General features: G+C 42.1%; 9 protein-coding genes and 3 pseudogenes across 21 annotated transcripts; 10 read left to right on the plus strand and 2 right to left on the minus strand.

Annotated features, from left to right (window-relative positions):
- The first annotated feature begins 2,154 nt into the window (after positions 1-2,154).
- On the plus strand, positions 2,155-8,506 carry LOC115778626 (leukocyte elastase inhibitor-like). The gene is made up of 7 exons (XM_030726783.1): positions 2,155-2,317; positions 3,043-3,228; positions 6,978-7,115; positions 7,206-7,323; positions 7,418-7,560; positions 7,688-7,855; positions 8,016-8,506. Exons 1-7 carry the CDS (start codon positions 2,177-2,179, stop codon positions 8,421-8,423), a joined length of 1,302 nt encoding a protein of 433 aa, XP_030582643.1. The 5' UTR covers positions 2,155-2,176; the 3' UTR covers positions 8,424-8,506.
- A 3,757-nt stretch (positions 8,507-12,263) lies between these two features.
- Positions 12,264-15,784, plus strand: LOC115778627 (leukocyte elastase inhibitor-like). The gene is made up of 7 exons (XM_030726785.1): positions 12,264-12,529; positions 13,731-13,914; positions 14,385-14,522; positions 14,613-14,730; positions 14,825-14,967; positions 15,051-15,218; positions 15,307-15,784. Exons 2-7 carry the CDS (start codon positions 13,747-13,749, stop codon positions 15,715-15,717), a joined length of 1,146 nt encoding a protein of 381 aa, XP_030582645.1. The 5' UTR covers positions 12,264-12,529; positions 13,731-13,746; the 3' UTR covers positions 15,718-15,784.
- A 7,960-nt stretch (positions 15,785-23,744) lies between these two features.
- On the plus strand, positions 23,745-34,880 carry LOC115778792 (leukocyte elastase inhibitor-like). 2 transcript variants are annotated; one of them, XM_030727113.1, is made up of 12 exons: positions 23,770-23,962; positions 26,997-27,180; positions 28,070-28,207; positions 28,298-28,415; positions 28,510-28,573; positions 31,656-31,754; positions 32,827-33,010; positions 33,481-33,618; positions 33,709-33,826; positions 33,921-34,063; positions 34,147-34,314; positions 34,403-34,880. In XM_030727113.1, exons 1-12 carry the CDS (start codon positions 23,955-23,957, stop codon positions 34,811-34,813), a joined length of 1,773 nt encoding a protein of 590 aa, XP_030582973.1. In that variant the 5' UTR covers positions 23,770-23,954; the 3' UTR covers positions 34,814-34,880. The 2 variants fall into 2 exon arrangements, with proteins under 2 accessions (XP_030582974.1, XP_030582973.1); XM_030727114.1 differs by lacking the exons at positions 31,656-31,754; positions 32,827-33,010; positions 33,481-33,618; ... (1 more) ...; positions 33,921-34,063; positions 34,147-34,314 and adding exons at positions 28,736-28,891; positions 28,967-29,246 and having other exon boundaries at positions 23,745-23,962; positions 28,510-28,652; positions 34,683-34,880.
- Positions 34,881-42,786: 7,906 nt separating this feature from the next.
- LOC115778795 (leukocyte elastase inhibitor-like) lies at positions 42,787-48,654 on the plus strand (annotated as a pseudogene).
- Positions 48,655-50,585: 1,931 nt separating this feature from the next.
- On the plus strand, positions 50,586-55,668 carry LOC115778820 (leukocyte elastase inhibitor-like; annotated as a pseudogene).
- A 6,419-nt stretch (positions 55,669-62,087) lies between these two features.
- LOC115778793 (leukocyte elastase inhibitor-like) lies at positions 62,088-67,992 on the plus strand (annotated as a pseudogene).
- Positions 67,993-69,611: 1,619 nt separating this feature from the next.
- On the plus strand, positions 69,612-76,685 carry LOC115778794 (leukocyte elastase inhibitor-like). The gene is made up of 7 exons (XM_030727115.1): positions 69,612-69,942; positions 71,016-71,199; positions 74,932-75,069; positions 75,160-75,277; positions 75,372-75,514; positions 75,598-75,753; positions 75,841-76,685. Exons 2-7 carry the CDS (start codon positions 71,032-71,034, stop codon positions 76,249-76,251), a joined length of 1,134 nt encoding a protein of 377 aa, XP_030582975.1. The 5' UTR covers positions 69,612-69,942; positions 71,016-71,031; the 3' UTR covers positions 76,252-76,685.
- A 3,142-nt stretch (positions 76,686-79,827) lies between these two features.
- LOC115778576 (leukocyte elastase inhibitor-like) lies at positions 79,828-86,506 on the minus strand. Of its 2 annotated transcripts, XM_030726674.1 has the most exons (8): positions 86,432-86,506; positions 84,980-85,006; positions 82,432-82,615; positions 81,422-81,559; positions 81,214-81,331; positions 80,977-81,119; positions 80,660-80,827; positions 79,828-80,493 (listed from the first exon to the last, which is right to left on the minus strand). In XM_030726674.1, the coding sequence occupies exons 3-8, from the start codon at positions 82,597-82,599 to the stop codon at positions 80,089-80,091; spliced, it is 1,140 nt and encodes a 379-aa protein (XP_030582534.1). In that variant the 5' UTR covers positions 82,600-82,615; positions 84,980-85,006; positions 86,432-86,506; the 3' UTR covers positions 79,828-80,088. The 2 variants fall into 2 exon arrangements, with proteins under 2 accessions (XP_030582534.1, XP_030582533.1); XM_030726673.1 differs by lacking the exons at positions 84,980-85,006; positions 86,432-86,506 and adding an exon at positions 83,036-83,246.
- LOC115778577 (GDP-L-fucose synthase) lies at positions 85,569-90,650 on the plus strand. 2 transcript variants are annotated; one of them, XM_030726675.1, is made up of 10 exons: positions 85,569-85,707; positions 86,439-86,596; positions 86,671-86,785; positions 86,920-87,048; positions 87,120-87,193; positions 87,656-87,789; positions 87,932-88,063; positions 88,138-88,217; positions 88,913-89,012; positions 89,129-90,650. In XM_030726675.1, the coding sequence occupies exons 2-10, from the start codon at positions 86,439-86,441 to the stop codon at positions 89,182-89,184; spliced, it is 978 nt and encodes a 325-aa protein (XP_030582535.1). In that variant the 5' UTR covers positions 85,569-85,707; the 3' UTR covers positions 89,185-90,650. The 2 variants fall into 2 exon arrangements, with proteins under 2 accessions (XP_030582535.1, XP_030582536.1); XM_030726676.1 differs by lacking the exon at positions 85,569-85,707 and adding an exon at positions 85,958-86,034.
- A 761-nt stretch (positions 90,651-91,411) lies between these two features.
- On the minus strand, positions 91,412-97,086 carry bmb (brambleberry). Its single transcript, XM_030726668.1, has 13 exons — positions 96,899-97,086; positions 95,537-95,818; positions 95,289-95,417; positions 95,021-95,206; positions 94,728-94,950; positions 93,828-93,944; positions 93,554-93,733; positions 93,131-93,337; positions 92,871-93,021; positions 92,395-92,456; positions 92,159-92,286; positions 91,935-92,059; positions 91,412-91,648 (listed from the first exon to the last, which is right to left on the minus strand). The coding sequence occupies exons 2-13, from the start codon at positions 95,786-95,788 to the stop codon at positions 91,519-91,521; spliced, it is 1,890 nt and encodes a 629-aa protein (XP_030582528.1). The 5' UTR covers positions 95,789-95,818; positions 96,899-97,086; the 3' UTR covers positions 91,412-91,518.
- pycr3 (pyrroline-5-carboxylate reductase 3) lies at positions 97,054-106,872 on the plus strand. 4 transcript variants are annotated; one of them, XM_030726672.1, is made up of 7 exons: positions 97,054-97,187; positions 101,455-101,548; positions 101,633-101,697; positions 102,949-103,128; positions 105,085-105,297; positions 105,964-106,056; positions 106,161-106,872. In XM_030726672.1, exons 2-7 carry the CDS (start codon positions 101,461-101,463, stop codon positions 106,362-106,364), a joined length of 843 nt encoding a protein of 280 aa, XP_030582532.1. In that variant the 5' UTR covers positions 97,054-97,187; positions 101,455-101,460; the 3' UTR covers positions 106,365-106,872. The 4 variants fall into 4 exon arrangements, with proteins under 4 accessions (XP_030582532.1, XP_030582530.1, XP_030582529.1 ...); XM_030726670.1 differs by having other exon boundaries at positions 97,149-97,304; XM_030726669.1 differs by lacking the exon at positions 97,054-97,187 and adding an exon at positions 97,426-98,131.
- Positions 106,873-108,016: 1,144 nt separating this feature from the next.
- eef1db (eukaryotic translation elongation factor 1 delta b (guanine nucleotide exchange protein)) lies at positions 108,017-119,503 on the plus strand. 7 transcript variants are annotated; one of them, XM_030727832.1, is made up of 12 exons: positions 108,075-108,154; positions 110,222-110,231; positions 110,824-110,880; positions 113,354-114,627; positions 115,085-115,202; positions 115,639-115,710; positions 116,398-116,460; positions 116,802-116,901; positions 118,022-118,134; positions 118,219-118,431; positions 118,532-118,726; positions 119,374-119,503. In XM_030727832.1, exons 4-12 carry the CDS (start codon positions 113,354-113,356, stop codon positions 119,410-119,412), a joined length of 2,187 nt encoding a protein of 728 aa, XP_030583692.1. In that variant the 5' UTR covers positions 108,075-108,154; positions 110,222-110,231; positions 110,824-110,880; the 3' UTR covers positions 119,413-119,503. The 7 variants fall into 7 exon arrangements, with proteins under 7 accessions (XP_030583694.1, XP_030583695.1, XP_030583692.1 ...); XM_030727833.1 differs by lacking the exon at positions 110,222-110,231 and having other exon boundaries at positions 108,077-108,154; XM_030727837.1 differs by lacking the exon at positions 113,354-114,627 and having other exon boundaries at positions 108,103-108,154.
- Positions 119,504-120,673: the final 1,170 nt, after the last annotated feature.

The raw sequence follows: 120,673 nt of genomic DNA on the forward strand, positions 1-120,673 counted from the left end.
CACACAGTCAGCTCTAAAAAATGCATAAAAAACAATAAGGTTAAAATACTCAATTAAATTACCACTTCAGCAGCTGTAACATTAACTTGTAGTGTTTAAAATACCTTAAACAGATACTTGCTGTTACCTAGATGACAGCAATCCCACAAACGTGGTAATTAAAACAATAAAATGCAATAAAAAGAGACACAAAACAATCAAATCCACAGTATGACAGAGGCATGCTCTGATAACCGCCTGCTGATTAATCAGTTATCTCGAAAATATCGTCAGCGTTCCTTGAAAATCCCTTTGACAGCAGGGCGTGTACAGCATGACGGCTTAAAGTGCTTAGAGGTTGTCTAAACTCTGATGAGCATCATTGGGAAAAGGTGTAACCTCATTCCATGTTGCATATTTATATTTTACACACCCAGTGTTTGGCCACCTTCCTTTCTGGCTTCACTGATATAGAAATTTTTCAGTTAAAGCACCTGAAGTACACACAGTGCCTCCAGTGTCTTTAATTACCAGGCTGCCATAGTATTTGGGTCAATACTATGGTATTTGCCATAGTATACCAGAATTGGCAGGTCCATCACTGGCACCCTGTGCTTTTCACAGATGAGAGCAGGTTCACCCTGAGCACATGTGACGGACGTGAGTGGGTGTGGAGAAGTCATGGAGAGTGTTACTCTGACTGTAACATTGTTCAGCATGATGGTTTGGTGGTGGGTCAGTGATGGTCTGGGGAGGCATATCCATGGAGGGACACACGGATGTCTACAGGCCTGAATGCATTTAGGTATCAGGTTGAAATCCTTGGACCCACCGTCAGGACCTACACCGGTGCAGTGGGTCCTGGGTTCCTCCTGGTGCACAACAGTGCTCAGCAGTATGTGGAGAGAGTATGCAGGCAGTTCCTGGAGGATGAAAGAATTGATACCATTGACTGGCCCCAAACTCACCTGACCTAAATCCAGTAGAGCACCTCTGGGACATTAAGTTTCGGTCCATCTGAAGCCACCAGGTTGCACCTCAGACCGTCCAGAAGCTCAGTGATGCCCCAGTTCAGACCATTTTGAGTTGCTGCAATGAAATTTCAGCAAAATGGACTCGCCTGCTGCATCATCTTTTCACTTTGATTTTCGGGGTGTCTTTGAATTCAGCCCTCTGTAGGTTGATCCTTTTTATTTCCATCAAACAGTGTGTCATCCTTTCATTCCTAACATATTACCCACTCCATGTCAGTGTAGATATCCAGCATGATTTTTTTCCCCCCAGTGGGATCTGATGTGTTTTCAAAGTGTTTGCTCATTATTTGTGAAATGCCCCCTTTTGCTGACAGTAGACCTCCATATTTGTGATTAGTAACCCCTTCCCTTTCATATGAATGTGCTCATCACTGGACTGGGAAACCCTGGCTTTATAACCACCTTTTTGTGATTACTCGACCTGATTAATGACAATGATTAAAATACAGTAGAAATAACCATGACAATTTTTTGAAACGCCTAGCATACACTTTGAAAAAAAGCATATTGTACACAATGCAAGCTCTTATAGACGTGAAAAGTAAATATTAAACTGGCTTAATAGTACAAGAAACAGGGCCACAAGTGTGTCACAAAGTCTGATCCGCATGGAAAGAGTTCACAAAGTGCAGGCTCCTACACACCTGCTGGCTGTTGATTGGCTACTGTGCCCCGCCTGGTTCCCAGTGTTTACCTGCTCCAGACAAAGATTTACAAGGATAATTCTGATAAAACACAGTTTGCATTCTCCACCAACCTGAAAACCTGCCTGCCAGTGTATGGAAGACCAATTAGAATATAATATGAAGAGACACAGATTTACATAAAAAATGTAACTGTTGTGTCAGCAAAGGTTATGCTAGTGGCTGCGTAGGTAAGTGGGTGGGGTCTGTCCCGATCTGTCTCCATCAGCATGCAGCCTTTGAATAGCAATAAATAAGTAAATAAGCACACTTGCAAACGTTGGAGCGAGGTTTTGTGTGGCACAGAGAGCACAGTGTAGTGTTCACGTCCGCAGCTCTGTCCAGCTGCATTTTTGTTTTGTTTTTTCCTCAGGATAATACAGTGTTTTGTCACCACCGCTGATTTATCGCCCATTCACGCGTTCCACCCACCCCGACTGCGCCCTTATCCTGTCACACCACACTGTGCGCCCTGTATAAATGAGCGGTGCTCGGCCTGCGGATTTCCTCGCCGTTTATTGGACATTTTGGGGGAATTTTGCCCGTCTTTTCGTTTTGCTTTTACTTTCCCGGCCGCTGATTTTGTGCGAGCAAAGCGAGCTTCAGCCTCAGCAACCTCCGGTAATGTAAAATAAGTAAAAACAACATCTCGTGCCTTTCTGATAGAAACACACCGATCACGAGCTGCTTTGTATTTGAAATGCGCACCTGCCACTGCTGTTTAAAGGTGACGTATGCCGGTGTTTGTGATTTCCGGTATTTGCCAGAAAATGATCGCCTGCTTTTAACCTTCTGTAAATGGCTTGTTGATCTATAATCTGCGAAACGCGTCAAAAAAAATAACTCTTATGAATCATATCAAGCTTTTTGAGGCAGAAACATTTCTGTCACGCGGTAGTTACTTTTACATATTCTTCATTTTTCAGGGTAATAATAATTGGCATTAAAGATAAATCTGGCCAAGAGGGCAGCAGAAATCACAGCAAATATAACATTACAGTTCTATAAAGATATTTTAAGTGGCCAGAAAGGACAGGATTGATTATAATATAGGTACAACAACACAGTGTCATAAAAATACTTGCAAAACAGGTAATTTATTCATTTTATATAGAAGTCATTCATAAATCCTGTTGACTGCACTCTTTTTACAATATAAGCAAAGCCATAACAAATAAAAACACATAGAAACATCAGAAATCACAGGCAGACAATCACTTTCGGTGATTTGATCTATGTTTCTATGATGAGTAAAAAGTAAAGGCTCACTTTCTAGTATGTTTTGCCCACTGTGCTACGGGGGGCATACAGGGCAGTGATTATTTCTACTTTTTTGCTCTTTACAGGAAAAACACACACCAGCCATGTCCGCCATCAGCAGCTCAAACACAGTTTTTGCCTTGGAGCTGTTCCGCACTCTGAGCCAAGCAAACCCTGCTGGGAACATCTTTGTCTCTCCTCTGAGCATCAGCTCAGCCCTGGCCATGGTCTACCTGGGAGCCAAAGGAGACACCGCTGCTCAGATGGCAAAGGTCAGCACGCTGTTGCTTTACTGCACGCACCACACTCTGTGCAACTTCTGACAATCCTGAATCAACTTCTGATTTATTATGAAATTCATTAATCTGGCGTGTTTCTATAAAATATCTCAGTTATGAGTATAGGTACAAATGCTTATCTAACCATAAACTGAAAGGTGTGTCCTGGGAGAGGCACTGGCTACATGTAATATCTGGACTTTGACCTCAATAACCGCCTCTCAACAAGATATCTATTGTTTGCCTAAAAAGCAGAACACTGTAAAAAGTGGCAGGTGAACAGTGCATTTCAGTTCATGAAACTTCTTTGGTTTGGGCTGGTTTAATCCGGAGCTATAAATCCAGAAATTCTTGCTTCTTGTTTGTCTTTTTTTTGATTAATGACTTTTATGTTGGAAGAGTTCCATCTGTTATATTTTAATCTCCAGTTTGACAGCAGGCTAATGAATACATCATATTAGTATGAAGTTCTCGCTTTGTGTTGGAAACCTCAATCTAAATTATCAGAGGTTCTAGAAGATGCTTAACTTTAAAATGACACTAATAGGTGCAATAACAGCCTGCACAAACACACGGGGCTATTTCCTGGGACTCTCTTTGCATCCAAGTGCTCCACAAATGGTCAGATTTGGGAAGGTTATGCAGGCAGGTTTGTTGTGTTTATGTGGTTTACAGTCAGAATATAAGAATAACAGGGATTTGACAAAAAACTATACACACACACACACACACACACACACACACACACACACACACACACACACACACACACACACACACACACAGTGGGTACGGAAAATATTCAGACCCCTTTAAATTTTCCACTCTTTGTTTCATTGCAGCCATTTGCTGAATTCAAAAAAGTTCATTTTATTTCTCATTAATGTACACTCCATGCCCCATCTTGACAGAAAAAAACAGAAATGTAGAAATTTTTGCAAATTTATTAAAAAAGAAAAACTGAAATGTCACATGGTCATAAAGTATTCAGACCCTTTGCTGTGACACTCATATTTAACTCACATCATTTCACATCATTTCTTCTGATCCTCCTTGAGATGGTTCTACTCCTTCATTGGAGTCCAGCTGTGTTTAATTAAACTGATTGGACTTGATTTACAAAGGCACACACCTGTCTATATAAGACCTCAAAGCTCACCGTACATGTCAGAGCAAATGAGAATCATGAGGTCGAAGGAACTGCCCAAGGAGCTCAGAGACAGAATTGTAGCAAGGCACAGATCTGGCCAAGGTTACAAAAGAATTTCTGCAGCACTCAAGGTTCCTAAGAGCACAGTGGCCTCCATAATCCTTAAATGGAAGAAGCTTGGGACAACCAGAACCCTTCTTAGACCTCGCCGTCCAGCCAAACTGAGCAATCATGGGAGAAGAGCCTTGGTGAGAGAGGTAAAGAAGAACCCAAAGATCACTGTGCCTAAGCTCCATAGATGCAGTAGTTCCACAAAGTCAACTATCACTGTAGCCCTCCACTAGTCAGGGCTTTAGGACAGAGTGGTCCGACGGAAGCCTCTCCTCAGTGCAGACATATGAAAGCCCGCATAGAGTTTGCCAAAAGACACATGAAGGACTCCCAGACTACGAGAAATAATTCTCTGGTCTGATGAGACGACGACTGAACTTTCTGGCGTTAATTCTAAGCGGTATATGTGGAGAAAACCAGGCACTGCTCATCACCTGCCCAATATAATCTCAACAGTGAAACATGGTGGTGGCAGCATCATGCTATGGGGGTGTTTTTCAGCTGCAGGGACAGGACGACTGGTTGCATTTGAAGGAAAGATGAATGCGGCCAAGTACAGAGATATCCTGGAAGAAAACCTCTTCGAGAGTGCTCAGGACCTCAGACTGGGCCGAAGGTTCACTTTCCAACAAGATAATGACCCTAAGCGCACAACTAAAATAACAAAGGAGTGGCTTCGGAACAACTCTGTGACCATTCTTGACTGGCCCAGCCAGAGCCCTGACCTAAACTCAATTGAATATCTCTGGAGAGATCTGAAAATAGCCGTCCACCAATGTTCACATCCAACCTGACCGAGAGGATGGAGAGGATCTGCAAGGAAGAATGGCAGAGGATCCCCAAATGCAGGTGTGAAAAACTTGTTGCATTATTACCAGGAAGACTCATGGCTGTACCAGCTCAAAAGGGTGCTTCTACTCAATACTGAGCAAATGGTCTGAATACTTATGACCATGTGATATTTCAGTTATTCTTTTTTAATAAATTTGCTGACTGTACATTAATGAGAAATAAAATGAACTTTTTTGATTTTATCAAATGGCTGCAATGAAACAAAGAGTGAAAAATTTAAAGGGGTCTGAATACTTTCTGTACTCACTGTATACACACACACAGAGATTATCATACTTATTCAGAGTTGATTGAAATAACTCAGATCAGTTGTTCTGGAATGGGAAACTCAGAGAGCTGATCAACTCAGAGGATACGTTTAATCTCAGTTTGGTGAACATGCTTCCTGGAATAGGACCAAGGACTAAGACACATGAACTTGACAGAATGACTGAAAATAAACAATACAAGTGACAGACTAAACGCAGGGCACCGAGACTGAACACATAGACAAGACTAGAACTGAGCATGGGAAACAAAGGGAACTCAGAACGCTGGGCAATCTGACCCAGGACCATGACACTTAAGGGGGACGTCCCTCTGCCTTCTGCTGGGTTGGGCACGGGGTTGTCATTGGGATGTCCGGCCCTGGGTCTTCAATGCTCTTGGGGTGCTGCAGGTGGTCTGGGTCTCCTGGGTCTTACTCTATCTGCCTGTGGCTTCTGGGGGCCATTGTTGCGACTTTCCACCCTGATTATTAAGTACATTTTGTGACAGAGACAGGCATTCACATTCTCTTACTCACACAAACAAACACACACCACAACACAACAAGACTGTTGGTTTGTGTAGCCATGTTTTGTCACATGTATATTTTTTCCAGGTACTGTTTGCTTTTTTTCTTGGTTTGGTTTGGTTTTTACAGGTGCAGCAGTTGGTGAATCATTGTGGTTTTCTACTTGTTCTCTGTCCTCTTATCTTTAATACATATGCATTTATGTGAAAACTAACACAAAGAAATAGAATAAGGAGAAAAACACCAACAACAGGAGCCTGTAGGGAATCTATAGAGCTCATCTTGGAAGAGCAACTATGTTTGGCACAACAGTGCATTCAGATCATAATTCTGATGGCAAAACCTGTCAGACAAGACAGGCTTAAAAAAACAAAAGCGTTGTTACGTTCATGTAACAATCCCAGGCAGAAACTTATTATGCCAAATACTCCGATGATATGAATGCAGGATACTCTGCAGGAGAGGCAGTGTGTTTAATAAACTGGGAAAACTGTTCTCAGCTCAGCAGGACAAGACACTGATGCTCCCAATACACATTTCCTCCAATACTGGTGTGAAATTACATATTAAAACAGGCTGTGGAATCATTAAGGCTCAAAGGCACTATGCATGTGCAAATAAGTTGAATCAAGCAAAAAAAAAAAAAATTCCCAAGACTGAATCAGACAAAGTGTAGAAGCTTGGACATAATACAACATCCTATAACAGATTCACAGTAAGCTGAAGGTTATTATTAAAAATTGCCAAGAATAAACTTGTTCAGTTTCTGCCTTTGGACCATAAATTGTTGGATTGTTGGACAATTTAGGCTCAGTGTCACATCCTTACAGTCTTGTTTTTCCTGATCCCACACAGGTCCTCTCATTCAGCTCAGGTGAAGGCGTCCATGCAGACTTCCAGATGCTGAACGCCGACATCAGCTCACCATCTGCATCATACATCCTGAAACTAGCCAACCGTCTTTATGGAGAAAACACTGCCCACTTCCTCCCAGTGAGTCTTCACATTGCTCATCAATTATTCTATTCATAAAGTTCCTCCTTACAAAGACGGGATTAGTAAGTGGATATCTGCTCTCTGCAGACTTTCCTTGAAGCCACACAGAAGTACTACCAGGCAGACCTGAAGGCTGTGGACTTCATCGGAGCTCCAGAGGCGTGCAGAGCAGAGATCAACAGCTGGGTGGAGCAGCAGACAGAAAGTGAGAATATGAATCTCCCACAGCAGGAAATCATTTGAAAACATCCTCATTGGATTCCACTTAAATGTTGGTTTCTTTCTGTGTTTCCTGACAGATAAGATAAAAGAGCTTCTGAAGCCAGGAACAGTCAGATCAAATACAAAATTGGCTCTGGTCAATGCCATCTACTTCAAGGGGAACTGGAAGAATCGCTTTGATGAGGCAAACACCAAAGAGATGCCCTTCAAAGTCAAACAGGTCAAAATGAAACTGAATTTTACAAATATGGGGAGATAAAGTTCAATGGAGGAAACAGTTTAGCCCAGGAAAGCATCTTCAGAAACATACTTTATAACATGATCACAATGGATTTCCTGTGCTTCAGAATGTGACCGTACCAGTCCAGATGATGTACCAGATGAAGAAGCTGCCCTACAATTACATTCCTGACCATGGTCTGCAGATCCTGGAGCTGCCGTATGTGGATGAGGAGCTCAGCATGTTTGTTCTTCTACCTGCGGAGTCATCAGATGGCTCAGACCCTCTGCTGAAGGTACACAATTTAGAAATAAGTGCCTACAAAGGAAAGCCAGCATTCTGCTTTATTATGAAAGTTTGATGACTATAGAATTTACAAACTATCTCTGAAGTGATATGTACAATGTTGAAATCAAACAACAGAAATACCAAAAAGTAAATTAATTGTGTTGCAGCTGGAGAATGAGCTAACGCAGGAGAGGCTGGACGAATGGACCAACAGGAACAACATGGACGTTGAGTCAGAAGTTCTCATTCACCTGCCAAAGTTCAAGCTGGAGGAAGACTACGAGCTGAACGAGCCTCTCACTCAACTGGGCATGAAGGACGTGTTCTGTGGAGGAAGAGCTGACCTGTCTGGCATGAATGGTGAAGGGGGACTCTTCTTGTCTACAGTGGCCCACAAGGCCTTTGTGGAGGTGAACGAGGAGGGCACAGAAGCAGCTGCAGCCACGGCTGGCATGATAGCGTTCTGCATGTTGAGGGAGGAACGCTTCACAGCAGATCACCCCTTCCTCTTCTTCATCAGACACAATCAGACCAAGTCCATCCTGTTCCTTGGCAGATTCTCATCTCCTCAGTAGACAGAACCAGCAGAAGAAGATGGTGGACCAGTTCAAATAAATGAAGCCTTTATGAATAATTGTGATGTTTTGTTAATTAAAGAATTGTAATTTTTCTGGCTATGTGCTGCAATCGTTAATAAAGTCAGATTATTTTATATGTAATTTGTAATTAAGTTTTTTTTCTGACGTTTATTTACAGTGCCACAGCAGTACAGCTAATGATGCCTGCTTGCTGCTAATGTCTGAGACAAAAATGACTCATGAGAGAAGCTTCAGTTCCTGTCTATATAAACACAAGATCCTTCCACTACAGGAAATCACAATTCAGCACTTAATGAACTTTCTGCAGTTTAACATCCAAAAGACAAGTGTAATAAGTTAAAAGTGGAAAAACATCTCTGAACATGAAAAAGAAAAAACTTAAAATTCAATTTTATTTATATAGCGCCAAATCACAACAGTCGCTTCAAGCTACTTTATATTGTAAGGTGAAGACCCTACAATAATTACAGAGAAACCCAGCAGTCAAAACGACCCCATTTTGAGCAAAACCTCAGGCAGAACCAGGCTCAGGGAGGGGCAGTCATCTGCTGCGACCAGTTGGGGCTGAGGGGAGAGAGACAGGACAAAAGACATGCTGTGGAACAGAGCCAGAGATTAATAATAACTAATGATTAAATGCAGAGTGGACATCTTGTACTTCATCCAGGGATCTCCAGGCGTAGTGCTGCAGTGGCATAAAGGGTTTATTGATTTCTGTGAGGCTTGTAGCTCACAGAGTAACTGCAGGCATCACTTCTGATGAGCCAGAGGAGTTCGAGGAAATGGATGTTGCCATTTCTAGCCTGGCCACAGTCTTTATCTTCAACTCAGTGAATACATCTGTCATCCAGATGTGCAGGGGTCTGTATCATCTACTTCATTAACACTGTTCTGTGTTGTCCCAGGTTCAAGTCCATGCTTCTTTGTGGAGTCCCCACTGCATTAGAGCCCCTCAGTCTTTGGCCTTAATAGTAGCTTCAGATGCTGTTATAGCACTGACCTACGAATAGGCAGCTTCTTGGTCAATGTGGATATTGTTTTCTGCTAATGCTTAGCTCCATGTAACCTTTGTCTTGAAGCCTCCTGTTATAGTAACATCAGAGTCCTTCCACAAGCCAGTCTTGCCACTCGCCCGCCATCTTCTACAGCAGCAACTACTTAGGCAATTTTTTTTTTTTTAAGGATTATATGAATTAACTTAGAAGAACAACTTTATTTGTCACATTCATGTAGGGAAATTCAGTCTCTGCATTTAACCCATCACACAGAGTAAACACAGCACAATGTGGAGCAGGGGGCAGCTAGAAAGCACCCAGGGAGCAACCTGGGGGGTAAGGGTCTCGCTCAGAGGCCCACAGTGATGCCAGTCCAAGGATTTAAACCAGCACCACCTGTGCCATGACCAGCTGCAGCACTTACAGCAGAGATTCATTCAGGGATTCATTCAGGGATGTGTTCACGCACATGATCAATAGAGGGTCATAACCACCTCCAGGGGACTACGCCCACAGGGGTTTAAATACCTGGGTCTCTCCACCATTTGGTTGAGAACTGAAGAAGCCTTTCGGATGAGAGGTGAAACGTCTTCAAGAAACAAAAAGAAGTCCAGTCGCCTTTTTCAAGCTCCAGAGACTACTATGACCTGGATGACTGAGACTCTACACAGACATACAGGGATTCAAACCTTAATCTAAGCACAATCAGTGCTAAAAAATGACTCATATTCAGCAACACAAAATCACAGTCACAGGAGTTTTTATGCATTCAGTTGGTGAAGCAGAAAATGAAACCACACATCAAACAGGATTCTGCCTCTCTGCCCTGCAGACTTCATCTTCCTGCTATAGATGAACAGGCAGCATCAGTCTTGTTCTGCATCACTGCAGAAGCAGCCCCGATCCGCCTGTCGATCTCCCGTTCCCTTCTCCCATCACTCGTGAACAAGACCCCGAGATACTTGAACTCCTCCACTTGAGGCAAGAACTCGTTCCTGAGCCGGAGATGGCACTCCACCCTTTTCCGGCTGAGGACCATGGCCTCAGACTTAGAGGTGCTGATTCTCATGCCAGCCGCTTCACACTCGGCTGCGAACCGTTCCACTGCAAGCTGGAGGCCCCCTCTGATGAAGCCAACAGAACCGCATCATCTGCAAAAAGCAGAGGTGAGACTCTGAGGCCACCAAGGAAGAAGCCTTCCACCACCTGGCTACGCCTAGAAATTCTGTCCATAAAAATTATGAACAGAATGCACAGCATCTTTTTTCTTGAAAAATGAGCTCAATCTCTGAGTCCAGGTCAGATGAAGCCTTGTGAAGCCATAAACCAGTGGTGTCAAACTCCTGGCCTGCGGGCCACTTCTGGCCCATGTCCTCCCTGCTTCCAGCTCGCGAGTTGATGTCAAAAATATAATACAATTTGGTCCTTCATGTTATTTATTTTTTTATTTCGTTTTTTCCACCAATTCAGACAACCATTTCCTATGTAATTTAAATGAAATGATAAAAAAAAAATTATTGTAATAAAAACATTTATTTTTTAAATGCAAAATAATTGCAAAGTAAGTGCAGGTTTTGACTAGATCAGGGCAGATAACACAAAGAAGCAAGTTAAAGAAAAAGAAAAAGGCATATTAGCAGCAGCAGAAGAAGAAATAAAAGTAGATGACGAACACAGACAATTTCAACATTTTTTTAGTTCTGTTCTGAAGGAGTTTAATGTCAAGCGTCATAATGCGACTAAACATGGAAAGCGTCATAAGAGGAACGAGGGAGATGACAGGAAAAAATAGCTGAGCAGCTACAAAGAGGACTGCTTCTCCACAAAGCCAGTAAGGACAGAGATGCAGCTGAAACAGGTTACATGGTCAGTGAATCACCACTTAATCGCCAAAGCAGGAAAGCCGTTTGTTGAAGGATTGCATGTTGAAAGTTGCTGATATCCTACGTCCCAAAAAGATGAGTTTATTCGACAACGTAGCTCTTTCGGCAAACACTGCGACAAGCTGATACACAATGCATTGATCCGCTTGGTCAGTGTTTGCCAACAGAGCAACATTGTCGAATAAACTCTTCTTATATATCTATATGTGTGTGTGTGTGTGTGTGCATACACACAATTCAAACAATAAAGTGGCCCTCCAATTAAATGATGACAGTGCCAGCAGTGGTCCCCAGGTCATTTACGTTTGAGACCCCTGCTTTAAAGATTTCCATCCAATTTCTGGAGGCTTCAGGTGCACACAGCCCCCCTGCTGGTCAAAACCTTTATTGTCATTTCAACTATTTGTGATGGCCTCTACGATGTCACACAGCAATGTCAGCATGGGAATAATCACTGCCAGAAATAAATACAACAGGACATGAGATGTTCATGTTCAAACTGTTGCAGTGTTTTCAAAAGATGGGATTGTGACTGTGCTTATGAATACTGTGGTGATGGTGACTTTATTCATCTTTATTATTGATTTTTTTTTTCCACTGTGCTTGGACTCAGTCTGTTTCTCTCATTGGAAATAACCTCTCGGGCTTTGACGAAAACCTGCTGAGGAGGCAGGGCTGTACAGGAAACCCGTATCTGCTTGGACACATATGTACATCTGCCTATGATACCCACAGATGGGGTGTTGTTGTTGTTGGACCTCAGTTGCTTGGTGCACAACAAATACTTTTTTGCAAATGTGTGACGCTTCACTGGGAGAGAGAAGGTCAAAGTGTTGAAATACAGGGGAAACTCTTCTCCTTTTAGCAGCTCCATGAAAACAAGCCCCTCTGTGCCACCGCCAAACTGACCAAACTCCAACACTTGCGTGTATGTTCATAAATCACGCCTGCACTCGAACCTGAACCACCCGAACCAGCGAGGCTTCAGACGTCATCGGTGACGTCGCTCGCCAGTCGAAACGAGCTTCGTTAACGACACTCACGGTCCGAAACCTCGGCGCAGCGCGTCCCGTCAGCATCGGATTCGCGTGGCATTTCTCGTGTCTGCCTTCCTGCCCTCGTCATTAGCTCCGTGCAGCCTGACGCCGCTAACGGAAGCATTCACCCGGGCCTGTCCTACGCAGCAGGGTTTTGGCTTATCCAGGTAACTTCAGGGTTAACCCTGGGTTTTCTGTTCTACGAAGCTGCTTCATTTCTTACCGGGGTATACCGCATGGTAACTATGCTGTGATTAGATTAGATTAGAATAGATTAGATTAGAGATCAGCAGGTATGAAATCACCAAAAACAGCGTCACCGTTCCTGGAAGATCAGCCATAGCTCTGCGGAGAGAGCAGGAGGGTTTAAAGCTTTTCAGTACCTAAAATCTTTCGTTTCTCTGATGGGGATCAATAACAAATATTTTGTTTTTATTTTTGCTGTTGGCAGCAAACAATTTTACTGTTCTAACAAGTTTGAATTGTGTTTTTATTTTTAATATTTACTCCCAAACCCTTAAACAGCAGCGAGTCTGCAGCTGAGAGAATAAAAACTAAAACTGTCAGGCACAGGTTATTTTCCGAGTTTCAGTTTCAATTCAGCTGGAAGCGCCACCTTTACACTGAGTCTTTTATTTACAGCGTGTTTTAATCGCTACAGATTCTCTGCTGGGAGAACACGTTTATATTTGCAGCTTGTGCGTCACATTGTCACGCGTGTATTTGTTTTGTTGATTTGGAAAATGCTCTTGATTCTGCTGCTGAGTCACTTTCACATTGCTGGATCTGCAGCATCAAATTAATTTCACTTTGGAAACTGTAAGTAATTCCCACGTCTCATGGGGATAATTTTCTGTGGAACAAAAGTCACACGATCCCTGAAACGCCCTTTCAGATTGGTCAGAAGCTGCCAACACCACCCTTTCCTGTAAACGACCGAACAGTTTGATGCTGGAGAAATTATGAACGCACATCGTTCTTCAGCGGGAATATCACCACTTTGATAATCAAAGAGTTTTTTTATTTGTCAGAAACTTGACCAAATCTTCACTGCGTTTATTTCCTAGTTTGCCGGTAGCAGCTCCTGATCAACAGGAAAAGTTAACCAGAAAAACGATACAGTTTTCTAGTCTGAACAAAGTGTGCTTGGTTGAGTCAGTTTCCAGACCCTAAGTGTTATTTCAGTCCACTGCTGGCAGTGATGTTTCAGTGCATTTTTAACAGTGAAAAAAAAGTTCCAGTGCTGCAGGAATGAAAAGTGTTTGTCACAGCCTTTTTCCAACTGAACTAAGGAAACAAACATTTCATAAACTTTTGTTTTCAGTATGGAATTAAATCCCAGTTTAAAAGCTTGTTTGCATGTTGCAGGAAAACACCATCAGCCATGTCCTCCGTCAGCAGCTCAAACACAGTTTTTGCCTTGGAGCTGTTCCGCACTCTGAGCCAAGCAAACCCTGCTGGGAACATCTTTGTCTCTCCTCTGAGCATCAGCTCAGCCCTGGCCATGGTCTACCTGGGAGCCAAAGGCGACACCGCTGCTCAGATGGCAAAGGTCAGCATGTTGTTGCTTTAGTACATGCACCCCACCATCAGCTGATCACATTTCTACATCAGTGTCTTGAGATTTGCTGCTGTGTTTGGGATCATTGTGCTGCTGCACGACCCAGTTTCAGCTGTTGCACAGATGAGTTCACATTTGAGTCTAGAATACTTTAGCATGCAGAGGAGTTCATGGTCAGACGACCGATTACAAGGTGCCCAGGTCCTGTGGTTGTTAAACAAATCAGAATCATCGGCCCAGATGTAACTTTGCAAAGCTAAGCTGTGCTGCCATGTTGTTTCATGCTTCTTCTGCCACGTTCCTCTGAGAAGAGGCTTTCTCTTGGCAACCCATGATGCTGGTGTTCAGTTTCCAAGAATAAACTTGTTCAGTTTCTGCCTTTGGACCATAAATTGTTACATTAGGACAATTTAGGCTCAGTGTCACATCCTTACAGTCTTGTTTTTCCTGATCCCACACAGGTCCTCTCATTCAGCTCAGGTGAAGGCGTCCATGCAGACCTGCAGAAACTGAACGCTGACATCAGCTCACCATCTGCATCATACATCCTGAAACTAGCCAACCGTCTTTATGGAGAAAACACTGCCCACTTCCTCCCAGTAAGTCTTCACATTGCTCATCAATTATTCTATTCATAAAGTTCCTCCTTACAAAGATGGGATTAATAAGTGGATATCTGCTCTCTGCAGACTTTCCTTGAAGCCACACAGAAGTACTACCAGGCAGACCTGAAGGCTGTGGACTTCATCGGAGCTCCAGAGGCGTGCAGAGCAGAGATCAACAGCTGGGTGGAGCAGCAGACAGAAAGTGAGAATATGGATCTCCCACAGCAGGAAATCATTTGATAACATCCTCAGTGGATTCCACTTAAATGTTGGTTTCTTTCTGTATTTTCTGTCAGATAAGATAAAAGAGCTTCTGAAGCCAGGAACAGTCAGCTCAGAGACCAAACTGGCTCTGGTCAATGCCATCTACTTCAAGGGAAACTGGAAGAGTCCCTTTGATAAGGCAGACACCAAAGAGATGCCCTTCAAAGTCAAACAGGTAAAAACTGAACTGTTGGTCTCCATCTTTTACAAATATGGAGCTATAAATTTTCATATGATCACCTGGATTTCCTGGTTCAGAATATGACCGTACCAGTCCAGATGATGTACCAGATGGAGACGCTGCCCTACAACCACATTCGTGACCATGGTCTGCAGATCCTGGAGCTGCCGTATGTGGATGAGGAGCTCAGCATGTTCATTCTGCTGCCTGACGAGTCCTCAGACGGCTCAGATGCTCTGCTGAAGGTACACAAGCTAGAACCAATTTTCTTTAAAGAACAGTCAAAGAAGAGCAAAAGAAATATGACAAAGAAATATTTTGATTGTGTTGCAGCTGGAGAATGAGCTAACACAAGAGAGGCTGGACGAATGGACCAACAGGAACAACATGGACGTTGAGTCAGAAGTTTTCCTTCACCTGCCAAAGTTCAAGCTGGAGGAAGACTACGAGCTGAACGAGCCTCTCACTCAACTGGGCATGAAGGACGTGTTCTGTGGAGGAAGAGCTGACCTGTCTGGCATGAACGGTGAAGGGGGACTCTTCCTGTCTACGGTGGCCCACAAGGCCTTTGTGGAGGTGAACGAGGAGGGCACAGAAGCTGCTGCAGCCACAGGTGGCATTGTGATGCTTTGTTCCATGCCGAGATTGGTGCAATTCACAGCAGATCACCCCTTCCTCTTCTTCATCAGGCACAATCAGACCAAGTCCATCCTGTTCCTTGGCAGATTCTCATCTCCTCAGTAAACAGAAGCACCAGAAGAAGATCGTGGACCAGTTCAAATAAAATGTCTTTGAAACAATATAAATGAAACCCTTTGCTGTGATGTTTTTCTTTTATTATTTAAATATTTAATTTGAAAAATGAACAAACACAAGCAACAACAAAAAAATTCTAACAAAGAAAAAAACCAAGATAAAATACAGATACCAGCACAGACTAAACCAAGCAGCACATACCCACCATACTTTAACAGAGTATAAATAATTGTAAACTCCCCAAACATTATGCTTCTTTTATAAAAAGCAAAAAATTATTCCAGACAAGCGTATAGGATTCCTGTAGGTCATGTAATTTGGCCATCAACAATTCAAAAGATGCAATCTCATAGTTTTTATCCATTCCCTATACTCAGGTCTATCTTGGCTTTTCCATTTATGAAGGATAACTCTGGCCGCTGCCATAAAACAAGCTAGTAACAAAGCAAATGCATGTTTAGAAATTTTGGTAAACATGACCTGTCTCCTAAAAGACACAACTGAACCGATACAGGCAAAGGTATGCCAAGCCATTTTCCATTGTTTTGATTAACTTTTGCCAAAAAGGCTGTATTAAAAGACAGGACCACATTGCATGAATAAAAGTACCTTCATGACTTTTACATTTCCAGCACAAACTGTTCTCTATTACACCCATTTTAAAAAGACGACTAGGTGTGAAAAAATAATGGTAAAGTATCTTATAATGTGTTAACTTTTCTCGTGCCTCTTTTGTAAACCAGCCCATTCCGGAGAAAATTTTTTTTTGCCATTATTCCCTATCAATATTAGCCTGCAAGATCCATAGATGACGCCATATCCTTCCTCCTCCACAAGACCCTTTCACACATAGACACTGGTAAGGGGAACTATGTGAGAGTGCTGTTTGTAGATTACAGCTCAGCATTCAACACCATAGTTCCCTCCAGGCTGGTCTCTAAGCTGCTGGACCTGGGCCTGGGCCCATCCCTGTGCAGGTGGGTTCACAGCTTCCTGACCAGCAGACCACAGGTGGTACGAGTGGGTCACCTCACCTCATCCTCCCTCACCCTCAACACTGGATCCCCCCAAGGCTGTGTGCTCAGCCCTCTGCTGTACTCACTGTACACCCATGACTGCGAGGCCACGTCAGAGTCCAACGTCATCATCAAGTTTACTGACGACACTGCTGTTGTGGGACTAATCTCTCACAATGAGGAGACAGCCTACAGGAGAGAGGTCTCCCGCCTGGAGAACTGGTGCCAGGATAACCACCTCCTGCTCAACGTCAGCAAAACAAAGGAACTGATTGTGGACTTCAGCAGGAAGCAGCAGAGGGACTACCATCCACTTGTCATCAGTGGTGCTGAGGTGGAAAGAGTGGACACTTTCAAATACCTGGGAGTGACCATCTCACAGGACCTGTCCTGGACTCATCACATAAACATCACTGTGAAGAAGGCCAGACAGCGTCTCTACCTCCTCAGGCGGCTGAGAGACTTCAAGCTCCCACTCAAGGTTTCTCAGGAACTTTTACACCTGCACCATTGAGAGCATCATGCGTGGGAGCATCACCACCTGGATGGGAAACTGCACCAAGCAGGACTTCATGGCCCTAAAAAGGGTGGTTCGTTCAGCTGAACGGACCATCAGAACCACCCTCCCCAACCTGCAGGACATTTACACCAAGCAGTGCAGGCTGAGGGCCATGAAGATCCTAAAACAGCCCAGCCACCCCGGACACTCTCTCTTCTCCCTGCTCCCATCAGGCCGGCGTTACCGCTGCCTGAGGGCTAAGACTGAAAGGTTGAAGAAGAGTTTTTACCCACAAGCCATCCGTCTGCTCAACTCTGAGCCCTAACTGGACCATTATTGCACTATGTAAATATTATAATTTATAAAAGTGTGTATAGTGTATAGTATATAGAGTATAGTGTATAGTGTGAATTACTTTTTTTTTTTTTTTTTTTTATTCTTCTTATTTATATGTGTGTGTATATATGGTTGCAGGTACAAAATACATTTCACTGTGCATTGTACTGTGTATAACTGTGCATGTGACAAATAAACACTATCTTATCTTATCAAGTAAGTAAGTAAGTAAAACTTTATTTATATAGCACCTCTCAAAAAACACCTCCAAAAACAATTAAACAAATGCCAAGCTAAAAAGATGAGTTTTTAAAAGACCTTTAAAGCACATCGAGTCTGCCACTCTAAGATAGACGGGGAGCAACTGAGGCAAAAGCTGTGTCTCCTTTCATTTTCAGTCTTGTAGAATATACAGCCAGTAGTCCCTGATCACATGATCACAGTGATCTAGAAGGGGTATACAAGTGAAGGAGTTCACTAATATAAAATGGGGCTTGCTCGTGAAGAGTTCTAAAAGTAAGGACTAAAATCTTGAACTGTATTCTAAATTTCACAGGGAGCCACTGTAACTGGATCAGTAGCGGGGTGATGTGAGAATATTTGGAAGATTTAGTCAGAAGCCTAGCAGCAGCATTCTGAAGAGCCTGTAGACGCTCCAGGGAATGTTTGCTAAGACAGGTAAACAATGCATTACAATAGTCCAGACGTGAGGATATAAATGCATGAATAACCATCTCAAGTTCTGAATTAGATACGATGGAGGTAAGCTTAGCAATATTCCTAAGGTGGAAGAAACAAGAGTGCGTCAAAGATTTAACATGGGTGTCAAGGATAAAAGCAGAATCAAAGGTTACCCCAGGGTTCCTAATAGAAGGCTTAACAAATGTACCAAGAGGATCAAGGGCTACCATTATATTAGAAATAGATCTATCTGGAGCACAGATCAGGATTTCAGTTTTGTCCTCATTGAGTTGAAGAAAATTGTCAGCTAGCCAGCTTTTAATGGATTTTAGACACATTATTAGTACCTGCCACTTTGAGACATGCTCATGCCTGAAAGAAATATACAGCTGGATGTCATCTGCATAACAGTGGTATGATATTCCCTCAAAAGTGTTTAGAACATGCCTCAAAGGGAGCAAATCAAACAGAAACAACAGAGGGCCCAAAACAGAACCTTGGGGTACGCCATACGTAAGATAAGCAGAGTCGGACCTAAAATCAGAAACTGCCACGTGAAAACGTTGATTTGACAAGTATGAAGTGAACCATTTCAGGGCAGATCCAGATATACCCACCCAGCGATGTAGTCTATCAAGTAAAATTTCATGGTCTACAGTGTCAAAAGCAGAAGAAAGATCTGACATTAATATAACAGAGCATTCGCCTGCATCCCTGCTCAGCAAAATGTCACTGGAAACTCTAAGGAGAGCTGTTTCAGTAAGGTGAGCTCTGCGAAAGCCAGATTGAAATGTATCTAGGATATTATGTTGTTCCAGAAAGGCTGTAAGCTGCTTAGCAACAGCCTTTTCCAGTATCTTGGATAGGAATGGTAGTTTGGATATTGGTCTGTAAGTCTCTTTGCCAGATCAGTCTGAGACTCTCACTGTTGTCATACAGAGTCTTAGCCATCATTTTATCAAACATAGAGGCTGACTGAACACTTTGAGATGATTGAAAATAAAGCTGTACTACACTGTCTTCCCCTGACAGGTACTTCATCACCTCACTCAAACTACTACGTATTTGCATATATTTCCAAAAATCTAATTTGTTTTCTAAACCAAATTGAGTTTTTAAGTCTTGTAAGATTTAACTGTTTTATGAGTAGCCAAATCAACAATGCTTCCTATGCTTCCTAGACAGGCAGTATTATTAGAAGACATAGCATACATTTTCATTACTATAAAAATGATAGTCAGCTATTTCTCCCTATGAAATCAGAAGACACACATGAATTAGTTAAAATGCAGGAATGTCTTAAAGACATAAAGGCCTGGATGAGTTCTAATTTTCTGCTTCTAAATTCAGATAAAAGAGAAGTTATTGTAATCGGCCCCACAAATCTTAGAAACATGGTGTCTAACCAGATACTCTGCATAGCATTACCTTGGAGTCCAGTAACACTGTGGAATCTTGTACTTGTTTTTGACCAGGATATGCCGTTCAATGAACATATTAAACAAATATGCAGGGCTGCTTTCTTGTATATCTTTAAAATGAGAAACATCCCATCTCAGAGTGATGCTGAAAAACTAGTTCATGCATTTATTACTTCTAGGCTGGACTATTGTAATTCATTATTATCAGGCTGTCCTAAAAGCTCCCTGAAAAGCCTTCAGCTGATCTAAAATGCTGAAGCAAGATCACTGACAGGAACTAGAAAGTGAGAGCATATATTGGCTTCTCTTCACTGACTCACTGTTAAATCCAGAAATGAACTTAAAATCCTTCCCCTCACATACAGGGTCGTGAATAATCAGGCTCCAGCTTATCTTAAAGACCTGGTAGTAGCACATTATCCTAATAGAACACTTTGCTCTCAGACTGCTGGCTTAATTGTGGTTCTGAGCTTTCAGGCCCCTCTACTATGGAACCAGATTTCAGTTTGGATTTGGGAGACACCCGCTCTACTTTTAAGAATAGGTTTTCCTTTTTGATAAAGCTTATAGTTATGGCTGGATCAGGTAAGTATTCCTCAGTCATGCTACTACAATAGGTTTAGGCTGTTGTAGAGTTTCCCATGACACACTGAGTGTTTCTTCTTCACTCACCTATTTTCACTTCTTGGTTTATACACCACTACTGTATTTAGCTATCATTAGCTATCATTATTAAACTCCTGCACTTCTTCCCATAGTGTGTCTTTGGTCCTGCCTCTCTCTGCTCTCTTCTCTCTCCACTCATCCCCAACCGGTCATGGCAGAATCAAAATCAGAAATGCTTTATTGATCCCAGAGGGGATTTTCTGTTGTTACAGGAGCCGCCGTTTATTGAAAGATTAAGATGGCTGCCCTGAGCCTGTTTCGGTTGGAGGTTTCTTCCTGTTTAAAGGGAGTTTTTCCTTTCAGTGTTGCCAAATGCTTTCTCATAGGGGGTCGTGCGATTGTTGGGTTTTCTTTTTAATATTGTAGTCTTTATCTTACAATAAAAAGCACCATGAGGTGACTGTTGTTGTGAATTGCCCTATATAAATAAATCTGAAACTGAATCCAAAAGAACACTCCAAGCAACTATGAGAAAATATTACAGAAAGAAAATCACTGAACATCCCCTGGAGTTAAATCATATCCATCATTAATAAATGGAAGACATATGGGTGATGTGTAAGCCTGCCTAGAGCAGGCCATCCTCACAAAGTGGGTGAATTTGACAAGGAAACTTGTGTACAATGTACTGCGTTGTCAAGTCCCAGAGTGACAGACACTACACATACCCTAGCTTTGTAGCTGCACGATGCTGTATGTGTAAATGCACTCAATTTGCAAAAGTTTTAATAAATTGCTCTGCCTATTTCTAATTATTGTGGCAAAATATAATAAAATGAAGGGTGGTTCAAGATTTGTTGCACACTTACACATTTCTATCAATTTAGACAATATTAAATGGACTTTTCCGCAAACACAACCATTAGAAAAAAGGGCAGGCTTTACTTAAAAGGCTTTTTCAGTGTGCTCACATGTACACGTGTGATATTTTCTGATGCTTTAATATATTAAATGTCTTAACTAAACGAACGTGCACATAACAGATTAGATTAGATTAGATCAGATTAGAGATCAGCATGTATGAAATCACAGAAAACAGCGTCAGGAGGGTCTAACGTTTTTCAGTACCTAAAATTTTTCATTTCCCTGATGGGGATCAGTAATAAATTTTATTTTATTTTTGCTCTTGGCTGCAAACAATTTTACTATTCTACAAGTTTGAATTGTGTTTTTGTAGTTAATATTTACTCTCAAACCCTTAAACAGCAGCGAGTCTGCACCTGTCAGACACAGGTTATTTTCCGAGTTTCAGTTTCTATTCAGTCTTTTATTTACAGCATGTTTTAATCGCAATAGATTCTCTGCTGGGAGAACACGTTTATATTTGCAGCTTAGTTAAGCCGTTCCTTATTAAAACCACTGAAGCGCAAACTGTGCGTCACATTGTCACACGCATGGGCATAATTTGCGGGGGGGATAGGGGGGTTATGACCCCCTCAATAATCTGATCCAATCACTATAACCCCCCCCCCCCCCCCCCCCCCCCCCCCCCCCCAAATAAAGTCACATCATTTCGATTTACAAAAAACATTTTACATGAATAACATGTTATTTTTCTTTATTCATTATCAATTTTGGGTAAACTACTAGCATGTTTAATCATTTGGTAATGTAACCCCCCCTCTCCCCACAAAAACTTGGTATCACCCAACAACCCGCTTTCTCTACCAAGCAGCAGTTTTTGCTTGTGGAAGCAGCTGGTGGGCAGCGGGTTTGAAAAAATGAAGAGCACAACACCCCTTGTAAAATATTTTATTTATTATATTTGGCAGGCCAAATTAAAACAGTTTCTTTAAAAGTGGAATGAGGGGCTGCAAAATTGGTAGTAAAACAAAACAGGTTCATGAAAGATATTTGTTACTGTTGGAAGAAATGTGAAAAATGTAAGCCTTTTCTTAATTGTTGAAGGTGCAGAGTAAATACAAATAAAGTTAAATAAATACATAGTAAAAGCATTACAATGTATTTCTAATACATTTCTAATTAACCCAAAATCTCCTGAATCCTTTTAGAAAAGTAAATGGTTTAATAGAGAGCTTAACCCCCCCAATGTTGGACCCAAAGTTACGCCGTTGGTCACGCGTGTATTTATTTTGGTGTTTGGAAAATGTTCTTGACTCTGCTGCTGAGTCACTTTCACATTGCTGGAACTGCAGCTACTAGAGCATCAAATTAATTTCCCTTTGGAAACTGTAAGCAATTTCCACGTCTCATAGGCAAGGGCGTAGGATTGAGTTTACTGTTGGGGGGCCACATATCAGAAACCTGACAGATCCGTAAATACTCTGAGCAAAGCACAAAAAAATGCTTTCTGAGCCTTTGTTTTCTTCTTTTTAAAATATTTCTTGGCAAAATAGTGTCGTGTTATTATTGCATGTATAATTGACATATGTATATGTTTTATAATCGTAAGACGTGGGCAAACCACCAAACAAAATGGCTTGAGTCTTCTATCAAGCATAATGTCCTTCCAGGGCTGTATGCTCACTTTATCAGGTGACCACACTTGTAACTAGCAAGCTAAATATTCCAGTAGCACAAAAATGTATTAGCACACACAAGTGCAACATTTGATGTTTTATTGGTCGAAAACATTTAATACTGGTCAAAAATGCATTTATGTAGGTTGACTGGCAACAGAACTGGTTCTTTAATTAAACAACGTTCTGACATGAAAGAACCCTCACAAATAATGTAATAAACAAATTATTCACTTTTAATATAAACCTTAAGTAAAAAAAAAGAAAGAAAACCAGCTATTAAAATATACCTATATCCAGTTTGAAACTCTAATAAATCTAATAAATAAAATAAACAATAAGAATGTAACAGGTGGTATCATAAGGGGTCGTGCTTTCCCTGGGTCTAAGCCTCAATAAAAGGGAAGCTGGCAGCTTTATTGGGAGGTGCCAGTTTCCGGTGGGTGGCCAGGTGGTTGTTTGGCTTTACATCCTCTGTGCATAGCTTGTGGTAAGTTTGGAGAATTGTTTTTAGATTGTTTTAAACAGTTTTGTGTGTGCTGATGTGTGGTGTATATTTTTTTATAACAGGGCCACACAATTTTAGAATAACAAAGATTGAAGTGGGATTGCCCGGGCGTGGGGTTCGACGCCACAGGGCCACACTCGATGCTTTGCAGGATTTGCCGTGTCAGGGTGTGGGTTTATTAGACACTACGGGTATGCAGTGATTTTGAGCTGTTTTTGGGGAGGTTTATGGTTGCATGCATTCAAGAATCTCACATTCTGTCTCGGTATTTTTGCATAATAAGTAAATGTTCAAAAAAATATATATTAAAAAAAAAAAAAAAAAAAAGAATCTCATTACAGCGTCGATTCTTTAACCGTAAACAACTTGAAGGGGAGTCATTAATTGTTAAAAAGGGTTTCCTGATTTACTAGTTTCCGGACTCATTAAACGCATCACCATCCCATAATAGTTGTCTCTCATAATCCATCCCATAATAGTTTCCGCCTCGCTAGTTCGCTGTCCCTCAGTTGGAACATTACCAGCAAATAGTTGCCAGAATAGTTGTTCTTTTCACCTCAGTGGAGCACTATCTTATCGGGACAGTCATGTTTGTGTATCATCGATATTTATGCGTCCATGAAACTGTAAGTTCGCCTCTTTAATATTTTTGGCTAGTTATGAAAAAGAGTCCAGTGCGCTGTTGAAATAATCTTTAGTTGTTTTAACTGTTTAATTCTGAGTGTTGTCGACATAATATTCCTTATTATTACGATAACTATCATTGTGAAATTCTTATTATTCTTAATTGCACCTGAGTTAGTTTTTTATTTATTTTTTTTTAATTGCCTTTTCCGAAAATACCAGTTTTGCATTTAAAGACCATCGGAATTCTAAAAATTCCCGTAACTATTCTTTAGTTAATGGGGCGTTCAGGGACACTTGGAATTTTCTGTATTTGACGAGAATTCACCAGAGATCAATATTTCTTTCTAGTATGCTATTTTAGTTCATGCAATAACTCTTTACACCATCCTGGTTTTATTTCATATTGGATACTTGAACATTTATCTGTGCTGTTAGATTATATATGGTATATAATTTATTTGATCACTTATTGTCATTTAGTTCTCTTTTTGTAGAAACCATAGACTTCATTATAAACATAACCCTCATCCCAAACGTAATAAAGAGTGGCATGAGTGTAACTGACGTCTTTTCTCATCTGTTCTGGCCGGACAACCTGGGGAGATTGAGGATTTAAATCAGTTCCCTTATACAGTCCTTCAGAGGTCACAAGTTTGGATTATTTTCCATCACCTCTTTTACATTGATTATTCTCATGCTCTTACGGACTTGATGGATCAAATAGTCAAAAATGATGTACAAGCAGCTTCAAAATCCTCTAAAGGCTTGCGTGAGCAGTTCTGTGATGGTGTGAAAGCAGACACTCAGAATAAGACTAAGGGATTTGATTAATGCCAACCCAGAGTGGTCCATCCGTGATGTTGGAGGGGAGGCCATTATGTGGATGGTGCAATATGAACATCAGCCATCTAAACAAAACCAAGGAGGACAGCATGATGAACTGTAAAAAAACAACAAATAAGAATTACTAAATGCAACGAACACTTTATTCTAATCAATCCCTAAAAACAACTAAAAATCACTGCATACCCGTAGTGTCTAATAAGGCCACACCCTGTCACGGCAAATCCTGCAAAGCATCAAGTGTGGCCCTGTGGCATCGAACCCCACGCCCAGGAAATCCCACTTCAATCTTTCTTCTTCTAAAATTGTGTGGCCCTGTTATAAAAAAATATACACCACACATCAGCACACACAAAACTGTTTAAAACAATTTAAAAACAAGACTCCAAACCTACCACAAGTATATGCACAGAGGATGTGAAACCAAGCAACCACCTGGCCACCCACCGGAAACTGGCACCTCCCAACTAGCGGCGGGCGGATCGATCCAAATATCGACATTGGTATTGATATTGATCAATACCGGTGTATTGAGATCGATACTTTAGCTTCGGTTTCTCTCCTGTATGCAGTGCCGCGGTTTCATCAAAGATGCGAGCTGACTGTCTAAGTGCAGCTCCGGCCACAGCACAGAGCAGGCACACCTTGCTCCTCCCCTCTCCACGCTGTTTTGACATTATACTGTCACGTGACACGTAACATATTTTACTTGGGGTGGGGGGGGGGCGGAATTTGTCAGCGGTCTCAAACTCCCGGACCATGGGCCACTTCCGGCCCCATCCCCTACTTCCGGCCCACGATTTGATGTCAAAAATATAAGACAATTTGGCCCATTAAGTTACATTTTTGACATTTCGCTTTCCCCTCCAATTAAGAGGAGTTAGCAAAATGTCAAAAAAGTAACTCAAAGGGCCAAAGTGTCTTATATTTTTGACATCAAATCACGGGCCTAAATCTTGCAGTGTGACCCCTTGTGATACCACCTGTTACAAAAATAATAACCAACAGAAATAAATAAGTGATACCTCTGGCATTTAATAGGCAAGTTATGTGCCTCACTAACAACAGAATGTGCTGCTGCACTTTGAAGCCCTGCATTTAATAATTGGCAGAACAGGTTCCGGAGCACTCAAAAGGTTAAAAAACCTTGGCCTAGGCAAAAGAGGCAAAATGTATTTTCTGCCTCTCATTTGCAGCCACAAACTGTTTGCAAACTGACTTCTTGTCCAGTAAATATTGGACAACTGACCATCCCAGGATTTAGATGACTGAAAAAGATTTGGTTTCTATTTATGAAAGTAAACTGACAGCAAGATGTTATAAAAAACCATATTCATGGCAACATTCCGGACAGATTTTAAAATCAAGTATTTTTCTCCTCCGCGGTGTAATTTTTTGCGTGGGACAAATGCGTCTGTCTCCAATATTGGGGGGGGGGGGCACCCCCCCCAGTTCCTACGCCTATGCTCATAGGGATCATTTTCTGTGGAACAAAAGTCATATAATCCCTGAAACGCCCCTTTCAGATTGGTCAGAAGCTGCCAACACCACCCTTTCCTGTGAACGACCGAACAGTTAGAGGTTGGAGAAATTGTGGATGCACATCGTTCTTCAGCGGGAATATCACCACTTTAATAATAAAGGTAAGAGTTTTTTGATTTGTCAGAAACGTGACCAAATCTTCACTGCGTTTGCCGGTAGCAGCTCCTGGTCAACAGGAAGGTTAACCTGGAAAACAATAGTTTTCTAGTTTGAACAAAGTGTGCTTGGGTTGAGCCGGCTCCCTTGGTTCACTTCAAAGACCCAGATCGTTCGCGACCAACCCATCACTACTGATGTGGGTGAAACGCTCCATTTACACGGAGATAACTGAGTACTGCAGAGTTTAAACGAAGCAGCAAATTTCTGTCGAGGTTTTTTTTTTTTTTATAATCAAATTATTTGACTTACTCGATGAATTGTTGCAGCCCTAGTTGAGTCAGTTTCCAGACCCTAAGTGTTATTTCAGTCCACTGCTGGCAGTGATGTTTCAGTGCATTTTTAACAGTGAAAAAAAGTTCCAGTGCTGCAGGAATGAAAAGTGTTTGTCACAGCCTTTTTCCAACTGAACTAAGGAAACAAACATTTCATAAACTTGTGTTTTCAGTATGGAATTAAATCCCAGTTTAAAAGCTTGTTTGCATGTTGCAGGAAAACACCATCAGCCATGTCCTCCGTCAGCAGCTCAAACACAGTTTTTGCCTTGGAGCTGTTCCGCACTCTGAGCCAAGCAAACCCTGCTGGGAACATCTTTGTCTCTCCTCTGAGCATCAGCTCAGCCCTGGCCATGGTCTACCTGGGAGCCAAAGGCGACACCGCTGCTCAGATGGCAAAGGTCAGCATGTTGTTGCTTTAGTACATGCACCCCACCATCAGCTGATCACATTTCTACATCAGTGTCTTGAGATTTGCTGCTGTGTTTGGGATCATTGTGCTGCTGCACGACCCAGTTTCAGCTGTTGCACAGATGAGTTCACATTTGACTCTAGAATACTTTAGCATGCAGAGGAGTTCATGGCCAGACGACCGATTACAAGGTGCCCAGGTCCTGTGGCTGTTAAACAAATCAGAATCATCGGCCCAGATGTAACTTTGCAAAGCTAAGCTGTGCTGCCATGTTGTTTCATGCTTCTTCTGCCACGTTCCTCTGAGAAGAGGCTTTCTCTTGGCAACCCTTCCAACTGAGCCATACTTGGTCAGTCTGTTTCTAATTGTGTTGTCATGAACTTGAACATGTCACATGCTAACTGAGGCCTGTAGAGTCTGAGCTGTAGCTCTGGGGTTTGTTGCAGTTTCTCTGATCATTGCATGATCTGACCTTTGTGGTAGATTAGTGCAATACTGAGACAATTGTAGCATTGAGCTAATGCACACCTGAAAGCTCCAGACCAGCAAACTGCCAGAACTCCTTCTTTTACAGAGGAGCTCACACTTGCTGATGATCGGTTAATCAAGTGCATTTGATTATCAGCACCTGGCTGCAGCTTAATTCCTGTAGAAGCAATAAGGACATACTTGGTTTTTCACAGGATTGTAGGTGGCAAACACAGCCTCCACAAACATCAGGGGTTGTTTTCTGGGGAGCATGAAGCTTAGTAAGATTATGTTCAGTTTCCAAGAATAAACTTGTTCAGTTTCTGCCTTTGGACCATAAATTGTTACATTAGGACAATTTAGGCTCAGTGTCACATCCTTACAGTCTTGTTTTTCCTGATCCCACACAGGTCCTCTCATTCAGCTCAGGTGAAGGCGTCCATGCAGACCTGCAGAAACTGAACGCTGACATCAACTCACCATCTGCATCATACATCCTGAAACTAGCCAACCGTCTTTATGGAGAAAACACTGCCCACTTCCTCCCAGTGAGATTTCACATTGTTCATCAATTATTCTATTCATAAAGTTCCTCCTTACAAAGATGGGATTAATAAGTGGATATCTGCTCTCTGCAGACTTTCCTTGAAGCCACACAGAAGTACTACCAGGCAGACCTGAAGGCTGTGGACTTCATCGGAGCTCCAGAGGCGTGCAGAGCAGAGATCAACAGCTGGGTGGAGCAGCAGACAGAAAGTGAGAATATGGATCTCCCACAGCAGGAAATCATTTGATAACATCCTCAGTGGATTCCACTTAAATGTTGGTTTCTTTCTGTATTTTCTGTCAGATAAGATAAAAGAGCTTCTGAAGCCAGGAACAGTCAGCTCAGAGACCAAACTGGCTCTGGTCAATGCCATCTACTTCAAGGGAAACTGGAAGAGTCCCTTTGATAAGGCAGACACCAAAGAGATGCCCTTCAAAGTCAAACAGGTAAAAACTGAACTGTTGGTCTCCATCTTTTACAAATATGGAGCTATAAATTTTCATATGATCACCTGGATTTCCTGTTTCAGAATGTGACCGTACCAGTCCAGATGATGTACCAGATGAAGAAGCTGCCCTACAACCACATTCGTGACCATGGTCTGCAGATCCTGGAGCTGCCGTATGTGGATGAGGAGCTCAGCATGTTCATTCTGCTGCCTAATAACTCAAACTCTCTGCTGAAGGTACACAAGCTAGAAACAATTTTCTTTAAAAAACAGTCAAACAAAAGCAAAAGAAATATTTTGATTGTGTTGCAGCTGGAGAATGAGCTAACACAGGAGAGGCTGGACGAATGGACCAACAGGAACAACATGGATGTCCATTCAGAAGTTCTCATTCACCTGCCAAAGTTCAAGCTGGAGGAAGACTACGAGCTGAAGGAGCCTCTCACTCAACTGGGCATGAAGGACGTGTTCTGTGGAGGAAGAGCTGACCTGTCTGGCATGAACGGTGAAGGGGGACTCTTCCTGTCTACGGTGGCCCACAAGGCCTTTGTGGAGGTGAACGAGGAGGGCACAGAAGCTGCTGCAGCCACAGGTGGCATTGCAATTAACTCATTATTGGTACACTTCAGAGCAGATCATCCCTTCCTCTTCTTCATCAGGCACAATCAGACCAAGTCCATCCTGTTCTTTGGCAGATTCTCATCTCCTCAGTAAACAGAAGCAGCAGAAGAAGATGGTGGAGCAGTTCAAATAAAATATTTTTAATATATCTAAAACAATATAAATTAATCCCTTTGCAGTGATGTTTTTCTAAAAAATTTATTTTGACTGCTGTTATGCTAAAATAATAGCTCATGTTACTTAAGTAACTAAGATGGCAGCTGGGTGCCATATAGTTAATATAGTTAAGGATTTTATATAATTCTCTTTTATTAACATAAGTACAGTTTACAGTATTACCAGTTGGAGTAGTTGCTCAGGAGAAAAGGTCTAACATTAGCAACATTAGCTGTTTCATAACATAGTCTACTCTTGTTATCTTTGTTTCTGTGGTTGAGGAGATCAACACATAACATACCGTTTTACCATTCTAATATAGCTTTGTAGGCCTCAGAGCATCATTACATGGAGCAGTTAAAATGTGTAAAATAAATCAACAAAGCAGTATCAAGTCTTCTGTTGTTCATGGTGAGTGTTGTCAACTTTTGAATAAAAATGGACACATAAACCCTGATGAGCTCCGTCACCATCTGATGACACTCCAGAAACTCCATCAGCTCTGAGAAGGTTCTGCTGCTGTACTTCATCGTTACTTTGACCACCCCATGAGGACAATCCCACACACTGATTACCTGGACTAGACGTAACAAGTCTATTATAACTATTATAGTCACTGTGGTGCTTCATTCATTACAAAAGCAATACAGTCACTTTATTCTCAGAGGACCACAGGTTTTGTTTCAGCTGCTGAAGATTCATCTGGCTCTCATTGATTTGCCCTTAAAGTCATCTCTTTGTTTCACCCAAATGCTTCTGAAACCATAACATGGTGTGCGTTAGAATCCTGTGTCAACAAAAGTGCCACATAAATATTTAAGAATCAGTCATGAGTTACTCGTCATTTGCCCATCGGTCCCCTCAGGACACACTGAGGACACAGCAAAAGTAGCGTGCTCAAATCCTCAGCCCTTCCCAGGACCTCTTTTAATGGGGGAGCAGAGGGGCCCTCACTCAGTGTACCCGCCCAGTGTGGGTCTGGGACCTGCTGACAGTCCCAGTAGTCTGTCAGGCAGATCATGCAGCAGCTGCAGCCACACAACATGGTGACAGATCCCTGAGCAGCTCTACACAAATGGAGCACCTGAAGTGGGCTTGGTCCACAGAGCCTGAGCCATCGTAGCTGCAGGAAGCTGTGCAGCAAGTCCAGCTGTGATATGTCCTCACTACTAAATCTTCCACAGTCTACTGGTATTATTGCATTAACGGACTACTGTACTTGCACTACCAACCCCCCCAGACTGATATATATATATATATATATATATATATATATATATATATATATATATATATATATATATATATATGAGATAATGACAAAGCCAGCAGTGGTCCCCAGGTCATTTACGGTTGAGACCCCTGCTTTAAAGATTTCCATCCAATTTCTGGAGGCTTCAGGTGCACACAGCCCCCCCTGCTGGTCAAAACCTTTATTGTCATTTCAACTATTTGTGATGGCCTCTACGATGTCACACAGCAATGTCAGCATGGGAATAATCACTGCCAGAAATAAATACAACAGGACATGAGATGTTCATGTTCAAACTGTTGCAGTGTTTTCAAAAGATGGGATTGTGACTGCGCTTATGAATACTGTGGTGATGGTGACTTTATTCATCTTTATTAAGATTTTTTTTTTTTCCACTGTGCTTGGACTCAGTCTGTTTCTCTCATTGGAAATAACCTCTCGGGCTGTGACGAAAACTTTTTCGTATGGTGCTGAGAATGCAGGGCTGTACAGGAAGCCTGTATGTGCTTGGACACATATGTACATCTGCCTACATGATATCACAAATGGGGTGTTGTTGTTGGACCTCAGATGCCTGGTGCACAACAAATACTTTACCTTAGAATGAAAACGAACTTGTGAATATTATAGTAGTCACACATTACATAATTGGCAGGCATGTCATCTGTGATGCTTCACTGGGAGAGAGAAGGTCAAAGTGTTGAAATACAGGGGAAACTCTTCTCCTTTTAGCAGCTCCATGAAAACAAGCCCCTCTGTGCCACCGCCAAACTGACCAAACTCCAACACTTGCGTGTATGTTCATAAATCACGCCTGCACTCGAACCTGAACCACCCGAACCAGCGAGGCTTCAGACGTCATCGGTGACGTCGCTCGCCAGTAGAAACGAGCTTCGTTAACGACACTCACGGTCCGAAACCTCGGCGCAGCGCGTCCCGTCAGCATCGGATTCTCGTGGCGTTTCTCGTGTCTGCCTTCCTGCCCTCGTCATTAGCTCCGTGCAGCCTGACGCCGCTAACGGAAGCATTCACCCGGGCCTGTCCTACGCAGCAGGGTTTTGGCTTATCCAGGTAACTTCAGGGTTAACCCTGGGTTTTCTGTTCTACGAAGCTGCTTCATTTCTTACCGGGGTATACCGCATGGTAACTATGCTGTGATTAGATTAGATTAGAATAGATTAGATTAGATCAGTAATAAATATTTTATTTTTATTTTTGCTGTTGGCAGCAAACAATTTTACTGTTCTAACAAGTTTGAATTGTGTTTTTATTTTTAATATTTACTCCCAAACCCTTAAACAGCAGCGAGTCTGCAGCTGAGAGAATAAAAACTAAAACTGTCAGGCACAGGTTATTTTCCGAGTTTCAGTTTCAATTCAGCTGAAAGCGCCACCTTTACACTGAGTCTTTTATTTACAGCGTGTTTTAATCGCTACAGATTCTCTGCTGGGAGAACACGTTTATATTTGCAGCTTGTGCGTCACATTGTCACGCGTGTATTTATTTGTTGATTTGGAAAATGCTCTTGATTCTGCTGCTGAGTCACTTTCACATTGCTGGATCTGCAGCATCAAATTAATTTCACTTGGGAAACTGTAAGTAATTCCCACGTCTCATGGGGATCATTTTCTGTGGAACAAAAGTCACACGATCCCTGAAACGCCCTCTCAGATTGGTCAGAAGCTGCCAACACCACCCTTTCCTGTAAACGACCGAAAAGTTTGATGCTGGAGAAATTGTGAACGCACATCGTTCTTCAGCGGGAATATCACCACTTTGATAATCAAAGAGTTTTTTTATTTGTCAGAAACTTGACCAAATCTTCACCGCGTTTATTTCCTAGTTTGCCGGTAGCAGCTCCTGATCAACAGGAAAAGTTAACCAGAAAAACGATACAGTTTTCTAGTCTGAACAAAGTGTGCTTGGTTGAGTCAGTTTCCAGACCCTAAGTGTTATTTCAGTCCACTGCTGGCAGTGATGTTTGAGTGCATTTTTAACAGTGAAAAAAAGTTCCAGTGCTGCAGGAATGAAAAGTGTTTGTCACAGCCTTTTTCCAACTGAACTAAGGAAACAAACATTTCATAAACTTGTGTTTTCAGTATGGAATTAAATCCCAGTTTAAAAGCTTGTTTGCATGTTGCAGGAAAACACCATCAGCCATGTCCTCCGTCAGCAGCTCAAACACAGTTTTTGCCTTGGAGCTGTTCCGCACTCTGAGCCAAGCAAACCCTGCTGGGAACATCTTTGTCTCTCCTCTGAGCATCAGCTCAGCCCTGGCCATGGTCTACCTGGGAGCCAAAGGCGACACCGCTGCTCAGATGGCAAAGGTCAGCATGTTGTTGCTTTAGTACATGCACCCCACCATCAGCTGATCACATTTCTACATCAGTGTCTTGAGATTTGCTGCTGTGTTTGGGATCATTGTGCTGCTGCACGACCCAGTTTCAGCTGTTGCACAGATGAGTTCACATTTGACTCTAGAATACTTTAGCATGCAGAGGAGTTCATGGTCAGACGACCGATTACAAGGTGCCCAGGTCCTGTGGCTGTTAAACAAATCAGAATCATCGGCCCAGATGTAACTTTGCAAAGCTAAGCTGTGCTGCCATGTTGTTTCATGCTTCTTCTGCCACGTTCCTCTGAGAAGAGGCTTTCTCTTGGCAACCCATGATGCTGGTGTTCAGTTTCCAAGAATAAACTTGTTCAGTTTCTGCCTTTGGACCATAAATTGTTACATTAGGACAATTTAGGCTCAGTGTCACATCCTTACAGTCTTGTTTTTCCTGATCCCACACAGGTCCTCTCATTCAGCTCAGGTGAAGGCGTCCATGCAGACCTGCAGAAACTGAACGCTGACATCAACTCACCATCTGCATCATACATCCTGAAACTAGCCAACCGTCTTTATGGAGAAAACACTGCCCACTTCCTCCCAGTAAGTCTTCACATTGCTCATCAATTATTCTATTCATAAAGTTCCTCCTTACAAAGATGGGATTAATAAGTGGATATCTGCTCTCTGCAGACTTTCCTTGAAGCCGCACAGAAGTACTACCAGGCAGACCTGAAGGCTGTGGACTTCATCGGAGCTCCAGAGGCGTGCAGAGCAGAGATCAACAGCTGGGTGGAGCAGCAGACAGAAAGTGAGAATATGGATCTCCCACAGCAGGAAATCATTTGATAACATCCTCAGTGGATTCCACTTAAATGTTGGTTTCTTTCTGTATTTTCTGTCAGATAAGATAAAAGAGCTTCTGAAGCCAGGAACAGTCAGCTCAGAGACCAAACTGGCTCTGGTCAATGCCATCTACTTCAAGGGAAACTGGAAGAGTCCCTTTGATAAGGCAGACACCAAAGAGATGCCCTTCAAAGTCAAACAGGTAAAAACTGAACTGTTGGTCTCCATCTTTTACAAATATGGAGCTATAAATTTTCATATGATCACCTGGATTTCCTGGTTCAGAATATGACCGTACCAGTCCAGATGATGTACCAGATGGAGACGCTGCCCTACAACCACATTCGTGACCATGGTCTGCAGATCCTGGAGCTGCCGTATGTGGATGAGGAGCTCAGCATGTTCATTCTGCTGCCTGACGAGTCCTCAGACGGCTCAGATGCTCTGCTGAAGGTACACAAGCTAGAACCAATTTTCTTTAAAGAACAGTCAAAGAAGAGCAAAAGAAATATGACAAAGAAATATTTTGATTGTGTTGCAGCTGGAGAATGAGCTAACACAAGAGAGGCTGGACGAATGGACCAACAGGAACAACATGGACGTTGAGTCAGAAGTTTTCCTTCACCTGCCAAAGTTCAAGCTGGAGGAAGACTACGAGCTGAACGAGCCTCTCACTCAACTGGGCATGAAGGACGTGTTCTGTGGAGGAAGAGCTGACCTGTCTGGCATGAACGGTGAAGGGGGACTCTTCCTGTCTACGGTGGCCCACAAGGCCTTTGTGGAGGTGAACGAGGAGGGCACAGAAGCTGCTGCAGCCACAGGTGGCATTGTGATGCTTTGTTCCATGCCGAGATTGGTGCAATTCACAGCAGATCACCCCTTCCTCTTCTTCATCAGGCACAATCAGACCAAGTCCATCCTGTTCCTTGGCAGATTCTCATCTCCTCAGTAAACAGAAGCACCAGAAGAAGATCGTGGACCAGTTCAAATAAAATGTCTTTGAAACAATATAAATGAAACCCTTTGCTGTGATGTTTTTCTTTTATTATTTAAATATTTAATTTGAAAAATGAACAAACAAAAGCAACAACAAAAAAATTCTAACAAAGAAAAAACCAAGATAAAATACAGATACCAGCACAGACTAAACCAAGCAGCACATACCCACCATACTTTAACAGAGTATAAATAATTGTAAACTCCCCAAACATTATGCTTCTTTTATAAAAAGCAAAAAATTATTCCAGACAAGCGTATAGGATTCCTGTAGGTCATGTAATTTGGCCATCAACAATTCAAAAGATGCAATCTCATAGTTTTTATCCATTCCCTATACTCAGGTCTATCTTGGCTTTTCCATTTATGAAGGATAACTCTGGCCGCTGCCATAAAACAAGTTAGTAACAAAGCAAATGCATGTTTAGAAATTTTGGTAAACATGACCTGTCCCCTAAAAGACACAACTGAACCGATACAGGCAAAGGTATGCCAAGCCATTTTCCATTGTTTTGATTAACTTTTGCCAAAAAGGCTGTATTAAAAGACAGGACCACATTGCATGAATAAAAGTACCTTCATGACTTTTACATTTCCAGCACAAACTGTTCTCTATTACACCCATTTTAAAAAGACGACTAGGTGTGAAAAAATAATGGTAAAGTATCTTATAATGTGTTAACTTTTCTCGTGCCTCTTTTGTAAACCAGCCCATTCCGGAGATTATTTTTTGCCATTATTCTCTATCAATATTAGCCTGCAAGATCCACAGATGACGCCATATGCTTCCTCCTCCACAAGACCCTTTCACACATAGACACTGGTAAGGGGAACTATGTGAGAGTGCTGTTTGTAGATTACAGCTCAGCATTCAACACCATAGTTCCCTCCAGGCTGGTCTCTAAGCTGCTGGACCTGGGCCTGGGCCCATCCCTGTGCAGGTGGGTTCACAGCTTCCTGACCAGCAGACCACAGGTGGTACGAGTGGGTCACCTCACCTCATCCTCCCTCACCCTCAACACTGGATCACCCCAAGGCTGTGTGCTCAGCCCTCTGCTGTACTCACTGTACACCCATGACTGCGAGGCCACGTCAGAGTCCAACGTCATCATCAAGTTTGCTGACGACACTGCTGTTGTGGGACTAATCTCTCACAATGAGGAGACAGCCTACAGGAGAGAGGTCTCCCGCCTGGAGAACTGGTGCCAGGAGAACCACCTCCTGCTCAACGTCAGCAAAACAAAGGAACTGATCGTGAACTTCAGCAGGAAGCAGCAGAGGGACTACCATCCACTTGTCATCAGTGGTGCTGAGGTGGAAAGAGTGGACACTTTCAAATACCTGGGAGTGACCATCTCACAGGACCTGTCCTGGACTCATCACATAAACATCACTGTGAAGAAGGCCAGACAGCGTCTCTACCTCCTCAGGCGGCTGAGAGACTTCAAGCTCCCACTCAAGGTGCTCAGGAACTTTTACACCTGCACCATCGAGAGCATCATGCGTGGGAGCATCACCACCTGGATGGGAAACTGCACCAAGCAGGACTTCATGGCCCTAAAAAGGGTGGTTCGTTCAGCTGAACGGACCATCAGAACCACCCTCCCCAACCTGCAGGACATTTACACCAAGCAGTGCAGGCTGAGGGCCATGAAGATCCTAAAACAGCCCAGCCACCCCGGACACTCTCTCTTCTCCCTGCTCCCATCAGGCCGGCGTTACCGCTGCCTGAGGGCTAAGACTGAAAGGTTGAAGAAGAGTTTTTACCCACAAGCCATCCGTCTGCTCAACTCTGAGCCCTAACTGGACCATTATTGCACAATGTAAATATTATAATTTATAAAAGTGTGTATAGTGTATAGTATATAGAGTATAGTGTATAGTGTGAATTACTTTTTTTTTTTTTTTTTTTTTAATTCTTCTTATTTATATGTGTGTGTATATATGGTTGCAGGTACAAAATACATTTCACTGTGCATTGTACTGTGTATAACTGTGCATGTGACAAATAAACACTATCTTATCTTATCAAGTAAGTAAGTAAGTAAAACTTTATTTATATAGCACCTCTCAAAAAACACCTCCAAAAACAATTAAACAAATGCCAAGCTAAAAAGATGAGTTTTTAAAAGACCTTTAAAGCACATCGAGTCTGCCACTCTAAGATAGACGGGGAGCAACTGAGGCAAAAGCTGTGTCTCCTTTCATTTTCAGTCTTGTAGAATATACAGCCAGTAGTCCCTGATCACATGATCACAGTGATCTAGAAGGGGTATACAAGTGAAGGAGTTCACTAATATAAAATGGGGCTTGCTCGTGAAGAGTTCTAAAAGTAAGGACTAAAATCTTGAACTGTATTCTAAATTTCACAGGGAGCCACTGTAACTGGATCAGTAGCGGGGTGATGTGAGAATATTTGGAAGATTTAGTCAGAAGCCTAGCAGCAGCATTCTGAAGAGCCTGTAGACGCTCCAGGGAATGTTTGCTAAGACAGGTAAACAATGCATTACAATAGTCCAGACGTGAGGATATAAATGCATGAATAACCATCTCAAGTTCTGAATTAGATACGATGGAGGTAAGCTTAGCAATATTCCTAAGGTGGAAGAAACAAGAGTGCGTCAAAGATTTAACATGGGTGTCAAGGATAAAAGCAGAATCAAAGGTTACCCCAGGGTTCCTAATAGAAGGCTTAACAAATGTACCAAGAGGATCAAGGGCTACCATTATATTAGAAATAGATCTATCTGGAGCACAGATCAGGATTTCAGTTTTGTCCTCATTGAGTTGAAGAAAATTGTCAGCTAGCCAGCTTTTAATGGATTTTAGACACATTATTAGTACCTGCCACTTTGAGACATGCTCATGCCTGAAAGAAATATACAGCTGGATGTCATCTGCATAACAGTGGTATGATATTCCCTCAAAAGTGTTTAGAACATGCCTCAAAGGGAGCAAATCAAACAGAAACAACAGAGGGCCCAAAACAGAACCTTGGGGTACGCCATACGTAAGATAAGCAGAGTCGGACCTAAAATCAGAAACTGCCACGTGAAAACGTTGATTTGACAAGTATGAAGTGAACCATTTCAGGGCAGATCCAGATATACCCACCCAGCGATGTAGTCTATCAAGTAAAATTTCATGGTCTACAGTGTCAAAAGCAGAAGAAAGATCTGACATTAATATAACAGAGCATTCGCCTGCATCCCTGCTCAGCAAAATGTCACTGGGAACTCTAAGGAGAGCTGTTTCAGTAAGGTGAGCTCTGCGAAAGCCAGATTGAAATGTATCTAGGATATTATGTTGTTCCAGAAAGGCTGTAAGCTGCTTAGCAACAGCCTTTTCCAGTATCTTGGATAGGAATGGTAGTTTGGATATTGGTCTGTAAGTCTCTTTGCCAGATCAGTCTGAGACTCTCACTGTTGTCATACAGAGTCTTAGCCATCATTTTATCAAACATAGAGGCTGACTGAACACTTTGAGATGATTGAAAATAAAGCTGTACTACACTGTCTTCCCCTGACAGGTACTTCATCACCTCACTCAAACTACTACGTATTTGCATATATTTCCAAAAATCTAATTTGTTTTCTAAACCAAATTGAGTTTTTAAGTCTTGTAAGATTTAACTGTTTTATGAGTAGCCAAATCAACAATGCTTCCTATGCTTCCTAGACAGGCAGTATTATTAGAAGACATAGCATACATTTTCATTACTATAAAAATGATAGTCAGCTATTTCTCCCTATGAAATCAGAAGACACACATGAATTAGTTAAAATGCAGGAATGTCTTAAAGACATAAAGGCCTGGATGAGTTCTAATTTTCTGCTTCTAAATTCAGATAAAAGAGAAGTTATTGTAATCGGCCCCACAAATCTTAGAAACATGGTGTCTAACCAGATACTCTGCATAGCATTACCTTGGAGTCCAGTAACACTGTGGAATCTTGTACTTGTTTTTGACCAGGATATGCCGTTCAATGAACATATTAAACAAATATGCAGGGCTGCTTTCTTGTATATCTTTAAAATGAGAAACATCCCATCTCAGAGTGATGCTGAAAAACTAGTTCATGCATTTATTACTTCTAGGCTGGACTATTGTAATTCATTATTATCAGGCTGTCCTAAAAGCTCCCTGAAAAGCCTTCAGCTGATCTAAAATGCTGAAGCAAGATCACTGACAGGAACTAGAAAGTGAGAGCATATATTGGCTTCTCTTCACTGACTCACTGTTAAATCCAGAAATGAACTTAAAATCCTTTCCCTCACATACAGGGTCGTGAATAATCAGGCTCCAGCTTATCTTAAAGACCTGGTAGTAGCACATTATCCTAATAGAACACTTTGCTCTCAGACTGCTGGCTTAATTGTGGTTCTGAGCTTTCAGGCCCCTCTACTATGGAACCAGATTTCAGTTTGGATTTGGGAGACACCCGCTCTACTTTTAAGAATAGGTTTTCCTTTTTGATAAAGCTTATAGTTATGGCTGGATCAGGTAAGTATTCCTCAGTCATGCTACTACAATAGGTTTAGGCTGTTGTAGAGTTTCCCATGACACACTGAGTGTTTCTTCTTCACTCACCTATTTTCACTTCTTGGTTTATACACCACTACTGTATTTAGCTATCATTAGCTATCATTATTAAACTCCTGCACTTCTTCCCATAGTGTGTCTTTGGTCCTGCCTCTCTCTGCTCTCTTCTCTCTCCACTCATCCCCAACCGGTCATGGCAGAATCAAAATCAGAAATGCTTTATTGATCCCAGAGGGGATTTTCTGTTGTTACAGGAGCCGCCGTTTATTGAAAGATTAAGATGGCTGCCCCTCCCTGAGCCTGTTTCGGTTGGAGGTTTCTTCCTGTTTAAAGGGAGTTTTTCCTTTCAGTGTTGCAAAATGCTTTCTCATAGGGGGTCGTGCGATTGTTGGGTTTTCTTTTTAATATTGTAGTCTTTATCTTACAATAAAAAGCACCATGAGGTGACTGTTGTTGTGAATTGCCCTATATAAATAAATCTGAAACTGAATCCAAAAGAACACTCCAAGCAACTATGAGAAAATATTACAGAAAGAAAATCACTGAACATCCCCTGGAGTTAAATCATATCCATCATTAATAAATGGAAGACATATGGGTGATGTGTAAGCCTGCCTAGAGCAGGCCATCCTCACAAACTGGGTGAATTTGACAAGGAAACTTGTGTACAATGTACTGCGTTGTCAAGTCCCAGAGTGACAGACACTACACATACCCTAGCTTTGTAGCTGCACGATGCTGTATGTGTAAATGCACTCAATTTGCAAAAGTTTTAATAAATTGCTCTGCCTATTTCTAATTATTGTGGCAAAATATAATAAAATGAAGGGTGGTTCAAGATTTGTTGCACACTTACACATTTCTATCAATTTAGACAATATTAAATGGACTTTTCCGCAAACACAACCATTAGAAAAAAGGGCAGGCTTTACTTAAAAGGCTTTTTCAGTGTGCTCACATGTACACGTGTGATATTTTCTGATGCTTTAATATATTAAATGTCTTAACTAAACGAACGTGCACATAACAGATTAGATTAGATTAGATCAGATTAGAGATCAGCATGTATGAAATCACAGAAAACAGCGTCAGGAGGGTCTAACGTTTTTCAGTACCTAAAATTTTTCATTTCCCTGATGGGGATCAGTAATAAATTTTATTTTTATTTTTGCTCTTGGCTGCAAACAATTTTACTATTCTACAAGTTTGAATTGTGTTTTTGTAGTTAATATTTACTCTCAAACCCTTAAACAGCAGCGAGTCTGCACCTGTCAGACACAGGTTATTTTCCGAGTTTCAATTTCTATTCAGTCTTTTATTTACAGCATGTTTTAATTGCAATAGATTCTCTGCTGGGAGAACACGTTTATATTTGCAGCTTAGTTAAGCCGTTCCTTATTAAAACCACTGAAGCGCAAACTGTGCGTCACATTGTCACACGCATGGGCGTAATTTGCGGGGGGGGATAGGGGGGTTATGACCCCCTCAATAATCTGATCCAATCACTATAACACCCCCCCCCCCCCAAATAAAGTCACATCATTTCGATTTACAAAAAACATCTTACATAAATAACATGTTATTTTTCTTTATTCATTATCAATTTTGGGTAAACTACTAGCATGTTTAATCATTTGGTAATGTACCCCCCCCCCTCTCCCCACAAAAACTTGGTATCACCCAACAACCCGCTTTCTCTACCAAGCAGCAGTTTTTGCTTGTGGAAGCAGCTGGTGGGCAGCGGGTTTGAAAAAATGAAGAGCACAACACCCCTTGTAAAATATTTTATTTATTATATTTGGCAGGCCAAATTAAAACAGTTTCTTTAAAAGTGGAATGAGGGGCTGCAAAATTGGTAGTAAAACAAAACAGGTTCATGAAAGATATTTGTTACTGTTGGAAGAAATGTGAAAAATGTAAGCCTTTTCTTAATTGTTGAAGGTGCAGAGTAAATACAAATAAAGTTAAATAAATACATAGTAAAAGCATTACAATGTATTTCTAATACATTTCTAATTAACCCAAAATCTCCTGAATCCTTTTAGAAAAGTAAATGGTTTAATAGAGAGCTTAACCCCCCCAATGTTGGACCCAAAGTTACGCCGTTGGTCAAGCGTGTATTTATTTTGGTGTTTGGAAAATGTTCTTGACTCTGCTGCTGAGTCACTTTCACATTGCTGGAACTGCAGCTACTAGAGCATCAAATTAATTTCCCTTTGGAAACTGTAAACAATTTCCACGTCTCATAGGCAAGGGCGTAGGATTGAGTTTACTGTTGGGGGGCCACATATCAGAAACCTGACAGATCCGTAAATACTCTGAGCAAAGCACAAAAAAATGCTTTCTGAGCCTTTGTTTTCTTCTTTTTAAAATATTTCTTGGCAAAATAGTGTCGTGTTATTATTGCATGTATAATTGACATATGTATATGTTTTATAATCGTAAGACGTGGGCAAACCACCAAACAAAATGGCTTGAGTCTTCTATCAAGCATAATGTCCTTCCAGGGCTGTATGCTCACTTTATCAGGTGACCACACTGGTAACTAGCAAGCTAAATATTCCAGTAACACAAAAATGTATTAGCACACACAAGTGCAACATTTGATGTTTTATTGGTCGAAAACATTTAATACTGGTCAAAAATGCATTTATGTAGGTTGACTGGCAACAGAACTGGTTCTTTAATTAAACAACGTTCTGACATGAAAGAACCCTCACAAATAATGTAATAAACAAATTATTCACTTTTAATATAAACCTTAAGTAAAAAAAAAGAAAGAAAACCAGCTATTAAAATATACCTATATCCAGTTTGAAACTCTAATAAATCTAATAAATAAAATAAACAATAAGAATGTAACAGGTGGTATCATAAGGGGTCGTGCTTTCCCTGGGTCTAAGCCTCAATAAAAGGGAAGCTGGCAGCTTTATTGGGAGGTGCCAGTTTCCGGTGGGTGGCCAGGTGGTTGTTTGGCTTTACATCCTCTGTGCATAGCTTGTGGTAAGTTTGGAGAATTGTTTTTAGATTGTTTTAAACAGTTTTGTGTGTGCTGATGTGTGGTGTATATTTTTTTTATAACAGGGCCACACAATTTTAGAATAACAAAGATTGAAGTGGGATTGCCCGGGCGTGGGGTTCGACGCCACAGGGCCACACTCGATGCTTTGCAGGATTTGCCGTGTCAGGGTGTGGGTTTATTAGACACTACGGGTATGCAGTGATTTTGAGCTGTTTTTGGGGAGGTTTATGGTTGCATGCATTCAAGAATCTCACATTCTGTCTCGGTATTTTTGCATAATAAGTAAATGTTCAAAAAAATATATATTAAAAAAAAAAAAAAAAAAAAGAATCTCATTACAGCGTCGATTCTTTAACCGTAAACAACTTGAAGGGGAGTCATTAATTGTTAAAAAGGGTTTCCTGATTTACTAGTTTCCGGACTCATTAAACGCATCACCATCCCATAATAGTTGTCTCTCATAATCCATCCCATAATAGTTTCCGCCTCGCTAGTTCGCTGTCCCTCAGTTGGAACATTACCAGCAAATAGTTGCCAGAATAGTTGTTCTTTTCACCTCAGTGGAGCACTATCTTATCGGGACAGTCATGTTTGTGTATCATCGATATTTATGCGTCCATGAAACTGTAAGTTCGCCTCTTTAATATTTTGGCTAGTTATGAAAAAGAGTCCAGTGCGCTGTTGAAATAATCTTTAGTTGTTTTAACTGTTTAATTCTGAGTGTTGTCGACATAATATTCCTTATTATTACGATAACTATCATTGTGAAATTCTTATTATTCTTAATTGCACCTGAGTTAGTTTTTTATTTATTTTTTTTTAATTGCCTTTCCGAAAATACCAGTTTTGCATTTAAAGACCATCGGAATTCTAAAAATTCCCGTAACTATTCTTTAGTTAATGGGGCGTTCAGGGACACTTGGAATTTTCTGTATTTGACGAGAATTCACCAGAGATCAATATTTCTTTCTAGTATGCTATTTTAGTTCATGCAATAACTCTTTACACCATCCTGGTTTTATTTCATATTGGATACTTGAACATTTATCTGTGCTGTTAGATTATATATGGTATATAATTTATTTGATCACTTATTGTCATTTAGTTCTCTTTTTGTAGAAACCATAGACTTCATTATAAACATAACCCTCATCCCAAACGTAATAAAGAGTGGCATGAGTGTAACTGACGTCTTTTCTCATCTGTTCTGGCCGGACAACCTGGGGAGATTGAGGATTTAAATCAGTTCCCTTATACAGTCCTTCAGAGGTCACAAGTTTGGATTATTTTCCATCACCTCTTTTACATTGATTATTCTCATGCTCTTACGGACTTGATGGATCAAATAGTCAAAAATGATGTACAAGCAGCTTCAAAATCCTCTAAAGGCTTGCGTGAGCAGTTCTGTGATGGTGTGAAAGCAGACACTCAGAATAAGACTAAGGGATTTGATTAATGCCAACCCAGAGTGGTCCATCCGTGATGTTGGAGGGGAGGCCATTATGTGGATGGTGCAATATGAACATCAGCCATCTAAACAAAACCAAGGAGGACAGCATGATGAACTGTAAAAAAACAACAAATAAGAATTACTAAATGCAACGAACACTTTATTCTAATCAATCCCTAAAAACAACTAAAAATCACTGCATACCCGTAGTGTCTAATAAGGCCACACCCTGTCACGGCAAATCCTGCAAAGCATCAAGTGTGGCCCTGTGGCATCGAACCCCACGCCCAGGAAATCCCACTTCAATCTTTCTTCTTCTAAAATTGTGTGGCCCTGTTATAAAAAATATACACCACACATCAGCACACACAAAACTGTTTAAAACAATTTAAAAACAAGACTCCAAACCTACCACAAGTATATGCACAGAGGATGTGAAACCAAGCAACCACCTGGCCACCCACCGGAAACTGGCACCTCCCAACTAGCGGCGGGCGGATCGATCCAATATCGACATTGGTATTGATATTGATCAATACCGGTGTATTGAGATCGATACTTTAGCTTCGGTTTCTCTCCTGTATGCAGTGCCGCGGTTTCATCAAAGATGCGAGCTGACTGTCTAAGTGCAGCTCCGGCCACAGCACAGAGCAGGCACACCTTGCTCCTCCCCTCTCCACGCTGTTTTGACATTATACTGTCACGTGACACGTAACATATTTTACTTGGGGGGGGGGGGGGGGGGCGGAATTTGTCAGCGGTCTCAAACTCCCGGACCATGGGCCACTTCCGGCCCCATCCCCTACTTCCGGCCCACGATTTGATGTCAAAAATATAAGACAATTTGGCCCTTTAAGTTACATTTTTGACATTTCGCTTTCCCCTCCAATTAAGAGGAGTTAGCAAAATGTCAAAAAAGTAACTCAAAGGGCCAAAGTGTCTTATATTTTTGACATCAAATCACGGGCCTAAATCTTGCAGTGTGACCCCTTGTGATACCACCTGTTACAAAAATAATAACCAACAGAAATAAATAAGTGATACCTCTGGCATTTAATAGGCAAGTTATGTGCCTCACTAACAACAGAATGTGCTGCTGCACTTTGAAGCCCTGCATTTAATAATTGGCAGAACAGGTTCCGGAGCACTCAAAAGGTTAAAAAACCTTGGCCTAGGCAAAAGAGGCAAAATGTATTTTCTGCCTCTCATTTGCAGCCACAAACTGTTTGCAAACTGACTTCTTGTCCAGTAAATATTGGACAACTGACCATCCCAGGATTTAGATGACTGAAAAAGATTTGGTTTCTATTTATGAAAGTAAACTGACAGCAAGATGTTATAAAAAACCATATTCATGGCAACATTCCGGACAGATTTTAAAATCAAGTATTTTTCTCCTCCGCGGTGTAATTTTTTGCGTGGGACAAATGCGGCTGTCTCCAATATTGGGGGGGGGGCACCCCCCCCAGTTCCTACGCCTATGCTCATAGGGATCATTTTCTGTGGAACAAAAGTCATATAATCCCTGAAACGCCCCTTTCAGATTGGTCAGAAGCTGCCAACACCACCCTTTCCTGTGAACGACCGAACAGTTAGAGGTTGGAGAAATTGTGGATGCACATCGTTCTTCAGCGGGAATATCACCACTTTAATAATAAAAGGTAAGAGTTTTTTGATTTGTCAGAAACGTGACCAAATCTTCACTGCGTTTGCCGGTAGCAGCTCCTGGTCAACAGGAAGGTTAACCTGGAAAACAATACAGTTTTCTAGTTTGAACAAAGTGTGCTTGGGTTGAGCCGGCTCCCGTCGTTCACTTCAAAGACCCAGATCGTTCGCGACCAACCCATCACTACTGATGTGGGTGAAACGCTCCATTTACACGGAGATAACTGAGTACTGCAGAGTTTAAACGAAGCAGCAAATTTCTGTCGAGGTTTTTTTTTTTTTTTTATAATCAAATTATTTGACTTACTCGATGAATTGTTGCAGCCCTAGTTGAGTCAGTTTCCAGACCCTAAGTGTTATTTCAGTCCACTGCTGGCAGTGATGGTTCAGTGCATTTTTAACAGTGAAAAAAAGTTCCAGTGCTGCAGGAATGAAAAGTGTTTGTCACAGCCTTTTTCCAACTGAACTAAGGAAACAAACATTTCATAAACTTTTGTTTTCAGTATGGAATTAAATCCCAGTTTAAAAGCTTGTTTGCATGTTGCAGGAAAACACCATCAGCCATGTCCTCCGTCAGCAGCTCAAACACAGTTTTTGCCTTGGAGCTGTTCCGCACTCTGAGCCAAGCAAACCCTGCTGGGAACATCTTTGTCTCTCCTCTGAGCATCAGCTCAGCCCTGGCCATGGTCTACCTGGGAGCCAAAGGAGACACCGCTGCTCAGATGGCAAAGGTCAGCATGTTGTGCTTTAGTACATGCACCCCACCATCAGCTGATCACATTTCTACATCAGAGTCTTGAGATTTGCTGCTGTGTTTGGGATCATTGTGCTGCTGCACGACCCAGTTTCAGCTGTTGCACAGATGAGTTCACATTTGACTCTAGAATACTTTAGCATGCAGAGGAGTTCATGGTCAGACGACCGATTACAAGGTGCCCAGGTCCTGGGCTGTTAAACAAATCGAATCATCGGCCCAGATGTAACTTTGCAAAGCTAAGCTGTGCTGCATGTTGTTTCATGCTTCTTCTGCCACGTTCCTCTGAGAAGAGGCTTTCTCTTGGCAACCCTTCAACTGAGCCATACTTGGTCAGTCTGTTTCTAATTGTGTTGTCATGAACTTGAACATGTCACATGCTAACTGAGGCCTGTAGAGTCTGAGCTGTAGCTCTGGGGTTTGTTGCAGTTTATCTGATCATTGCATGATCTGACCTTTGTGGTAGATTAGTGCAATACTGAGACAATTGTAGCATTGAGCTAATGCACACCTGAAAGCTCCAGACCAGCAAACTGCCAGAACTCCTTCTTTTACAGAGGAGCTCACACTTGCTGATGATCGGTTAATCAAGTGCATTTGATTATCAGCACCTGGCTGCAGCTTAATTCCTGTAGAAGCAATAAGGACATACTTGGTTTTTCACAGGATTGTAGGTGGCAAACACAGCCTCCACAAACATCAGGGGTTGTTTTCTGGGAGCATGAAGCTTAGTAAGATTATGTTCAGTTTCCAAGAATAAACTTGTTCAGTTTCTGCCTTTGGACCATAAATTGTTACATTAGGACAATTTAGGCTCAGTGTCACATCCTTACAGTCTTGTTTTTCCTGATCCCACACAGGTCCTCTCATTCAGCTCAGGTGAAGGCGTCCATGCAGACCTGCAGAAACTGAACGCTGACATCAACTCACCATCTGCATCATACATCCTGAAACTAGCCAACCGTCTTTATGGAGAAAACACTGCCCACTTCCTCCCAGTGAGATTTCACATTGTTCATCAATTATTCTATTCATAAAGTTCCTCCTTACAAAGATGGGATTAATAAGTGGATATCTGCTCTCTGCAGCCTTTCCTTGAAGCCACACAGAAGTACTACCAGGCAGACCTGAAGGCTGTGGACTTCATCGGAGCTCCAGAGGCGTGCAGAGCAGAGATCAACAGCTGGGTGGAGCAGCAGACAGAAGTGAGAATATGAATCTCCCACAGCAGGAAATCATTTGATAACATCCTCAGTGGATTCCACTTAAATGTTGGTTTCTTTCTGTATTTTCTGTCAGATAAGATAAAAGAGCTTCTGAAGCCAGGAACAGTCAGATCAGAGACCAAACTGGCTCTGGTCAATGCCATCTACTTCAAGGGAAACTGGAATAATCGCTTTGATAAGGCAGACACCAAAGAGATGCCCTTCAAAGTCAAACAGGTAAAAACTGAACTGTTGGTCTCCATCTTTTACAAATATGGAGCTATAAATTTTTCATATGATCACCTGGATTTCCTGTTTCAGAATGTGACCGTACCAGTCCAGATGATGTACCAGATGAAGAAGCTGCCCTACAACCACATTCGTGACCATGGTCTGCAGATCCTGGAGCTGCCGTATGTGGATGAGGAGCTCAGCATGTTCATTCTGCTGCCTAATAACTCAAACTCTCTGCTGAAGGTACACAAGCTAGAAGCAATTTTCTTTAAAAAACAGTCAAGAAAAGCAAAAGAAATATGACAAAGAAATATTTTAATTGTGTTGCAGGTGGAGAATGAGCTAACACAGGAGAGGCTGGACGAATGGACCAACAGGAACAACATGGATGTTCATTCAGAAGTTCTCATTCACCTGCCAAAGTTCAAGCTGGAGGAAGGACTATGAGCTGAAGGAGCCTCTGACTAAACTGGGCATGAAGGACGTGTTCTGTGGAGGAAGAGCTGACCTGTCTGGCATGAGCGGTTGAAGAGAGACTCTTCCTGTCTACGGTGGCCCACAAGGCCTTTGTGGAGGTGAACGAGGAGGGCACAGAAGCTGCTGCAGCCACAGGTGGCATTGCGATTAACTCATTATTGGTACACTTCAGAGCAGATCATCCCTTCCTCTTCTTCATCAGGCACAATCAGACCAAGTCCATCCTGTTCTTTGGCAGATTCTCATCTCCTCAGTAAACAGAAGCAGCAGAAGAAGATGGTGGACCAGTTCAAATAAAATATCTTTAATATATCTAAAACAATATAAATTAATCCCTTTGCAGTGATGTTTTTCTAAAAAATTTATTTTGACTGCTGTTATGCTGAAATAATAGCTCATGTTACTTAAGTAACTAAGATGGCAGCTGGGTGCCATATAGTTAATATAGTTAAGGATTTATATAATTCTCTTTTATTAACATAAGTACAGTTTACAGTATTACCAGTTGGAGTAGTTGCTCAGGAGAAAGGTCTAACATTAGCAACATTAGCTGTTTCATAACATAGTCTACTCTTGTTATCTTTGTTTCTGTGGTTGAGGAGATCAACACATAACATACCGTTTTACCATTCTAATATAGCTTTGTAGGCCTCAGAGCATCATTACATGGAGCAGTTAAAATGTGTAAAATAAATCAATGAAGCAGTATCAAGTCTTCTGTGTTCATGGTGAGTGTTGTCAACTTTTGAATAAAAATGGACACATAAACCCCTGATGAGCTCCGTCACCATCTGATGACACTCCAGAAAACTCCATCAGCTCTGAGAAGGTTCTGCTGCTGTACTTCATCATTACTTTGACCACCCCGTGAGGACAATCCCACACACTGATTACCTGGACTAGACGTAACAAGTCTATTATAACTATTATAGTCACTGTGGTGCTTCATTCATTACAAAAGCAATACAGTCACTTTATTCTCAGAGGACCACAGGTTTTGTTTCAGCTGCTGAAGATTCATCTGGCTCTCATTGATTTGCCCTTCAAGTCATCTCTTTGTTTCACCCAAATGCTTCTGAAACCATAACATGGTGTGCGTTAGAATCCTGTGTCAACAAAAGTGCCACATAAATATTTAAGAATCAGTCATGAGTTACTCGTCATTGCCCATCGGTCCCCTCAGGACACACTGAGGACACAGCAAAAGTAGCGTGCTCAAATCCTCAGCCCTTCCCAGGACCTCTTTTAATGGGGGGAGCAGAGGGGCCCTCACTCAGTGTACCCGCCCAGTGTGGTCTGGGACCTGCTGACAGTCCCAGTAGTCTGTCAGGCAGATCATGCAGCAGCTGCAGCCACACAACATGGTGACAGATCCCTGAGCAGCTCTACACAAATGGAGCACCTGAAGTGGGCTTGGTCCACAGAGCCTGAGCCATCGTAGCTGCAGGAAGCTGTGCAGCAAGTCCAGCTGTGATATGTCCTCACTACTAAATCTTCCACAGTCTACTGGTATTATTGCATTAACGGACTACTGTACTTGCCACTACCAACCCCCCCAGACTGATATATATATATATATATATATATATATATATATATATATATATATATATTATATATATATATATATATATATATATATGAGATAATGACAAAGCCAGCAGTGGTCCCCAGGTCATTTACGTTTGAGACCCCCTGCTTTAAAGATTTCCATCCAATTTCTGGAGGGCTTCAGGTGCACACCAGCCCCCCTGCTGGTCAAAACCTTTATTGTCATTTTCAACTATTGTGATGGCCTCTACGATGTCACACAGCAATGTCAGCATGGGAATAATCACTGACAGAAATAAATACAACAGGACATGAGATGTTCATGTTCAAACTGTTGCAGTGTTTTCAAAAGATGGGATTGTGACTGCGCTATGAATACTGTGGTGATGGTGACTTTATTCATCTTTATTAAGATTTTTTTTTTTCCACTGTGCTTGGACTCAGTCTGTTTCTCTCATTGGAAATAACCTCTCGGGCTGTGACGAAAACCTTTTCGTATGGTGCTGAGAATGCAGGGCTGTACAGGAAGCCTGTATGTGCTTGGACACATATGTACATCTGCCTACATGATATCACAAATGGGGTGTTGTTGTTGGACCTCAGATGCCTGGTGCACAACAAATACTTTACCTTAGAATGAAACGAACTTGTGAATATTATAGTAGTCACACATTACATAATTGGCAGGCATGTTATCTGTGATGCTTCACTGGGAGAGAGAAGGTCAAAGTGTTGAAATACAGGGAAACTCTTCTCCTTTAGCAGCTCCATGAAAACAAGCCCCTCTGTGCCACCGCCAAAACTGACCAAACTCCCACACTTGCGTGTATGTTTCATAAATCACGCCTGCACCTCGAACCTGAACCACCCGAACACAGCGAGGCTTCAGCACGTCACTCGCCGTGGACGTCGCTCGCCAGTAGAAACGAGCTTCGTAACGACACTCACGGTCCGAAAACCTCGGCGCAGCGCGTCCCGTCAGCATCGGATTCTCGTGGCGTTCTCGTGTCTGCCTTCCTGCCCCTGTCATTAGCTCCGTTCAGCCTGACGCCGCTAACGGAAGCATTCACCCGGGCCTGTCCTACGCAGCAGGGTTTTGCTTATCCAGGTAACTTCAGGGTTAACCCTGGTTTTCTGTTCTACGACGCTGCTTCATTCTACCGGGGTATATACCGCATGGTAACTATGCTGTGATTAATTAGATTAGAATAGATTAGATTAGATCAGTAATAAATATTTTATTTTTATTTTTGCTGTTGGCAGCAAACAATTTTACTGTTCTAACAAGTTTGAATTGTGTTTTTATTTTAATTTTACTCCCAAACCCTTAAACAGCAGCGAGTCTGCAGCTGAGAGAATAAAAACTAAAACTGTCAGGCACAGGTTATTTTCCGAGTTTCAGTTTCAATTCAGCTGGAAGCGCCACCTTTACACTGAGTCTTTTATTTACAGCGTGTTTTAATCGCTACAGATTCTCTGCTGGGAGAACACGTTTATATTTGCAGCTTGTGCGTCACATTGTCACGCGTGTATTTATTTGTTGATTTGGAAAATGCTCTTGATTCTGCTGCTGAGTCACTTTCACATTGCTGGATCTGCAGCATCAAATTAATTTCACTTGGGAAACTGTAAGTAATTCCCACGTCTCATGGGGATCATTTTCTGTGGAACAAAAGTCACACGATCCCTGAAACGCCCTCTCAGATTGGTCAGAAGCTGCCAACACCACCCTTTCCTGTAAACGACCGAACAGTTTGATGCTGGAGAAATTGTGAACGCACATCGTTCTTCAGCGGGAATATCACCACTTTGATAATCAAAGAGTTTTTTTATTTGTCAGAAACTTGACCAAATCTTCACCGCGTTTATTTCCTAGTTTGCCGGTAGCAGCTCCTGATCAACAGGAAAAGTTAACCAGAAAACGATACAGTTTTCTAGTCTGAACAAGTGTGCTTGGTTGAGTCAGTTTCCAGACCCTAAGTGTTATTTCAGTCCACTGCTGGCAGTGATGTTTGAGTGCATTTTTAACAGTGAAAAAAAGTTCCAGTGCTGCAGGAATGAAAAGTGTTTGTCACAGCCTTTTCCAACTGAACAGAGAAACAAACATTTCATAAACTTGTGTTTTCAGTATGGAATTAAAATCCCAGTTTAAAAAGCTTGTTGCATGTTGCAGGAAACACCATCAGCCATGTCCTCCGTCAGCAGCTCAACACAGTTTTTGCCTTGGAGCTGTTCCGCACTCTGAGCCAAGCAAACCCTGCTGGGAACATCTTTGTCTCTCCTCTGAGCATCAGCTCAGCCCTGGCCATGGTCTACCTGGAGCCAAAGGCGACACCGCTGCTCAGATGGCAAAGGTCAGCATGTTGTTGCTTTAGTACATGCACCCCACCCTCAGCTGATCACATTTCTACATCAGTGTCTTGAGATTTGCTGCTGTGTTTGGGATCATTTGCTGCTGCACGACCCAGTTTCAGCTGTTGCACAGATGAGTTCACATTTGACTCTAGACTACTTTAGCATGCAGATGAGTTCATGGTCAGACGACCGATTACAAGGTGCCCAGGTCTGTGGCTGTGTAAACAAATCAGAATCAGCGCCCAGATGTAACTTTGCAAAGCTAAGCTGTGCTGCCATGTTGTTTCATGCTTCTTCTGCCACGTTCCTCTGAGAAGAGGCTTTCTCTTGGCAACCCATGATGCTGGTGTTCAGTTTCCAAGAATAACTTGTCAGTTTCTGCCTTTGGCCCATAAATTGTTACATTAGGACAATTTAGGCTCAGTGTCACTCCTTAACAGTCTTGTTTTCCTGATCCCACACAGGTCCTCTCATTCAGCTCAGGTGAAGGCGTCCATGCAGACCTGCAGAACTGAACGCTGACATCACTCACCATCTGCATCATCCATCCTGAAACTAGCCAACCGTCTCTTATGGAGAAAACACTGCCCACTTCCTCCAGTAAGTCTTCACATTGCTCATCAATTATTCTATTCATAAAGTTCCTCCTTACAAAGATGGGATTAATAAGTGGATATCTGCTCTCTGCAGACTTTCCTTGAAGCCGCACAGAAGTACTACAGGCAGACCTGAAGGCTGTGGACTTCATCGAGCTCCAGAGGCGTGCAGAGCAGAGATCAACAGCTGGGTGGAGCAGCAGACAGAAAGTGAGAATATGGATCTCCCACAGCAGGAAATCATTTGATAACATCCTCAGTGGATTCCACTTAAATGTTGGTTTCTTTCTGTATTTTCTGTCAGATAAGATAAAAGAGCTTCTGAAGCCAGGAACAGTCAGCTCAGAGACCAAACTGCTCTGGTCATGCCATCTACTTCAAGGGAAACTGGAAGAGTCCCTTTGATAAGGCAGACACCAAAGAGATGCCCTTCAAGTCAAACAGGTAAAAAACTGAACTGTTGGTCTCCATCTTTACAAATATGGAGCTATAAATTTTCATATGATCACCTGGATTTCCTGGTTCAGAATATGACCGTACCAGTCCAGATGATGTACAGATGGAGACGCTGCCCTACAACCACATTCGTGACCATGGTCTGCAGATCCTGGAGCTGCCGAATGTGGATGAGGAGCTCAGCATGTTCATTCTGCTGCCTGACGAGTCCTCAGACGGCTCAGATGCTCTGCTGAAGGTACACAAGCTAGAACCAATTTTCTTTAAAGAACAGTCAAAGAAGAGCAAAAAGAAATATGACAAAGAAATATTTTGATTGTGTTGCAGCTGGAGAATGAGCTAACACAAGAGAGGCTGACGAATGGACCAACAGGAACAACAGGGACGTTGAGTCAGAAGTTTCCTTCACCTGCCAAAGTTCAGCTGGAGGAAGACTACGAGCTGAACGAGCCTCTCACTCAACTGGGCATGAAGGACGTGTTCTGTGGAGGAAGAGCTGACCTGTCTGCAGTGAACGGGAGTGGACTCTTCCTTCTACGTGGCCACAAGGCCTTTGTGGAGGTGAACGAGGGCACAGAAAGCTGCTGCAGCCACAGGTGGCATTGTGATGCTTTGTTCCATGCCGAGATTGGTGCAATTCACAGCAGATCACACCTTCCTCCTCTTCTTCATCAGCACAAGCAGACCAAGTCCATCCTGTCCTTGCATTCTCATCTCCTCAGTAAACAGAAGCACCAGAAGAGATCGTGGACCAGTTCAAATAAAATGTCTTTGAAACAATATAATGAAAACCCTTTCTGTGATGTTTTTCTTTTATTATTTAAAATATTTAATTTGAAAAATGAACAAACAAAAGCAACAACAAAAAAATTCTACAAAGAAAAAAACCAAGATAAAATACAGATACCAGCACAGACTAAACCAAGCAGCACATACCCACCATACTTTAACAGAGTATATAAATAATTGTAAACCCCCAAACAGTATGCTTCTTTTATAAAAAGCAAAAAGTATTCCAGACAAGCGTATAGGATTCCTGTAGGTCATGTAATTTGGCCATCAACAATTCAAAGATGCAATCTCATAGTTTTTATCCATGCCCTATACTCAGGTCTATCTTGGCTTTTCCATTTATGAAGGATAACTCTGGGCTGCCGCTGCCATAAAACAAGTTAGTAACAAAGCAAATGCATGTTTAGAAATTTTGGTAAACATGACCTGTCCCCTAAAAGACACAACTGAACCGATACAGGCAAAGGTATGCCAAGCCATTTTCCATTGTTTTGATTAACTTTTGCCAAAAAGGCTGTATTAAAGACAGGACCACATTGCATGAATAAAAGTACCTTCATGACTTTTAACATTTCCAGCACAAACTGTTCTCTAGTACACCCATTTAAAAAGACGACTAGGTGTGAAAAAATAATGGTAAAGTATCTTATAATGTGTTAACTTTTCTCGTGCCTCTTTTGTAAACCAGCCATTCCGGAGATTATTTTTTGCCATTATTCTCTATCAATATTAGCCTGCAAGATCCACAGATGACGCCATATCTTCCTCCTCCACAAGAACCCTTTCACACATAGACAACTGGTAAGGGGAACTATGTGAGAGTGCTGTTTGTAGATTACAGCTCAGCATTCAACACCATAGTTCCCTCCAGGCTGGGCTCTAAGCTGCTGACCTGGGCCTGGGCCCATCCCTGTGCAGGTGGGTTCACAGCTTCCTGACCAGCAGACCACAGGTGGTACGAGTGGGTCACCTCACCTCATCCTCCCTCACCCTCAACACTGGATCACCCCAAGGCTGTGTGCTCAGCCCTCTGCTGTACTCACTGTACACCCATGACTGCGAGGCCACGTCAGAGTCCAACGTCATCATCAAGTTTGCTGACGACACTGCTGTTGTGGGACTAATCTCTCACAATGAGGAGACAGCCTACAGGAGAGAGGTCTCCCGCCTGGAGAACTGGTGCCAGGAGAACCACCCTCCTGCTCAACGTCAGCAAAACAAAGGAACTGATCGTGACTTCAGCAGGAAGCAGCAGAGGGACTACCATCCACTTGTCATCAGTGGTGCTGAGGTGGAAAGAGTGGACACTTTCAAATACCTGGGAGTGACCATCTCACAGGACCTGTCCTGGACTCATCACATAAACATCACTGTGAAGAAGGCCAGACAGCGTCTCTACCTCCTCAGGCGGCTGAGAGACTTCAAGCTCCCACTCAAGGTGCTCAGGAACTTTTACACCTGCACCATCGAGAGCATCATGCGTGGGAGCATCACCACCGGGATGGGAAACTGCACCAAGCAGGACTTCATGGCCCTAAAAAGGGTGGTTCGTTCAGCTGAACGGACCATCAGAACCACCCTCCCCAACCTGCAGGACATTTACACCAAGCAGTGCAGGCTGAGGGCCATGAGATCCTAAAAAGCCCAGCCACCCCGGACACTCTCTCTTCTCCCTGCTCCCATCAGGGCCGGCGTTACCACCCGCTGCCTGAGGGCTAAGACTGAAGGTTGAAGAAGAGTTTTTACCCACAAGCCATCCGTCTGCTCAACTCTGAGCCTAACTGGACCATTTTGCACAATGTAAATATTATAATTTATAAAATTGTGTATAGTGTATAGTATATAGAGTATAGTGTATAGTGTGAATTAATTTTTTTTTTTTTTTTTTTTAATTCTTCTTATTTATATGTGTGTGTATATATGGTTGCAGGTACAAAATACATTTCATTCACTGTGCATTGTACTGTGTATAACTGTGCATGTGACAAATAAACACTATCTTATCTTATCAAGTAAGTAAGTAAGTAAAACTTTATTTATATAGCACCTCTCAAAAACACCTCCAAAAACAATTAAACAAATGCCAAGCTAAAAAGATGAGTTTTTAAAAGACCTTTAAAGCACATCGAGTCTGCCACTCTAAGATAGACGGGGAGCAACTGAGGCAAAGCTGTGTCTCCTTTCATTTTCAGTCTTGTAGAATATACAGCCAGTAGTCCCTGATCACATGATCACAGTGATCTAGAAGGGGTATACAAGTGAAGGAGTTCACTAATATAAAATGGGGCTTGCTCGTGAAGAGTTCTAAAAGTAAGGACTAAAATCTTGAACTGTATTCTAAATTTCACAGGGAGCCACTGTAACTGGATCAGTAGCGGGGTGATGTGAGAATATTTGGAAGATTTAGTCAGAAGCCTAGCAGCAGCATTCTGAAGAGCCTGTAGACGCTCCAGGGAATGTTTGCTAAGACAGGTAAACAATGCATTACAATAGTCCAGACGTGAGGATATAAATGCATGAATAACCATCTCAAGTTCTGAATTAGATACGATGAGGTAAGCTTAGCAATATTCCTAAGGTGGAAGAAACAAGAGTGCGTCAAAGATTTAACATGGGTGTCAAGGATAAAAGCAGAATCAAGGTTACCCCCAGGGTTCCTAATAGAAGGCTTAACAAATGTACCAAGAGGATCAAGGGCTACCATTATATTAGAAATAGATCTATCTGGAGCACAGATCAGGATTTCAGTTTTGTCCTCATTGAGTTGAAGAAAATTGTCAGCTAGCCAGCTTTTAATGGATTTTAGACACATTATTAGTACCTGCCACTTTGAGACATGCTCATCCTGAAAGAAATATACAGCTGGATGTCATCTGCATAACAGTGGTATGATATTCCCTCAAAAGTGTTTAGAACATGCCTCAAAGGGAGCAAATCAAACAGAACAACAGAGGGGCCCAAAACAGAACCTTGGGGTACGCCATACGTAAGATAAGCAGAGTCGGACCTAAAATCAGAAACTGCCACGTGAAAACGTTGATTTGACAAGTATGAAGTGAACCATTTCAGGGCAGATCCAGATATACCCACCCAGCGATGTAGTCTATCAAGTAAAATTTCATGGTCTACAGTGTCAAAAAGCAGAAGAAAGATCTGACATTAATATAACAGAGCATTCGCCTGCATCCCTGCTCAGCAAAAATGTCACTGGGAACTCTAAGGAGAGCTGTTTCAGTAAGGTGAGCTCTGCGAAAGCCAGATTGAAATGTATCTAGGATATTATGTTGTTCCAGAAAGGCTGTAAGCTGCTTAGCAACAGCCTTTTCCAGTATCTTGGATAGGAATGGTAGTTTGGATATTGGTCTGTAAGTCTCTTTGCCAGATCAGTCTGAGACTCTCACTGTTGTCATACAGAGTCTTAGCCATCATTTTATCAAACATAGAGGCTGACTGAACACTTTGAGATGATTGAAAATAAAGCTGTACTACACTGTCTTCCCCTGACAGGTACTTCATCACCTCACTCAAACTACTACGTATTTGCATATATTTCCAAAAATCTAATTTGTTTTCTAAACCAAATTGAGTTTTTAAGTCTTGTAAGATTTAACTGTTTTATGAGTAGCCAAATCAACAATGCTTCCTATGCTTCCTAGACAGGCAGTATTATTAGAAGACATAGCATACATTTTCATTACTATAAAAATGATAGTCAGCTATTTCTCCCTATGAAATCAGAAGACACACATGAATTAGTTAAAATGCAGGAATGTCTTAAAGACATAAAGGCCTGGATGAGTTCTAATTTTCTGCTTCTAAATTCAGATAAAAGAGAAGTTATTGTAATCGGCCCCACAAATCTTAGAAACATGGTGTCTAACCAGATACTCTGCATAGCATTACCTTGGAGTCCAGTAACACTGTGGAATCTTGTACTTGTTTTTGACCAGGATATGCCGTTCAATGAACATATTAAACAAATATGCAGGGCTGCTTTCTTGTATATCTTTAAAATGAGAAACATCCCATCTCAGAGTGATGCTGAAAAACTAGTTCATGCATTTATTACTTCTAGGCTGGACTATTGTAATTCATTATTATCAGGCTGTCCTAAAAGCTCCCTGAAAAGCCTTCAGCTGATCTAAAATGCTGAAGCAAGATCACTGACAGGAACTAGAAAGTGAGAGCATATATTGGCTTCTCTTCACTGACTCACTGTTAAATCCAGAAATGAACTTAAAATCCTTTCCCTCACATACAGGGTCGTGAATAATCAGGCTCCAGCTTATCTTAAAGACCTGGTAGTAGCACATTATCCTAATAGAACACTTTGCTCTCAGACTGCTGGCTTAATTGTGGTTCTGAGCTTTCAGGCCCCTCTACTATGGAACCAGATTTCAGTTTGGATTTGGGAGACACACCCGCTCTACTTTTAAGAATAGGTTTTCCTTTTTGATAAAGCTTATAGTTATGGCTGGATCAGGTAAGTATTCCTCAGTCATGCTACTACAATAGGTTTAGGCTGTTGTAGAGTTTCCCATGACACACTGAGTGTTTCTTCTTCACTCACCTATTTTCACTTCTTGGTTTATACACCACTACTGTATTTAGCTATCATTAGCTATCATTATTAAACTCCTGCACTTCTTCCCATAGTGTGTCTTTGGTCCTGCCTCTCTCTGCTCTCTTCTCTCTCCACTCATCCCCAACCGGTCATGGCAGAATCAAAATCAGAAATGCTTTATTGATCCCAGAGGGGATTTTCTGTTGTTACAGGAGGCCGCCGTTTATTGAAAGATTAAGATGGCTGCCCCTCCCTGAGCCTGTTTCGGTTGGAGGTTTCTTTCCTGTTTAAAGGGAGTTTTTCCTTTCAGTGTTGCAAAATGCTTTCTCATAGGGGGTCGTGCGATTGTTGGGTTTTCTTTTTAATATTGTAGTCTTTATCTTACAATAAAAAGCACCATGAGGTGACTGTTGTTGTGAATTGCCCTATATAAATAAATCTGAAACTGAATCCAAAAGAACACTCCAAGCAACTATGAGAAAATATTACAGAAGAAAATCACTGAACATCCCCTGGAGTTAAATCATATCCATCATTAATAAATGGAAGACATATGGGTGATGTGTAAGCCTGCCTAGAGCAGGCCATCCTCACAAACTGGGTGAATTTGACAAGGAAACTTGTGTACAATGTACTGCGTTGTCAAGTCCCAGAGTGACAGACACTACACATACCCTAGCTTTGTAGCTGCACGATGCTGTATGTGTAAATGCACTCAATTTGCAAAAGTTTAATAAATTGCTCTGCCTATTTCTAATTATTGTGGCAAAAATATAATAAAATGAAGGGTGGTTCAAGATTTGTTGCACACTTACACATTTCTATCAATTTAGACAATATTAAATGGACTTTTCCGCAAACACAACCATTAGAAAAAAGGGCAGGCTTTACTTAAAAGGCTTTTTCAGTGTGCTCACATGTACACGTGTGATATTTTCTGATGCTTTAATATATTAAATGTCTTAACTAAACGAACGTGCACATAACAGATTAGATTAGATTAGATCAGATTAGAGATCAGCATGTATGAAATCACAGAAAACAGCGTCAGGAGGGTCTAACGTTTTCAGTACCTAAAATTTTTCATTTCCCTGATGGGGATCAGTAATAAATTTTATTTTATTTTTGCTCTTGGCTGCAAACAATTTTACTATTCTACAAGTTTGAATTGTGTTTTTGTAGTTAATATTTACTCTCAAACCCTTAAACAGCAGCGAGTCTGCACCTGTCAGACACAGGTTATTTTCCGAGTTTCAATTTCTATTCAGTCTTTTATTTACAGCATGTTTTAATTGCAATAGATTCTCTGCTGGGAGAACACGTTTATATTTGCAGCTTAGTTAAGCCGTTCCTTATTAAAAACCACTGAAGCGCAAACTGTGCGTCACATTGTCACACGCATGGGCGTAATTTGCGGGGGGGGATAGGGGGGTTATGACCCCCTCAATAATCTGATCCAATCACTATAACACCCCCCCCCCCCCAAATAAAGTCACATCATTTCGATTTACAAAAAACATCTTACATAAATAACATGTTATTTTTCTTTATTCATTATCAATTTTGGGTAAACTACTAGCATGTTAATCATTTGGTAATGTACCCCCCCCCCCTCTCCCCACAAAAACTTGGTATCACCCAACAACCCGCTTTCTCTACCAAGCAGCAGTTTTGCTTGTGGAAGCAGCTGGTGGGCAGCGGGTTTGAAAAAATGAAGAGCACAACACCCCTTGTAAAATATTTTATTTATTATATTTGGCAGGCCAAATTAAAACAGTTTCTTTAAAAGTGGAATGAGGGGCTGCAAAATTGGTAGTAAAACAAAACAGGTTCATGAAAGATATTGTTACTGTTGGAAGAAATGTGAAAAATGTAAGCCTTTTCTTAATTGTTGAAGGTGCAGAGTAATACAATAAAGTTAAATAAATACATAGTAAAAGCATTACAATGTATTTCTAATACATTTCTATTAACCCAAAATCTCCTGAATCCTTTTAGAAAAGTAATGGTTTAATAGAGAGCTTAACCCCCCCAATGTTGGACCCAAAGTTACGCCGTTGGTCAGCGTGTATTTATTTTGGTGTTTGGAAAATGTTCTTGACTCTGCTGCTGAGTCACTTTCACATTGCTGGAACTGCAGCTACTAGAGCATCAAATTAATTTCCCTTTGGAAACTGTAAACAATTTCCACGTCTCATAGGCAAGGGCGTAGGATTGAGTTTACTGTTGGGGGGCCACATATCAGAAACCTGACAGATCCGTAAATACTCTGAGCAAAGCACAAAAAAATGCTTTCTGAGCCTTTGTTTTCTTCTTTTTAAAATATTTCTTGGCAAAATAGTGTCGTGTTATTATTGCATGTATAATTGACATATGTATATGTTTATAATCGTAAGACGTGGGCAAACCACCAAACAAAATGGCTTGAGTCTTCTATCAAGCATAATGTCCTTCCAGGGCTGTATGCTCACTTTATCAGGTGACCACACTGGTAACTAGCAAGCTAAATATTCCAGTAACACAAAATGTATTAGCACACACAAGTGCAACATTTGATGTTTTATTGGTCGAAAACATTTAATACTGGTCAAAAATGCATTTATGTAGGTTGACTGGCAACAGAACTGGTTCTTTAATTAAACAACGTTCTGACATGAAAGAACCCTCACAAATAATGTATAAACAAATTATTCACTTTTAATATAAACCTTAAGTAAAAAAAAAGAAGAAAACCAGCTATTAAAATATACCTATATCCAGTTTGAAACTCTAATAAATCTAATAAATAAAATAAACAATAAGAATGTAACAGGTGGTATCATAAGGGGTCGTGCTTTCCCTGGGTCTAAGCCTCAATAAAAGGGAAGCTGGCAGCTTTATTGGGAGGTGCCAGTTTCCGGTGGGTGGCCAGTGGTTGTTTGGCTTTACATCCTCTGTGCATAGCTTGTGGTAAGTTTGGAGAATTGTTTTTAGATTGTTTTAAACAGTTTGTGTGTGCTGATGTGTGGTGTATATTTTTTTATAACAGGGCCACACAATTTTAGAATAACAAAGATTGAAGTGGGATTGCCCGGGCGTGGGGTTCGACGCCACAGGGCCACACTCGATGCTTTGCAGGATTTGCCGTGTCAGGGTGTGGGTTTATTAGACACTACGGGTATGCAGTGATTTTGAGCTGTTTTTGGGGAGGTTTATGGTTGCATGCATTCAAGAATCTCACATTCTGTCTCGGTATTTTTGCATAATAAGTAAATGTTCAAAAAATATATATTAAAAAAAAAAAAAAAAAAAAGAATCTCATTACAGCGTCGATTCTTTAACCGTAAACAACTTGAAGGGGAGTCATTAATTGTTAAAAAGGGTTTCCTGATTTACTAGTTTCCGGACTCATTAAACGCATCACCATCCCATAATAGTTGTCTCTCATATCCATCCCATAATAGTTTCCGCCTCGCTAGTTCGCTGTCCCTCAGTTGGAACATTACCAGCAAATAGTTGCCAGAATAGTTGTTCTTTTCACCTCAGTGGAGCACTATCTTATCGGGACAGTCATGTTTGTGTATCATCGATATTTATGCGTCCATGAAACTGTAAGTTCGCCTCTTTAATATTTTTGGCTAGTTATGAAAAAGAGTCCAGTGCGCTGTTGAAATAATCTTTAGTTGTTTTAAACTGTTTAATTCTGAGTGTTGTCGACATAATATTCCTTATTATTACGATAACTATCATTGTGAAATTCTTATTATTCTTAATTGCACCTGAGTTAGTTTTTTATTTATTTTTTTTTAATTGCCTTTTCCGAAAATACCAGTTTTGCATTTAAAGACCATCGGAATTCTAAAAATTCCCGTAACTATTCTTTAGTTAATGGGGCGTTCAGGGACACTTGGAATTTTCTGTATTTGACGAGAATTCACCAGAGATCAATATTTCTTTCTAGTATGCTATTTTAGTTCATGCAATAACTCTTTACACCATCCTGGTTTTATTTCATATTGGATACTTGAACATTTATCTGTGCTGTTAGATTATATATGGTATATAATTTATTTGATCACTTATTGTCATTTAGTTCTCTTTTTGTAGAAACCATAGACTTCATTATAAACATAACCCTCATCCCAAACGTAATAAAGAGTGGCATGAGTGTAACTGACGTCTTTTCTCATCTGTTCTGGCCGGACAACCTGGGGAGATTGAGGATTTAAATCAGTTCCCTTATACAGTCCTTCAGAGGTCACAAGTTTGGATTATTTTCCATCACCTCTTTTACATTGATTATTCTCATGCTCTTACGGACTTGATGGATCAAATAGTCAAAAATGATGTACAAGCAGCTTCAAAATCCTCTAAAGGCTTGCGTGAGCAGTTCTGTGATGGTGTGAAAGCAGACACTCAGAATAAGACTAAGGGATTTGATTAATGCCAACCCAGAGTGGTCCATCCGTGATGTTGGAGGGGAGGCCATTATGTGGATGGTGCAATATGAACATCAGCCATCTAAACAAAACCAAGGAGGACAGCATGATGAACTGTAAAAAAACAACAAATAAGAATTACTAAATGCAACGAACACTTTATTCTAATCAATCCCTAAAAACAACTAAAAATCACTGCATACCCGTAGTGTCTAATAAGGCCACACCCTGTCACGGCAAATCCTGCAAAGCATCAAGTGTGGCCCTGTGGCATCGAACCCCACGCCCAGGAAATCCCACTTCAATCTTTCTTCTTCTAAAATTGTGTGGCCCTGTTATAAAAAAATATACACCACACATCAGCACACACAAAACTGTTTAAAACAATTTAAAAACAAGACTCCAAACCTACCACAAGTATATGCACAGAGGATGTGAAACCAAGCAACCACCTGGCCACCCACCGGAAACTGGCACCTCCCAACTAGCGGCGGGCGGATCGATCCAAATATCGACATTGGTATTGATATTGATCAATACCGGTGTATTGAGATCGATACTTTAGCTTCGGTTTCTCTCCTGTATGCAGTGCCGCGGTTTCATCAAAGATGCGAGCTGACTGTCTAAGTGCAGCTCCGGCCACAGCACAGAGCAGGCACACCTTGCTCCTCCCCTCTCCACGCTGTTTTGACATTATACTGTCACGTGACACGTAACATATTTTACTTGGGGGGGGGGGGGGGGGGGGGGGCGGAATTTGTCAGCGGTCTCAAACTCCCGGACCATGGGCCACTTCCGGCCCCATCCCCTACTTCCGGCCCACGATTTGATGTCAAAAATATAAGACAATTTGGCCCTTTAAGTTACATTTTTGACATTTCGCTTTCCCCTCCAATTAAGAGGAGTTAGCAAAATGTCAAAAAAGTAACTCAAAGGGCCAAAGTGTCTTATATTTTTGACATCAAATCACGGGCCTAAATCTTGCAGTGTGACCCCTTGTGATACCACCTGTTACAAAAATAATAACCAACAGAAATAAATAAGTGATACCTCTGGCATTTAATAGGCAAGTTATGTGCCTCACTAACAACAGAATGTGCTGCTGCACTTTGAAGCCCTGCATTTAATAATTGGCAGAACAGGTTCCGGAGCACTCAAAAGGTTAAAAAACCTTGGCCTAGGCAAAAGAGGCAAAATGTATTTTCTGCCTCTCATTTGCAGCCACAAACTGTTTGCAAACTGACTTCTTGTCCAGTAAATATTGGACAACTGACCATCCCAGGATTTAGATGACTGAAAAAGATTTGGTTTCTATTTATGAAAGTAAACTGACAGCAAGATGTTATAAAAAACCATATTCATGGCAACATTCCGGACAGATTTTAAAATCAAGTATTTTTCTCCTCCGCGGTGTAATTTTTTGCGTGGGACAAATGCGTCTGTCTCCAATATTGGGGGGGGGGCACCCCCCCCAGTTCCTACGCCTATGCTCATAGGGATCATTTTCTGTGGAACAAAAGTCATATAATCCCTGAAACGCCCCTTTCAGATTGGTCAGAAGCTGCCAACACCACCCTTTCCTGTGAACGACCGAACAGTTAGAGGTTGGAGAAATTGTGGATGCACATCGTTCTTCAGCGGGAATATCACCACTTTAATAATAAAAGGTAAGAGTTTTTTGATTTGTCAGAAACGTGACCAAATCTTCACTGCGTTTGCCGGTAGCAGCTCCTGGTCAACAGGAAGGTTAACCTGGAAAACAATACAGTTTTCTAGTTTGAACAAAGTGTGCTTGGGTTGAGCCGGCTCCCGTCGTTCACTTCAAAGACCCAGATCGTTCGCGACCAACCCATCACTACTGATGTGGGTGAAACGCTCCATTTACACGGAGATAACTGAGTACTGCAGAGTTTAAACGAAGCAGCAAATTTCTGTCGTGGTTTTTTTTTTTTTTATAATCAAATTATTTGACTTACTCGATGAATTGTTGCAGCCCTAGTTGAGTCAGTTTCCAGACCCTAAGTGTTATTTCAGTCCACTGCTGGCAGTGATGGTTCAGTGCATTTTTAACAGTGAAAAAAAGTTCCAGTGCTGCAGGAATGAAAAGTGTTTGTCACAGCCTTTTCCAACTGAACTAAGGAAACAAACATTTCATAAACTTTTGTTTTCAGTATGGAATTAAATCCCAGTTTAAAAGCTTGTTTGCATGTTGCAGGAAAACACCATCAGCCATGTCCTCCGTCAGCAGCTCAAACACAGTTTTTTGCCTTGGAGCTGTTCCGCACTCTGAGCCAAGCAAACCCTGCTGGGAACATCTTTGTCTCTCCTCTGAGCATCAGCTCAGCCCTGGCCATGGTCTACCTGGGAGCCAAAGGAGACACCGCTGCTCAGATGGCAAAGGTCAGCATGTTGTTGCTTTAGTACATGCACCCCACCATCAGCTGATCACATTTCTACATCAGAGTCTTGAGATTTGCTGCTGTGTTTGGGATCATTGTGCTGCTGCACGACCCAGTTTCAGCTGTTGCACAGATGAGTTCACATTTGACTCTAGAATACTTTAGCATGCAGAGGAGTTCATGGTCAGACGACCGATTACAAGGTGCCCAGGTCCTGTGGCTGTTAAACAAATCAGAATCATCGGCCCAGATGTAACTTTGCAAAGCTAAGCTGTGCTGCCATGTTGTTTCATGCTTCTTCTGCCACGTTCCTCTGAGAAGAGGCTTTCTCTTGGCAACCCTTCCAACTGAGCCATACTTGGTCAGTCTGTTTCTAATTGTGTTGTCATGAACTTGAACATGTCACATGCTAACTGAGGCCTGTAGAGTCTGAGCTGTAGCTCTGGGGTTTGTTGCAGTTTATCTGATCATTGCATGATCTGACCTTTGTGGTAGATTAGTGCAATACTGAGACAATTGTAGCATTGAGCTAATGCACACCTGAAAGCTCCAGACCAGCAAACTGCCAGAACTCCTTCTTTTACAGAGGAGCTCACACTTGCTGATGATCGGTTAATCAAGTGCATTTGATTATCAGCACCTGGCTGCAGCTTAATTCCTGTAGAAGCAATAAGGACATACTTGGTTTTTCACAGGATTGTAGGTGGCAAACACAGCCTCCACAAACATCAGGGGTTGTTTTCTGGGGAGCATGAAGCTTAGTAAGATTATGTTCAGTTTCCAAGAATAAACTTGTTCAGTTTCTGCCTTTGGACCATAAATTGTTACATTAGGACAATTTAGGCTCAGTGTCACATCCTTACAGTCTTGTTTTTCCTGATCCCACACAGGTCCTCTCATTCAGCTCAGGTGAAGGCGTCCATGCAGACCTGCAGAAACTGAACGCTGACATCAACTCACCATCTGCATCATACATCCTGAAACTAGCCAACCGTCTTTATGGAGAAAACACTGCCCACTTCCTCCCAGTGAGATTTCACATTGTTCATCAATTATTCTATTCATAAAGTTCCTCCTTACAAAGATGGGATTAATAAGTGGATATCTGCTCTCTGCAGACTTTCCTTGAAGCCACACAGAAGTACTACCAGGCAGACCTGAAGGCTGTGGACTTCATCGGAGCTCCAGAGGCGTGCAGAGCAGAGATCAACAGCTGGGTGGAGCAGCAGACAGAAAGTGAGAATATGAATCTCCCACAGCAGGAAATCATTTGATAACATCCTCAGTGGATTCCACTTAAATGTTGGTTTCTTTCTGTATTTTCTGTCAGATAAGATAAAAGAGCTTCTGAAGCCAGGAACAGTCAGATCAGAGACCAAACTGGCTCTGGTCAATGCCATCTACTTCAAGGGAAACTGGAATAATCGCTTTGATAAGGCAGACACCAAAGAGATGCCCTTCAAAGTCAAACAGGTAAAAACTGAACTGTTGGTCTCCATCTTTTACAAATATGGAGCTATAAATTTTCATATGATCACCTGGATTTCCTGTTTCAGAATGTGACCGTACCAGTCCAGATGATGTACCAGATGAAGAAGCTGCCCTACAACCACATTCGTGACCATGGTCTGCAGATCCTGGAGCTGCCGTATGTGGATGAGGAGCTCAGCATGTTCATTCTGCTGCCTAATAACTCAAACTCTCTGCTGAAGGTACACAAGCTAGAAGCAATTTTCTTTAAAAAACAGTCAAAGAAAAGCAAAAGAAATATGACAAAGAAATATTTTAATTGTGTTGCAGGTGGAGAATGAGCTAACACAGGAGAGGCTGGACGAATGGACCAACAGGAACAACATGGATGTTCATTCAGAAGTTCTCATTCACCTGCCAAAGTTCAAGCTGGAGGAAGACTATGAGCTGAAGGAGCCTCTGACTAAACTGGGCATGAAGGACGTGTTCTGTGGAGGAAGAGCTGACCTGTCTGGCATGAGCGGTGAAGAGAGACTCTTCCTGTCTACGGTGGCCCACAAGGCCTTTGTGGAGGTGAACGAGGAGGGCACAGAAGCTGCTGCAGCCACAGGTGGCATTGCGATTAACTCATTATTGGTACACTTCAGAGCAGATCATCCCTTCCTCTTCTTCATCAGGCACAATCAGACCAAGTCCATCCTGTTCTTTGGCAGATTCTCATCTCCTCAGTAAACAGAAGCAGCAGAAGAAGATGGTGGACCAGTTCAAATAAAATATCTTTAATATATCTAAAACAATATAAATTAATCCCTTTGCAGTGATGTTTTTCTAAAAAATTTATTTTGACTGCTGTTATGCTGAAATAATAGCTCATGTTACTTAAGTAACTAAGATGGCAGCTGGGTGCCATATAGTTAATATAGTTAAGGATTTTATATAATTCTCTTTTATTAACATAAGTACAGTTTACAGTATTACCAGTTGGAGTAGTTGCTCAGGAGAAAAGGTCTAACATTAGCAACATTAGCTGTTTCATAACATAGTCTACTCTTGTTATCTTTGTTTCTGTGGTTGAGGAGATCAACACATAACATACCGTTTTACCATTCTAATATAGCTTTGTAGGCCTCAGAGCATCATTACATGGAGCAGTTAAAATGTGTAAAATAAATCAATGAAGCAGTATCAAGTCTTCTGTTGTTCATGGTGAGTGTTGTCAACTTTTGAATAAAAATGGACACATAAACCCTGATGAGCTCCGTCACCATCTGATGACACTCCAGAAACTCCATCAGCTCTGAGAAGGTTCTGCTGCTGTACTTCATCATTACTTTGACCACCCCGTGAGGACAATCCCACACACTGATTACCTGGACTAGACGTAACAAGTCTATTATAACTATTATAGTCACTGTGGTGCTTCATTCATTACAAAAGCAATACAGTCACTTTATTCTCAGAGGACCACAGGTTTTGTTTCAGCTGCTGAAGATTCATCTGGCTCTCATTGATTTGCCCTTCAAGTCATCTCTTTGTTTCACCCAAATGCTTCTGAAACCATAACATGGTGTGCGTTAGAATCCTGTGTCAACAAAAGTGCCACATAAATATTTAAGAATCAGTCATGAGTTACTCGTCATTTGCCCATCGGTCCCCTCAGGACACACTGAGGACACAGCAAAAGTAGCGTGCTCAAATCCTCAGCCCTTCCCAGGACCTCTTTTAATGGGGGAGCAGAGGGGCCCTCACTCAGTGTACCCGCCCAGTGTGGGTCTGGGACCTGCTGACAGTCCCAGTAGTCTGTCAGGCAGATCATGCAGCAGCTGCAGCCACACAACATGGTGACAGATCCCTGAGCAGCTCTACACAAATGGAGCACCTGAAGTGGGCTTGGTCCACAGAGCCTGAGCCATCGTAGCTGCAGGAAGCTGTGCAGCAAGTCCAGCTGTGATATGTCCTCACTACTAAATCTTCCACAGTCTACTGGTATTATTGCATTAACGGACTACTGTACTTGCACTACCAACCCCCCCAGACTGATATATATATATATATATATATATATATATATATATATATATATATATATATATATATATATATATATATATATATATATATATGAGATAATGACAAAGCCAGCAGTGGTCCCCAGGTCATTTACGTTTGAGACCCCTGCTTTAAAGATTTCCATCCAATTTCTGGAGGCTTCAGGTGCACACAGCCCCCCCTGCTGGTCAAAACCTTTATTGTCATTTCAACTATTTGTGATGGCCTCTACGATGTCACACAGCAATGTCAGCATGGGAATAATCACTGCCAGAAATAAATACAACAGGACATGAGATGTTCATGTTCAAACTGTTGCAGTGTTTTCAAAAGATGGGATTGTGACTGCGCTTATGAATACTGTGGTGATGGTGACTTTATTCATCTTTATTAAGATTTTTTTTTTTCCACTGTGCTTGGACTCAGTCTGTTTCTCTCATTGGAAATAACCTCTCGGGCTGTGACGAAAACCTTTTCGTATGGTGCTGAGAATGCAGGGCTGTACAGGAAGCCTGTATGTGCTTGGACACATATGTACATCTGCCTACATGATATCACAAATGGGGTGTTGTTGTTGGACCTCAGATGCCTGGTGCACAACAAATACTTTACCTTAGAATGAAAACGAACTTGTGAATATTATAGTAGTCACACATTACATAATTGGCAGGCATGTTATCTGTGATGCTTCACTGGGAGAGAGAAGGTCAAAGTGTTGAAATACAGGGGAAACTCTTCTCCTTTTAGCAGCTCCATGAAAACAAGCCCCTCTGTGCCACCGCCAAACTGACCAAACTCCAACACTTGCGTGTATGTTCATAAATCACGCCTGCACTCGAACCTGAACCACCCGAACCAGCGAGGCTTCAGACGTCATCGGTGACGTCGCTCGCCAGTAGAAACGAGCTTCGTTAACGACACTCACGGTCCGAAACCTCGGCGCAGCGCGTCCCGTCAGCATCGGATTCTCGTGGCATTTCTCGTGTCTGCCTTCCTGCCCTCGTCATTAGCTCCGTGCAGCCTGACGCCGCTAACGGAAGCATTCACCCGGGCCTGTCCTACGCAGCAGGGTTTTGGCTTATCCAGGTAACTTCAGGGTTAACCCTGGGTTTTCTGTTCTACGAAGCTGCTTCATTTCTTACCGGGGTATACCGCATGGTAACTATGCTGTGATTAGATTAGATTAGAATAGATTAGATTAGATCAGTAATAAATATTTTATTTTTATTTTTGCTGTTGGCAGCAAACAATTTTACTGTTCTAACAAGTTTGAATTGTGTTTTTATTTTTAATATTTACTCCCAAACCCTTAAACAGCAGCGAGTCTGCAGCTGAGAGAATAAAAACTAAAACTGTCAGGCACAGGTTATTTTCCGAGTTTCAGTTTCAATTCAGCTGGAAGCGCCACCTTTACACTGAGTCTTTTATTTACAGCGTGTTTTAATCGCTACAGATTCTCTGCTGGGAGAACACGTTTATATTTGCAGCTTGTGCGTCACATTGTCACGCGTGTATTTATTTGTTGATTTGGAAAATGCTCTTGATTCTGCTGCTGAGTCACTTTCACATTGCTGGATCTGCAGCATCAAATTAATTTCACTTGGGAAACTGTAAGTAATTCCCACGTCTCATGGGGATCATTTTCTGTGGAACAAAAGTCACACGATCCCTGAAACGCCCTCTCAGATTGGTCAGAAGCTGCCAACACCACCCTTTCCTGTAAACGACCGAACAGTTTGATGCTGGAGAAATTGTGAACGCACATCGTTCTTCAGCGGGAATATCACCACTTTGATAATCAAAGAGTTTTTTTATTTGTCAGAAACTTGACCAAATCTTCACCGCGTTTATTTCCTAGTTTGCCGGTAGCAGCTCCTGATCAACAGGAAAAGTTAACCAGAAAAACGATACAGTTTTCTAGTCTGAACAAAGTGTGCTTGGTTGAGTCAGTTTCCAGACCCTAAGTGTTATTTCAGTCCACTGCTGGCAGTGATGTTTGAGTGCATTTTTAACAGTGAAAAAAAAGTTCCAGTGCTGCAGGAATGAAAAGTGTTTGTCACAGCCTTTTTCCAACTGAACTAAGGAAACAAACATTTCATAAACTTGTGTTTTCAGTATGGAATTAAATCCCAGTTTAAAAGCTTGTTTGCATGTTGCAGGAAAACACCATCAGCCATGTCCTCCGTCAGCAGCTCAAACACAGTTTTTGCCTTGGAGCTGTTCCGCACTCTGAGCCAAGCAAACCCTGCTGGGAACATCTTTGTCTCTCCTCTGAGCATCAGCTCAGCCCTGGCCATGGTCTACCTGGGAGCCAAAGGAGACACTGCTGCTCAGATGGCAAAGGTCAGCACGCTGCCACTGCATGCACCACATCATCAATGGTCAGCTGCAACTTCAAGCCCTCGTTGCAATATATAATATATACATGAAATGTGGTGAGTCTTGCCTGTTTCCACAACAACATCTCATGAGATGTAGATATCTATATTTTCCATCTACAGTCAAATGGTCTGTTTTCGTGTACAGTTCATCAGCAGATTTGAGAATAAATAAAATTCAGGTACAGTTCATGGTTTGGCTAAACATGCTTAAAAGTTCAGTTTTCTATATGATAAGAGTGCTGAGCTCCACCCACATTTCACATGCACATACTGACACTGCCATCATCAGGACACTTAACTTTAAAACAACAATATAGAGACATGAAAAAAGTTTTCACATGTCTCTGTGGAAAACCAAGTACACCTCATGAGTTAGTATCTTGTAGAACAACTGTAAGCATTTACTGTATGACTTTTTCAGTCCATCCATCCATTCACTTCCACTTATTCTGTTCAGGGTTAGGGTGTCTGGAGCCTTTCCCAGCTGACATGGGGCAAGAGGCAGAGTACACCCTGTACAGGTCACCAGCCAGTCACAGGGCCAACACAGAAGGACAGACAACCATCCACACCTATGAGCAATTTAGAGTGGCCAATTAACCTAACCCCAGTAACTACACAGAGAGGCCTGGGCCAAGGTAGAATCGAACCCAGGCCTTCCAGATGGTATTCTAACCGTGAGGCAGCAGTGCTAACCACTGCTCCACCATGCTAAGCATCAGTAATTGAAGTAAGCGTTTACTGTATGACTTTATCAGTCTCTCACATCTTTGTGGAGGAATTTTGACCCATTTTTTTTCCCCAGCACAGCATTTCAGTCAGGTTGAGGGTTCTGTGCTAGGACCAATTCTATTTACATTATACATGCTTCCCTTAGGCAGTATTATTAGCAAACATTGCATCAGTTTTCATTTTTATGCAGATGATACTCAGCTTTACCTATCAATGAAGCCAGATGACACACATCAATTAGTTAAACTGCAGGAATGTCTTAAAAGACATTAAGGCCTGGATGACCTCTAATTTCCTGCTTCTGAATTCAGATCAAACTGAAATTCTTGTACTCGGCCCCACAAATCTTAGAAACATGGTGTCAAACCAGATACTTACTCTGGATGGCATTACTTTGGCCTCCAGTAACACTGTGAGAAATCTTGGAATCATTTTTGACCAGGATATGTCCTTCAATGCACATATTAAACAAATATGTAGGACCGCTTTTTGCATTTGCGCAAGAAAGAAAGAGAGAGCAGATTTCTCCCATATTGGCTTCTCTTCATTGGCTCCCTGTTAAATCTAGAATAGAATTTAAAATCCTTCTCCTCACATACAAGGTCTTGAATAATCAGGCACCATCTTATCTCAAAGACCTCATAGTCCTATATCACCCCAACAGAGCACTTCGCTCTCAGACTGCTGGCTTACTTGTGGTTCCTAGGATACTTAAGAGTAGAATGGGAGGCAGAGCCTTCAGCTTTCAGGCCCCTCTTCTGTGGAACCAGCTCCCAACTTGGATTCAGAAGACAGACACCCTCTCTATTTTTAAGATTAGGCTTAAAACTTTCCTTTTTGATCAAGCTTATAGTTAGGGCTGGATCAGGTGACCCTGAACCAGGGGCGGTTCTAGGGGCGGGGCCACAGGGGCATTGGCCCCATGTGAAATCTGATTGGCCCCCTGAAGTGCCCCTGTCCTGTCACTTTGTCTGAGAGCAAGGATCAAATTATAGGTGGATGCAATTCCATGCCGAAACACCAGTAGCACTAATGAGCCAAATAGGAATGCTCAGCGTCAATAAAGCTTACAGAAGAAAAAGAAGATTTGAACGATCTTGCAGAGAAAGTTTTTTTAACCCACAACTGATGCCAGTCTACATTTTTGAGGAGTTTGTTGGTAATGATAATTCATAAATCCCTTTTTACTCACAGCTGTCACATAGCGTAAGTCTGACAAATATTAAATTAAGAAGCAAAGTTAGTTAAGAGTAACGTTAACTGAGCCTACTTGTGTTTGGACATGAATGTTAGCTTTTCACTAATTCATGTACTTCTTTGTAATTTGCATTTGTGTGTTAACATTAACTATAATGTTTGGCAGTGATAGAGAAGAATATGAAAAGAAAGGGTCGGTCTCAGGTGGGAATTCAGCAGTTTTTGAGCAAAAGAGTGAGTCTGCCAGCTGAAGACGAGAAGGGTGAGAGGAGGGAGAGAGCAGCAGGACACAGTAGACCAGAGGCTGGTCAAGAGCAGGACACCTCCAGTCCTTCTTCATCAGGTCAGAAATCATTTAGGGAGAGCAACAACAGTCAATGCTGTAATGTATGAAATGTCTGATATTGTTATTTAGTGAAATGGCACATAAGTTCACTGAATTCTTACACCTCATGGTGATAAGATTTACCATAACTGTAATGTAATGGCTTTAACTTTTATTGGTCCGTATATCTACCACAAATACTTGGCCCCTCTATGAATACTGTGGCCCCTTGATGGCCCCTTACTCAGAAAAATCCTAGATCCGCCACTGCCCTGAACCATCCCTTAGTTATGCTGCTATAGGCCTAGGCTGCTGGGGGGGTTCCCATAATGCACTGTTTCTTTTCATTCACCTTATTTACTTTGTTTATACTCCACTCTGCATTTAATCATTAATTGATATTAATCTCTGGCTCTCTTCCACAGCATGTCTTTTCTCTCCCCTCAGCCCAACCGGTCGTGGCAGATGACCCCCCCTCCCTGAGCCTGGTTCTGCTGGAGTTTTCTTCCTGTTAATAGGGAGTTTTTCCTTCCCACTGTCACCAAGTGCTGCTCAAAGGGGGTCGTTTTTGACTGTTGGGTTTTCTCTGTATTATTGTAGGGTCTTTACCCACAATACAAAGCGCCTTGAGGCGACTGTTTGTTGTGATTTGGCGCCATATAAATAAAATTGAATTGACTTTGACTGAGCCATTGCAGCACCTTGATTCTTTTCTTTGTCAGTTATTCAAATGTAGATGTGCTGCTGTGTTTGGATCATTGTGCTGTTGCATGACCCAGTTTTGGCCAGCTGACCGCCTCACATTTGACTCCAGTTCTTGGTGAGCTTGATGACTGCCAGGTGTCCAAGTCCTATGGATGCAAACCAAGCCTCACCCCTCCACCGCCGTGCTTGAGACTTGGTGTGAGATGTTTGTGCTGATCAGTGTTGGGGTCATTACAAATAGTGGATTACATGTTACTCGTTACTTTTCTTAAGAGTAGTGCTGTATTGGTTATATAAGATGACCTCAAATGCATTGTCATAATGATCAGTTACTTGGGCTACAGTCCCACACGCCAACACAAGTCCCTATCTGAATGAGGACGCGCAGGCGATCTTTTTGTTAGTGCTTATGTATAAACATAAAGCCGACAACACAAAGCAAAGTTTAAAACCAGCCCCAGGAGACTTTAAAGCAGTTGCCCCAGTGGTTCAATCTTAGAAACAAAAACAGGTAGAAGTGGAAGTACAAGCTCAACGTCTCATCACCGCTTTTCTTACCTGTTAAAGATCAGGCTCTGGCTGAGCAGGGACAGGCTTTTCCTTACAAAGCCGAGAGACTACTAGAGACACAATAAACTTGTTCAGTTTCTGCCTTTGGACCATAAATTGTTACATTAGGACAATTTAGGCTCAGTGTCACATCCTTACAGTCTTGTTTTTCCTGATCCCACACAGGTCCTCTCATTCAGCTCAGGTGAAGGCGTCCATGCAGACCTGCAGAAACTGAACGCTGACATCAACTCACCATCTGCATCATACATCCTGAAACTAGCCAACCGTCTTTATGGAGAAAACACTGCCCACTTCCTCCCAGTGAGTCTTCACATTGCTCATCAATTATTCTATTCATAAAGTTCCTCCTTACAAAGACGGGATTAATAAGTGGATATCTGCTCTCTGCAGACTTTCCTTGAAGCCACACAGAAGTACTACCAGGCAGACCTGAAGGCTGTGGACTTCATCGGAGTTCCAGAGGCGTGCAGAGCAGAGATCAACAGCTGGGTGGAGCAGCAGACAGAAAGTGAGAATATGAATCTCCCACAGCAGGAAATCATTTGATAACATCCTCAGTGGATTCCACTTAAATGTTGGTTTCTTTCTGTGTTTTCTGTCAGATAAGATAAAAGAACTTCTGAAGCCAGGAACAGTCAGCTCAGAGACCAAACTGGCTCTGGTCAATGCCATCTACTTCAAGGGAAACTGGAAGAGTCCCTTTGATAAGGCAGACACCAAAGAGATGCCCTTCAAAGTCAAACAGGTAAAAACTGAACTGTTGGTCTCCATCTTTTACAAATGTGGAGCTATAAATTTTCATATGATCACCTGGATTTCCTGTTTCAGAATGTGACCGTACCAGTCCAGATGATGTACCAGATGGAGACGCTGCCCTACAACCACATTCGTGACCATGGTCTGCAGATCCTGGAGCTGCCGTATGTGGATGAGGAGCTCAGTATGTTCATTCTGCTGCCTAATAACTCAAACTCTCTGCTGAAGGTACACAAGCTAGAAACAATTTTCTTTAAAAAACAGTCAAACAAAAGCAAAAGAAATATGACAAAGAAATATTTGGTTTGGTTGCAGCTGGAGAATGAGCTAACACAGGAGAGGCTGGACGAATGGACCAACAGGAACAACATGGATGTTCATTCAGAAGTTCTCATTCACCTGCCAAAGTTCAAGCTGGAGGAAGACTATGAGCTGAAGGAGCCTCTGACTAAACTGGGCATGAAGGACGTGTTCTGTGGAGGAAGAGCTGACCTGTCTGGCATGTGCGGTGAAGAGAGACTCTTCCTGTCTACGATGGTCCACAAGGCCTTTGTGGAGGTGAATGAGGAGGGCACAGAAGCTGCTGCAGCCACATATGAAGATCTGATTCTTTATTCCTTGCCATCAAGGGTACAGTTCAGAGCAGATCATCCCTTCCTCTTCTTCATCAGGCACAATCAGACCAAGTCCATCCTGTTCTTTGGCAGATTCTCATCTCCTCAGTAAACAGAAGCAGCAGAAGAAGATGGTGGACCAGTTCAAATAAAATATCTTTAAAACAATATAAATTAATCCCTTTGCAGTGATGTTTTTCTAAAAAATTTATTTTGACTGCTGTTATGCTAAAATAATAGCTCATGTTACTTAAGTAACTAAGATGGCAACTGGGTGCCATATAGTTAAGGATTTTATATAATTCTCTTTTATTAACATAAGTACAGTTTACAGTATTACCAGTTGGAGTAGTTGCTCAGGAGAAAAGGTCTAACATTAGCAACATTAGCTGTTTCATAACATAGTCTACTCTTGTTATCTTTGTTTCTGTGGTTGAGGAGATCAACACATAACATACCGTTTTACCTTTCTAATATAGCTTTGTAGGCCTCAGAGCATCATTACATGGAGCAGTTAAAATGTGTAAAATAAATCAATAAAGCAGTATCAAGTCTTCTGTTGTTCATGGTGAGTGTTGTCAACTTTTGAATAAAAATGGACACATAAACCCTGATGAGCTCCGTCACCATCTGATGACACTCCAGAAACTCCATCAGCTCTGAGAAGGTTCTGCTGCTGTACTTCATCATTACTTTGACCACCCCGTGAGGACAATCCCACACACTGATTACCTGGACTAGACGTAACAAGTCTATTATAACTATTATAGTCACTGTGGTGCTTCATTCATTACAAAAGCAATACAGTCACTTTAAGTGGAAACAATTGGAAACAAGAGCAACTTAGCCATTAAGTGGTAGGTTATGTAAAGTGCACGGAGGTTACCATCTTTCTGCAGAGTCAATCGCTACAGACCTCCAAACTTCATGTGGCCTTCAGATCAGCTCCAGAACACTGCACAGAGAGCTTCATGGAATGGGTTTCCATGGCCGAGCAGCTGCAGCCAAGCCTTACATCACCAAGTGGAATGCAAAGCACTGAATATAGCGGTGTAAAGCACGCCGCCAATGGATTGTAGAGCAGTGGAGACATATTCTCTGGAATGATGAATCATGCTACTTTGTCTACCAAGCTGATGGACAAGTCTGGGTTTGGCAGTTGCCAGGAGAATGGTACTTGTCTGCATTGTGCCAAGTGTAAAGTTGGGTGGAGGCAGGATTATGGTGTGAGGTTGTTTTTCAGGAGTTGGGCTCAGCCCCTTAGTTCTAGTGAAAGGAGCTCTTAATGCTTCAGCATAACAGTCCCTTCCTGCTCTTATTTCATTGTACAGGGAAGCATATGTCCATATGATGATAAACACTGAAACTGAAAAGCTGAAAGTAAAGACACGTATGAGCAAATTTGATGTGGAAGAACTTGACTGGCCTGCACAGAGTCCTGACCTCAACCTGATAGAATACCTTTGGGATGAATTAGAGTGGAGATGGCAAGACAGGCCTTCTCGTCCAACATTAGTATTTGACCTCACAAATGTGCTTCTGGAAGAATGGTCCAAAAATTCCTATAAACACACTCCTAAACCTTGTGGAAAGCCTTCCCAGAAGCTATTATAGCAGCAAAGGGTGGGCCAACATCATATTAAACCCTATGGATTCAGAATGGGATATCACTCAAGTTCATATGCCTGTGAAGGCAGATGGGTAAATATTTTTTGCAAAATATTGTATATAATATATAATATTGTATTGCTTGAGGAAATAACTGACCCTGATTCTGACCCTGAAGATCAAGAAGGCCGTCATGGAGAAGAAGACTGGATGCCAGAACCAGGGAAGCCTGGAAGGATGATAGTTGGCTAACAGAAGTGCAGCAGGGTGAGATACAGGTCCTGGATGAATATAAAGGTACAACAAAATGTCCATAACTGAGGCTCTAGAAACTGTCATAAATATAGGTTCACAGCTTTGGCCACTAGGCTGAAGAGACGCCCTGGAGAAACAGAGACCAAATGATTAAAAGGTCAAAGATCCATCCAGTGTATAGTCTCTGCTGACATCAAGAAATCCTACCAGTAGCTAGAAAAGGTCAACATAAGGATGGGCCCTAAGCACCAGATCCATAGAGCCAGAGGTCTGCCACGATCAATACAACCCAAGTTATAAGCTGTTCCAAGGTGCCCTAGAAACAGGCCATCACATAGTAGCAGGATACAAGATGCAAGGTAGCAGGACAGGAGTGAGTGGGTCTCTGCAGCAGCCTGTCTCTGAGACCAGACAACCTGCCCAACAGCAGCTTCGTCCCCCTGCAGCTGAGAGCAAAATCCTAGAGAGTCCCCCTTCCTCCAGGACCACCAACCCATCCCAAAAAAATTGTCTTCCCTCTTCAATTAGAAGGAGCAGCCCCAACTGCTCCAGGCCCAGTCACTGTGAAACTGCCCAGACAGTTTCAGTCAAATCAAACTTTAAAAGAAAGCACCTTGAAGAAGATATAAAGGACACCAGTCAGTCAGTGAAAAGGAGGAAGTCTGACTGGAAAGATGTGGGCGAAAAAAGACCCCCCTCTTCCAAACGTGATAGGTCAGACCAATAGCACTAAAAATGCTTTCAACAGCCCACATAAGAGGGCCAGAAAAGACCATGAAGACAGCTGGAGCTGCTTTTCCACTGACAACCCTCGGATAGATCCAAAGTGCAGTTGGGCTGAGGACCACCGCTGCAGGGAAGCAACAATCAAATCGTGAGCGTCATGACGATTAAGTAGAAGTGGGTGGGATGTTCCAAAAATCATCTCGCTCTTAAAGCACATGTTCAGGGAGCAATTCAAAGCAATATGTTAGTAGGTGAAACTCAATGTAATGCAGGTCAATCTACAGTGTTAGTGTAGAATTAGGCAGATTTCTCAATTTGGCCAAAATATGACTTAAGCAATTATTCTATGAGGCTTATAATATTATCCTTCAACTGCTGGCTAGAGTTTAATTAAAGATAACTGGAAAACGTTCTATAGAAGTAAAAGTAAAAATTTTATTTATATAGCACCTCTCAAGACACAAATCACAAAGTGCTTCACCACAGTAGAACAAAAGAGGGAAAAAAAAATCCTAAACAAATGCAAGTCTGTTTTTAAAAAGACACCACCGAATCCACAGCTCTCAAGCAGAAACGGAGAGAGTTCCAGAGTCGGGGAGCTACTGTAGCAAAAGCTCTGTCTCCTTTAGTTTTCAGCCTTGTATGATGTATGGCCAAGAAGGCCCTGATCGCATGACCTCAGAGACCTGGTATGGAGGTAAAAGTTCACTGATGTACGTTGGTGCTTGTCCATGAAGAGCTCTATAAGTAAGGACCAGAATCTGAAACTGGACTGAATTTAATGGGGAGCCAGTGCAGCTGGATCAGTAACGGTGTGACATGTGAATACTTGGAAGACTCCAGAATCCACCATTGTTCCCAGTCTTTTCCTCTCAGTGAAGATTCCAGCTTGTTAAATGTAAACTTGGTACGGGATTGTTATTTGCAGATACCCACAGCATGGATACTGAACTGGAAAGTCTATAGTTAGTTTCAAATAAACTGTTTCTTTGAATAAAGAACTGTGTGCAGCTCAGAAGGTGTGACCAGACAATCTGTGCTGAGGACGATCCGCAAGTAATACAATCCTGTACTACAAAATAAAACAAAGACTGGACTGTTTAAAGGGCCTTAAGTTCTACGTTTATTGTTCAGCCACCCATCGCAGCATTAATAAAAAACAAAACAAAACTTAATTACAATTTAATCACATATAAAATAATCTATAAAAGACTTTATTAATGATTAATTGAATAGCTGGAGCACCAAGCCCGAAAAATGAAATTCTTGAATTAACAAAACATCACAATTATTCATAAAGGTTTCATTTATATTGTTTCAAAGATATTTTATTTGAATCATCGTCTTCTGCTGCTTCTGTTTACTGAGGAGATGAGAATCTGCCAAAGAACAGGATGGACTTGGTCTGATTGTGCCTGATGAAGAAGAGGAAGGGGTGATCTGCTGTGAAGTGTACTGGTGGTATATAACAAAGTGGTACAAAGACGATGCCCGTGGCTGCAGCAGCTTCTGTGCCCTCCTCGTTCACCTCCACAAAGGCCTTGTGGGCCACCGTAGACAGGAAGAGTCTCTCTTCACCGCTCATGCCAGACAGGTCAGCTCTTCCTCCACAGAACACGTCCTTCATGCCCAGTTTAATCAGAGGCTCCTTCAGCTCATAGTCTTCCTCCAGCTTGAACTTTGGCAGGTGAAGGAAAACGTCTGGCTTGAAGCCCATGTTGTTGGTCCATTCGTCCAGCCTCTCCTGTGTTAGCTCATTCTCCAGCTGCAACCAAATTAAAATATTTTGCCATATTTCTTATGTTCATGTTTCAGTTCATCTTATGCATGACATCAAGAGCTGTTTGTGAGCTTCTAAAGTGATAAAAATTTTACTAAATAAACTAAAGTGAACCAGAAAATGTGGAGATACTTATTACTAGCTTGTGTACCTTCAGCAGAGCGTCTGAGCCGTCTGAGGACTCGTCAGGCAGCAGAATGAACATGCTGAGCTCCTTATTCACATACGACAGCTGCAGGATCTGCAGGCCGTGGTCACGAATGTGGTTGTAGGGCAGCTTCTTCTTCTGGTACATCATCTGGACTGGTACAGTCTTATTCTGATAAAGAAAATCAAGGTGATCAGATCATGTTAGTAAATCCACCCAAGGTCAGAAAGTCTGTATGCAGCTTCTGAGGACGCTCATCTTAAAACTTTTAAGCCGTTTCCTGTATTCAAACTTCATGTAAACTTCAGTTCAGTTTTTACCTGTTTGACTTTGAAGGGCATCTCTTTGGTGTCTGCCTTATCAAAGGGACTCTTCCAGTTTCCCTTGAAGTAGATGGCATTGACCAGAGCCAGTTTGGTCTCTGAGCTGACTGTTCCTGGCTTCAGAAGCTCTTTTATCTTATCTGACAGAAAATACAGAAAGAAACCAACATTTAAGTGGAATCCACTGAGGATGTTATCAAATGATTTCCTGCTGTGGGAGATTCATATTCTCACTTTCTGTCTGCTGCTCCACCCAGCTGTTGATCTCTGCTCTGCACGCCTCTGGAGCTCCGATGAAGTCCACAGCCTTCAGGTCTGCCTGGTAGTACTTCTGTGTGGCTTCAAGGAAAGTCTGCAGAGAGCAGATATCCACTTATTAATCCCGTCTTTGTAAGGAGGAACTTTATGAATAGAATAATTGATGAGCAATGTGAAGACTCACTGGGAGGAAGCGGGCAGTGTTTTCTCCATAAAGACGGTTGGCTAGTTTCAGGATGTATGATGCAGATGGTGAGTTGATGTCAGCGTTCAGTTTCTGCAGGTCTGCATGGACGCCTTCACCTGAGCTGAATGAGAGGACCTGTGTGGGATCAGGAAAAACAAGACTGTAAGGATGTGACACTGAGCCTAAATTGTCCTAATGTAACAATTTATGGTCCAAAGGCAGAAACTGAACAAGTTTATTGTGTCTCTAGTAGTCTCTCGGCTTTGTAAGGAAAAGCCTGTCCCTGCTCAGCCAGAGCCTGATCTTTAACAGGTAAGAAAAGCGGTGATGAGACGTTGAGCTTGTACTTCCACTTCTACCTGTTTTAGTTTCTAAGATTGAACCACTGGGGCAACTGCTTTAAAGTCTCCTGGGGCTGGTTTTAAACTTTGCTTTGTGTTGTCGGCTTTATGTTTATACATAAGCACTAACAAAAAGATCGCCTGCGCGTCCTCATTCAGATAGGGACTTGTGTTGGCGTGTGGGACTGTAGCCCAAGTAACTGATCATTATGACAATGCATTTGAGGTCATCTTATATAACCAATACAGCACTACTTTTAAGAAAAGTAACAAGTAATTTTCTATTTTCTGAGTAATACGGCGGTGGAGGGGTGAGGCTTGGCCAAAACTGGGTCATGCAACAGCACAATGATCCAAACACAGCAGCACATCTACATTTGAATGACTGACAAAGAAAAGAATCGAGGTGCTGCAATGGCTCAATCAAAGTCCAGACCTCAACCTGACTGAAATGCTGTGCTTGGGAAAAAATGGGTCAAAATTCCTCCACAAATATGTGAGAGACTGATACAATCATACAGTAAATGTTTACTTCAGTTATTGATGCTTAAAGTTCTTTTACAAGATACTGACTCATGAGGTGTATTTGGTTTTCCACAGAGACATGTGAAAACTTTTTCCATGTCTCTATATTGTTGTTTTAAAGTTAAGTGGCAGCGTGCTGACCTTTGCCATCTGAGCAGCGGTGTCTCCTTTGGCTCCCAGGTAGACCATGGCCAGGGCTGAGCTGATGCTCAGAGGAGAGACAAAGATGTTCCCAGCAGGGTTTGCTTGGCTCAGAGTGCGGAACAGCTCCAAGGCAAAAACTGTGTTTGAGCTGCTGACGGAGGACATGGCTGATGGTGTTTTCCTGCAACATGCAAACAAGCTTTTAAACTGGGATTTAATTCCATGCTGAAAACAGATCAAGACTCCTCACATTAAAGCATCAAGTCACGTTTTTAAAAAGATACTTTGCGCCACTGAGGCGGCCGCCGGAGCTGATCCACCCACGGAAGATAAGGCTCTAGACTAGAAGCTACCTTCGGCTGTTCCCTTTTTCACAAGGGGTTAGCAGCCTAAACGAGACTCATGCTGCCTGCTCATCTATGCGAGTCTTTCAAACACACACTCTACTATCACAGCTCAGTTCAGCTGACTGTGGACTGTCCAAAAGTCACAGCTAGAAGACTGACATTAAAATCAACGCATTTCAAGGCAAGTTGTCTCGATATCAGTGGTACAATCAGCTGCACATTTATTTGAAGAACACGAGTTATTTCTACATTACCTGATTCCTCTGCGACTGAAAGCACGCGCTACTCGCACAAAGTCAGCGTGTGAGAAAATCAAAGCAGAGAAAAAAGTGGGATAAAATCCAGAGGACTTCCTTATTTACACAGAGCACAGCACTGTGGTGCTGAGGTATCGGACTGACGCTTCCGATGCGCAGTAGTGATGGGTCGGTCGCGAACGATCCGGCTCTTTGAAGTGAACGACGGGAGCCGGCTCCCCATAGTGAGCCGTTTCTTTTCGTTCGTTTTTTTTTTTTTTTTTTTTTTTTTTTGTGGAAGCTGCACGTGATTGGTTAAGATGAATGGTAGCATATGACCGTCTACACTGAGCGGGAGGGGAGGGTCCACGGACACATTGCTCAGTGAGTAAACAAACACCAGAGAGCGAGGGGCTCCTGCAAAATGGCTCGGAGAGAGGAAAGAGCCAGAGGAAGTTGCGCGGGACATAGAGGCTACACGCGAGAACGGTGTTTAAAATGAGTGACGGAAAGCGTAGCAAAGACTGGACACATTTTAACCTTATACCTCCAAACATGTCGAATGAGACACAGCGTACTTCAGAAGTGCCGGCGTTTGCGGACTTCCGGTCACAAATACCGTAATACCACTACGTGACTGTGAAGTGTAATTTCTGAGCTTTCAGGAACTGTTTGAATTTTTTTGATAGCACGAATGGTCGTGGAGTTATGGTGAAAAGCCAGCTGATCAAGTTCCTTTGACCAGCTGACTCTGCAGTGAGAGGCTAGGTCTTAATCAGCTGGCTTGTAAGATCAGGAAACCCGCGGTTCAGCAGCGATCGCCTGGCGTTAAAGGATTATTCTGATAGACAGAGTGTAGACTGCAAATTTAAAATTTAATATCGAGCAGGCTGCACAAACAACCTACAAAAGTATACTGTATACGAATTGTTCATCCCTCAGTGTAATTAGAAGAACAAAACAGGGCAGAAAAAACAGGATCAACTCCTCAAAGGCCCTTGTTTTTTCTAATTTCCAATCTTTTGTTTTATAATTTGTATTTGGACTCTATTATATGTTGAGTATATAAAGAAATGTTTGATATAGGCCTAATGTATGTTTTTACATTAGTAATTCATTTTACACTTTTTTTTTTTAAATTAAAATCTAAGGAGCCATTTGGGAGCCAAAAGAGCCAGCTATTCTTTGGGAGCCGAGCCTAAAGGGCCGGCTCTCCGAAAAGAGCCGGAATTCCCATCACTAATGCGCAGATGTTTCGAAACTCTGAAGTGGGCATGAAAACACGTGATCACGTTGGGCGAGGTTTTGGTACATTTCATCTCTGCTGGAGAAAAATAAACCCAAAACTGACACAATTAAAAAAAAAAAAAAAAAAAATATATATATATATATATATATATATATATATATATATATATATATATATATATATATATATATATATATATATATATATATTCATTATACATGTGTTTTCATCAGGAAATGTATATATATTTTTGTTTTTCCCTTTCCTTATACGTCCGGGGCACAGAACAGAACACGGAAGAGGGAGAAGGATAAAAATGTTGGGATGAAAAAAAAGCTTTTCAAAGTGGTTTAAAGATAGTCGGTAAGTTATGTCAGTGTATCAAGAGGAGGCTTTTAAATACTCAGGTTAGCTTAAGTTGCTAGTAGTAAAATAACAGGTCACTGTTCTGCAAGTGTGTGGTGTAGTTACAATATAACAGATCATAACAAGAAAAATAAAAATTAAAAAGTCTAAGTAGGGTCTCCCTCCCTCACCCCCCCCCCCTGCTGCCTCCGCGATGGATAAGCGGAAGAAAATGGAGGGATGAATGGAAAATATAAGCCTGTAACAGAAGTCTTGTATTTTATAAGTCCATGGATAAGTGAAATCTGCACGGTGTGTTGTGTGTCTCTGTGTTTGTGTGTGTGTGTGTGCGCGCTCACGTGCATTACCTGATTCCTCTGCAACTGAAGCACGCTCTACTCGCAGAAAGTCAGCGTGTCAGAAAATCAAAGCAAAGACAAAAGTCCAAAAACATACACAAAAAGGTGGGAGAAAATCCACAGGACTACCTCATTTCCACAGAGCATATAGGACTGTGGTGTAACATCAGACTGACTGTGAGAAGTCACTGAAGATTTTTGTGATGACAATAAATAAATCCTGAGCTAACTAATATGGTGCCTGTCTTTATGATACAATGTTGGGAAATAAATTCGGGAGAGAGTTGTGGTGTGAATGTGATTGTGTTACTTGGTTGGTAAATGTGCTCACTAGGAACATTTTACTTATTCGTTTTTATTTAGAAATAACAGCTTTGCCACAGTGCTGAGCTTCAGGCGTTTTCTTTTGTTTGAAACGATTTCACCTGCTTCAGAAAATACCCTTTAACAGGGCACAGATTATGCTGGGGTAATAAATTTATTACTATGCGCACACATTATTACACGCTATGAAGCCTCGACACAGAACGACACATCACTAATAAATATATGGCCAATTACTGGCATTTTTCAAAAGAGCAGGCTTAACAGAGAGAATTTGGTATTCTCTGTGCAGCGTGTGAGCCACACTCCAGTCCGGTAGATGGCGGTAATACACTTTCAAACTTTGCCAACTGCGAATAAAATCAAGCGATAGAGAGAAGACACCGGCTTGTGTGTTTTCAGCTCGCAAACAGGTAAAAACTGCTGCCTTATTTGTGTAATTTGGAATTAATGATTGTTTCCTTCACTGGTGCGTCGCTCGTAGGAAGAAACGCAAACTGGCGACGTAGTTTTTATTCTTCCGAGTGTCAAGAAATGACAGTGACAGCGATTCCGGCTGCCTAACATACACTTGAGCTAATACGGTTAGCTCGTATGACTAGCATACATAGTGCGTGTCAGAATAAGAGAGACTTAAAGTTTCCAGGTGGATTTTTTTTCCCCCCGGAACGCGTCCTTATCTTGGATTTCACCACGTGGAAAGTCGGAGCAGCACCACCCCCACGATAGCGGCAGTGGACGTAAGCAGCAGTAAAACTGTAAAACGATTAATCTGTGCTGCCACAGTCGTGTATCTGTGGCTCGCTAAATAAGCTGAACCTGGATCAGGCTCTGTCCGCGAATGTGCTGCAGAGCTGTTGCTATGCTAGTTTGATCTGAATGGTTCTCCCTTGCTAAAAACAAATCCCGTTTTTCCAACTTTACTACCGAAACGCGCAAACTTGTGAGTGCCGTCATTCCCAACTTCCGAGGTGTCGCAACGTGGCAAAGCAACAACACTCCCAGCACTGTTCTGCACCGTCCGGTCACCTCAGACAAGCAGGAAACTGTATGAAAATACATAAACTGGTTAGCATAAAAAAACAGTTTGTTTGTGACTTGTGGGTTAATCAGAGTCCTCTGGTAAATTTTTGTCACCATTTAGATGAACGATAAGGACGATCCCGCCGCCCCCATGAGGGTGCTGGTGACCGGAGGATCCGGCTTGGTGGGCGGGGCCATCCAGCATGTGGTGAAAGAAGAAGGAGGAGCCAAGAAGGGGGAGGAATGGATATTTCTGTCCTCCAAAGATGCTGACCTCATGTAAGAGCCACTCCTCTTCTAGATAAAATGCTATCACACGTTTTGATACTAATAACCTGCTGGTGGCCTCTCAGGAATATGGACCAGACGAGGGCAGTATTTGAGAAACATCGGCCCACGCACGTCATCCACCTGGCTGCTATGGTTGGAGGGCTTTTCAAGAACATGAAGTACAACCTGGACTTCTGGGTATGTGAGAGTTGTTCATCTGCTGTCGCTGCTGCTGATAAACGCGGAACATTTATTGGAAATGTGGTTAAAGTAGACTATCCAGAATTCAGATTTGAGATGTTGACGTTACTTCATTTCCTTTCCACCTCCAGAGGAAAAACCTCTACATCAACGACAATGTGCTCCAGGCAGCGCACGAAGTGGGCACGGTCAAGGTTGTTTCCTGCCTGTCCACCTGCATCTTTCCCGATAAAACAACCTATCCTATTGACGAGACCATGGTAAATATCTGCTTTTTGTGTATCAGCACATTTGTAAAAGAGCAACTTACATCCACTTTCCTTTGTGACAGATCCATAACGGTCCACCTCATGAGTCCAACTTTGGCTACGCCTATGCAAAAAGGATGATCGATGTCCACAACAGGTATGTTAGGTCGTAGGGCTGCGTGATTGCACAATCGAAGTTTAGATTGAGTTAAATAATTACGATCTTGTCTGACCAAAATAATCATCATTCAATTGTGCCATGATGGAGCAGTCTTATTATGTCAGATGTCATCTATATCACTGGTTTCAAAGACCTTCTAGAAGCGAGTCCTGCAGCTTGGCAGCCAAATAACTGAGGGTTTCACACCATTATATTGTATCCGTAATTAATATTACAGATAGTAAGCCAAGAAAAATTAATCCAGTAGAAAGGTGTATTTTGATTGGCAGTTTAGTACCAAGAGAAGGACATCTGCCATATTTAGTGTTTCAGAAGTCTCCCATAATTTCTATTAAGTATTCTCTGAGTGCCACATCTCCCCTTTGTATGATGTCTCGGGAAACTCAATAACAATTTTCAGTCTTATGACATTTTTCCTCATTTCTGTGTGCGTCACAGGGCGTATTTCCAGCAGCATGGACGTTGCTATACAGCTGTGATTCCCACTAATGTGTTTGGCCCTCATGACAACTTTAGCATCGAGGATGGTCATGTGCTGCCAGGCCTCATACATAAAGCGTACCTCGCTCAAAGTAAGTCATGATTTTAATGTGGGTGCGTCCAAAAAGTGTCCTATTATGAGACTTTATCATGGCAGCATTTCTGTTTAAGTTTTTGTGAGTTTCGGGTGGTGTTGCTGGACCCGTGAATTCATCTGCACGTTGTCTCGTTCAGAGGAGGGGAAGCCTTTGGTGGTCTGGGGCTCTGGCACGCCCAGAAGGCAGTTCATCTACTCTTTGGACCTGGCTCGTCTCTTCCTCTGGGTCCTGAGGGAGTATCCAGAGGTTGAGCCAATCATTCTCTCTGGTGGGTCCTCATACAGCATGATGATGGCAGTTCATAGAGAAATGTTCTTATAATGTTGTATCTGTTGGTTCCAGTTGGTGAAGAAGATGAAGTGTCCATCAAAGAAGCATCAGAAGCAGTTGTTGAGGCGTTGGGCTTTAAAGGAGAAGTTGTGGTATCCTTTCAGTCATGCAAGTTGTTTCTTACAGTGGATTTTAAAGACTCACTACATGTTGTTAAAGCCTGCTGACATTTTAAGAAGTGTTTTTTTTTTTTTTTTTTTTTTTTTAATTTGTGTAGCCTCTTAACTGTCCATGTCCAGTCCGGGGGACATCTGTAGTTCGTTTTATATGGCAGGCTAGACCCTCCCATTTTGATTGACACCTGTTTTGGCCCATCGTGTAACTGGCTGCACCAAATTACCTGACAAAGCTACATGATGCCCTCTGGTTATTATTGGCTCTGTGAAACCCATTTTTTGACATGATTGTCCGAATAGGTGTCAATCAAATGGGAGGGTCTAGCCTGCCATATAAAACGCACTTCATAGTCCTGCGGATGGGACGTGGCCAGTTAAGAGGCTACGAAATGGGTTTTCCAGAGCAAATAATAACCAGAGGGAGTTATGTAGTTTTTTCAGGTGATTTTGGTGCTGCCAGTTAACAAGTTAAGAATGCGTTTGAAAAGTAGTTTTCAGAGAAATGTAGATGTTTCATTCTGCACAGGCTGGGTAATCAACTGTTATTTGAAACTGTTCTTCCCAAATGAGAAAAACTGGGATCAAGACTACGACCCCTTTGTAAGGAAACTTGACAGTTTGTTCACATTGCCACGTATTGTCTTGTGGTTTCCTTTACCTGTGGTACTCAGTATGACACCAGTAAAGCAGACGGCCAGTTCAAAAAGACGGCCAGCAATGCAAAGCTGCACCGCTACCTGCCAGACTTCACATTCACCCCCTTCAAACAAGGTGGCGTAACATTTGCGTGTGTGGACGCACAGTCGTTTGGATGCCATCAGTGTAGAAATTTAAAATGACTGCATCAGTTGCCCGACTTGTCTGATTCTTCTTGTTTTCACTTGCAGCTTTAAAGGAAACCTGTGATTGGTTTGTTGCCAACTATGACACAGCCCGGAAGTGAGGAGGCTGCCAAACGAGTTGGCTCCAGTTCTTTTGTTCCATCACCAGAGAAGCTGATGGTGATGAGAGATGGGGGGGAAAACAAAGTGTTTCACAAACACAAGGGTGTCGGTCAATAACCTGTCAGTTTTATTCTTACTGTTGTTCCTCTCTTCATGCAGCACCATGGTGTGTTATGTTGTTGCGGGATACGGGCTCCTTCTCCATACGTGGGTTCACAATTTAGCTGGGTTAACTCGTGGATGATTTGGCCGGACTCTGGTTTCACAGTTCTTGAAAGCTGAAATGATGCCACTCAACTATGGTGTCATTCTTGTGTGAAGAACTGGTTGTGATCATTGACTTTCTAGAAGAGATGGATGTAGCTTCCAGGGCTAAAAAGTGAAGCTAATGCAGAAGTGCCTTAAAATAGCATTCTTCTTAATGGCCAGTAGGGGGTGACTTCTGCAGTTGCAAAAAAGAGGCTCCTGTGAGCTCTCACCTCAGTAAAGAATTTCCTGATGAGGTGCAGCCCAGTGGTTAGTTTCAAGTCTTAGTGATCATAAACATCAGGACTTCACGAACTACAGGCTAACGTCACAGTGACTAAGCCCATCTTTTATAAACTCTGATTAGAATCGGTTCGCTCAAGATAACGTGAGCATTTCAGGACTCTTTGCTTACATTGAGCGGTGCCTCCTCACTCAGTAAGGAATAATACACACATGAAAATTATTAGCAGCCTGCATTAGGAGACAAATTTGAGTTTCCTTTCACTGCAACAAAACAATAAAATGAAACGAAAATTGCACCGAGAGGCCTGGTAACCTCACCTTATCCTCATCCCATCAGCTCTGAGGAAGAGGTCCCCTCTTCTTCGGGTGATTTCAGCTGGGTTTATTCATTTATACCTCCTTCATATTTTCGTTTTACAGTACACACATTCATTGTGCTGTAACCTGTTAAGTTAAAGAAAAATCTTTTGGAATTTGACTATTATTGCTGAGTTTTATATTGTCCCTCACTATATTTTTTTTCTGGATTACTTGGTCGTATTTTTTCCCCCCATTTTAACTTAAGTTGTTGATCATTTCCAGTAACACAAGGTTTCCAGCAGGAAGTACCACAAGAGTTCCCAGTCATCCCAGATTTAATCCAGCTGTTCTGTTGTAATTGTCTGCTCTACAACCTGTATGTAGAAGTTTCAGTCACTTTGGGAGTGTTAATTATTTCAACTGGTAAACGGGTTATTTCAGTCTTGAATCCAGGTGCTGGCACAACACATAATCTCAGTAATCAGCAATATGTCTGGTATAAACTTTTCTCAGAAGTTCAGAATTGTGTTGGATTTTTTATTGAAGGGTTCGGGATTTGAATGTTTAAATTGTTATTGATGCAGTTTATATAATTGAGGATTGTTATGTGATCTGGTGGTTTGGATGTTTTTGTTTTGAACTACTCAGAATAAAACTTAGCACAAAAAGGAAATTTGTGGTTTTGTTTGTGACAATACTTCTTGGCAATAAATCTTATACCATATCTTGGTATAAGATTTACGACATCTTCAGTCTGAGACTGAAATCAATCCTCCAAGATGACAACGCTCGCCCCCACAGAGCGGGTTTATCAGAGACTACCTCCAGAATTTGGGAGTGGAGAGGATGGAACTGCAGTCCTGACCTCAACCCCACTGAGCACTTGTGGGATCAGTTTTGTGCCAGTGATCAACAACCACATTGACTGACTTGCAACAAATGCTGGGTGAAGAATGGGACCCCCTCCCACAGCAGTGTGCGACCAAGCTGGTGACCAGCATGGGGAGGAGGTGCCAGGCTGTTGTGGCTGTGTTTGATTCTTCCACATGCTGCTGAGGCCCCTGTTTGTTCAACTGTTAAATAGTTTCTTCAGATTTCAGTCATCTATTCAGTAAAAGACACCAAATAATAATCGACCAAACACAAATTTCCTTACTTTTTGTGCTAGGTTTATTTTACATGTGCAATAAATCTCAAGTGTTAATGACCTGCGTCACACATTGAGATTTTTTTCATTGTCGGTCTACATATTCCTTAGAAAGATGGCAAAATGAGGATTCAGTTCCTCTGTCCAGGACCACTCCTGCTTTACTCGCTTTAATTCATAATACAGACAGACACAGATTATATTTTTTTTATTATTTAAACATGAAAAGCTAAAAAAAAAAAAAAAAAAAAAGAGATGGAAGTCTAAAAACATTAAAAATATCTACAGATGTTCAGTGCTCATTCAGCAATCTTACAATGCAGGAAGAACTAAGTGATTAAAAACAGTTCATTGCCGTTTTTACAGGACAAAAAAAAAAAAAAGTTGAGTCTTTTTAGGACTGGACATATGAGGAATGCCCCCCTTCATGGACTCGGCAGTACTCCTGTCCTGGCACGGCTCTCTTCTTACAAGCTTTCCCCGTTTTTGTGATGCCATTGCACAGAAGACGGCCCGACACGGAGCTGAGAGCAGGGAAAAAGAAAAGAATTTTTAAAAGGGATCTATTCTGCTTCTACCATTTTTCTTACACTTTTATACGATTGCATTGGTGGGTACTCATTAATTTCAGTTTCAAATAATGAGGTCAGCATATGAGCAAACAGGCACCGCTGAGTTTCTTTAGCTTCTAGTTGAGTATGTTTCAGTGCTCATTTCACACGTTCATGCGTGTCTGTACATGTATAAAATCCAGACCACATTAAAAGTCTGCAATCAGAAAAGCGTGCGCATGTTACTGCAGCCACCGACCTGTTGCTGATCAGTGATGGCGTGGGACTTGCACTTCGCGAGTCATTCGCTGCTAAATCACGTGAGTCACTGACTGCATCAAAAGCACTTCCCAAGTTCATCAGGGGTATATCATCACTCAGAGCCTGAAAACATTAAAATACAGCTTTTGTCTTGGTAGCCACTAATGATGCACTGAAAATTCAGTTTTTACATTTCCATTAACATTAGCTTCATTTGCTTACCGCTGAAGAAAGCAGCGCTGGTATAAACCTGGGAGTGGACTGATGTGGTGTGCCGATTACGGGCATAAACCTCGACTCTGGCATAAACTTCCTCTGAGGGGGAGACACCGCTGATACGCCAAGATCGCCTGTACACAAAAGATGTTTGACAGCAAAAATGAGAAGCCAATTTTAAAGAAGTAACATTTCATAAAAAGGAATCATTTGTAATCCGATTCACAGCATGCATTTCCCACCTGATAAAAAGCTGTCCTGATTCAGCAGGTTGTCTCGTTCAGCGATATCATCCTCTTCATCTCTGAGCAAAAACGGACACAGAAAATACATCCAATGATACACGGAGACGGCATGCATTCCTCAAGGCTTTTTAAATGTGTTTTACTAATAGCGCTGATTCACTGAAACTTCTATTTTTACCTGAACAAACAATCAGTTATCATTTAGATAGTTGACCAGTAAACGCCACTGATGAGTTTAGGATCTTATCTGCTAGTTTAACACCTTCATCAGCATCATGTCCAGTTAATAAATTACTGTCTATTAGAATCAAAAGTCAGTAAATCAGGGCATGACTTAGGATGTAGTTACATTGTGACTGACAGTGTCCATCAGTTTGTCAGTCAGCTCTCCCAGGGCTCTGCTGATGGCCTATAAATTCAACATTTTCAAAGACCAAACCATAAGTTTCAGGCCTTGTGTGCGACATGCTCACTTCCGTGGTGTAGAAGACGGTGGATATGAGTTGCACGACAACACTGGCTGCTTCTGTGGCTCCACAGTAATGCACGAGTCGAGTGGCAGTGGGGTAGTCAGCTTTCTTGCGATGTGGAAGCATGCCCACAGCTGATTCATGAACCAGTGACCTACAGGAGCAAAAAAAAAAAAAAAAAAAAAAAAAAAACCGCACTGTGACAAATGCTTGAGAAAACCGAAGCCATTGTGTTTGCTTCCTACGCTACTTTATGTTTGTACCCAGAGACAGAGTGAGCAGCAGCAGGCTGAGGCTGGTGAGATCCAGCGCTGGCTGCTGGTTGACTTCGGCCACTGCATTTAGAGGCACGGTGAGCAGCAGCGCGGCGCGGGAGAAACCGGGACAGCGCAGGAACGTCAGCAGGACCGCACACAGTACAAAATATCCTGTGTGTGCAATGCACGTCCACACGGCTGTCAGACTCAGACCTGTTCATAGGTAAAGCACAAGAAAAAAAAACAATTCACAGAGAAAACATTTCTTTTTATTAGCCAGAGAATATAAAAAGTTATTTTAGAAATGTGCCCTGAATTGTACGTCTAATAGTTAATTATTAAAAATGTCTTTCCCCCCCAGTTTTTTTTTTGTAGTAGAAAATAAAATTATAAAAAGGAGATCAATTTGCTCTGTGGCTTTTGTCTCACCTGCCCAGCCGAGGTAGCCCTGGATCATGTGAAGCCTGTCCTCTATCCGGCTCTGCGTGTTATCGAGGTAGTGCAGCATGACTCCCAAAGTGCTGTTCATGCGCTCTAGTTTGTTCATCAGGTCAGCGTAGTACTGGGAGGTCTGATCCTGATACTGTAGAAACTCTATCATACTGTGATCTAATCAGCCACAGGGTGCAGAAAATTCAAAAGGATATTTAAGCACATTGCTTGTGGGGGGGGGATAAAACTACAAATGATTTCAGCCATTTACCAATTTTCTGATAGATGTCCTGAGCTTGGTGTCTTACATCTGCCAGGTCCTTAACGATCGCCTTGTGGCTGTCCTGCACCTCTGAGCTCTGGATCTGCAGATGCTCGCTCACGTTCTCTAAAAATGGTGGACAGGAAGACGTGCAGCAATTCATAAATTTCATGCTACATGATGTGACATCCGGTGTGCTTACAGAGAATTTTGTTAAATGCATGAGAATTACTGCTTGATGTTTTATAGTCTATTTAAAAGGGGCAGTTTAAACTTTGCAGAAGTCACTCAGCCTTCTGAAGGCTCCTTTTAAAGTACTTTTTCATTTGAGGAACAGGTACTGCTCCTTTCTCACCGTGGTTAGTAGCAAACCCATTAATTAATTTCTAGCATTTGACTGTTAGCACATGAACATCTGATCATTCACAATAGTGCATATAATAGAATAATAAATTTACACATTTCAATTAATTTCCACATGGAGTCCACATTTTGATGCACCATGTCCCATTAGCAAACGCATCTAACACACAACCAGTTATTGTTATCAAGGTGCAAAGTTTTATGCATCCATTTATTTGTTTACTTTCTAACATTAACGTCTAAAAGGACGCATCCTTGGTGCATCAACTAGATGAAAAATTACAGAATCATCAACAAAAACATCACAATTAGTATTTAAAATGGTCACAATTGTTTGGACTTCATTAATTTTCTGGTTCCAACTTTCTCAGATCACCCAAACACCCCCCACAATATCTCTGATTTGATTATTTGCTAGAAAGTAAATAAGCTGACTGAGCCTTCTCCAAGTGTGGCAATTCCATCGTTTTTGCCAGAGTTTGTATGTTCTGGTTTAGACGAGCACAATAAAAAAAAAAAATACAGGAACAATGTAAAAGTTCTCACCCATCCTTTGTGTAATTCCCTGAATGAGCTGAGCTACCAGTTCCTGTCCAGAGGCGATGAGAGCCTTTTCCTGACCCAGACGCTCCAGGTTGCCCCTCAGTGAACTCTCCATTTGCTCCTGGCCCTCGTGCAGTTTCCCCTGTTGGGCCCGCAGAGCGCTGTGACCCTCGAGCAGCTTTTCCAGTGATGCTGCCGTCAGTTCTTTCAACTCTAGCTGGCCCTCCTGTTTTAAAAATAATCATTAAATCCTGAGCAACCTCTGATTTGCAAAATGTAAGAAAGCCCAGCTCTACCTTCAGGTCTTTCATTGCACCCAGCTGGCTGGTGGCCGTGGAGATGAGAGCATTGACCGTGTGCTCCGCTCTGCGCCGGAAAAGCTGCTGCCGAGTCGCGTAGCAAACGGAACGCGCTCGGTTGCTCACGATGTGGTAAGCATTCCACGTGTCTGAATCCATGTCTGCTGTACATTCTTTGATAGTCTAACACATGAAACTGAGATTAGTACACACTCCATTAAGCAAAAAATATATATTTGGCTATCAGTATAAGCTCATAGTTTACCATTTCCTCTGTGCATGGGTAGGTCTGGCGCCCCTCAGTCTCTGCCTGACAGTTAAACAGTTCCACTCCAAGCTTTGCCAGCTTTTCCTCTGAGAGGCTGTCACAGCTCATCTTTAGCCGAGCAATCACCTACAGAAGGAGACAGACCAGAGGAGCAAACAGAGGATTTCACTGTTCAAAATTGTAACTTTTTTTTATGTGGTTTGGATTAAAAAAACAGATTTTGAGCCCCACACGCTCATACTCACGCTGTAATGACAGCTGTCCAACGGGCTGAGCTCCATCTGCTTTGCTTCAGCCAAAAACTTCTCATCTGCCGTTGCCATCTCAAACTGAACATCTCTGGCAAGATGTGCTGGTGGTGGAGGAGGAGGAGGCGCTGCTGCTGGAGGTGCCTCTGTCCGCCTCAGCCACTCAAAGAGCCCGCTGACCGCAGGACACTGACAGGCCAGCATGCTGACAGTCAGAAGGAGGTGCAGGCGGTGGAGGAGGTGCTCCATGTCTGGATCAGGACTTGATAATCCCTGCAACTATCACACAACCTCCATCATTTTTTTTCCCCCACAAATTCCCCTGTGACAGCATGTGTCAAGTTGTCATTCCAAAAATGTAGAATTTCCTCACAGGAAGCAGTAAAAGGGAAACTTGCAGGACAGCATGCACTTCTATTAATAATACAGGACTCATAGAGCCACTTTAGAAGAGTGTCAATGCAAAATACTTGAGACATCATTTGTGAGGCATAGCCCCTCCACACTAGTTTGGATAATCTTGCTCTAAATAGTTAAAATGACAGCATCTTGCCTACTTTGAAATCAGCCAAAAGCACTGAAACCACTGACCGGTGGAGTGAAGAATTAAAAGCTTAGAAAGCTTAAATCCTGTGGATGTTAAAGTAACATGTTCCACCACAGAGCAAAACCTGCTCAGGGGCAGCTCCAGCAGAGAGCCGGAGCTGACCGTCAAACAACCCGGATCTCATTCCAGTCGAGCATCCACGGGATGCCCGGACTGGTCAGAGCTGTTCTGGTGGTGAAACCGGGAGCTGCACAATATTAAGCAGGTGCTTATAATGTCGTGGCTGATCTGTGCATGTTTAACAAATGTTATGACGATGTACATGTCGCTCTGCTTCTCGCTTATTTGAAGTGCGTTGCAAGCCTGAGTGCGCTGGTGTACCGTATGCATGTAAAATCATAATTTCTCTGTTTGAATGAAGACCACTGAGGCTTGCCCGGGCATGTCTGCTGCTGCTCATCACTCCAGTTAAATTGTTATTTAACTATTAATAAGTAATCTCTTTCGCATAATTCAAAAGCGCGTTTTGAAACAGAAACGAAGCTAATTTACTGGAAAGATGTAAGATTTTGACTTCAGTTTCAAGTTACTGCACGGCAACAAATCCCACAAAACTCCTCCTGTGTCTTATACAGATGAAAAGATTTTTTTCGGATATTTACTGCATTTTTTCATCGCAGTCAAATAATATTAAAAAAAAAAAACAAATTAACAGCTTGTCATATTACTAGCAGATATTTACTAACAGCTGAAATAACATTGTAAGTACGCCCGATTATATGCATAAAATGAAATACTTTGTAAACAAATACCTGATGTTCAGGGAGGTCTTTGGCACCGAGAAAACGCTCACTGCCTCTGTCAGCTGCTTCAAATGAACGTTAATTTTCGACTGCTGGTTTCAGCATCCTATTAGGAAGAGCCAACCGAAAAAAGGTGCGTTTAATTTATTCCACGGCTAAAACGGAGAGATACGGTGGGAGGGGGGGAGAAATAGGAAAAAACGTGCGGAATATTTCTCCCGAGATCCCGAACAGCGCCGCCCACCTGGAGCAGTAAACAGCAGCTGAGAAGTGAAAACCAAACGAACCGGCAGTTCAGGTACGGTCGGCTGGTTGGTCTGTGGATGCGCTCGACTCGACGGTCCTGCTGGTTAACTTTAACTTCTGTTTGCGGCTGCCAAATCATCGGATATCGGAAAATCTGAAAAAAATCCAGGTGAATAAATATCCTACTGCCAGCGGTACCCGGTTTTATCCGCGCCATCGCCTGACATCGCGTTTTTTGCCACTCCGTGTTACTTTATGGTTGTCCAGTCAACAAGAAACACGTGCATTGTATTTCTAATCTAATCTACTGGATTATTTTCAGGCTATCCGCAGCTAGATGCAGCAGCAGCCGGGTTTGTTTTCAGCTTTAGAGGGTTTAAAATACGGAGTTTTAACACTTTATTGGTACGGCTTTCAAAACCCGGAGCTAAATACTGCTAAAAAAATGTGAACCAGCAGCATCTCAGCTCTGCCCCTGCTGCAGCAGGCATGCCTGTTAGCCTGTTAGCGACGTAGCCGTGTGAACGCTGCTGATCGTCGGCCACTGCGATGGACGACTCGGGCATCAAGAAGCAGAATTGGGACGTGAAGGAGACTGAGTTATTTCTTGAAATTCTCAAGGAGCTGGACATGAAGAAATGCTTAGACGGGAGGAAAGTGAGGAATAACAAACTGTTCAGGGTGGCGCACCGGAGGATGACCGCGGCTGGTTACCACAGGTCTGTGGACCAGTTAAAGTTTCGCTGGAAACTCCTCAAAAGCGCGTACTACAAGTGCAAGCGGGAGCCCGACTCCCCGGCCCCGACTAAAATACAGGGCTGGTGGCGCTATGAGAAGACGATGGTCGCTATTATGGAGTCCAGACACCCTCTGGTCGGAGCCGGGGTTAACTCGGACAGAAACGATGACGTGACGGAGGAGTCGGATGCTGAAGCATCCATGCTGCACTGGCCGCAGCCCTGCCCGGACAATACCACCCAGAACCTGGATTTAATTGTAGGCGAAATAGCCACGGTCGTGTGTCATTTATGAGTGCTATAGTGGGTATTAAAATAACTGCGATATAACTGGCGCCGGGGGGTTTATTCCAAGAAAATTGAGTTTCGGAAATTGCGGCCGGAAATGTAGGAAGGGAAACTCGGATTAAAGTGGTAAATGTATTTTAAAAAGGAGAGGAATTCTGGGAATATGAAGTCAAATTTACGAGAAAAAAAAAAGTGTGCAAAAGTCTTGAGCCACCTCATTCCTTTATATTTTTTTAGGAGAGGGTGCAGTGATTTAATGAAACGTGCAAACATACATGGAAATGCAGTATTTGGTGATTTATTCTTCGACACAGCCTGAACTCTCTGAGGCAGCTTTCTCATCATTTTTTAAGCAGTCTTCAGGAATAGTTCTCCAGACTTCTTGAAGGACATTCAAAGCTCTTTTGGAGGTTTCTGCCGTCTGTTCTTTGTCACAATGATCCCACACTGCTTCAGTAATGTTGAGGTCCGGGCACTGAGAAGGCCAGTCCGTGACTGATAGTGTTCCATTGTGTGCTTTTTCTCTCCAGGTATGCTTTTACTACCTTGGCAGTGTGTTTGGGATCATTGTCATGCTGAAAATTGAAGCCATTGCCAATCAGATGCTTTCCAAGAGGTATTACATGGTGGATCAAAATCTGATACTTTTCTGCATTCATAATTCCTTCAGTTTTGATAAGATTTCCATCACCACAGACTGAAATGCAGCTCCAAACCATGACAGAGGCTGCAGACACTCACTGTTTGACCTCTGTCCTGACCTATCACTCCATCAGACCTGTTGCCACTGATTTTCAGTCATGTTCTTATATAAATTGGCATACCTCAGCCTTTTTTCTTTCTAAATCTGTTTAAGAGTGGCTTCTGGCGACCACCTTTCCACTGAGACCATTTCTGATGTTTTCTTTTTCCCCTGTTTCTTAAGGACATGACTTTCAGATACCGTTCATCTGCTGTAGATTGAGTCTACTACTTTTCTCCCCTGCGTGCCCACTTTCCTCAATATTACATTTTTTAGAACACAGCTGCACACCATAATTAGTTATGTCAATATTTTGGCTAACAGCTCTTTTTGAATCACCTTGTTGGTGCAGAAATACTTTTTCTCTGCTAGTCAAAATGTTATCTTTGGCTCTTTTCCATCCATCCATCCATCCATTCTCTTCCGTTTATCCGGGGCCGGGTCGTGGGGGCAGGAGCCTAAACAGAGAAGCCCAGGCTTTCTTCTCCCCAGCCACCTCCTCCAGCTCGTCCGGAGGGACCCCAAGGCGTTCCTAGGCCAGCCGAGAGATAAAATCTCCCCAGCGTGTCCTGGGTCTACCACGGGGCCTCTTACTGGTCGGATGTGCTTGGAACATCTCACCCAAGAGGCAGCTAGGAGGCATCCTAATCAGATGCCCGAGCCACCTCAACTGGCTCCTTTCGATGTGGAGGAGCAGCGGCTCTACTCTGAGCCCCTCCCGGGTGGCCGCACTCCTCACCTTATCTCTAAGGGAGAGGCCAGCCACCCTTCTAAGGAAACTCATTTGTGCCGCTTATATTTGCGATCTTTTTCTTTCGGTCACTACCCAAAACTTTTTTGGCTCCTTTTTTTTGGGGGGGGGGGGGGATTATGCAATGATGAAATTTCAACAAGCTGATGGTAACAAAGTGCCTAAAGATAAAATGTAAAATTCTTTGCAGTTGTGTAGCCTCAACATCGGTTCTGTGGGTCAGTGGGTCTTTTTTTTTAAATTTTATTTTATTTTAAACCCTTGAATGATCTGTAGGTCAGTGTTGAAAATGGTTGGGTAGAAGTACTGGACTGAAAATGAGTGTGAAAAGCAGCCACTGTGTAAAGGAGAACTAATAAAGACATTTAAAAAATAAAAGTCGGGCTCCTGGGAAGCAAAATATAAAGAAGTGAAGGATGACTAGACTTTTGCACAGTACTGTAGATTGAAAAGGAAAAATGCAAATTTACAATGAGGAAAAAAAAAAAACCCACAGGTGCACTCTGTTATTGAATTGCTATGTTAAATAAATCCCAGATTCCCAGCTAAAAAATCCCAGAATATTTCCTGAGATTATCGGCATGAATTTGCGGGAAAAAATTAAATTTTTTTTTCCTTTTCCCCCTCAGATTTTCTAGTTTTAATCCTTCTTTTTCCCCTCAGTCTTGCCCCTTTCTCTGGCTCCAGAATTATTTAAGCTTAAATGGCCCAAATATGCCGTAATAGTTGTTCATAACTTTAATTTTTTGTGTGTGTGTTGTGTTGCTGCATGGGGTCACTGTCTAACTCTATGCCTAGTTTGAGTTGCGTCTGGACTACAGTATACACACATTAGGTACAGCTCACAGTTTTTAATCCTGTATTCATTAAAATTGTGATGCCAGAGTTGTTTTGAATTGCTAAACTGTGATTCAGATATTCTGCCAGATAATTGTTGAACGGTAGTCTCAAATCACTTTCACAACAAAAAAAACCTCATGAAAATCCTGCAGTGTTAACTTCAGTGTAAAAGCACGTACATATTACTGATCAACAAAAACTGAACGTGAATGAGGGCAGCATTTATTGTAGGATTATATTAGATTGTATTATTTTAATCCAGGTGTATCCTAATAAACTCTTGGTGGTTTTAAAAGGGGGTGCAGCAAATTATTGTCTTTGCAGAATATGCCCACTATTTTTTTTTTTTTTCCCCTCTCACGGGATCCTCAACAGTTTTTAAGATTTTCATTTATGCTTATCTATTGGCTCTTTGTTTATTATGAGAATAGCAGTTAATAAGTGTAAGTCACATGTTTCTGTGCACTCAAACCAACAATATCCAGTTGCTCATTTGTGATATGAGCTGCAATCCAAGCCTTAAACCCATAACTGGGGTACGGATGCTGTTTCACAGCGACAGCTCTGATACAGGGAAACTAGGCTGTGGCAGCAGTTACTAGGGGAGGGGGAGAAATCTGATGAGTGACCACCTGTCAACTAGGATTTAGTGATTTCTATTTTTTGCGTCATGTTTCTCATATGCATGGACACAAAAATGATGTTTATAACACAGATTGGACAGTGACGTTTTCTGTACTGTTTAATGTCCGGGTTCATTTCTTCTTGAACATTTTGTCTGTAAAATGTAAGAAATGTAAAGCTTATTTAGTTGAATATCATATATGTAAACATGACAGTGTGTGAAACCATAGTTCCTTTAAAAAAGGTGATGGTATTGTTGTGGTGTTTTCCATTAAGTTATCATCAGTGATGTCCTGTTGATGTTTCTGCTATAATCTGTCCCCTGCTTTGGTTTCAGATCAAAATGGACCCTGAGATGGACTCGCAGCTCAAGATCGGCTTTATTGGTGCAGGGAACATGGCTTTTGGCATCGCCAAGGGCATCTTGTCTGGTGAGTGCAGAGAGAACAACTGGAGCGGCGAAGAGGACTCTGAATGATGAAGATGATGGTCTTTACTACATGTTCTCTTTGCAGGAAATGTCCTTCCTGCAAACGTTAAAGTGAGTGCGCCATCCTCGAGGAATCTGGGACGCTTTCAGGTAGTTTTTCCATCTTATTTACTGTCATATCATTTAAGTTCTCAATGTGGATCATTTTGCATGGAAGTAAGTAGTTATGGTGAAGATCTCCCAGTTATAGTTTGGTGGATAAGATTCCTTGTAAATGCATGTTAATCACACCAGGAAAACCCGAGTATATCCAGACAGTTCTGCCCGAAACTTCAGTAAGAGTACCCAGCAGTTATTTCTAAGCAGTGTAGGTGCCCATAATGTGTTTACCTTTTCGTATACATGGGCCCTATTCTGGGAAGCAGGTTTTGCTGACAGCTTTGAGGGTTTTTTTTCTTAACCCTGAGACGAGGGAGAAACTGGGATTTCTGTTCCAGAAAGAGGCCGAACTTAAACTCTGACTCAGTCATTTGAGTAACAGATTCTATGAGCTTAACCTGCTCGCTGACAGGTTTTCTTCAACAAAGTTTCTCTCTGGTTCCTCTCTTGCTGCTTCTGAACCAGCTGACTGACACTCAGCGTAATTCCCTCATTCATAAAGTTACCATCAAAACACACAGTGGAGCAAATTAATTCACAGAAGTTTGCTTTACAAACACTGAAATCCCAGATCCCAATTCATGTTGGTAATGTTTAAGGCTGGTGACAGTGATTACATCTCAGATTTATTACCACATCAATAAAATCTACAGAGTTTTCTAATACTGTGACTCTGAACACTAATGCTTGCTAATATTGCTGAAACCGCATTCAGTGTTTTAATTGGGGTGGCTGTGGCTCAGGAGGTAGAGCAGGTCACCTACTAATCGGAAGGTTGGCAGTTTGATTCCTGGCTGCTCCAGGCTGCATGTCAAAGTATCCTTGGAGAGATGCTGAACCCCAAGTTGGTCTCCCACACATGTTTTGGAGTATGAATGTGTGTGAATGTTAGACAGTAAAAGCACTTAGTTACACATGGAAGTGCTCGTATGAATGGGTGAATGCAAACGTGTTGTATAAGTGCTTTGAGTGCTCAGAGTAGAAAAGCGCTATATAAGAACTAGACCATTTACCATTTTATCATGAGAGTTTAAAAAAGTGTTGCAGCGACATGACCTGTAATCAGTGTGATAAGCAAATAATCATAATACGGAGGAATATCTTCCAAGTATGAGAAATCTAAAGGCATTTGCACAAATTAACAATGTAAAAAAACTGTGTACTATCAGCACTGATTCTTCTCTAAGCTTCTGTCACAGCTCGTGCATTCAGGTCAGTAACATTACTTCGGCTTGCTTTTAGGAGCTGGGCATTGCTGTAACTCACTCCAACGTAGAGGTGGTTTGTGGGTCCGATGTGGTCTTTGTCGCCGTCAAACCTCATGTGGTTCCACTAGTTCTCAATGAGATCTCACAACACGTCACTGACAGACACGTGATTGTATCTGTTGCAGCAGGAGTAACACTAGCGACGCTGGAAGAGGTGAGTGCCACAGCTGGTGTCTCTGAAGGGACGGTTCTCCACTGAATCAAATGTTTTTCTCTCTCTCTCTGGCCTGTAGTCTGTTTATCCTGTTTCAAGGTGGCTGTAGAGATGTCTGCCTCCTCTTGTGTATAAGAGAACAACCTTTTTAAAAACTATGGAAATTGTGACATTAACTCAAATTCCACAAATCTCATTGTGAGCAGTTTCATGTTGAAATTATGCTGCTTAAAAAAAGTAAAGGAATGTTTTTTAATTAGAGCATTGCATCGAGTTAATTAAACTTCTATGGTATGGATCGGGTCGGTTAAGTAGCAGAGGGCGTTGTTAATCAGCTTCAGCTCCTTAGGTGTTAACGAACAGGTGCACTAGAAGGGCAACAATGAGAGAACTGTCCAAACAGGAATGGTTTTACAGCTGGAGGCCACTGACATTTTTCACTCCTCATAATTTCTGACTGTTTTTTCACTAGTTTAGCATTTTGCTAGGGTCAGTGGTGATACCTGGATCCTGCAGAGCTTGCACAGGTAGTCCAACTCCTCCAGGATGGCACATCAATACGTGCCATTGCCTGGAGGAGATTCCAGGAGACCAGTAGTTACTCTAGGAGGGCTGGACAGGGCCGTAGAAGGTCCTTAACCCACCAACAGGGCTGGTATCTGCTCCTTAGTGCGAGGAGGAACAGGATGAGCAGCAGGTTACTGGTGTGAATGTCTCTGACCAAACAATTAGAAACAGATTTCATGAGGGTGACCTGAGGCCCCAATGTCCTCTAGTCTTCTACTTACTGCCTGGCACTGTGGAGCCTGATTGGCATTTGCCACAGAATACCAGAATTGGCAGGTCCACCAGTGGCATCCTGTGCTTTTCACAGATAAGAGCAGGTTCACCCTGAGCACATGTGACAGACATAAAAGGGTCTGGAGAAGCCGTTATGCTGTCTGTATGCTGCCTGTAACATCGTTCAGCACAACTGGTTTGGTGAAGAGTGAGTGGTGGTCTGGGGAGGCATATTCATGGAGGGACACACAGACCTCTACAGGTTAGGCGACGACACCCTGACTGCATTTAGGTATCAGGATGAAATTCTTGGACCCACTGTCAGATTCTGTGTGGGTGCAGTGGGTCTTGGGTTCCTCCTGGTGCACAACAATGGCTGTTCTCATGTGGCAAGAGTATGCAGGCAGTTTCTGGAGGATGAAGTTGATACATTGACTGGCCCCCATGCTCACCTGACCTAAATCCAATAGAACACCTCTGGGACATTATGTTTCAGTCCATCCAACACCGCCAGGTTGAACCTCAGACTGTTCAGTGATGCCCCAGTTCAGATCTGGGAGGAGATCCCCAGGACACCACCCGTCATCTCATTAGGAGTATGCCCTGATGTTGTCATGCATGCATACAAGCATGTGGGGACCATACAAACTACCATTTGTACACAAGTACCATTTTGAGTTGCTGCAATGACATTTCGGCAAAGCCTGCTGCATCATTTTTTCACTTTGATTTTCAGGGTGTCTTTGAATCAGTGTCCCACTGTAGGTTGATTTTTAATCTTCATTTCCATCAAACAATGTGGCATCCTTATATTCCTAACACATTACCCACTCCATGTCGGTATAGATATCCAGCATGATTTTTTTTCCCCACTGAGATCTTATGTGTTTTCAAAGTATTCGTTTAATTTCTTTGAGTAGTGTATTTTCTTTCTGCCTATCTTCAGACACTTTCTTCTGCTCCAAATAAAGGTTCACAGGTATAGTTAAATAGAAAGGAAAATAGTTCTGACCTGTGTATAACATGCTCACATCTCTGTTGCTGCCATATCTCAAACTGACAGCAAAATGGTGCTTCAGTATCACAGGCAAACTAGATTTAATTTTAAGGTGACCTATACCTTTAAACCAAATACTGATCTAGAGATGTTTTCTCTCCTCATCTCTTAACGTAAAGCTCCTTCCTGAGAACTCCGTTGTCATCCGGCTGATGCCAAATCTACCGTGTTTGGTTCAGGAAGGTGCTCTCCTGTTTGCCCGGGGATCCCACGCAAAACAGGAGGACAGCGCTCTGCTTCGCTCCTTATTACATCGCTGCGGTTTGGTGGAGGAGGGCCCTGAAGCCTGGATTGACATCCACACCGGGCTGAGCGGCAGCGGAGTAGCCTTTGTGAGTGTATGGTTGATTTTATCTGAAGTCTTCCTGTAAACCGTCATAATTTGAATTCCTCAGATCAAACACATTGCTTTGAAGATAATGGCCGGTCACTTGGTCTCACAGCTTTACACTAGTATGTGTTCTGCATTCATTCAACAGAATGCAAAACCTAAGTGTACATGGTCAAAGAAATACGGTCAGCTGATTTGGATTTGTAATGGGGTGGGGGTCAAAGTGCTGTTTTAGTAAAGTCAGTGACGAAGTGTGCATCTGTGGTGTGAATTTGAACATCCTAGGTGAGATTGTTCTCGAGTTATGGCCAACATTAAAGTTTTCTTCGAAACCACCCGAGCTAATAAAGATGAGTTCATCTTTTTAAGCCCTTTGTTAGAAGGCTGGAAAGAGATGAAAGTAAATGACTAAATTATCATCTCGTTAAGGGTTTTTCTTCTTTGTATGATTGGCCATGACTGTGATATTCTCTGTGATGGATTACCTGGATTGAAGACATTTCTAGATGGAATCTGCAGGGGAAGAAAAAAAAAGGTTGACTGTATGAAATATACAGTTGAGCTCAGAGGTTTACATATACTCATCGTCACTCCCCTTTAGTTTCAGTGCAGCAGAGAAACAGCTTTGTTCATGTTTGATTCTGATACATGTGATTTTTCTCTGCAGGTGTACCTTTTTGCTGAAGCCCTGGCAGAAGGAGCTGTTAAAATGGGCATGCCAAGTGCTCTGGCCCACAGCATTGCCTCCCAGACTGTTCTGGTCAGTTTAACAATGTGCTCACTTGTGTTTCACAGCAGTTCGCGTCAGAGCTCTGACTCCTGAGTGTCCAAACACAATTTTTTGAAAGCTACCATGTGCTGCAGGGTGCTGGGAGATTGTTACGCGATTCTGGGAAGCATCCGGCTCAGCTTCGCTCTGAAGTCTGCACGCCGGGCGGAACAACCATCTACGGGCTTCACACGCTGGAACAGGGCAGCGTGAGGGCGTCGACCATGAGTGCTGTGGAGTCTGCCACCGAGAGAGCCAGGGAACTCGGCCGAAAGTCAGCAGCGGGGAGCAGGAAGTGATGGACGATGGCTGCCTTTACGAACTACTCGTTGGAGTTTTAACTTGTGAAAAACCTAACTTGGAACTTTTTTTTTTTTTAATTCTTTATTTTTTCCTGGATGACAGAGCTCAAAAACAAAAATGGAGTTGTCACTTTTTTAAATCACATTTTCTCACCTTTATTTTTCCTTAAACGTGCAGTTCATGCATCTTTCTCATGTTCATGTCCATGATCCCCTCCTATTAAACATCTTCACTACTGTACTGCCTTACTGGCCTTGATTGGATTATTATGTGGATGTAATGTAGAGTCAGTGGTTCGATTTAATTATTTAAATGACAATTATTGTATTTAATATTTTGCCAAATAAAGCATTAATCTAAATTTAGGATAAAAATGATCACACCTGTGTAGCTGTATTCCAGTGATGGTGTAGCTAATGTATAGTTGTGTATAACACAATGTATAGAAAAATACTTATACGAAATAACAAGTGTGTTTGGCTGCTTTTCATAAAGTGTCGTGTTAACGGGTTCTCTGTGCAGTTCCTTATTTTTGTGTCTGTTGCGTAGCCATCAGCTGACAGACTTTATTTCTGACCTTGAAAACAAATGAGAGCAAGCCCCCCCCCCCCCCCCCCCCCCCCCCCCCTGCAGTGACCAGTTAATTACCCTATTAAGAAACATTAATAGGCAGCCATGTGGATAAATAAGTCTTTTTTTTTCTAACCTAAAAGGTCAAAAGATTTCCAGCTTCAGTAATTTCCTGTTTTAAATTGTTTTGTAAAATGACACATTGAGTCGGAGAATTGGACTGCCGAGGCCTCTGCCTTTTACCGCTTCCTGATCCACAAAGCAGGTGGTGTGGGCCCACAAGAGGGTGGACTCGTGGTTGAGTCTAGCCAGGCCCTATGGGTCCAGCCACCAGGCACGTGCCACTGAGCCCCTCCTCAGCCCTGTCTCAGCTCCAAGCTGGGGCCCTGCTGATGCCCACCTCTTCCTGCTCCAGGAGAGGTGGGCCTCAGCTGGCTTGGGGGTGTCCCTGAGAGAGGTGTTGTCACTTTACAGACTGCAACCCCGACCTGTGTAAGCAGTAGAAAATGGAAGGATGGATGGATGGATGGAGTCACTGGAAGGAGAAAACAAGCAATTCACAGATAAGAAAAGGCACTATGAATATGTAAATGTAATTTTCTTAGAAAAACGATGCATATCTCCCCACAAGGTCCATTTAATCTCTTTTCTGGGACCTAACTTAGTTGGCTGTAAGTCATGTTTAGTGCGAGTCAGCATCCTGGCCTGTTTACTTGCACTTAATGTATGAACAACAGAAAAATAATAATCTGAAAGTAGATTTAAGAGAATAACTATTGGTCAGAAGTCTTTGTCACAGGCAGCAGCTGCAGAGTATGGGTAAATGAGTAAAGACTTGTAATAACTGATGAGTGTAAGGTGTCATAAACAGTAAAAGCCTCTCATACCAGGACAAAGGTTGGAAACAGTGAATGTGTAGCTTTACATTGAATTGTGACCTTAATTTGGTGAGGTGTAAATACTCCTGTGTTAATGACAATGCATTTATTCACATTTACATATATCAAAGGTGCATGACATTTAACACAGGACATGAGGCAACATTAATGATTCATACCTCCCCTCCCCCACCCGCTAAGATCACACAGTCACCGCTGCTCCTTGCTTCCTCTCCTCTTCCTCCTCTTCCTCCTTCCCGCTGTCATTCACGACTGGAGGAACACGTTTTATCCACCGGCCCGGCCTCGCAACGACAAGACAAAAAACCCCCACAGCAGTAAGTAAACTCAACGCAGACAGACAGTCAGGTTTCCGTGTGGCTGTTAGTAGCGGGAGTCATTAACAGACATTTTGGGGAAAGTGGTGGATATTTAGTGGGTATCAGAGCAGGGGCTCGGACGGGGTTATCCGAGGCTAGCGAGATGCTAGCTGGATGTAGCAACGTGCTAGTGCTAATACTGCCCAGAGCGACAGTCACGCCTGCCGGATACCGGCTTCAGCGACCGCCTGTGCTTCTTCAGTTTCTGGGTCTTTGTCAGTATTCAGCAGTAACTCCTTACTGTCACGTTTTAAAACGAGTAGCCTTATTCTGGTGCCCAATGAAATGGCTGCTGGCAGAATTCATTCTAGCTAGGACCCAGTTCAAGATGATGAAAGCTGGCTAGGGTTAGCAGGGGGCGCACCTTTGGAAGTTGACAGCCCTGCTGATGCTCTGCTTTTGTTGTTTAGCATCTGGCACGACAGGATTTTTCTCATGATATTAAACAAGTCTCTTTAAGTGGAAGTGCTGTCTTAAATTTAATAGTACAGCCCTTTAACATTTCAGGGCAGGAGGGATGAGTTTTTGTTGTTAAATCACATCTATCTATATATATATAATCATTTTTGTTTGTGCCAATCCCTGTCCACCACTCTTTCAAAGCTTATGAAGGAGGTATTGATGGAATTATATTATTTCTGAATAAAACTGCACCAGTAATATAGACCTGCAGAGATGCACAACATCAAAGAGTCAATCAATAGAGCACATTCTGTATACTGCAGCAGGGTGTTTAGGGTGAGTTTTTTCCTCCAAATTATGGACTCTCAGGGATATCGTCTAAAACCCAACAATCAAATGGTTTGAGTATTACTCAGATCCTGGGAGATCAAAATCAGCCCGGTTTGACACTATAGTTTATTTGGAGTTGATCCAACACACAGCACACGCCCTGCTGACAGAAATACAGCTCGAAATAGGCCCCAACAAATGGATTATTAAAGAGTTTTATTAACAAACCTTAGGTATGTGGCACATTTTTGAAAGTGGATACATTAATGAAACTGATGCCATTAGAAAGACCTTTCTAATGATACCAAGATCACTTTTCAGTGACATAACAGGGAAGTTATGTTAATTAAAGCATAATGAGCTCAGTCCTTGTAAGTAATTATGTGTATAAAACAATAGATCATATGAGCTCACTCTGATTCTGGGGGTTGGTAATTGCTTTATTTCTGTATTTCTACCTCAGTTTTTAAAATCTCGGTATCATTGGAAAGTTTTTCAAAAGCCCTTTAAGACTGAATGAGTAATATTTGATTTGAATTCCTATTTGATGTGACTGACCCTGACCCAGGTCGAGGCAGGTTCAAAAATGTTGACTGGTAGTTTAGTGAGTACCGTCCTACTTTGAGAAATCCAAAACCAGGCTCCTGCTGAAGCACTGCTGGGCAGTAATGGCGGATTGCCACATACCTGTGAAACTAAGCTAAATTTAAAAACTGCAGTGCTCTGCTGTTATATGAGGTATTTTTGTGGTGTTGGAACAATGTGCTTATTTTTGTATATGCCAACAGTATTATCTTCTAACTATACAGTGTTTAAATCACCACACTGGCTGTAAGTGCAGCTCCTCCTTATTAAAGCACAAATTGAAACCAAAAAAATGAACCTCCCTTCCTAACAGTGGGAAAGAGCAGTAAGAGCAGTTGAGCCAAGTCAGCAGTTACTTTTAAAAAAAGATAGAGTTTTCCACATTGTATTTAATTGGTTTGATTTTGTAATTAGATTGAGTTTTGATAGGTCCTTCACCAGCAGATGTCCGCTTTTGATAATGTAGAGAAAAATGAACTGTGCTTCCATTTGAAGAGGAGAGGAAAGCAGATGAAGGGGGAAAAATTGAGCTTTTTGGATGGATCCAAGCTGATATTGGATTTCAGTGAAAGCATTTTCCACATTGAGCATCATACAAGACTAAAAGAGAAACCGTGTAACGTCTGCGGGAAGGTGGACTTTCATGTTGAGCTATTGTTCTAGATAAATCTGTAATGTATAGCTTGTCTCCTCCCACCTTGCCTTCAGAATTTGACATGTGAGTATTCTTTGTAACGCTGTCATATACCTTGTTTTGAGCACAGTAAAGGAAAGATGGACGTAGTAACCTGGTTGGAAATATGAAGCCAATGCGGAAGTGCCATAAACCTGCATTTTTGTCTGAAGGGCTCCAGATGGTGATAGCTGTGGTTGCAAAAAAGCGTTCTGGTCCTTGAGCAGTCCATCTGAACACTTCGCTGCTGAGTTTGTCTTAGTCAGTCATTTTTAAATCTATTTTGTAAAATAGATTTAAAATGTTTCAAACAGGAGAATTATCCATGATATTTTCCACTTATTCATTGGCTAACGACTCTTCAATCACGAGTTTTTAGCCAAATAGCAAGCGGTTTCACATTCAGACCTGCCCCTCTTCATCACATCCAGTTTCTTGCAACCAAGATAGCGATGGTAGAAAAGTTCATCTCCAGGCTTCAAAACGAGAGTTCAGAAAACAGCGGGTGGCGTCACAGTATCTACGTCCATCTTTTATAAATGTTTTTTTGTTGTCTCCCCAGTATTGTTTGATTCATTTTGCAAGGTGGTGATTGTTAAATTTCTTTTCAATGGCTTGCGGTTAACTGGATGAAAAGAACGTGTTGAGCATTTGACTTTGATATTAGTTGAGCTCAACACATTTACCGAGGAAGGTGAGTTAACAGATTGAATAAGATGATCTTATAAACATCAAGCAGGAAATGATTTCCCAGACTGTCTTACTAAGCTCTGAACATTAAGGGAATGCATTTATTGCACTGCAGTATGATTCTCAAACTTAAAGATGCATGATTTGGTGCATGTCTAAAATAAAATACCTATTGTATTTCTTTTATTTTTTTGCTTGCCTGAGCATGTGTTGCTTTTCATTCATCCATAAATCTTTTTCTTTTACACTCATGACCCCCTTTTCTTTTCTTGCATGCTTTCGTGTCATTGTGTTTGTTCAGTGTTGTGATGCTGTTTAAGGTTTGTAAAGTATATAATGGAAGCTGTAAACAAAAGAGTGCATTGTAGGGTCAGTTTAATGGATGTTTCCTAGTTTTCATGAATCTGTAGTCACGATGGTAATAATGTAGAAGTTATGGCATATGCAGGGATACCTTCCTAGTTTTGATAGGATTAATACGGTGTCTGCTGTGGTTGACAAATCCAATTCTAGACAATTCATGAAAATTTGATTCCATCAGTCTGCATTAGTATCGGCAGATATGTTAAAATTATTCAGTTTTCCAAAATCAGACAACCATCCACTGCCTGTAGTAGGATTGGGTGATGTGACTGGAATCTTGTATCTGGGTAACAATATTGTATATTTTCTACAAATTCTATGAATTGTTTATATAATAATCAATTAGGACTATTTTTTTATATCATAAATTATATTCTCACAAATACTTGAGAGATTATCTGGCTGAAGTCAGCCATTGAAGTCGGTATGGATTGATTTGCTTTTTCGGAGCGTTGTCATTGTAAAGCTCAGTTTAGACTTCTGCATTGAGTCAGTGTAGAGCCTACGATGTGGCTGATGCTGGTCCCAGTATTTACACCTATGCAGCTGGGCCAGTGTGTAGTTACATTTTTAGGGAGGTGAATGTCAGGTTATGACATAAGGTTTTCAGAAGGCTTTGCAGTTACAGTGTATCTGCCACATATATTTAATGAAGAAGTCCAAATCAAGTGTCAGAAAGAAGGCTTATCTAGTTGTTGGTCAAGAAGCAAATTATTTCACAGTCTCAAACTATGACGAGGTTTTAGCACAGGACTTCACTAACCCAACAGGCATCTGTGGGTTAGTCATAGTTTTGCAGAGACGTGACCATTATGAAATCCTTGTCACACAAGCCTACAGACTGGACCGTGACCCCCTGGCAGCCACTAGTTGCTAGGGGAAAATGTATATTCTCCAGCCAGTTGGCAAAAACCTCCTTGTGATTGCTTTGGTCATTAGCTTATTGCTACATTTGAAGTTTGAATAGTTTGAATGGATGTGATGGACTCGTCTGCAAATGCTGAGCTGTGGTGAAACTGAAAAGTGCAACGCAAACCAGAAATGAAGATTCTCCTTCAAAGTAAAAGTTGAGCCTTTTGAAACGTGTTAGCTGCAACTCCTAGGAACACCTTTTACTTTGAAGTTTTATTACCAGTGGGCTAGTAGTTAGCGAGTATTTGCAGATAAATGCGAAAAACTACAAGCAACCAAACCAACTGCGAGCAATTAAAGCAATCACTGGGAGGTTTTTGGTGCAGCACCTTGTTTGCAGCTTATTTCATCCAGCAGCAGCCAGCAACCTCCAGGAAACATTGCCATCAATGGGGGAATACACGTTATTTCCCAGCAACTGGTGGTTGTACCACGTCCAATATGGCAGACTACTCTTAAGCTCCAAAACACTGTCTATGGCTTAATTATTTCCTTTTATTGTTTATTTAATTATTTCATTCTAAACAGGTGAAGATTTGATATGCAAATAAATGAATATTAAAACCTTACATATAGCATTTTCTCAAACGTGATGGAGGAACTGACAGCAACAGGAACCAAGGCTCCATAGTGTAGTGGTTAACACAATCACCTAACAGAAGAGAGCCCCGGTCCAAGACCCAGAGGCAACACAAATCCCTGGGATGATTGTGTCAGGAAGGGCACACAGTGTAAAAAGCTGTTCCAAATCAAATATGCCAAACTGTTTGCTGTGGCAACCTCCTGCACACCAGGAAGCAGCCAAAGAACATTTGACCGCTAAAGATGGTTTAATGAGTCATTCCAGAAAAACTATTTACGGAGCTGTTAAATTAGCAAAATGAACCCCCCCCCTTCCCCCCCCCCCAAAAAAAAAAAAAACTTGCTTTGGATTTTGTCCAGTTGCCCAACCCATATCTACATGGGCTTCTTCTGAGTTTTGCATGCTGCTTGTGTTTCTCTGGTACTGATTTTTAGAATTAGTTTTGTAGTGTTGTCATAAATGCACCACTGTAACAAAGCGCAAGTTTGATAATTCATTAAGAGTACTGTGCAAAATGGATCAACCCCTTTTGTGTCTTTAAACCTTTGTGTCTCTCTCTTACTAACCCAAAAGCCTGTACCTGTTGTTCTCTTTTCTGTGTCCCCACAACGGCTCAAAGATGTCTAAGAAGAATTCCCAGAGCTCTGTGGACGATCAGTCAGAGAACGATCAACCTCTCAGCCCTTGTCAGGTGGATCAGTCCACAAAGGCAATGCTGGGTTGTAGAAACAAGGCCGAGACACACCAGAGGAACGGAGAGACAGCATCATCATCTCCAGAGAGCGGCAGCTTAAATGGAGAAGGAAAGCGTAGTGGGAAAAGCCGTCGCCGCAGGAAACGTTCGTCTAATCCCGAGAGCCGTCCAGAGGAAAAAGTTGACAGGCTCAAAAATGAGGAGAAACCAGACAAACAAAGCAGGCAGCTGTCTGATCACCTCGCTGGGTTGATTGGTCTGCAGTCTGAGTGCACTAATGTGTGGTTTGAACGCAGCATCTACGAGCGGGCAGAGAGCCTCTACCAGTGCTGGCTGGCAAGCTCCTCTAATGCGACCACTCAGTCAAACCGGTCGCCTCCATCCTCAGGAAAACGATTAAACTCTGCATCCAGTGTGGCTCCACCTTCCGCTGGACCATCATGCCATCATGGTGACCAGGTGGCCTGCCACCATGTTGTACAAACAGTGTGGGTAAATAAGACAACCTTTGACCAAGCAGAACGCCGCTTTGTGGAAGAATCAATGCAGCCATCAGTTCCAAACTCTCTGGACCTCCAAACTACTCACAGCCGCTCCACTGTATCCAGAACACCTGACGAAGGATATCAGTCTCTAGCCCCAACTCCTGCAACCCCTGTCATCCAAGCAGCCATCACACCAACCACACGGCAGTCGATTAATGGACTGCCCCGCATCCCGGTGGAGCTGCTTAGAGATGTGTGGCTAGACAAACCACTTTATGACCGTGCTGAAGCAGCCTTTTACCAAAACCTGTATGGTAACAATTCCACCAAACGGTCCAGCTGCACCTCTACCTCCAGAAGTAGCGACCACCCTCAAAGCCTCGTAGAAGAGGAAGAGGAGGAAGAAAATGAGGAAGTGGTAGTGGAGGAAACACGGGTGGTCCCACAGTGCAAAGCAGAGGTCTTTCATGCTCTGCACCCAATCCAGGAGGAAGAGGAGCCAGCTGAGCACCCGGAGAAGGAAGAAGCGGCAGATGAAGGAGTTCACTATTTCCTTCATCCAGACAGTGAGCGGGTGTGGCTGGACAAGTGGCGGTATGACGCTGCTGAGAACCATTTCCGTAGTTGCAGTGGGAATAAGGCTTTGAAGAAGGATCGCAGGGCAGCAGCAGCAGAAGCCTCGTCAGTTACCTCCACCGCCCCACAGAGGGACAAGTATGATCAAACCGGGAGACGGGAACAGCTGCAGATGTTTCAGTTCATCTTTTGTCTTTTTTTGTGTCCATCAAATCTTTTCCCTTTTGTTTTCCTCATGAATGTGACTTTTATTTATTTTTTTTAAACCATTATTTTTCATTCATCTGCGTTCAATCTTTCCTTATGCTTTGTGTTTGTTTACAGTTTTCCTCAGTGACCCATTGTTTTGGTTTTGCCATCTTTTTTTTGTAAGCTCATTTGTATAGTTGAATTGGGGGGGTTTGTTTGAGGAGAGAATAACTTTAAAAAACATACAGTAAGCCAGTTATAAAAAGAAAAGTCAGATTTTATGCTGTATATCGAGCGATTTTTTTAAGTATAAGTGGTAGCAGTAAAATTAATATAGTTATCTTTTCATTTTCCCTGACCTCCTGTGTCCTGTTCATACATCCCTTCCTTGCTTTCCCATCTGTAGAAAAATGAGTGCAGTGGACTTTCTGGCCCAGGAAAAGATCTGGTTTGACAAACCGCGCTATGACGAAGCAGAGAGACGTTTCTATGAGCACGTGAACGGCTCGCCACAAACCACAAAGGTACCCACACTGTCCTACAAGTTAAATCTTCAGCTTCAAGCTTTCAGTTCTCACATCTAATATGAAAACCACTGTGCTATATTAATGTGGATGATTTACATCTTCAAGTGTCTTTGTGTAGAGATTAGGTTCTAACACTACATCAAATATTCTCGTTTATGCTGTGCTTTATTAGACATCGAGGTATTTGGTCCAAAATACAGATATTTATAAAGGTACTATTCCCACAGTCTGAATTTGAAGTAAGTGGTGTTTCATTTTTTAGCGCTGGATGTTTGCTTGAAAGTAAATATAAAAAACAGCCATGTTTGCATCAAACTAGTCAAACAAGGACAATCAAATCTTTAGAAGGTCGCTTGAGGACTATAATGAACTAATTGTGGAGGCGCTGCTCCCTTCACAAAAACAAAGCTGACAACTTTTCATTTTCTTTAAGAATGTTGGTGCCAACACCATCCTGCAGGATATTGCTCGTGCCCGGGAAAACATCCAAAAGTCTCTTGCAGGGGTAAGTACCATTAAAGGTGCTGTATGAACCTATTTCACATTAATTCCCATGTCTGTAGCTTGAGTAGCATCTTTCTTTTTTTTTTTTTTTTTTTTTACTTAAACCCGATTTTAAATTGGAAGTTTGTAAAAATAAAATGATTTCAAGTTATTCCAAAATATCAACAATCTAATATCAGCCTCAATATTCACATAATTCCCAAATCAGACTACACATCAGGCACAGTGACCATCTTATCAGAAAGAAATACAGTGCAGTCTGAGCCCAGCATAGCGCACAAAATTTATGTTTTAACTTATAATACAATAACATAGCTATAGTGCTAATGTTTTATGCTGACAGTCAAATATATGTGGAGCTACTTGCCCTCCTTTCTCTGACCTTTCCTAGCTTCTTTTTCCTTGGATTAAACTAACTGTTGGAGGACATTTTGACTGAGTTGGTGCTTATCTGAAGGCTCCAAGATAGAAATTTATTATTTTTTTTGTACAAACATCCGCTTGTAGTCCGATCTCTTCCATAACCTTCGAGCTCTGTCTTCTTCCCATGGTTGCTCCAATTGCTTTCTGTTCTGTGCTCCTCATTTGCTCTCCTTTTGGCATGAACTTTATTAAATCCTGCTCCTTCCCTTCTCCTCATTCCCCCCCTCCTTCTTCATACCTGAAACCCCCCCCGCCCCCCTGCCAGCTGAAGACTACACTGTGTAACAGAGGGTCTGGTCAGCCTCCCATAAGCCAACATTCTCAGCTTGTAAGTGCCTCCAAACCTTGTGTGTCACTGGAAGCACTGCTGTCAGTGGACTTTGTTGAAAACCACACTCTGATCTGAATACGTCAGCTTGCAGATGCCTTTTTTGTTTGCAGTTTCCAATGCAGACACAATCACCCAAATATTTCTACTGGGGTCTGTATACTGCTCCCATATTTATGCTGTTGCTGTCTGGCTGAGACTGCAGTCTGCTGTGTTTTCACATATGGGTGTTCTGCCTAATAGCCCAGTTTGATGAAGAGACTAATATTCCACGTCTTCTCTCAGATGTCGCTCTCATTAAACTGTATTGATCCCTTTCCGTTTGTGTCTACGCCGTGCAGAGCACAGGCAGCAGCAGCATCGGAAGCAGCACAGCTGATCACGGAGAATTCATTTCCCGCATTAAGAGCCTGGAGCTGGAAAACCAGAGCTTACACAAAGGTGGGTTTGTTTTCAGCTTGGGTCAAATGCTTCTTTACGTGCATCTGAGCTATTTTAGTGTCTTTAGTCACTGTTTTGGTATTATTAGAGCTGCGGCTAACAATGATCAGATGACTTTGAGAAGACTTTTTTAATGTACTTGAATAAAATGTCATTCATTACATTTTTATTTCTAATCAACAACCTCTGCAACTGAAAATCCAGGCACCAGTCTAGCAGACCTACAGAGCTGAGGAACTTAAAATACAGAAAAGTAAATGATGATGATGAACTCCTGATCTAAATTTGATTTTAATGTTAAATGATTGTCTTAACTCTCTCTCTCGGTGCTTGGTCATTTCTGTACTGGGGTGTGTGATATATATCGTCTACGATAATATCTTAATTGCTTTGTCAACAATGCGCTAGCTGATGTTATCGAGTATGCTACTGAACATAAACAACAATAAAAACATGCTTTAGTACAGGCTGCTGCGCGTGCGCAGTGAGAGTGCCCATACTGTGCGCTAGCATAGCCGCCTAAACAACACACCTAAAGCTGGAAATGAGTGAACGCACTGCGTCAGGGGAAGAAATTCAGACATCGTCAGCCTCGAGGTCCACCGCCTTAGATTTAGGCGAGGATCATCTTCACTCGCGTGGAGGTGGTTTAGATTTCAAAAGAGAACATTGATCAATAGACGGCAGTTTGGAGACTTTGTGAGGAAGCGGCTGCCGTTAAAGATGGCTCGACAATTAACCTGTTCCATCATTTCTGAACAAACCACCGCGCAGAGTTTGAGGAATATGAAAAGCTTTGGAGCCCGCTGTCCAAGACAAACCTAAATCAGCTAAGGGGTCTGACAAAACACCCACTCAGCAAACTTTAGCGGAGTCATTCGCTAAAAAACAGATGGATGGATGTTAATTTCCTGTCTTAAAAGTATTTTACAAACACATTTTTAAATAATGCAAAATATCGTTTATTTTCGTTATCGACAAAATTACAGAAAATATCGAGATATTTTTTGTCAATATCGCACAACCCGATTCTGTACTAAGGTTCACGTGTTCCTCATTCATACACAAAAAAAACTCTACACCCCTGGTGTTTTACCTCCGTTATCTCCTGTGTCTTTAGTGGTGGATAACTTGAGGGCAGCACTTTCCAAACTGGAATGTCGGGTTGCGGTTCTGGAGAAGTCTCCTGCGGCCGTCAGCCCAGCTCCTGCTCCTTCAGTCCCCTACACAAATGTGAGTTTATTCACACTGCTTTTGTGCACTTTCAGCATTCATTTTTTTCATAATCCATAAATTCGTTTTTCTTATGGTGTTCAGGGCACTACTGTCCAGCACAAGACCACTACCCCGGTTAAAGAGGAGGAGGAGGAGGAGGAGGAGGAGGATGACGATGATATCGATCTGTTTGGTAGTGATGAAGATGAAGAGGCAGAGAAACTCAAAGAACAGAGATTGAAAGAGTACGCAGAGAAAAAGGCCAAGAAGCCTGCCATTATCGCCAAGTCCTCCATCTTATTGGATGTCAAGCCTGTAAGTCTGAACTGATATAAATTATCACTGCGTCCCTCTCGAGCCTGAATTATTCGATTATGAAAAACAAACTGACTCCAAGCCTCCTGTTTTCCTTTAGTGGGATGACGAAACGGACATGGCGAAGCTGGAGGAGTGTGTGCGCTCGGTGCAGGCCGACGGTCTGTTATGGGGGACGTCCAAACTGGTTCCTGTTGGTTACGGCATCAAGAAGCTCCAGATCGCTTGTGTGGTCGAGGACGACAAAGTGGGAACAGACATGTTGGAGGAGGAGATCACCAAGTTTGAAGATTACGTAAGTCCTGTGCAGTACACTAATTTCTGTAAAGGTCTCATAGACCGGCTGGGCTTGCAGAACTCTTCACCGCAGGAAATGCTGATTGAATTCATATTTATATAGTGCTTTAACCTGCAAGGAAAAGACCCACAAAATAAGAGAGAAAACCTCAACAGTCCCCCTAGGAAGAACACACCACTGAGGGGAAAGGGAAGAGCAATAAGGAGAGCAGACGAGGAGATGTCATTTTGACTGTTGTTTGGTGCTGTATAAATAAAATTGAATTGAACTGTTGGTAGGATTAGGGCTCTTTTAAAGTTAATGTTAACGAAAAACCAGTCATTTCTGAGAATTGTTAAATAAAACAATCTTCTCTCCCCAAAAACAATAAAAAAGATAAAAGAACGACGTCTTGTTGAACTTTTAGAAAATGTGCTAAAACATGAGGCACAAGCTGAAGCCAGGAAATGTGGACCTAACTGCAAACTGGCAACTCAGCAGGCACGGTCGCCACACTGCTGCCGCCATGAGGCAGAAAGGCACAAAGTAAAACATGAGCAGTTTTACAAGAATAATCTGAGGTATTTCTCTTTGGTGGTTTGCTTAATGAATTATTCTGGGACACTTTTAATTAAAAATACTTTTTTTTTTTTGCTGTATTTCAGGTCCAGAGTGTCGATGTAGCAGCATTCAACAAGATCTGACCCCGTCATTCTCCTTGTGTCTTTGTCATGCCTTGTTTCTCTGCTGATTGTGTCGACGGTTAATAATAATAAAATAACCTCTTGCACTGAACCGAATGTCTCGTGACATCCTCCTTTGGAGTATTTTGGCAGAAGTCTCAAGAAACAGATTTAAAACTTCCTGCATGGCTCATTACCGCTCGAGGAATGTGGAAAAAATGTCTGAAGTTTAATGGTTAGCATTATTTTTTTTTAAGTCTATATTAATATTTAGAAGCAGGTTATGTTCAAACTTTAGGTTTAAATCAAGCTCTCAAACATCTCTATCAATCTCTGTCTTCATTTTGTGCAGACGAGTCAAATAATGCATCAAATGCATCCTTTAATATGAGCTGCAGAGACTGAAGCAGGAAGCCTGGTTTCTTCAAATCAACTAATGTAAAGAAGAGCAGCTATGTCGAAGTAGTGATCTGGATAACGCTGTATTTCTCCGGTTCAGTTTATCCCAGTTAAAGAGAGCTCCCTGTGTGCTGGGAGCAAGTCCAAAGTCAGTGGACAGAAATCTGAAAGTGGAAGGAGACCGATTAGGGTGTGTGGGTGGGTGTGTGTGTGTGTGTGTGTGTACATGCAAGAGAGAAGCTGCAGATGTAGTGGTCTTTCAGTGTCAGCTGCAACTCTCACTGCAGGAAATAATTTCTGTTGTCCAAAGTGGGAAACGTGGCAGAATCACAGGCTTCTTTTGCTGTTTTTGTGTCGTAGTCCTTTCACAAAGTGCCAACATGTTAACAGGACAGTCACGCTTGCTGTTTACAGTAGGAACATTAACATTTTTCACTGTGAAAACAGGCAAGTGAACCAAACGGGGACTGAGTGGAATTATTCACTCCAATAGTTTGTAGCTGTCAACATGAAGCTGAAAGAAATCGGATGAATGTAACAGACCTGCAGAGGCGATGCTCTGGAGTTCTGTGATACAGGCTCTGCAGCCGTTCTGTCGGGCCGGAGATGGCCTTCCTCACAGGCCCAAAGTTGTGCGTGCTGATTGTCAAGGGCCGAACTACAAAATGACTGACACACCTGCAGCAAGAGAAAGAACAGTACTCAACACTGAAGTCCACCCAAGTCTCATCTTTTAAAAAAGACACTGAGACATTTGGATGCCCGGGTATTATCTTCACCTGTGCAATCAGGTTCTGGTCCTGAGTGTGTTACAGTCTCTCCTCCTCAGCTCGATGATCTGCCACTCAAAGATGCCGCACGTGGTTTGCAGCTCGAGTCACTT

Source organism: Archocentrus centrarchus, chromosome 4, assembly GCF_007364275.1.
Source record: "Archocentrus centrarchus isolate MPI-CPG fArcCen1 chromosome 4, fArcCen1, whole genome shotgun sequence".
In the NCBI taxonomy this organism is placed as follows: domain Eukaryota; kingdom Metazoa; phylum Chordata; class Actinopteri; order Cichliformes; family Cichlidae; genus Archocentrus; species Archocentrus centrarchus.

Bases quoted from the DNA above. Each gene is read 5' to 3' on its own strand.
- LOC115778626 (XM_030726783.1), top strand. From the start codon at position 2,177: ATGAGCGGTGCTCGGCCTGCGGATTTCCTCGCCGTTTATTGGACATTT. The intron at 3,229-6,977 runs GTCAGCACGCTG...GATCCCACACAG, and splicing joins CCGCTGCTCAGATGGCAAAG to GTCCTCTCATTCAGCTCAGG. The intron at 7,856-8,015 runs GTACACAATTTA...ATTGTGTTGCAG, and splicing joins GCTCAGACCCTCTGCTGAAG to CTGGAGAATGAGCTAACGCA.
- LOC115778627 (XM_030726785.1), top strand. From the start codon at position 13,747: ATGTCCTCCGTCAGCAGCTCAAACACAGTTTTTGCCTTGGAGCTGTTC. The intron at 14,731-14,824 runs GTGAGAATATGG...ATTTTCTGTCAG, and splicing joins GGTGGAGCAGCAGACAGAAA to ATAAGATAAAAGAGCTTCTG. The intron at 14,968-15,050 runs GTAAAAACTGAA...TTCCTGGTTCAG, and splicing joins TGCCCTTCAAAGTCAAACAG to AATATGACCGTACCAGTCCA.
- LOC115778577 (XM_030726675.1), top strand. From the start codon at position 86,439: ATGAACGATAAGGACGATCCCGCCGCCCCCATGAGGGTGCTGGTGACC. The intron at 86,597-86,670 runs GTAAGAGCCACT...GTGGCCTCTCAG, and splicing joins TCCAAAGATGCTGACCTCAT to GAATATGGACCAGACGAGGG. The intron at 88,218-88,912 runs GTATCCTTTCAG...TGTGGTACTCAG, and splicing joins GCTTTAAAGGAGAAGTTGTG to TATGACACCAGTAAAGCAGA.
- LOC115778576 (XM_030726674.1), bottom strand. From the start codon at position 82,599: ATGTCCTCCGTCAGCAGCTCAAACACAGTTTTTGCCTTGGAGCTGTTC. The intron at 81,332-81,421 runs GTGAGTCTTCAC...TGCTCTCTGCAG, and splicing joins ACACTGCCCGCTTCCTCCCA to ACTTTCCTTGAAGCCACACA. The intron at 80,494-80,659 runs GTACACAAGCTA...ATTTGGTTGCAG, and splicing joins GCTCAGACGCTCTGCTGAAG to CTGGAGAATGAGCTAACACA.
- LOC115778792 (XM_030727113.1), top strand. The intron at 33,827-33,920 runs GTGAGAATATGG...ATTTTCTGTCAG, and splicing joins GGTGGAGCAGCAGACAGAAA to ATAAGATAAAAGAGCTTCTG. The intron at 34,064-34,146 runs GTAAAAACTGAA...TTCCTGGTTCAG, and splicing joins TGCCCTTCAAAGTCAAACAG to AATATGACCGTACCAGTCCA.
- eef1db (XM_030727831.1), top strand. The intron at 115,203-115,638 runs GTACCCACACTG...ATTTTCTTTAAG, and splicing joins GCTCGCCACAAACCACAAAG to AATGTTGGTGCCAACACCAT. The intron at 116,902-118,021 runs GTGGGTTTGTTT...CTGTGTCTTTAG, and splicing joins AAACCAGAGCTTACACAAAG to TGGTGGATAACTTGAGGGCA.
- LOC115778794 (XM_030727115.1), top strand. From the start codon at position 71,032: ATGTCCTCCGTCAGCAGCTCAAACACAGTTTTTGCCTTGGAGCTGTTC. The intron at 71,200-74,931 runs GTCAGCACGCTG...GATCCCACACAG, and splicing joins CTGCTGCTCAGATGGCAAAG to GTCCTCTCATTCAGCTCAGG. The intron at 75,070-75,159 runs GTGAGTCTTCAC...TGCTCTCTGCAG, and splicing joins ACACTGCCCACTTCCTCCCA to ACTTTCCTTGAAGCCACACA.
- pycr3 (XM_030726669.1), top strand. From the start codon at position 97,685: ATGGACGACTCGGGCATCAAGAAGCAGAATTGGGACGTGAAGGAGACT. The intron at 98,132-101,454 runs GTAGGCGAAATA...CTTTGGTTTCAG, and splicing joins CCCAGAACCTGGATTTAATT to ATCAAAATGGACCCTGAGAT. The intron at 105,298-105,963 runs GTGAGTGTATGG...TTTTCTCTGCAG, and splicing joins GCGGCAGCGGAGTAGCCTTT to GTGTACCTTTTTGCTGAAGC.
- bmb (XM_030726668.1), bottom strand. From the start codon at position 95,788: ATGGAGCACCTCCTCCACCGCCTGCACCTCCTTCTGACTGTCAGCATG. The intron at 93,945-94,727 runs GTGAGAACTTTT...CACCATTTTTAG, and splicing joins GGGAATTACACAAAGGATGG to AGAACGTGAGCGAGCATCTG. The intron at 92,287-92,394 runs GTGGGAAATGCA...TTTTGTGTACAG, and splicing joins TCAGGACAGCTTTTTATCAG to GCGATCTTGGCGTATCAGCG.